Genomic DNA, 121896 nt, shown 5'->3' with positions numbered 1-121896 from the left:
AGGCGATGTATGTTCCCTCAGACTAACTGGCAAGTATGCCTCTGAATTTCCCTGCATTCCCTTTAACTATAACTAGTTATTTAGTTGCAACAACCATGTGCAGTACTGAAGCCCAAAACCTACCATATCAAACTAAACACTGTGTTTTCCAAGTACGTGGCAGGGGATGACAGTAGAATAGGACTGTTGCTGCCTGCCACTTTAACTGGTACACAAACTTGTATGCAAAATATTTGAAAAGATGTGTTACAGCCCTAATGGCATTTTGCATAACATAGGACACCACCTAACACGTTCCTACTCCATAGTTTAAGATTATGATATATTACAGTTAATTAAAAAAATAAACAGTTTGGGATGTAGTTTCAACAATACTCCACAACAGAGAATTTTCAGATGCTGAAAGGCTAAGAGGGTGTACCTCAAAGAGAAAACTGTTTGCCAATTATTAATTGGAAAGTTATTCTACACTTAAATTGTAACTATAAAAGATACTAGAGTTTAGTGAAAAGACCCATGAGAAAGTCCACAAAAGCATGCATGAAGCTTCAGGCAGAAACAGGATTAACAAAAGGTGGATGGTATGTATGTTATATGTGATACCAGTCTTTAAAGAGTTTGAGGGATCTAGGCAACTCAAAATTTTAATGTTAATTAGTAAATATTATAATAAAGCATATAATTAGTGGACACCTGGAGACATATGATCTATTGGGGAGAGGCAGCATAGGTTCTGTAAAATAAAGCTCTGCCCTAGAAATTTGCTGAAGTTCTTTGACAGACCTGTGAATGAGAGCAATCTGGTTCACCTGGATTTCCAAAAGGCTTTTGGCAAAATTAATCACCTAAGGCTTTTAAGGAAGCAATGTAGCCACATGAGAAGGGAAGTCCTGATGTAGAGAAATAATTAGCTAGAAGATAGGGAACAGACAATAAGAGCAAATGGTCCATTCTCAACAAAGGAAGGAGATCATCACTGAAGTTCTGCAGGGGCTCTGTGCTCTTCAGCCTATTCAATAGTGAACTGGAAAAATAACAAGCAGTAAGCTCAAAGTTTCCTGAATAACACAATGTCATCACTAAAGTGAGGACAAGGGCAGACTAAAGAACTGAATGACTTTAGGAAACCGAATAGTTGTCCAATAAAATGGTAGAATGAATTCCAAGTAGATAAAGTAAGGCAGGTGAGGTGGTTGGGGGGGAAGCCTAATCCCAGATTCAGCTGTACAACAAGCTGAGGGACTAAGGGACAAAATTGAGAAGTTTTAATAGTTCCGGGAAAATACCATCTCGGTGTCTTGCACCAGTTAGAAAGGGGAAAAAAAAAAAAAAAAAAAGGGAAATCAGATATTAGAAATTATTACAAAAGGCATAAAGCAAACCACAGAGCATTGTTATGAAACTCTTTAAATCCATGACCTGCTCCCACTTTGAACGCAGGGATGATGCAACTAGAACTGCACAAGAAGGTTATCTTGGAACTGGAAATGGTTCAGAGAAGGGGAACAAGGATAACCAAAGTCACAGAACTGCTACCATATGAAGAATGGCTAAGACACGTTTCTTCAGCCTCAAAGCAGGGACAAGTTAGGAAGTGCCATGGGGATGACTGGAGAGAGAGTCAGTAATCATGCACTAACTATGGGTCATTAGTAGGACGAGTGAAGTGATTCTTCCCCTGCTTCTACCATTTGTGAGACCACATATGGAACACTTTTTCCAGTTTTGGGCAACCCAATACAAGACACATGCTGACATACTGGAACCAGTCCAGAGGGCCCCTGGAAGGTCAGTGGTGTACAGCACATGGTGTAGGACAGGCTGAGAGAGCTGGCTTCACTCACTCTGGAGGACAGAGGGTTAATGAGAATCTACTTGCTAAGTACCTAAGGTGTGGTTATAGAGCAGATGGGGCCAGAGTCCTCCCCTACCAGGTGCTGACCAAACAAATTAGACAAAACAGGCAAAACAAGACATTTTTAATAGATAATAATAAAATATTCTTCACAATGAATGTGGTCAAACATTGGAAAATGTTGCCCAGAGCATGCTGTAGAATCTCCAGTCCTCAGAGATGTTCAGAATTACTCTGGACATGACAAGGAGCAACATGACATAGCCAGCTGCCAAGGCACTTTGAGTGAGTGTGTATGTGGGGAGAAAGGTCAGATCAAATGTCTTCCAGATGTTCCTTCCAGACTAACTTATTCTGTGATCCTGTGATGAAGTAAATGGAAAACAAGGGTTTTTTTCAAAAAAACAGAAGGAAAATCATACCATTTTGAGCTGGAATCCTCAACTGAATTCAGCAATGTTATTCTATGCTGACATCAGAATTTTCAAATACATTTCAGAACCATTAGAATGCTTTGGTAATTGTAAGCTCCTTTGATACAACCATTTAGAAAGCTTTCTCCTCAGTTTTCATCCATCACTTACATTGTAGTCCCTGACACCAGAACCGCAGTCCCTAACCTAATTCTGTGCATTATAGCTCACACATTCAACTGTGCACTGGGTGCTAGTCCTAGTTTTTCCCAGCACAAACTCACAAACTGCACACAAACCTTTTACACCCTAACAGGCAAAGCATCAAAATACAGAAAGATCAAAGCCAGACAACATATTTACTACTACTTTCCTGAAAAAGACATCTAAACTTTCAGTGGATGGGAATGAATCATCTGTCTCTTCTCTCACACTGATGTTTACACCAGAGTGCTCTCAGTAAGCTCATTCATATAAACCCAGCCTAGTAACTATCAACCGTGAAAAAAAGGAGAGCTGGCATCCATCAATACTTGAAGCGTTTTTTTTCCGTTAGCTAAATTACAAAACCTATTCTGGAAGAACTTTTCACTAATTTCCATTCGTATCCTTCATGCTATAGGTCAGGAAAGCAGAGGCCAGTAATCTAGAATGGATACAAGTTTAATCAAAATCTTTGAGTTCCCGTATCTGTAGCCAGCCTACCCTGCCCAATGAAACCCCACCTCATCCGCCCCTCCCAGATTCCATGCCCCTTCTTATGAGGAGAGGGGGCATTCTGGAACTCCTGTGACTGAAAGGAGTACAGCATCGAGTATAAATTATGGGGATGTGGGCATACAATCATCCTCAAATGTTGGAAAAAAAAGTGGAATATTGGTAAGGGAGGATTGCCTAAAACCTGCTGTGGTTTTAATCTTTAGGACCATAGGATTATACTGCCATTATCCTACTGCTGGTTAAACCCAAATTTAAACATTTTAACCCTAGTGTGCTTTCTGGGATTAACTATCCCATGGTCACTTTAAAAGTGCATAACGAACACTTGACTTCTTTCCAGGCTTACCTAGGAACTGTTTGGAGTTAGCTAGACTTAGATGCTAGATAGGACAGCCTGTGTTACTGAAATAACTGAATGCTAGCAAGGGAAAGCAATATGCCACTGGCTAAGTTGGGGATGGTTTTGGCAAGTTATGAACAGCGCTCACTAGAACAGCAGCTTGGCACAGGTAACACAGGATCCTACAATGACCTGACAAACAGAAAAGTATTAAGTATAGGAGAAATTCCTCCATTTGTGCTCCTCTCCTTACCTCTTTTTCCTTGTGAGAAGACCCGATTTTTACTCCTATGGACTGATAAAATTTCCTCTCCTCCCACTCCCAAAACCAGGGAATCAGCATCTGCAGGCAACCACTGCACACACCCTAGAGAGGCGTCAGATGCTCAACCAACACCAGGAGGAGCACTCAGTAACCACGAGCAGCTGCTTGCAGAGATAGGAGACAGCTGGCTGCTTTCCAGATCGGGAGGACACCCTGTTTTGACCAAGTCTTTTTAGGGCAAAGTTTTATCCATCAGCACAAAACTGAAGCCAAACAACTAAGTGTTTCTCCAGCCTTGCTGCAACTACTGGCCAGAGCCTTTCTTTCCCATCCCTATGTTTGGAGTTACTACGGAAGCCTGTCTCTTTACTTCTGGTCTCTCAGACCTTCATAGACAAGACTTGATCAATCACTTTTTAGCTGGGTTTATTATTCAGGTGGACCTGCCTGGCTCCAGGTTCTTAGAGGTAAGAGCATAGTAGTATAACAAACTAGCATAAAACTAAAATGTCCTTTAGAAAAATGTTAATACCTTATGTCAAATAATGTTCTGTATGTTTCCTCTCCAGTAGAATTCATGTACTACACAGAGCACATGGAAACAGAGACCTAACGTAACTCCTTCCCAAGGTCATCTGGTCAAAACACACAGCACATTTGCAACCCACAGTCACTGTTGCAATTTAATTAATTTTGTGATTTTAGTCTTCTTTTACCTCAGAGAACAAAAGGCATGGGGACCTTGAAGTCAGTCAGTATGGCTCCTTTTACCATAAAAAAAAAAAAAAAAAAAAAAAAAAATCAAGCTAACAGGGTACACAATTAAGCTAGAAACAGATGTTAATTCCTAATCCAAAATTATTCTATTTTTGTTACTTTGCTCTTGCAATAAAAGTTATTTAATTTTATCCAGTTTACAATGTGTGACACGTTCTTTGATTCCAATTTTTGACTGTTCCTGTTCAGCAACAGATGCTCGAGTGATGTTTCTGACCAAGCACGCTCTCCGGAATTCAGCTCCCCAATAACCACGTTAGCTAATTCTGCACATCATTGCCTCAAAGATAGTGTCCATCTTCCATCTCGAGCCTGAGGCTGGCCAGATATTTAGGAGTGCAGATGACAGGACAACATGGTATAGATTTTCAAGTATGTTTCGTGGATACTTAAGATGCAGATGGAAACCATCAAACTCCTGTAGCCTCCTTCATGGTCTCAGAAGTTCCCAGCACTGTGACAAAAATTTACTTTAATTTTTGGGGATTTTGGAGACCGTTGCTTGGCTGGGGGAGATCCACGAGAAGGAGACGGAGAAGGAGTCTCGGTGGGAGAAACCTTCTGGGAGGTTTCATCCCCCACCCTTTCCCGCACCAGGAAGGCACTAACTTGCTCTCCAGCCTTGCCCAGCAGGGAACCAACACCTGAAACACTTTCACCTAGTCCCTTCTGCAACCCGGGCGCACACCTACAGCCCCTCCACTCACCGGGAGACACGGCAGCGCGGGGCACCCTCTCCCCGTGGCGGGTCACCCCACCGCCCGCCATGTCAGGGGCGGGGGCGGCCGGCACGCGCCGCCGCGGGAGGGGCGCCACGCCCGCTGCGGGCGCACTGGCGGGCAGCTGGCACGCGGCCGAGCACGTCTCCCGCCGCGCGCGCGCGCGCACCCCCCGCCCTCCTCCGCCCACGAGGCACCGCCCCCAGCACCTGCCAGGCGCACGCGCAGCCCCTCGTGTCACCTGTCTGGAGGGCGGTTGTCGTGTCCTCGTCCCCCCCCCCTCCCCGCTGACTGGTGCGCGGCTCGCGGTGACGTCACCGGCGCCGGTGGGTGGGGGGGTGCGGCGGGTAACGGCGGCGCTCCAGGCCCCGCCCCTGGCGCTGCCCCGCCGGGCCGCGCCCCTGCCCCTGCCCCGCCTCCCGCCCGCCCGGCCCGGCCCAGCCCCGCGGCAGCCCGGCGGCCGCCACCGAGCCATGGCGAGTGCGGCGCCCCCGCGGCCCCGCGAGCCGGAGCCGGCGGCGGGCGGGGAGCGGGAGCGGCCGGAGGCCCTCGAAGAGCGGGACGCGGCGGCGGCCGGGGATGCGGAGCCGACGGAGGTGTCGGGCGGGGCCGGGGCGGCGGCGCTGCTGGGGGAGACGGGGCTGGCGGTGGGCTGCTGCATCGCGGCGGCGCTGAGTTGGGAGCGGCCCCTCCACAGCCTGGGCGGCTTCGTCGGCGCCAACCTGCTCTTCTGGTGAGCGAGCCTGGCCGGGGTGGGGGCCAGGGCCGGGGCCGCCCCTCCCGGGGAGAGGACAGCCCCTGCCCGGCCCGCTACCGCCCGACGCCTCGCTCGTCCCCCGGGGGGAGCGTCTGCCCTGCGCCCCTCTTCCCCGACCCGTCCCCGGCCGCCCTTTGCGGGGAGCTGACCCGCTCCCCCCGCGCCTGCACAGGGAAGGGCTTGCTTTTCTCGGCACCTGCGCCATCTCTTCCCCTGCCCCCGGCGGCCGCTCCGGGGCGGGGTGCGGCCCCGACGCGGTGTGCACCTGCTCTATGGGGTTCTGTCACCCTCTCGGTCTGCTTTCTGCCCCCCGCGCCCCCCCCATCGCTTTCAGTGGCGAGCAGCCCCAGATCGCGGCTGTCCTGGGCGGCTGCGGCACGCCCCGCAGAGAAGTTGCGTTTCTTGCAGCAGAGATGAGCGGTGGGCCTGCGTTTCTGTGCGGAGTTTTGAAACCTCGTGAAATCAGGCCTCGAGACCGTAGTTAGCGCAGCGCTGCTGCCGGGGTCCGTTACCTCAGAGTTCATTTTGGGTGTGCGTGATTTTCCAAATTGGTGGCCTAGTTAGTGGAGGCTTTGTGGAGTGGGGACAGTGGGAGTGTTACTGCAGTGCACCAGTTCTCTTTTTTGACTAAGCTTTTTTAGTTGGATGCAGTTTTGTTGAACAAACCCCTGAAATTAACATACGGATGTGTTTGTTGTTGTGTTTGTAACAACTCTTCTGTTTATTTCTGTAGGAAAAAGCTTATCTTTCTGTGTGAAACTTCTTCAGGACTTTCCCCTGATCTTAGGTTTTGTCAGTGCCTATGTTTTTAATTTTCTGATCTAAAGTGTTACTGTATGCCTGCTTGCTCACGTAGAATGATTTATGAAATCAAGCTCTGTATAATAATACTGTTAGACTCTAAGACTGAATTATTCTTCCTTTCCTGTGGCTAGAAACAGGACTAGAAGGCTAGTAAACCTTTCCCCTAAGAGAAGAGGCGAATAAGCAAAGAGGTGGATTAATTGCAAACTCCACTTAGTTCTCTATAACCCCAGCAGTGTGGTGTTTAAATATGAGATCGAGGTCACGGAAAGAGAACTTTCTGAAGCTTTGCTTTGCAGAAGAAAATCTCCCTGCACAAATATTTTGAAAATAATTTTATCTTTAATCCCAGGAGCAATGTGTGTGATGTCTGATTTAGGCTGACTTTTCTTACCCTTCTTGCTCTTAGGTACATATGATAAATCCTTTCATTAAGAAAGGGACGTGGTTTTGCTCTTGTTTGCTGCATCTTCAGAGATCATCTGCTCTTTCAGCAATTTGGAAGAGTCATAATGCTTTCTGTTTCTTTGAAACATATCTCTGATAAAATTTTCGGGGACAATGTCTAACAATACATTTCTGTGTCTCAAGGAATAGTAGCTGCTGGGCAGCCTGTTTGCTGTTCTTTTGTCCAACTTTGATGATAAGCAAGGTATATATTGCATGTATTATGTAATGCCTATAGGAAATCTCCTTTGGGGATCTTACTGGCAACTTGTTACATGACCAGTATTTGAAGTTACTTTGTCAAAATTTAGTTCCCTCTACTTTCTTACTGTCAAGATGAATCAGAGTGGCAAAAATCAGGTCAAGGATTACTTTTATTTTGGTGGTATTGTACCCCCCAGGAAGGTCGCTATCCTAGTGCCAGGGAGATTTGAGAGGTGGAGACAAACTGGGGAATATGTAGGAGCAGGTATGATGGCCAGTAAACTTCTATGGTTTGAGGCTGAAGAACATCAGGAAAGATCTTGTTAGCAAACCTGTGAAATCTGACTCTTTGAAAATGAAACAGTTGTTTAAATCTAGTTTCACATTTCCCTGCTTTGGTGTTGGCATCATGCTTGCAGCACAGTGTGTTTGCTCCTTCTCCTTTTCTCATTTGAGATCCAGCTGGTCAGCCTGGTTTGTGATGACTCAGCCAGTCGCTGCTGCTTCAGGACGGGGAACAGGAGTTCACCCCTGCTGCCTGTGAAGTCTCTACTGACAGGGCTTTGTGCTGGCCAGAGCCTAGGTTGAAGAAACATTTCCCAGTTACTACTTCATGTGCCTTGCCTTTCTTCGTTGCATGCCTGCAAGTATCCCTATCCCCATGCAGAGGTAGTTTCACTCCCAGTGTGTAGGGCCTCTAATCTCAGTATTTCTTAAAGTTGAGAAGTGTGTATTGCTAAATGTGAGACTTCTCTCACAGTATCAGCAATATTGTTGGTGGAAAAGGGAAGAAGGGGAGGTGAAGTTTAGTTTTCTAAATGTTGGAAAAGAAGTGATAGTTCCTCCTCCCATCCCTTTAATTTTGGTAGGACTGGGTTTTCCCTCACAGTTTAGTTCTTGTATGTATGCCATTCAAAACACTTCATGTGTAAACTTGCAGTAGGAGCTGCTGAGGGTCAACTATTTCTCTGATGTCACAAAATCCTCTGGGTTTTGTTTTTGATTTTTTTGGTTTTTTTGTTTTTTTTTTATATTTGATTGTAACCTCTTTCCTATTAAAAATCTTCTAACCATGGTACTGTATATAAACGCATCTTCAATGTTTGCCACTGAAATAATGTTCTTGTAGGTACAGAAGAATTTTACTAGTTTAATTTCATTCTGTTTTCCTTCATTTTTTGAATATTCCTAACAAATCATCATGGACTCTTTAACAAAGCTTAAAGCATCTACTTCTTGATCGTGACTTCAGGACCTTCTTACACTAGGCCGTGCTGTACCATTTTTCAGTTTCCTTGGATTTCTAACATAAAGGCTGCACTAAAGTTCAGACCCTGCAGAAGGTGACGCAATATGCTTTACTTTTAATATTTTGAATAAATGTATCAAATATTAATTATAAAATCAAAATTGTATTATATACACTGACATATTTAGTGAACTAACATTTCATAAAATTTTCTCAAAAATGAATGAAACAAGGCTGTCAGTTAAAGTAAAAAATCTGGGTATTGAAAAAGCATTTGTCACTTATCACTTCCATTATTTATTGACCATGAACAGCTTTAAGCCCCCCACCCCAGTGACCCCAGTTGAAAATCTTTAAAATGAACAAGGATTAAATATATATTATTTAGCACCTAATCATCTGAAATGTGATAGAGATTCTACTTTTCTGCTGTAGATAGTTTACAAACTGAAGTCAAAATACCACATAAGGAAAATAAGATTTTTTTTTTTGCCTATTTTACACACATAGTACTGCAAAAGTAAGTGATTTGCCAAAGAGCAGAGAAACTCTGTGCTGATGCCAGAAGTTTAGTCCAGGTATTCTAAGTGTTAGGCTGCTGACTGATAACTTTCAATCTTGGGTTTAATCTTAGACAAATATTAACAGTCAATTCTAGATTTTAAGCTAGTATTCTAGCCTAATGATTACTTTATGTGTGTATATGGGATAGAAGGGAGGGTGGCAGCTTTTCATTTTTGTTCTCCCAATCTGTCATCTTAAATATTTCTATGAGGTCAGAGGCACAAATTTATTTTTTAGTAATTCTCTGCTGTTACATGCCTTTTGTAGTCTGGAGATGTTTGTTTCAAACATATGTTTCATACATAACACATTAATGTCTGCAAGGTCATCCTTAGATGCACCCATTGCATCTATTCACCAACTGTCCAAATGGCTGATTTCTGTAGGATTTCTTGGGGAGAGAGGCAGTAGAAAGACTAAGACGTAATAGATCTTTTCTCTGTTTCTGCCTCCTTGTGGAACAAATTTATTGTGTTACCCTGTTTGCTGTTCTCATCGCTAGCCCAAATCCAAATTTTGCTTTGAGGATTTTTATATGCTTTCTGATATGCAAATTTGTATGTTACTGCAGGTCTGTTGTTAACAACATTGTATGACGTTATTGTAGTGGATGAACCAATTAACTGACTGTGTAAAATACAAGTATCGTTCCTTAATTTAGACAGGTACACTGGCCCAATTTACTATTAAAAATAGTGTCTTTTGTCACCATCCATACTCGGATTACTTTTTCTTTTTTTGTTTGGTCTAAGACCTAATGAATATTTTCATTGTATGAGAGAATTAATTAATCAAGAAAAGAAACAGTATTTCTTATATCTGACCTGGGTGTGTCCATTGCATCAGGTAAAGACTGCGGTGGGAAGTTTATTCCAGATATAAAATCTCATTGCTATTTAAATGTTAGTAACAAAAACACATTCAGAGTTTAGAAAAGGTTTGGTGTGTTTTGTTTGAAGTATCCAATTTGCTTTAAGATTTGTTATTGAAGAGCTTGGTTTAGTTTGGTTTGTTGGGGTTTTTTATAAGTATCCAATTCACTTTAATTTTTGTCATTAAAGTGTTTCTTACTTGAAATCTCTGCTTGGCAATGATAATGCTTGTGATGGAGAGATCTCAAAGTATTTTTTGTTCACTAATTTATTCTTTTGACGAAAGAAAATAGTACTGGGCTAAGCATTTCTTTCAGGTGTTCTCACACAAACTGAAAGTGCTGCCACTAGTATGTCTTGATGGATAGCTTGCCTATAAAGCAAGGTTTCCTCACATTTAGAGAGCAGCCTTCATACACAGTGTATACTTGCTTCTGGATTTTTATTCATTGTTACAAGAAAGAAACTGACCTATTAGACATGACGCAGCTACATTTGTATCGCTGTTCATAACTCTGTATATGCTTGTGGGGCTTTGTCCTTATGTTCCATTTCCAGTGTTTGAGAAAGGGGACTCTGCCTACTGTCAACATTGGCCGTGGGTACCACTGGAAATGTAGTCCTCAGGGAACTGCTCAAACAGGGCATCTCGGTGAACTTGGAAGTTTGAATGACTTGAACCTTAGGAAGTCCACTGCTTAGAAATACTAATTTCTTCTTGGTCTTGTCTGTATTAAGTGGTTGTCTTATGCTAGTGATGTTATTCCTAGAAGGCTGGCGTGGTGATTAGTGTTTTTCGGTACTGCCTGGGGGTTGTGAGGTTGGTGGTTGTTTTTCCCCAGCAGTGTGTGTGGTCCCTTCGTGAAAGGTGACTCAGTCCTTGTGCAAGGATTATGTGGCTTTTATCCATCCAAACCACTCCTTGTTACCAGCATGCCACCAGATGTCATCAGTAAGAAATTCACAGAGACTCTGTGTAGATTATATTGGCTATCTAAATTCAGGTTTTAATTTGACTTAAACAGCTCTACATTTTTGATGAATCCAGTTATTGAAATTACAAGTTGCAATATGTAAGTGGTTTACTCCTTATCCCTTTAATTCAGGTACACAGTAATTAAGCTGTTCAGAATCCTTTTTTTTCCTCACAGACATACGTTTTCCCAAAACTGCACTCAAATCTGGGAGCATACCAAGCAAAAATAATACAGAAAGAATTAATTCTGCCCAAATTTAAATCCATAAGAAGAAAATATTTGATTCAAAATACTTGCTCTCATTTAGAATATATGTGGGAAATTCATCAGTGGCAGTGGGCAGGAGGGAGATTACCAAACTAAATTAAGTGAGAATTGGAATAAAAGAAATCTGTGAAATCAAAACATGAAATGAAAATGCATGAAAATTAAGTGAGTTGGAGTAAGAAGGGGTATTGACATTTTGAGGTCAGTTTGTAGTATGTTGGCCTTCAGATCACTGTTTTAATTTTGTAATATCTCCAGAGTTAGAAGAAGACATCTATATGTTTCTGTGATAAAACATTTTTCTTCTTGTAGCAATCAGATGCTTAATGTGGTTTTGAATTTAGGAAATTTCAGTCTTCAGCTACTTTTGTTATAGGAAATCTTAGAGCTATTTTTTTAGTCATTTTGGGATTACTTTCCCAAAATCCAAAGTATCAGGATAACACACAAGTGAATAGTTTAATACAGATTGTAATCCTGCCTCAAACCCTAATAAGAGTTTCTATTTCTTATCCCTTAAATAAGAGTAGTAGAATAGGTTATATATCAATGTATTTTGTTAGTAATTATAATACATTCATTATCAGAAAAGAGAAGAAAAAAATCCTGGCATAGACAGTTTTGAAATCCACTGTGCATCCACGTGAATGGGTTTCTTACATGGTTGCTAGTTTGTTTCCTCTAGTCTGATAGTCTTAACTTAATTTGCTGCCTTTTACCAAGGTTTTGTAACTTACTGGTATTGTGATTATTTTGTTATACCCAGCTACAGTACAGTAAATTGCTGTTTGTTTTGCAAGCTTAGAAAAATGTTTGTGGTTTGGTTGTTGGTTTTTTTCCTAGAAGGTGATATTCTAAAATACGCTTTCTCAAGTAAAGTTAAAATTCCGATGGCAGCACAAGTTGTGGTATAATTTTAGGATCTACTTGTTTTCACTCAAGCAGTTTAAGGCTTATGTTCACTTTTCCTATACAAACTATTAAAACTTTTGAAGACTTTGGAGGTAGAAAACTGGAACAGAAAGTTAAATTAATTTAGTTAACAAAAAAATTAAAGCCATTATCTCAACAGTTTTTTAGTGACAGTTTGCATAGTTTTGGCTGAGAGATTGGTTTACAGGAATGAAAATTGACATTGTTTAAGAGCCAGACAGTGTTACATAAAAACCTGGACAGTTTACAGTATTTTTCAACCAGTAAGATGAGAACAGGATCAATCAGAAAAGAAATCAAAGGGGATAATTGAGGAACTAAGGGAAAGCGAGCATTACTGAACAATTTAGGACCAAATCCAGGATGAGGACTTTACAGCAGATGGAAATCCCACACAAAGGAAAATAGATGAATTGCAGCGTGGCTTGGGCTTATTGTGTCATGCTAAAACTTAAAAATGTTGTGTCTAAAGCAGTTGTCTTAAGAGAGAAATGATAATTTCTTAGTGTATTGACTCAAAATAATGAGACCTTTCAAATAGTAGAATTTTGAGAACAATGGAAGTTTTAGGGGGATATGCTGTGCTCCATGGTAGATGTTACAGGACTAATGAGAGCATTAAAGAAAAGGAGATTTAGGGCAGCGTGGTAGAGGTGGATTGTTTAACATCAAACTGCTGCTACTGTATGAGAAAATGGGATTAAGAGTTCTTCTGTACTTTGCCAGAGTACAGGTTAATTAAGGTCATCTGGGCATGTTTCTGCAGAAACAAAGGAAGCCAGGTTGTTTGATGTGATGTGTTTATTTCTAAATAATTTTAACTTCCGTGGAAATATCATCCCCTGTTTTCACTGATGTAACGGTAGCATTTGATGTCATGGTAGACTCAGAGGGTATGTAGTTTAGGTCATTTAAACTTCCTCTGTCTCAATTTTTTTTATTTTATATGCCTATCTGAATGCAATAGGTTGCAGTAAATCTGATCTACAAGCCACAGATCTTGAAACGTGATTCTAACTGCTGCATTCCCCAAGAGGTTTCCTTGCAAACAGGGTGAGATAATTTTGCAATGCGACATTTTGTTACTGGATTGATCCCGTTTCCCAGACCACCGGTATACTTCCAAATTTACCAGTTTATAAGCAAATTTCTCTTTGGTGATTAAATGCAAAGCATTTAAAAGGTTTTTCTAATATTTTTCCTTAGACAATTGTACTGTTTTCATTTTTCTTTAGACTTATTTATAAGTTTAAAATGTCATTTCTTGTAGTTGATGGAGAGAGAATATGCAATTTGAATTCCTGTCCTACATGTTACTAACTTAAGTTAGAATTGCCCAGCAGTCTTTGCCTTTTGCCCCGCAACCTGTGCACAGACCTCCGAGAAAACTTCCACTTCTGCGGTGGCCATCAAAGTAAGAGTAGTTTTAAGTTTGTGGAAGTCTGTTTCTGATGACAAGAGATTTATTTATTATTCCAAAATCTTTATTCCTAATAAGTTCTAGAAGGTTTTCTAAAGAACAGCTGTCCAGTTTTGATTTGGTCTGTGCTTTCTGGCGAACAAATACAATCCTAATCTTTTGAATAAAACCTGACAAATAACCTTCCTGAATAAAAAGTTGGTGACTAAATTGTCTTTGTCTTAACAAAGAAAGAATTAAAGAAAATTCTGCAAGTTTTAGAATAATAAACATGCCTCTTCTGTTTCTTTATTTTTATGTACTTAATGGTAGAAATTTTAGTCTTCTGGGCAATATCCAATGGAAAACTCATTGCTAGTTGGCACATAAGTCACAAATAAACTGCTTTCCCGTTCTTCATTCTGTTCTGGTTGAAATATTTTATTAAAAAATCTAAGTTCTTAGATGGCATTCTTACTTAGAAAAAAACTTTTCAGTGAAAAAGATGTTTCTTCCTAATTTATGTCTATACAGAGCTTACACTTTTCACCACTAAATCAAAAGTAATTTTGAACATTTTAATGTACAAGAAGCATTCTATTACAGTATTTCACATGTTTTCAGCTAAACAAATATACAGTTATTTGAGTTCAAGCTGCCAGGCACCCAAAGTGGTGGTGTGCATTTTAAATCTGCATTAACATAAAATGTAGAGTAAATGTTTTTGAAATTATTCAACAATTTATGCTTTTTGTAGGGGTGAGGAGGTTTTTTAGACAAAATTTATAAAGTCTTTGTTCATTCTAAAATTTTTGACCGCACATATGCAAATGTATTTTGTTACATGTAATATGTTTCCCTTTCTGCAACAGGGAATCTGCTGAACCACAGTTTTTGTCTATCTTTCAGACATGCAGATTTACAGTTAAATACTATATAATAAGATTCTACCAAATTCTATTCTATAAATAGGTTCTACCAAAAAAGCATCCATAACTTGTTCTGCCTTAAGTGAGTATCTACACTTTTTGTGCAGGGATGGGGAAAGGTTTTTTGCACTGTAATTCTTGAATAATTGTCTAAATACTTTGGCTCAGACCAAGATGTACTAAAGGAACAACAGGAAAAATGCTGGATTATTGAGTTTTGGATTTCAAATGTGTTGAATACTTGAGCATTTAGATTTTAATATTTATAGATACTGCATTTTGATACTTACAGAAGCTTAATATGAAAATCATTTAAATCTAAGAGCAATTCATGTAGAAGTTGTAAATTCTCATGTTTAATAGATGAAAAAAGCAGGTTTTGCAAACCTGCTTTGGGACGTTCAATTAGGAGAGTCAAATGTTAAATTACCTTTAAATTAAATATAGTTGAATTTAATATATATTATTGCTTATTGATTCACAAGAGGGCAAAAAAAAATGATTGAGCCAGTGATCAGTAAGAGCACAAGCTTTCTGATACTGCCTTTGCGGTGTATTTCATCAATGTTCTTCAGGAAGTGCATTTCATGGTGTATTTAGAAGAAAACTAACCCTCATCCCCTTCCTAAGACCTCTTGCTTGAAGTAGGAATTGGAATTTGTTGCAATCAGACTGCTGATCACTCCAGCAGTAAGCGTGGAAGAATTGTCTGCATTCAGCTCCAAGCAGGAAACAGCTGTGACCACATCTTTTCCTTCTCTACATGCCATCACTGTAGGAGTCTGTCTGAAACAGTGTTGGGCAGTGCCCTGTGAGAGCAGGAGTCAACATACCTTTAAAATTGGCAGATACAAATCCAAAATATCTATTGATGGCAGTTGAGCATTCTCAAAATGCACTAGAAATATTTGATCTGTACAGGTGAGAGCCGTTCTCTATGTGTTTTGTGTCATAGCCCATGCTTGTTTACCCGTGTCTTACAGAAGACCGGTTCTATGGAAAACTATAGCTGGAAGGTGTTAGTGGATTTTCACCTTACCGTTTAACGAGCAAACAAGTATATACCAACCTGTGCTGTTTAGAACTCCACAAAAATACTCTGAAGAGTTTGGGTTCTCGTTTTAAGATGTAAATAAGTGTTTGTTGAGCACTGCACTGAAGTCTGCAAATCACTCATGCAGCCAATAAATGTGTTGTAGTAGCTGACAGGGAAGCAAAGCTCCATGTTCACATCTGTGTTATTCACAGCTGTCATGTATTTATGTGATTATCTCTAATTCATCTAAGGATAGATGGTTATTAAAAGTGTACCTATTAAAGCTTTCCAGAAATAACTAGCTCTGGCTGCTGATAATTCTTGATGAAATATTTTCTTACGGGTTGTGTTTACAAAGTAAAAATCATTCATAATTCTAGGATGTGTTGTAAAAAAATGCCTTCACAGCTGAAATGAGGCTTGTATCATCAAATTGATTTATTTAACTTTTAAAGCAATTTAGCAGGTCCATGCCTCCCCTGTATCTCAAGTGCAATTAAAAATGGCTTTTGTCATGCTCTATAGAGTTCAGTATGTGTACAGACTGCAATATTGTATGACAGTGTTTACCTCTGAAATTTCTTAGCTGGCTTGTGCCACTTGAATGACTCTGTAGGATCAAGTTTGTGGAGCTGAATGTCCCAGGAGCTCTGCACTGGGAGGTAGCTACTTCTTGATATAACGGACCCAGTGGATGAGTTGTTGTGTAAGTTAACATGTCTTGCCAGTATTGACCATATGGCCATCCCATACTATAAAGATTTGGAGAAAAGACAAGAAGGACAAGGTACCTTAGGCTACTTTTCTATTTTTAGATGATGTGATATTAGATAATATCACCTCCAGGAGCAAGTAAAGGAGCTCTCTAACCAGATTAGGCCTAATCATTAGTTCTAATGTGTTGCTCTTCTACTATGTACAGTCTTGCTTTTGCCATTGGGATCAGCTGCATTTGTTGTCTCATCTTTTTCTTTTCATCTGACCTTCATGGCTATGGGAAGCTTGTCAAAAGGATAATTTTGTTTTATTTTTAGTCAGAGCACGGTTCTTGAACTTAAATGTAACGTTTTAGCAAAATACGGAAGTTGCCACAATACTGAAAAGGTTACCTTTGAATTAAGCAACTTCTGAATAGGTGGTAGAGATTAATGGCAATGCAGATTTATTTGTGTGACACTAAAAATAAAGAAGCATTACTTACTAAGAAAAGTTGCATTATGGAATTTGAGAAAATGATTTTGTACTATGTAATTATCTGCAGGTAGAAAGATATGAAGGTGACTGAAATGCTGAAGAACGGGTAGGGTAGCTCCCAGTGGAGTTTCAGAATGATGTATTCTTTTTCAGTAAATCTCATTTGTAGGTAGTATTGTATATATGTATTATTTTAAAATTGTTATTGAAAGAGTTTACTGTTGAAGAATTTTGACTTTTAATTGCAGAAGTTGTCAAGTTTTGACTCCTAACTGTGCGGTTTAGAGTCGTTTCAGTCTGGCTACAGTACAACCAGGCCAAGAAATAGAAACTGTTATGCCTTAAAGTTCTAAGTTCAACATCTTACAGAAAAGGGTTTGCCAGTCACTTTTAATGGACTAAAATAGTCATAGAATGAAAATATCGTCAGGTTCGTAGGGGCCTCAGTACATCTCTAGTCCAACCTCCAGCTCAGAAAAGGTATTTAATTCAGAACAGATTGCTCAGGGTTTTGTCTTGACAGCCTTCAAGGATAGAAATTCCACCACCTCTGTGGGCAACCACTGCTTAATTATCCTAACAGTCAGTAGGTGATTTCTCTCCTATTTCATTTTATAATCATGGTTTCTCAGTCTCAGTCTCTCAGTAGTAGTCTTGGCTCCATTGAGCTTGCATTCTTCCTATGTAGAAAATGTAGGTTGGAAGGACAACAGGAGGTAGCTGGTTTGACCTGCTCAAATTAGGTCCAATTAGACCAAGTTGCTCAAGTTCTTACACAATCAAGTTTTTAGAGATCATACTGCATAGTAGTCTGCCATCTGCTTACTACCTCCAGTAGCAATTTCACTTGAGTGCTCTATAGGTTAACCAGAGGACATCTTTCACTGGTGAGACCACTGTTGCCATCAGCCCAGGAGAGAGGCATTTCTTGCAGCCCCAAACCCAGATGTCTGTATCCTAACTCTGGAGCTGTGTCTGAGTGAAGGCCTCTTGTGTGCTGGGGATACCTATTTCAGCCAGTGCTGGGGACCGAGTCCTGTGGCACCTCATGACCATTTTTGTGCAGTCCCGCACTGTCTACAGCAGAGTTTCTTGCCCCCTTGTCATGCATTTATTATATAAAATGCATAATTCTTTATATTGTTCTAACCTTTGCTTTCTGGAAAAAAAAAAAAAAAAAAAAACCAGAAACACCATATCTCTCAAAATACTGCGGAATTTCATGGGGGGATAAATCTTGTTTATGCTTCTAGTAATGGTTTTTACTTCCACATTACTTGTGGAAGAAAATAAACATTTTGAACTTCAGTCTGTTTTGTTTATTGCTTAAAAAGAGAGCATGAAAGTTTGTTGATTCTCCTACTAAAAAGAAATATTTTTGTGTAGTATATGATGATGTCATTCTGGAGCCTTTCAGTTTTGTCAGATGCGTGTGTGTTAGAAATATTTAAGTAAACTCTATTCTTTTTCTTAAAAAAGAAGCAAGGGGGAAAAAAACCCTAACTCCTAATAATAAACAAAAGTTAACTACTGAAACTTTTTGTTAGTCTGGTTGCTATGCATCATGTTGATAATTCCTATAAGAATTTTGAATCCCAAGACTGTTAGCATAGTAAGTGGTTTTCAGATCCCAGCATGTTGGACTAACCTTTTGATAAGCTTATGACAGACGTATGCCAAAAGAAGTACAAGGAGATCTTACCAGCTTTTGACCAGTAAGGTCTTCAAGGGCATCGATCTCTCTGACATACAGCTCTCAAACAGTTTTTCTAATCCATATTGCTGGAGCACCTGAGGGCTGACACACACTGGCTGTGAATGAATTCATAAGAGATTGTCTTTCTTGCAAACAGCAGAGTCTAAATAAATGGCACTGAAGCAGGGGAGGAAGGAGTAAGACAGCTAATAATGTTAAGGCACGGGAAGTACTGTCAGAACAATTCAAAGCTCTCCAAATAAGAGAAGAGCCCTTGTTTGGCAACTGCATTAACTGCTTCAACTAGATTACAGTTTTTTCCCAAAAAGCTGTGGAGCAGAAGGTCTGCAGTCTCAAGAAGGTAGAATGACATGACTTGGAAGCATCTTTCAGAGAGAATGCTACCTTGTTAATCCTTGTTTGCTAATCCTCCTCTGCATTAGTGCAGTTGTTTTTAACAGCAGGTGACAGCTATGATTGCAGTGAAACTAGGAGTATGGTTTAGTTGTGAGCATAAAGTAGGTCAAACATGTTCTGTATGTTCTTTGAAAGATAGACTAAACCTTGTTAGTAAACATCTGGTCTTAACTTTAAGAACTGGTAAATTGTGTGTGTATGCATGCACACGTGTGCATGCACACATACATAAATGTCTTTCTTTGAAACCATTGAGGACTGGCCAATGGTAATCACTAAGTTTTGGCATACTGTTTGATTCTATAAAATATTAATGCTCAAGCACCATGAAGAACCTATAGAGTAGCCATGGTATTAAGCCCACATAACTTAAAGGTCTGCATTTGTTACAAACTTCTGATGCCTAGAAGTTGTATGAAAAATTCTTCATTTGCTTTTTCTATACAGTGTCACATCTCTTCCACCACCCCTAATTCCCAATAAGTTAAATAAGTAGGCTAAACAAAGTCTTCAGTGCAGTTGAACTTAACCCTTAAACAGAATCAAGGATTTTTAATGCTGAGGATTATTACAAAGAATAGTGGGACAACATGGTGCAAAGCTGTTAGGAGTTTTGATTTGGGCAGCTTTGAAAGAGTTTACCGTGTAATGATTTTTCTCTACACATTTTTATTGGTTTTCTTGAGCTAGCTGAAATTATACAGATTCTGATTGCATAATTATTTTTTTTTTAGATAGAATGGTCTTACAATTCAAACTGCACAAATGTAGAAACCCTTCATATTCAGAAAAAAACTTTCAGAGTGAGCTTATCTGTTCATATTGGAAATCATGTCCTGGTCAGCTTCAGGGTGATGGGGCATTGTGAGTTTGTGTTAAATGTGAAAATCAGTGGCATGGATGTTTTCTTTGGTGCAGTCCTGTTTTTTGAGGATTGCAAGGAATACTGGAGCAGTTCTCCAAAACTGCAGTGTGTCCTGAGCTTATTAGAAACATCTGGAAGTCAATTTTCTTTTTAAAACTCCAAGTGTGCTCAAAGGATGTCTCTTGGCTTCCTCCAGTGGCCATGTTCGCTACTCCTTTTCACTTCCCTTCCCCCTCTTTTTTGCAGAAAAACTCTGCAACAGCAACTAGTTGGGTGGCCAGTTGCCCTGGTTTCAAATCCAAGAAGTTTCTTGGAAACCTCTCAGCTTTGTATGATTTTGTTTCTGTTGGCATTCTCATTTGATCCACTGCCATGAACAGTGGCTTCTTACTGGTTTTGGCTATCCTGAACTTTTTTTTTTTAAAGTTAATTGGTTTTGCTTTTACCTTGAAAAAGATACTAATGTGCTCATTATCTGTATTCAGATCTCAGTACTTGAAACAAGCCGTTAAAATACTTCAGCTTTTTTAAAAAATACAATTTAGTTTAAATTCTTTTATATTTCACATCCTTTTTTTGTGAGTTATTTATCAGTAAAACAGGTAGAAGAACTAATCTCCAAACACACCTAGATAGCAGTCAGCAGTGTATGAGATTATAAATCATACATTCTGAGTCTAGGTCTGTTTGACTTGACCAGGCATGTTCTAAAAATTTATGTAATGAAAAACAAGATTCGCAAAAGTTCATTATGAAGACAAGTTTGAGTATTATGCCATGAATGATACAGTTTTACTTTATCTTTGCATTTCAAAGAATCTTATCTTTGCATTTGAAAGTATGATTTGTATAAATATCTTGTGTGAAAAATCTTGTGGTTTTATTTGTATAAAAATCCTGTGCTCTCAATGTTTCTTTCCTGTGAAAAGGTTGTGGGGAGAAACTAAATTCAATTAATGTAATATCAGTCTATTTTTTTTCCTCTTTATTTTCAGTACTCATAACAGCTGTGAGTTTACATATGCTTCCAGTGAGTTTAAAAGTATTCAACATTTGTTTATTTCTTGACATTCTAGGTTTGTTGCGCTGACCCCTTGGAGAGTGTATCATCTGACTTCTCTCATAATACTTGGAGTGTTAATTCTTCAGATAATAAAGGATTTGGTGTTCTCGAGGTTAAAAGGTAAGGCAATATACTGATAGAGTTCCTTGCTTAAACACCTGCAATTCAGAGCATGTGAATTCATTACTAAATCCACTTCAATACTACGATTATTGTAAAAGTAGTAGCTAATTTCAGAGAGAAATAATGTATCTATGATGATCTATTACCATTTTCAATGAAGTTTTGCTATATTTTATAGAAAGGGCATTAGGAGATTTGTTTTAGCATGAGTATAATTGGTATCAGTGAACAATTATTCTTGTTTCTTAACTGCTAGGTCTGAAAATGCATTATTTTCTAAAATATGAAGTTATCCTAAACATTCGTACTTCTGACATTACTCTAATCATTGTTGGAAAGTTTGAGATACCCAGTATAAATTGGTCAACTTTGTAAATAGATTGAGAAATGACCTATGTTAGCACAGTTGAAATACAAGTGAGCAGTATTTTTTTCTACTTTATGTAGTTTCTAGTTTCCACTGTGTACAAAGTCTTATGTGAATACAGCCAAGTTTGAAAGGGATTTTGAGTTTGTTGGCTGGGCTGGTGGGTTTTTTTTAATTCCTGTCCTGTACTTCATTACTGTCTTGAAAATTCTTTGGCAAAATGTTCGCTATCAGTCTGTAATTTTCATTGTAAGGAAGATTTTTTTTTTTTCCAAGTGTCTTATTTTGCCTTTCGTTTGATGTTGAATCCCCATGCAGTGTGTTTGAAAAAGTCACCTGAACGTAGTACAAAAGCAGGAAATAGGTATCAGAGAAGCATGGTATTCCTCTTTGATGTACTACCATGTCATTTCTGATGGGCAAAGCCCTGCTAAGTTACAACAGTTATTCACAACCTTTTCTGAAGCATGGTTTATTGTCATTGCCTTCTCTGGAGTCTTCATTACCATTCTGTTTCCTTCCTGAGCATTACAAGCTCAGAGGATGACTTTTGTAAAGCTTAGAAAAATTGTTTTTTAAAGCTCTGTATTGTATAAATCACCATTAATATTGAATATGTCACTAGTTGGAAGGTGGTGTTTTACGTAAATTCTCTCTTAGCTGTAATTACTAAATATTTTTGTATTGACAAAATCCAAGATGTACCAATATTCACCAAGCCTAGAAAGTAAGAATACTATCCCATCTTCATTTGTGTTTCACGCCTGTTTCTATGTGATTATTTAACCATTCATCAAAGAGACAGGGCTAGGAAGACCTGCATTCCCCAGCTTACAGAATTATTATTTTGTTATAGATAACTTTTTTATTTTACTATTGCCTTTGATGGCTTTGTACACAGAGGTCAAGAACAATTAGGTTCTTGAAGTAATACTGTAGAAATCTTGTGGTAGTGACTTGAAATCAATGAAGTGCCACTCCAAAAAGCAGTAAAAATTCTTCCTAGTGTAACACTTCTGTGTAGCTGCTTCACACTTCCCGCCAGCCACTAGATGGCAAGACTATTACAGATTCATAAGGAATGTAGGAAGTGGTTGTCAGTTTGTAGATGTAAAGTGTAAGTTATGTTGGTTATCTTCCATGTGAAAATGTAGCAATATGATACTGTTTTTTTCCATTTACATTTTTAACCAGTATGTTTACAGAAAACATACAGAAAACAGTTCAAGAACTGTTACTCTTAAGTTAATGTACTCCTTCTGTTTTGACTGTTACAGACACTGCCTTAATCATTTTGTCCCAAATTAAGAAGGAAAGGAGGGTAATTGTGGGTGACTCTGTTCTGAGGCGTACAGAGGGGCCCATATGTCGACCAGACCCACACCATAGAGAGGCCTGCTGCCTCCCTGGGGCTCGGGTTAGAGACATTAAAAGGAGGGTTACTGCTCTGGTGCAGCCCTCTGATTACTACCCTTTGTTGGTTATCCAGGCAGGTAACGATGAGGTGGTAGAGAGAAGTCTTAAGTCACTCAAAAAGGACTTCAAGGCACTGGGGTGGCTAATTGAAGGCTTGGGAGCTCAGATTGTGTTTTCATCAATCCCTCAAGTGGAAGGGAAAACCACTGAAAGAGGGTGGAAAACATACCTGATTAACACGTGGCCCAGTGACCGGTGCCACCGGCGGAATTTTTTGATCACGGCGAAGTTTATAACGCACCTGGTCTGCTGGCGACAAATGAGACAGGTGGGATGCAGCTGTCCCAGAGGGGGAAAAGGATTCTGGGGCAGGAGTTAGCAGGGCTTATTGACAGGGCTTTAAACTAGATATGGGGGGGTGGGGGTGGGGTGATAACTGGGCCTGTTAGGAATAAGCTCAAGGGAAGCATGCCAAAACTTGAAGGATGGTGGACTGGTGAGGGCTCTCCCTCTGCCACTTCATTTGAGAGAAGGGAAAGATGTTTAGGAACCGTGGAAGCACCTGAGAAGGGTCTGGTAGGGAATGGGGCCCACACTCACAAAAAGGTGTTGGATTCATCAGCTCATCTCAAGTGCATCTATACCAATGCACGCAGTATGAGCAACAAACAGGGGAGCTTGAAGCCATAATGCAGCATGAGAGCTATGACATAGTAGCTATAACAGAAACATGGTGGGATGCCTCACATGACTGGAGTGCTGCAATCCATGGCTACAAGCTCTTCAGGAGGGATAGACAGGGAAGGAGAGGTGGTGGAGTGACCCTGTATGTAAGAGAATGCTATGAGAGCTCAGAAATCAAGTATAGTGATAACAGGGTTGAGAGTGTTTGGATTAGGTTAAGGGCCAATAAAGCAGATCTTGCTGTGGGAGTCTGCTATAGACCTCCCAACCAAAGCAGTGAGGTGGATGAAGCTTTCTATAAAGAGTTGGGAGAAATCTAGCGGTCACTTGCCGTTGTTCTTGTGGGGGACTTTAACCTCCCAGGTATCTGCTGGGATCACAGCACAGCAGAGGGGGAACAATCCAGGAGGTTCCTGGAATGTATGGAGGATAACTTCCTCACACAGCTGGTGAGTGAGCCGACCAGGGGAAGATGCCCTCCTGGACCTGCTTCTTGTGAACAGGGGAGAGCTTGTGGGAGAAGTAAAGGTTGGAGGCCGTCTAGAGTGCAGCGATCATGAGATGATTGAGTTTTCGATCCTTGGAGAAACAGAGGGGTTAGTAAAACTGCCACCTTAGACTTCCAGAGGGCAAACTTTGACCTGTTCAAAAGACTGATTAACAAAATCCCTTGGGAGGCTGCCTTGAAGGAAATGGGAGTCCAGGAAGGCTGGACATACTTCAAGAGCAAAGTCTTAAAGGCACAGGAGCAGGCTGTTCCCGTATGCCGAAAAACAAGCAGGAGGGGAAGGAGACCAGCCTGGCTAAACAGGGACCTTTGGCTGGATCTCAAGAACAAAAGGAGAATCTATTGCCTTTGGAAGAGGGGGCAGGTCTCTCATGGAGACTATAAAGATGTAGTGAAGCTATGGAGGGAGAACATTAGGAGAGCCAAAGCGCAGCTGGAGCTCAACTCGGCTACAGCTGTTAAGGATAATAAAAAATGTTTCTATAAATTTGTTAACAGCAAAAGGAGGATTAGGGAAAATCTCCCTCCTTTACTGGATGCAGAGGGAAACATGGTAACTAAGGATGAGGAAAAGACTGAGGTGCTCAACGCCTACTTTTCCTCAGTCTTTAGCAGTGGAACTGGCTGTTCCCTGGACACCCAGCCTCATGAGCTGGGAGATGGGGAGGGGAAGCAGATTGAGGTCACCACAGTTGAAGAGGAGGTGGTCAGAGACCTGCTACACCACTTGGATGCACACAAGTCTGTGAGACCGGATGGGTTACACCCAAGGGTGCTGAAAGAGTTGGCAGATGTGCTCGCCAAGCTGCTTTCCATGATTTACCTGAATCATGGCTAACTGGGGAGGTCCCATTGGGCTGGAGGGTGGCAAATGTGACACCCATCTACAAGAAAGGCAGAAGGGATGATCCAGGAAACTATAGACCTGTCAGTCTGACCTCGGTGCCAGGGAAGGTCATGGAGCAGGTCATCTCGAGTGCCATTATAAGTCATATAATGGACAACCAGGGGATCAGGCCTAGTCAGCATGGGTTTATGAAGGGCAGGTCCTGCCTGACAAACCTGATCTCTTTCTATGACAAAATGATCTGACTATTGGACAAGGGAAAATCTGTCGATATTATCTACCTGGATTTTCGAAAAGCATTGGACACAGTTCCCCATAGGATTCTCACAGAAAAAGTGGCTGCCCATGGCCTGGATGAGCGAACAGTCTGCTGGATCAAGCACTGGCTGGATGGACGGTCCCAGAGAGTGGTGGTCAATGGAGCTAAATCCAGTTGGCAGCCGGTCACAAGTGGTGTTCCTCAGGGCTCGGTGTTGGGACCATTTCTGTTCGACATCTTTATTGATGATCTTGATAAGGACATAGAGTGTATCATCAGTAACTTCACAGATGACACCGAGTTAAGCAGGAGTGTCGATCTGCATGAGGATAGGGAGGCACTACAGAGGGACTTGGATAGGTTGGATTGGTGGGCCAACGTCAACAGGATGAGCTTCAACAAGGCCAAGTGCCAGGTCCTGCACTTGGGCCACAACAACCCCATGCATCGCTACAGGCTTGGGGAGGTGTGGCTGGAGAGCTGTCTGGAAGAAAAGGATCTGGGCATTCTAACTGACAAGCAACTGAACATGAGCCAGCAGTGTGCCCAGGTGGCCAAGAAAGCCAACGGCATCCTGGCTTGTATTAGAAATAGTGTGACCAGCAGAAATAGGGAGGTGGTAGTCCCCCTGTACTCTGCACTGGTGACGCCACACCTGGAGTATTGTGTCCAGTTTTGGGCACCTCGATACGAGAGAGATATCGAGGTGCTGGAGCAAGTGCAGAGGAGGGCAACGAAGCTGGTAAAGGGCCTGGAGAACAAATCCTATGAGGAGAGATTGAGGGACCTGGGACTGTTCAGTTTGAGGAAGAGAAGGCTGAGGGGAGACCTCATCACTCTACCTGAAAGGACATTGTAGAGAGGTTGGTGCTGGTCTCTTCTCACAGGTAATTAGCGATAGAACAAGAGGGAATGGCTTTAAACTGCAACAGGGAAGGTTTAGACTGGACATTAGGAAAAAAATTTTCACAGAAAGAGTGGTCAGACAGTGGAAAAGGCTGCCCAGTGAGGTGGTGGAGTCACCATCCCTGGATGTGTTTAAGGGTCGTTTAGATGAGGTGTTGGGGGATATGGTGTAGGGGAGAACGTTGTAGAGTAGGGCTGATGGTTGGACTCGATGATCCCAAGGGTCTTTTCCAACCTGAATGATTTTATGGTTCTATGAAATTTGAACATTCTTTATGAACAAAGAAAAAAAAAATTGTTTCTGTTTTAATGCATTGTGTTTCATCTTACATTCCCACAATTGCAGGTGCGCAGCTTTGGAGGACCACCGTTGGCAAGTAGGTATATTATTTTAAATACATACGTTGTTTTATTTCTCTTTTTTTACAGTTAGTCTGGAATTTTAGAAAGTCTATTTTCCCTCTAATTAAAATAGAACTGAATTATTTTGATCTTAGAGTCTTTTCTAAGTTTAATACTGCTTGTTCACCAGTTTTAATTTTTAATAACTTTGTAGGAAGTGTATTTTTTCTGATTTGAGTTACGTTAAAGTATGCAGTAACATATCAAAATGGGGTGGTGTGAGAAGCAGAAAAGGCCTCGACTCTGTAAGCACTGCTCAGCAATAATGAAAACATCCCTGTGTTATCAACACTGTTTCCAGCACAAATCCAAAACTTAGCCCCACACTAGCTACTATGAAGAAAATTAACTCTATCCCAGCCAAAACCAGCACAACGTTTAGAAATGCTTTTTCTTACAGTGGGATTATCATGCTTTGTGTTTTCGGGGAATTGGTGTTTTCTTTGAAGTTGGTTATTAGGGAAAAATACTGTGTTGGTTAATGAGGTAACTTTCTTTTAGAACATCATTATACCAGTGCTGTCTAGAAGTAGGTAAGCTTGCTGGCATTTCTCTGTACCTCTGTAGTAGCCAACACAAGTAATTGATCATTATAATTTCAAATAAATACTAGTTGATGTCCATAGGAATATAAATTAATAATTGTGAAGTCTGTTGACTTGCCATTGGGCTGTCTCAGTCCACAGGCAAATGTTTATATCATGTTGTTAGTGTAGAGTATAGAATTGATTTAATTTGTTTGCAGTGTAAACAATGTCTCTAAATGGTTTATAGACAATCCATTTTCAGAATAAAAGTCTCTATATTTAAGGCATTATTCCTCTGCAGTTAAAGTTCTGCAATTCCTTGCATTTGGTCTCCATCTTTACCAGAATAATTCCTCATATACCATGACTTCTCAGTCTCGATAAGAACATTTGATGAGAGACCTTGTTGAAAGCCTTCTCAGAAATCCAGGTGAATTTTTTTGGATATCAGTGTTCATCTACAAGCTGTTTGAATCTCTGAAAGCACAGAACGTTTGTGATGTGATGTCCTTTACAGCATGCCATAGGACAGGCATGCCTGTCCTTTATTAGATTTCCTGACAGTTTGCACAGAGCAGAGATGAGTCTTTACTGGTTTGCAGTTCTCTGGCTCTTGCATACCTTCTCTAAAAATAGATGTTGCTTCAGACACTTCACAGACCTCTGGCGTTAAGGCAGCTTTAAGAGAGGTTATTTAACATAAATGAAATTTCAACTGTTGCACCCTAGCTTTCATTTAGAACTTTTGTAAGTTCATGTAAAGACTTTGCATTTGTTTGCACTGCGGATGGGTGTTTGGTTTTCTCTTTTTTCTGAATGCTAACATAAATATGCTTGTTGATTGTGTTGAAATTGGAAGAACTGCTGTAAGATGTTGAGACTGGGTGCATGGTTGCTCTTCATTTTACTCAAGATTGGATATGAAAAACTGTTTTCATGTTATCTTACATAAGCAAGCTGTATTAAATATATCCCCATACTGTTTACAAAAACCACTACCCAGCAGAGAATCACACACTCTTAAAAAATCAGTAGATCTGTGGTACTTTGAATGAGAGGCAATGCCTATTCTATTAAATTAAACATGTTCGTGATCATTCTTTGGCATCATGGCCCACAGGCTCAAAACAACTGTGTCCGTAGCACTTCACTGCCTTACGGTCCATGCAGAATGGCCCTGTGCAGGCTGGAGAGGATTCCTGGTCTGTGCCAACTTTGAAACTACCTTGGGTTGTTTAGGAAAGCGCTAGTTAGCATGTGCCAAAACTGTGCCAAGAGCTATTTTTAATGGTTTCACTGCATAAATGACCAATTCTGGTGCCTGTCAGCATTGCCACACACAGTTTAGTTTATCAAAATTGATACGGTCAGAAAGTAACAAATGATCTGAACAGACTTGTTTCCTGCTTTACCTTTGTGTTAATATAATTCAGTTTTTGAAAATTAATATCAATCAGTCACTATTGCACTATAATGTTTCATAAATGGTGGCACAGCTTTATGATGATTTTAATAGTGAAATGACATGGTTTGTACTATTATTTTTGCAGGTGAAGCTTGGTAGTTGGAGGGTGAATGTTTGATTATCACTGTTCTGGAACTTGCATTTTTTTCAACATTCATGTGCATTGTGCATCCCTTCTGCAGCACATACACTCCAGGCATCAAAGAGATTGGAGTCCTTCAGTAAAGATATTGTTAATTTGTTGCACTTGCTTTTGGTCCTCCTTCAGCTTTGTTGAGCACTGCTGACTAGTTAAAGCAAGCATAGCCTCACTTCTTTTTCATTGCCATAATTCAAATGGAGAATGCTAGTTGTCTCCCATGTAGAATGTGTCTATGTGAGATGACCTGTGCTTTTATTTCTAATGGAGTCATTTAATACTATTCTAAGTTAAAAATTTTCAGACTGAAGCAAGGTGAGATCTCATCCTGAACCTTTCTCAGTGAAGCAGGCTCTTGTAGCACATTCTGTTTCTGAATCTACTGATATCTTGCCTTTTTAAAAAATGGGTAACAACTGTTAAAGGAGCACTGTAGAAGGTCACTTGTTAAATTTCTCTTTTTCTTTATAAAGTGGTTTATTTCTTTCTATCCTAGCAAGATTTCTTTGAAACCTGACGCTTCTCTAGTCAGTGCTGGTAGATATATTAGAATATGCTCAGGAATTCTGGCACACCTTCATTTCTTGAGTGGTCAAACTTAAGGAGGTCAAATTAATATTAATTCAAAATTATCCTTTTATAGCAAGCCTAAAAAATAATCAGTTGCAGCCTGAGAAGAGACTAAGCAACACTTCTTTAAAATGGCCATCAGAGTGTGACTGAAGAGAATAAGCCAGAAACAGAGGATTTAATGCTGCGAAAATTGGCAGCTCTGCATAGTTAGTTTTCAGGTTCCCTTATGCTTTATCATTTTCTTTAACAAATTAAAGCTACTGACTTCTAGGAAGAGACTTGCCTGACCAAAGATGGTGTTAAGCTCACTACTGCACGAATAGCCCCATCACCCGCACAGACTGCAGTAGGTGTGTAGTACTTACTACATTGTTATACATTGAGCATCTTGATTATAATTCTTTAGACCATGAAAATAAGTCCTGAAAGGGTTCTCCTGGCCCTGTAGTTTGAAAGAAAGACTTTTTCTTCCCAGAGGGAGGCTTTCCTCCCAGGTAGACTTGCATGCTCTCTTCTGGTCCCAAGAGGAGGAAAAAATAAAGCACAGCACCCTGAACTGGACGTCTTATCCATTACTGCCAATATGATCAGAGTGATCGAGACTTAGACTTCTGTAAGAAGAAACAGGAACATTACAAGAAAAAAAGACACTTCTTCTTTGCAGCTTTTAACTGGCAGCTGTCTTGAAGCAATTTAGGACTTGATGTTGAAAACCATGGGTTAATATTGAAGCTCTCTTGAAGCTCATTAGTTAGGCAACTGGGATATTTCTAAGATCATAGTATTCACTGACAGAAGGTTACAAACAGATGCACAGAGGTTATTGTCCAAGCCCGGGACATTCCTGTTTCGTGCCACCCCCCTCCTCCAGTCCGTCCTTCATGGATTCCTTTTATGAGAGTTAACTGTGGGGATAGCTGGGGACTCCCAGAGCCATCAAAGTTGCTGCCTGCTTCCAGGGGAGCATTACTGCTTGGTAGGGAACCACATGCATTATTACACCGACAGGTGCTAAATCCCTGTTGTGACAGATCAGCTTCAAATTCAGGTCGTAATTTTCCAAGACCTGAATTCATCTTTTGACCTACACAAATTCCTCACTTGCATCAGCACAGCTCATAGACATTTGTATGCATTGCAATAGTCAGCACAATCTGAAGAACAGTGTTCTGTATTAGCCCCATTCAGAGCTTGACGGACTTCATACAATGTGTGGTTATTGTTTTTTACCAAGAAGAAGAAAAAAAATCTTTTGAATCTAATCGTTACTCCATAATGCACTTGTGCAAAATTATTCCTAATATGTCACTGACAACAATGGAAAGAACTCTTCATGTTATCACTTAAGATAAATATGAAAATCCCCCCTTTCATCTAATTACAATGCTTCATTTATTATGTCTGAGGCTTTACATACCTCTGATTTGCATATACGTTGCCTGCTGAGTTTGCTTAAGACAATCTGCAAGTCATTTGCCTAAAGATTTCTAATGTAGTCTGCCTAGTCTTGTTACATGATCAATGGAGAAAGAGTTGAAATACTTCGTGAGATATAGAGCATGATTCATTTTGTCCTAAACAAAATGTCTGTTGACTGGTCAGGTTCATTGTACTTTAATGGTGACTTTTTGTTTCCCTTGAATATGTATGTACAGTAACCTTAGGATGGTGAGACAGGTAAGAGCATTTACAACCCCTGAGTCATTATTCCCTGCTGGTCTGAAGGCCTGTCTCTCTTAAAGATGCCATTGACTAGTGCTTGTGGTTACAATAAGAAGCTGACTCTTGCAGCAACGTGTTGGAATACCATTTCACAGCAATAACAACTGCAGGGCTCGGCAAACAAGCATAGTGACTAGATTTGCCCCTGTTTCTTTGTGTGTGCAAGCAGTTTCTCTGAAATGAATTTCCAGCACAGTTTGATTGTATATTCAGATCACTCTTGAGACCTTGAGGATGCGTTGCTTAATATCTCAAGAAAAATATTCTGTCCTTGAGGATGTTGTGAAGAGACCTCTTTGCAGATGAGCAGATTAGGAAATAAGAGGTCTTTTTCCATTAGGAAATCTAAATAGAATCAAGGCTGTAACGGAAGTGTTTATGCTTGTTAGTCCATTTCCTTGGTGTTACAGATAGGAACAAAGCTAATGTAAGCCAAGGCCAGTCATGTGTTTCAGTACCGAAACATAGGACTATCAGTATCAGTTCCTGTTGTGCAGTCTCTCAGTCTAGTTTTGGTCATCCACATGAGATCCATTGTCCACATGGCTGTACACAACTGCATGAAATCTGGTAACAGACTGAAGAAAAAGCTTCCTGTGGATCTACAGGAGGGCAGAGTGCAGAATATAGTCTAATAGATAAATAGATAAAAATAGGCTTCAGAGTACAAATATTTCCTTCTTCTGTTGTTTCAATATAATTTCAAGGCATCTAGTGTACTCAAAGACTGTCACTTCTGGTATTTTGTCATGTTTGCTGTTCTGTTCATTTCAGCTCAAATATTTGTATGAATTTGTGCTGGAATATATATATGGCTGAATAACATACCTCAAAATTCTCCTTAAAAATATGATTTTCCCAGATTTTCTTAATATAAAAAATTTGCAGAAAGTGGATGCATACTTGTGGAACCGTAGTCTTAGCAAATGGAAATTGAATTTACAGTTTAAACCTGTATTTTATTTATTCAGTAGCCACTGTACTGTTCAAGTATCAAATTGTAATTATTCTTTGTTTTATATGATGCATTGTCACAACTCAGATTGCTAGAAATATGCATGGTGAGGTTTTTTTCAAATCATAAAGGCATATTATATATAAATGCTTAAACTTCCTACAGATTGAAGAAAGAATTGTCTGCATTGCAAAAACTTCTTGACACTTCTTTTCCTTTTTTTTTGTGTTGTGTGACTTTATTGCTGCTTTCTGGCTAGTTATTTCCAAGTTGTTAGCTCACTTCCCAGGTAATGTGTTCTTCAGGGTTTGTTTTTACATTTGGAAAATGATAAAATCATCATTCTGATAAAACTTGTGTATTCATTTTCTTACAGGAACAGAAAATAATAATACCTCAATAGAAAGGCTGTAACTGTGGCAGAACTGTCACAAAGTTTGAAGACTGTTTGATACATTTTCCTACACACCCTTGTTTTTTGGTTGGTTGGTTCTTTTTTGTTTAAGGGGAAGGGAAACAAAGGAGATGGCACAGCCTTTGTAGGTGTTATGTATCTCACTGGTAGAAGTAGTTGGCTTGTTTGGCTTGGTTTTTTTTCCTGTATTTGCCAGGAATAATGTGTGCTGCATATAACTGATTTCTTCTCACATAGAGTGGCTTTGTAGACTTTTGAAGTCAGACCTACTATCTGTGGTTCTCTAGTAATCTGGTTATAACGTGATTCTGCCTTAGCCATCACAAGACATTTTCCTCTCCTTCTCATCTCCAGGAGCTCAACTCACCTTTCATTATGGAGGGTGCATGGAAGAGATGTGGAGAAAATGTTGGAATTGTCCAGCCTCTTTACTACTACCAAACAAATATTGCGTACCTCTTTCTGTAAGCCTTATTTGCCTTCTGTCCCTATTAGTTAAAAATAAAGGTGAAACATTATTGTGGCTGCAAGAAAAGAGTAACTTCTGAGGAAGTAACAGCAGAAACAAAGGACCAACAGAATTTTACTGGGGCTTCTTTAACTTTTTTTTATAAGGATGTATTCCATCAACCTAGTTTAATATTTGCTGAGTTGTGAGTTATGTTTTCAGAAACTTTTATCATTCATGTTTGAGTATCTGTATTGCTTCTAGCATGATGCTCAAACCAAGGCCTTATCAGGGTTAGGTAAAAGAGATGACTTGTGCCATATACCATAAATGTCTTGTAAATGCACCCCAGGCATAGATTTATTTTTTCTAAGACTATCGTGAATAACTCAAGTAGTTTACATTCTGATGGGAACATTCTCCTTTTTCACTGCACTGTTTCTGTACTAAGTTGTTTTCCATTTTGTATTTATGCATTTGTCTTGCAAATACAATATGTCCCTGATGAGTTTGGCTGGTTGATTGTTTCATGCCATTTTCCAGTTTGAGCTCCTCTTTGAACCCTGATTCTGTCCTCTACAGTGCCTGCCACTTCTCTCAGAGTATTGCCACTCAGTCATCTGAAAGATTAGTGCAAATACTGAATGAAAATGCTAAGGACATATCAATCTCATATAACAAGATACTTCCAACACCTGCCCTTTGGTATGGCTTTTCAATTAAACATGAAGTTATCTTATAGGGATTGCATCTAAACTGTATTTTTGCAGTTTGCTTTTAAGTGTCATACAGGAAATTTTCAAAAACATTGCAACAGTTGAGATGCACGCTTCCATTTTTAGGACAGGCTATGGACTTCTCTAAGAAATAGGCGTTTTTTACTTCTTTCGATACTGAATAATCCTTGTTGACAGCTTTAACAGTTTCTCAGCTGTGTTACTAACTTGGTCAGTATCTCTCTGAGCATCCAAGTGAGAGCAGTTGAACTGAAATTGCTTAGATAGCCCTATTTTTTCTAGTTTTAACTTCATAAACCATAATTCCTTGAGAAATTTATTACTCTTTTAATTTGTCCTACACTCCTGTCTCTTCCTCTAACCCACTGGCTAGTTGTAGTCAAAATTATCAAGAACTATTTTTTTTTTTATCCTATTTAGAGAGCTCTGAAAGATTTCCATATTGTATATTTTGGGTTTTCACCACGGAGATACTAGGGAGTCTTTCAGAAGATTACTGTTGTTTACCTCTGGGAAATTTTTTGTCTTCTGTTCTTCTGATAACAAAAGTGTTTTTATACAAATATTTAAAATTTTGAGAAATCCTCACATAGTCTGATTTGACAGTTGTTTTTTGGTCTTGCTAATCTCTTACAGACAGGAGATTTCAGTAATTTCTAAGCATATTGTTTGAATTTTTTTGTTTTGAAGTATTGTTTTTATCTTCTCAGAGCTAAACAAATATTATTCCTTCAATACGTCAGAAGGAGTAATTTCATGGAATAACCTCAGGAGATTTCATGTGGAAGCTTCTGAAAAACCTTCTACTTAGCATTATAGTTGGACTCAATCTTAAAGGTCTTTTCCAACCTAAATAATTTTATGATTCTATGATTTTGCCAGAAAAGTTCATCTGGGCACCAGCACAGTGAGACATGTATTTTTACTATACGTGAATAAACTAGGTTTGAAATACTTTAATACCCGATGTAAGTGCAGTCTTTGCAAACTCCAGGGTATGCTGCATCCTGTGCAAAAGTGACTCAGTAATTATTTTCCTATGTTACTCATTGGTAAAAATTAACTGTTACACTCAGTTGAAAAATGCTAGCTCCGTAATGATGGGAGGATGGAAATACAGCCTTTGTTCGTCATCTTTTATTTAAACATAAGGCAGTTTTTCTTCAGCAATTTCCAACAATATAGTAAAGCCAACTCTATTCTGTGTTTAATTTTTTGAAGTATGGAGCTGCAGTCACCGTGCAATTGTTCATGAGAGTTTTGCTTCTGGGTCTGCTGTGTCAAAAATGCACTTCTGTTAAAGGTGTCTGTGAGCACAGCCAGGTGGATTTGTATGTTGTGAACAACCTAAGAACTGCTAATTCCGAGCTGACCCAGTTCTGATAGCTCTGTGTCATGCTCGCTGGCATGTCACGTAATACCCGGATTATCATCACTGGGGGAAAAATGCAACCTCCCTACCATCATCTAGGCTATCTCACATCTTTTTTTATTGTTATGTTTATTGTAATGATAAAATGTTTCTTTTGATCATGGTATTAACTAAACATTAAGTACAAGATACATAGAATTGCAGGTGTTTTGGGTTTTTTTTTTTAGTTCAGCTTGTTTCCAGCACTAAGAAAACAAATCAACTTCGGGAAGCTGATGAGAGTTGAGAGTGATAAAGGAAATACAGAAAATTTCCTAGAGGAGATGAGTGGAGAAACAAGCCAGAGATTCAGAAAAAAAATTGCCAAAACGGTTAGTGCTATTGTGGAGCTCTCCCATGCCACTTGTCCCTTTCTCAACTTTGCACTATCTCAATAACAAGTGCTTAGATCTACTCTTCCATCATAGACAAGAGCAAGTACGGCAGGTGCTGCAGTTGAACTTCCTGATTTGTACAGTGCACTTGTGGGCCATTTGCCAAGTTTTTCCAGCTTTCAGCAAGGCAGTTTGGAGGTGTCCTTCACTTCTTAATATTTTCATGTTTCTTACTGATACAGCAGTATTGGTGCCAGTATTTTTCAGCAGCAGAGATAAAGCTTTAAAAGTCTAATTACAGGGAAGACAAAACATACTCTTCTGTGTTGAGTTGTGGGCCACACGTTGGATGTACGATGAAAGCTACAAGCTTCTCTTAAAGTATTCACGTATCCCATCTTTGTGGGTTGATTTCTTAAGCCTGTGAACATCTCTATAGAAAAACTGTATCTTAAAAACTGCAGAGGAGTTGTGCTGGTACCATCCATCTTAGATCATTTGTTCTGTCTTTAGGGACCCCTCCTGAAGCAAGCAGTTAATCTTTGCTTGTTGTGGGGTGCAAGGTCCCCACAGAGAGTATCACATGAGTTAAAAGAAAAAGGACGATATTTGGGTACCTCCTGAATCTAAGAAAATTTTGTTCTCTGACCATTTTTGACCAGATCAGCTTTCTCATGCTAACTATAGCATCTGTTATTCTTTCCCTATGTGTTTTTCAAAGCTGCTTGGAAGTTGTCAGTGACTGGCAGGCACACTTCATATATTGCTATCAATTCTAAGTATTACTGCACTTCAGTATAAAGCCCTTGCTTTGCTTCTTTTTTTGACTTGTTTATATTTACGACGTGTTTATTATAAATAGCACACTTCAGAGGCAGGGTGTAGAAGGGTATACTTATATTTTGGCTGCTGGCCTAAATAGCGTTATAAGAAAACCTGTCCAAGGATGTGATTGACAGGTATTTCCTCAATAAGAAAGTGAAACTTGGAATAAAGTGTATGTGGGGGAAAGTGAGAAAGACCCCTCATCCTACATAAAGATCCTTCCACTTGAAGGACCCAAAAGTTTTGGACGTACTCTTATAAAATGTCAGCCAAAAAGTAATGTTCATTCTTAGACAGGCGTACTTCAACTCACATGTTGAACTTAAGCTCAAGTTATGAATTGCCTCTTGAAGGGTACCAAAAACCTTCCTACCTGGCTCAGACAGGGAAAGGAGAAGACTTGGAAGCAGTTGCATCATTCTGAACGGAAGAGCTCATCACTCCCTGCCCTGCCTCTGTCAGACCTCACCCTGAATATTTATGGTCCATAAAGACTTTTGAACGAGTGTTTAGTATTCTGGGATTTTCTAATTTATGGTGGGAATCCACGTCAAATGTCTTGCCATTTGTAGTTGTGATTGTGCAGAAGTAGCTGCATATCAGTGACTGGAACTAACACTAGGTTACTGGTTGGAGTGCAATCTTTAATACCTTATTTTCAAGTGGAGGTACTGTATTCCATGGCTTTGCAGACAGCGCAAACTGGAAGAAGTCACTTCCTTCTAAAGAATACCCTTTTTTAGGGCAACTCTCAGAGTTAGCAAGGCTATCTTCTAGTTGAAAGATTTTAGAGAGCTTAGGCAGACTTACTAAAACATCTAGACAGGTAGACCTTAGCTGCACATTGTTGTATCTTTGAATCAGTTAACAAGCAATAGTACTTTTTTTTAGAGTAGCAAGGTACCAAGCCCTGTTAAAGAGAACAGAGAACTGACATATAGTCAAAACATCCTTTTTGTAACTCTTTGTAGGGTTATATCATACAATAAATTTAGCTACTGCCTAGTCCAGGAACAGCCACAGAGCTGCTGGGTATGTTTGCCTGTCTCAGAGATTTGTTCTGCTTGCAAATGTAATGTTGATATTTTTCACATTTTGTATATATTTTTAAATTTTCTTTATTCTACAATTAGGTGGGTTGCATTGAATTATTATTAATGCCTAAACCAAAAGAATATCGTTGCAGCTGGTACCAGAGAGATCATGAGTAGAGTAAGACTGCATTTCTGATCAGTGCGAAGCTTTGAACAGAATGACAGACCTCAAATTGCTCATCAGGAGAGAAGTTCACAAAACTGACCTTTTTAAAGGGTAGAGAGTAAACTTAAGTGGAAAGATTAATGTTAAAATGGTCATGTGTCCTATTCCCAATGTTTATTCCATTGCATATGTAACATTTTCACCATCGGTATTTTTATTCTATTCTTACCGCTTTCCATTTTAACAGTTGAACAACTGCGAGAGATAACTTACAATCCTGAAGTCATTTGACTTGTCATCTTAAAGGGTATTTATAAACTATAGCATTCAGGGAGCCCCCAGTGTTACTTTAAATAGAGACTGCCTTTACGATTAAGAAAAAAAAAAATGGACTGTTTCATTCTGGAATTGCTGTTCTTAAACACAAGTCAAATCATATTTGATAAAAAAACTCCATAAAAACAGGTAGTAAGCTTAACCATATTTTGTATTTTCATATTATCACTAAAGACTGCATGAAAAGCAAATGGTATGGCTTATGCCAAACACAAAAACGTGAAAAAGATGTTTTTCTCCTGCAAGTACAAATCGCTTTTTTCCCCTTTTGATATTGGTCTATATTACTTGTTTCCTGCAGGCAGACATTCTGCTTTTATTATTTTATTATTTTGAGGAGAAAAATCTGGTTTCTTCCAGATTCCTGTCAAGTTTTCAAATTCTAAAAAATTGGAAATCTGAGGGTAATAAGAAGGAAAATGAAACAAGCAAATTTGGTTAATTTGAGAACTTGATAAAAAAAGCAAGAAACAATTATGATTAATGAAACAAGGTATTTAGAAATATATACTAATTGCTGCCATGGAAGGAAGAGGACGTCATTGCTTGGAATCTTTAGAATGGTGATAGTCAGGAGAAGGATCAGAGTAAGTAGAGTTGAATTTATATAGTAGTCAGGTTTTGACCTTTAATTGCATCTAGTTTGCCAAATACAAGCATTAGATTACAAAACACGCGATGGAAATTATTTATAGGGGACATGAGAACCTATAGTTGTAGTCCCTTTTTTTTTTTTTTTTTTAAATGTTGCAGATGCTTGGGTGGTTGTAACACGTGAGGGTGTGTTTCCCAGCACAACATCTGATTAGTCACTAGTTTAGTAAGGAATGTCCTGGCACACAGTTTTGTTGAAGCATGTGAGCCTATCAGCAGAATAACATATTATATTCTTTCAGGTGTTTCGACATAACAGTTGAGTAAAACAGCTCAGCTGTTTTGAAACAAATATTATGATATTCCTTCCCTGAATCTCCTTTTTTTTCTTTTTTCTCACTGGCAGAAGAGATGTTGCATATTTACCTATTGAAATAATATTTTGTGCCCTAATAATTTTTTTTGTTAATATTCCAAGATGTTTTAGAGTCTAAATAATACTGTAAAGCAGCTCTGTAAAGCTATCCGTCCTTTCTTTCTACACTGAGGAAGATAGAGGGTAGCATATGCTCATTATGTTTTTCATGCTCTGCAAGTTTCCCCACTCCTTGAATATGGATGATCAGCCATATTCACTTTAATAAAATTTTTCAGGGAGAAATATTTACTGTAGCACAAAACTACAAAAGTTCTCTCAAGTCCACATGAATGTTATGGTCACAGCACTATATGACACACACTTCCTTTTCCTAGCTTAGATTTGATATAAGGAGAATGATACTCTTTCAAAAGTTCATTCTTTTTCTACTGAATGCTTGGATTGGTAGTACAATTAACAGATCACTGACGTAGCTGTGGCCGTTGACGTTACTGTAGGTCAGTTCATAGTGTGATGTAATGCTTAAGAGAATTTCATGGTGAATATAAAAATATCCACTATGAAAGTAATAGAAATATTTTTTTAAACTTTTTTTAAAAGTAAAATATTAACATTCTCCAGACGAGAATACTATAACAGAATGCTGAGTAGAGTTTGATGTAGTCCAGTTGAATTTCCAAAAGGCTTTAGCTAAAAGTAAATAAGTAACTCTGGAATATGAGAGAAGATCCTCCCATGAATAAAAAACCCAGATGGAATATAGAGAACAGCGGTAAGAGTAAATGGCTAGCTTTCATGTTAATGGAAGGTTGGAGAATGAATCCTGCAGCAGTGTGTGCGGGAACCATTCTGATAAATGTACTGATAAGTGATCCTGAAGAGGCAGTGAATAGTGGGATGTCCAGGCCTGCTGGAGACACCAAATTATTCAAGGAAATGAAGGCAAGGACCAACCAAAGATTCTTACAGGATTCTTTTACAGTAGAATAACATGAAATTCAGTGTAGGTAACTGTAAAGTTACGCAGGAACACCAGTCCTAAATTCACATACAAAATAACAGTCTGAAGATGACTGTAACCACTCATGACTAGGATGTGGTCTCACAAAACTAGCATTGATCAACAGCCTAAATCTACTCTTAGGTATCAGTAAAAAAGACATACGGGGCAAAAATAAGCACAGCCACATGCCACTCTTATAATTTTGTTGTATGTCCATATCCTGAATACTGTGTGTGGTTCTGATCTGCTACCTCCCAGAAAAAGATACAGGAGAAAAAAGTCCGGGGTAGAGCAACAAGGTAGAATGAATAAACAGAACTATTTCCATATAAAGAACAAGTAAATGAGATAGGGTCTTTCAAAAGAGAAGAATAATAATTAAGGAGAAATATGTTAGAGGTCTCAAAGATACCATAAGGAACATGCCTTCTCTCATACACTATTGGAATGAGGAGGCATCAAAATAGCAGGCAGCAGGCTGAGGAATAGTAAAAAGACGTAACTAAGCTTTAGAAATCCTTGATACAGAATTGTTGTGAGTGTTAGAACTATATGTGGATTAAAAATATAAATTACAGGACAGTTCTTTGAAAAAAATTAATTGAGGGCTATGAAATAAAAGATCACCACCACTGGCTTTGAAAGTCTCTGAGTTGCAGATTGTTGGACTCTGTATTGTATTTCATGGAAGTATCATTACGCATTTTCCCGTGGTCTTATTCTGTTGCTTAGCTGTCCCCAGGTATTCAATTTTGGCAACTGTTGAAGACAGAACACAGGGCTAGATGGATCTTTGGCTGACCCAATATAGCTGTTCTTGTAAAAAGCATTACAAACATTGCCTTTTTATTCAGTTAAGTGACATAGTAGGACTGAAATAAACACATCTATTTAGTTCTGCATTTGTAAATGTTAATAAATTTTATATAAATGTTAAAGTCTGAGAAATCTCAGACAGGCACGTGAGATAGCTGTTGCCCAATTTTAGACTGACTGTCTGTTGCTACCACCAATTCCATGGAAGTTGAAAGGTCAACGTGTACCTTAAGAACTTGCTTTTATGCGTTTAGGCATGAGATCAGAGTAATAAAATCAGTCAGAGCAGTAATATCTGTGTTTTCCATGTTTGATCTTTAAAAAAATACTATTCTAAACTTTTTTTAAAACTTTTAGCCAAGTACAGGTATATGTTTTCTTGGAACACAAACTGAGACAAAAGCATGTAAGACTATTGTCTGGCATATTGATAGCAAAGGCTCCAAATGTGTCTGAACAACTATTGAATTAACTTCTCGTGTCAGGGCTGTACAGGAACAAAGCTGTTTCCATTGTGAGTTTACCAGAAGCAGAAAATTTTCCTAGGATGTGTAGCTTGGGAACTTCTGTTCTAACTTGTTAGCTGAATTAGTTATTTTGTATTATAATCAAAGTCTCAAAACGTGGGAATTCAGCTGATAACTCCTTAATCTGATGATAAATAGAAATATAAAGAAGTTTCTGAAATGGACACAAACAGATTTTTTTGTTAGTTTCAAATACTTTGCTCAAAACCCTTTCACATGTACCTTGGAAAATATTTATTTCATCAATCAGTAACCAAACGAAAATCATACTAAAGAGGCTTGTTATTGTAAAGAGTAGCTTTAGTATATGGAAATCAATCTTCTGGGGCTTTCTTTGTCGGTCACAGACATGAGGTGGGGAGAAATGCAGGATACCTGAAAAGTAGTTGAAAGATGATGTATTTAAAGTGCTCTGAGTATTTCCCAAATAAAGTTGGTTTCTTCTTTGGTTTGGGTTGTTTGTTTTTTGTTTTTTTTTCCTGAAAATAAGAAAAACTCACCTCACTGGACTAAAATAAAAGTTTGAGTAGTGTTATTTTTTCACCCTTCTACTTCCCTTCTCTATACAAACATCAATGGGAACATCCTGGGAGTTGGACTTAGTGATCCTTATGGGTCCCTTCTGACCTGAGATATTCTATGATCTGTATATTAGCAGAGAAGGCTTTTCAAAGCAAAGGTTGCTCTCTCATCGGTAACTCAGAGATCAAGATTCTGAAGGAAATTTCAAAAGCTGTGATAAAATATTATGCATTTTACAGATTTATATCGATAAAATGCATGTATGAGTAAGTAACTTCTAAATTGAAAGCTTATTTTTTCAGTCTTCTGGCAGTTGAAATGTACTATTGAAATGAATTTCCTACAGCTTAACAAAAGGATTTCTTTAGAAATCTTTAGGCGTCCATAAAAAATGAGGGAAAATGAAGTTTTAACAGTGATAGGAACTGCCATTGTGCTGTGGAAAACAAGATGTTCTATACATGTGTTATAAACCACCTTGGAAATGGCCTGAATTTAAATAAAAATTAATAGTTAAGGAACAGGGAAATAAAAATTTGTCTTCTGTACTTTGAGACAAAAGTCTATATAACTGAAGTTAATTTCCCTTCTCAGCAGTGCTGTCTGCCTCTCAGCAAAATGTCATGTGTATTATCATCTTCTTGAGGCAGAGCGAAGGTTATCGGGTGCTCAGCACTTTGTGCTGAGTGTTCTGGCAGCGCTCGCCCAACCAGTTCAGAGGATTCCTCTAAATCACAGACCTGCCTGTGCCCTCGATGACAAACAGGTTAAGCTGCAGGTCTTCACTGATCATCATTCCTGGTCTGAACCTTTCTTGACTTATATTAGACCAAAAGCCATTTAACTCTGTAGGTTTTTTTGGGGGTAGGTGTGATTGCAGGAGGGGATTGAGTTCTCTTTTGCAAGCTTGGATGCCCCTTGCTTTTACTGTAGAGCTGTGTGGTGTTTCATTGGCCTCCATAGCTTTAAATTTGCAGTTGTTTTTATGGAGGCCTGGATGTTAAAAAGAGCAGAATAGTTGTGGTTTGACAAGTATTTACTTTGGAGAAACTCTGGTAAGAAATTGGGCACATCAGTCACTCTGGGATAAAGTTAGATTTGTTTTCATCAGTGCATCTCAGAATTAACCAACCTATCTAGTCTGTAGTTGCGTACACGAGTTGTCATCAAGTGAAGCATGCATTGCTTTGCATAATGTGTTTCTTGCTGCTGTTACCTACCTTACCCTTCTACGTTGTTGCCTGTGGTATTATGTGACTATTTTCTTTAAGTTTTGATGTTAGCATTTAACAAGGGTTTATGTCAGTTTTCTCTTTTCAGCTGGTAGAGCTATAATATGAGATTAAATGGTAACATGAACTGTGGTGAGGGGTTCCTATATTTTTTTAATTTTTTTTTAAACAAGCTGGTTGATCACCATATACAAATATGTGCCTTCTAAAATGGCATGCACTCTGACATTTTTTTCCCTGATCTGTTTTCATTTGTAAATACTGTAAACTTTGCTTATATAAATTTACATTTCATTTTTTTCATTAAAATAGATCAGATTTGCTAATGTGCTGTTACATGTGTTGGAGTTGGAAAGTACTGACAGGTAGATACAGATTACCAGTTGCTCCATCAGATAAAAATATGTCCTTGAAACTGAGTCACATTAGTGATGATCTAGTATTTTTTCATGTCATAGTTGCACAGTTTTATAAACTACCACAGTGAGACTGAACAAAGACAATTCTAATGAAAAAAGCTCTTTTTAAAGGGAGAGAATATGATTGTAATTTTACCATCAGGCATATTAAACACTAGAGACTTTCTCTCTTGTCACAGAGTAAACCAATAAATAGATAATAAATTGATGTTAATAAGTTGATAAGTAAACAATATAATTTAGTAATCTGTCTCACTTTCATTATATAGTCGTTGAAAAAGGCTGTGGCCCTGAAGGATTCAAGATGAATCATAATAAGTATGAAAATGTTTGGCTAGCAATTCTGAACATTAATCAAAAACTTTGGCTTTGAGCTGGGACATAAGAATAGGGTTGATGTCAATGAAAAGTATTAATAATATATAACTGTGTGCTGTGCTTCCATTATAATGTACTTGAAGTCTTGTGGTTATTTATCCTTAAGCTTGTAAGGTCTAATTCAGGACTGGTGACCTGGACTTCAATCTAGTTATGGCTTGCAATGGCACTAACTACTCTCTGGTGAGATTTTCTTACATTGCACTAAAGAATAAATTATATGATTAGGTGGAAGACTGGCTCGTATCCTCTTCTTCATAGGATGGTAGCAGCATCAAAGTAGTGGTGGGTTGTCTTAGCAAACTGTGAGCGTACCAGCAAAATCTTCTAGACGTAGGCATTGTCAGTATGTGGCTCTGAGTGTCCTAATTACCTTAGAGGTTCTATGTAGCCAAGTGACTTCTTATGTTCTTAATTGAATTACATGTAGAATTGTCTTCTAAACAAGAAGCTTGCTGGCAGTCTGTTTTTCTTGCATTAATTTGTGCTGTGTTTAATACTTATATTAGAAAACACAACAAACTTCTCAGATTTGTGCTTTAACTCTTTGTATCAACACTTTTGAAAAATATTTTAAAGTCTTCATTCATTCCTAACTATTTATAATCTTTTGACCAATTTGTTCAATGCAAGCTGCTTTCATTGTATAGCTATCTTACTATTTGGTCTGTCTTTCATATAGTTAATCTCTTTTCAGTGGGAGAAGAAACCAGTTGCTGAGAAGAAACACATTCAGATTGCTGCAAACCAAAAGAGAGAGGTGGAGGGGCAGGTTTCAAAATCTTGAGTAGCATGCGTGCCTAGGAAAAAAAAAAATTGCATTTTAATGTGACTTTACTGAATTGTACAAATCATGATTATAGATGAACTAGTACATAAGTACCTTTGTAGGTCTTAGGGTAAGTAGGAAATGTGGTATAGTAAACAAAATAATTTCATGAAATAGTGCGTAAAGAGTCTCTTGAAAGATTTGGGAAAATATTCAGTTATCGTTAGAAATTGCTTAGATAATTGCTAGGTGATGTATTATGTGTTTGTTCTTTCCCCTCCAAAATCTGTTTCTTTTATAGCTGTTTAACAAGATCCCATGGCCAAAAAGTCCCAGAGCAGTTGAGATATTCACCCTTAGTGGTAAGATCATCTACCACCCTGTCTCCAGCTCTTCTCTGTTTGTCACACAAATCCAGCATGATCTATTATATTTGTACCAGAGGAATATTTGCTATCTTCATGTGACTAAAATGCAGTCATTTGCCTTTTAAACTGCAGTTGAAGTGTCTCTTACTTCCTTTAACTCTTCTTTCTCCTCATATTCAAAAACTTGGAAATACTCTCATGCACCGTGGAGCATTATTATGTGTGCTTTATTATGAAACACTAAAATGTCACAATGACAATTCATTGTTGCTGATACAAATCAGGTTTTGGTGTCTGTTGATAGTCAGTTTGCTTTCATACTCAATTTTTTATGATTCTTTACAAATACATATTCATGTGCTTTCTTCTGCTGAGTAAATATTTCTTGCATGCAATATCTTGTTTATCTTGCTTAGCTTTTTGAATGTTGCATTACTTTTTTTATGTCAAAACTGAATGCTGGGGTTTTTTGGTTGTTTGGTTGTTTGTTTTTTCTGAATATGCAGTTTGTGAATTAAAAATGTTTTAACAATTAGTTATTTCATCCAGGTGCAAAGAAGAGTCCTGCATAATATGCAGGATTCCGTGAAGAGAGAAGAATTTTCCTGAGCACTTATTTTGTTTGCTTTTACTGGTCTTCAGCTGTTGAAAGATAATTTTTTAATTTTTTTTTTTTTTTTTTTTTTTTGCCATTCCTAGTCTTAGGTACAGATAAATACAAAACTATGTTTTGTGTGTAATAAGTGTCTTAAGGTTTTTTAGCACACTGCTTACCAGGTTGAGATTAAACCTGCTAATACTCTGGCAAAGGACTGTGCATGTTCAGCAGGTCTATCTTGATGATTTTTCATTTACACTTGTATGAAAGGCTTCCTCGCTTCTAAAACAAGCCTCCCGTGTATATTTTATAGTGTATGAAGAGATCTTGAAGTTAAGTGAATATAATAAGCATTTTCAATCTGAAGTCAGCTTTACATAGTCAGAAAGAATTGGGACAGGTATTATTCAGGAAATTTATGTGTTGAAAATATGAGAAAATTGCGTCTGCACTTCAAATTGATGAAATACAGTAAAACATACTTTCGTGTGTGTGCTTATAAATACATAGATGTACGCATGCCTGCACACACACACAAATGTGACAAGGATATTTAGTTTTCTATTTTGAAAAAGGGGGGGAAATACTCCATTTTGGGGGACTTCATGTATGTTATTAATGTGATTTTTTTCCGTAGCAGGAACATGCATTTCAAATTAGTTTTAATCCTAAACATGCCTTTGACAACGATGGTAATTTTTAAACACATGCTATTGCTGAAAATAATATCAGCCTAAACCGTCTACAAAAAGTAAAATGCTAGACTTGCCATTCCTTCTGGAAATATGAACTAAACTAGATGTTCTTTTTGGTGTGTGATTTTTTTGCTATGAACCAACTGAGGTTTTTTAGGATGTCTCTTAAGTGTACAGTATGCTGTTCACTGTGTTTTCATCCACGTTGTTAGAAGTGAGACTTGGTCATAGCTGAATAATTAGAACAGGGTTATACATTGAAAGCACCTTGTTACTCTGCTTTTATATGAGAGACATAGAAGGCAGCAGTGATTGTGACTAGTTACGGAGCTGGCTGACCAGCTAAAGTGTGCCACAGGCTGGCTGACTAAATCTTTGACAGCTTGCAGACTGGGTGGGGTACCCCATCTACCATGCAATGCCAGGTCATCCCCCTTGAACTCCACATGGACAGCACACTGCCTTTCACCCACCTGCTAAAGCCCTTGAACAACTTCAGTATCTGAGTATGTAAAACAGCACATCCAACACTATTTCCGATCCTCTCAAGCTACTCAGTAAGGCTGCTTCTTTGTCTCTGACAGGAACATAGCTTTTATTTTCATTCTTTTGCTGATGACTTCCTCTTTGGGGCTTGCCTGTAAAAGAAAAATTTCACATAGATGTCTATACTGTTTGGTGTGAAGGCTGTTTACTTGATAATTATGGTACGTGTTTAGTCCAAATCTGTACTCAGCAAGAGCAAAACTGGTAAGATTCTCTATCAAGCAATATGTCAGGTTGGCATCTGATCTGTGTGCCAGCATATCTTTTGGGGTATCTTAATACCTGATGGTAAAGAGAGCTGTTACTTACCAGCTGTCAAGGAAGTTTTGAGAAAGGTCTAGAAGAGGTCTGTTTAGTTGAAGAACAGGGTAATGGAGATGAACAGAAGTAAGAAGGATTGATTCTTAAAGTTATAAGATAAAGAAGACCATGTACTCCAGAAAGCTATGTGTAAAAATGTGGTAATGAGGGCCAACAGAGCATGAGGAACAACTCAAAAAGGGTCAAAATGTGTGAATCAGTAGTGGGCCCTTACCAGGAATAATGGTGTACATTTCTGGTCTCTCCCACCTTGAATTTGCTGTAGTAAACATAGAGTTTGGAAAAGAACAGCAAGGATGCTTGAGGGCATGTAACAACTTACATGCATGAAACAAGTGAGCAAAATAGGGCTTTTAAAGCTGAATGAGCTGACCAAGAGCAGAACATGATAGATAGTATCTTTTTCCTTTTGATTACAAAGTGAAGTGCTTTCATGTTCCTTTCAGAAGTAATGGGGCTAGGGGGAAGGGGTTATTTCTTCTGTGAAGGAACCAATGGAGCCAAAGGGAGGGAAAATTTCTGAAAATGCTGGGTGCGAGAAGTGAGATACAGCAAGGCTGGAAGATAGCAGCTCAAGCAAAGAGGTTGCTGAGAGGAACAGGGATTAGTCATGTCAGGTGAGGCCTCAGAGATGGCAAGAAGAAACTTGAAAAGGACGGAGAGGACTGACCAAAATCCCCTGCAGTTCAGAAAGTTGTAGCATTAGCTGCAACTAAGCAAGGAAGTAAGAGCCTCCCTGAAAAATAACACGGGTAGTGAAAGAACTTCTCCTTCTTCAGTTCTGTCATTTCTAGTCACATTGAGTTTTCCATGTTGAAAAAGTTTAAAGCTCCCTTTTAGCAATTCTAATACCAGGAGAGCTCTTTTCTAGGCAACTCCACCTTTCAATTCTGCAGTCCCATCAAAGAGAATATGATAATGGTCTGCAAAAATGACAAATAGCTGTGAAAAGCTGAAGAAAGATAACTGTCATCCACCTGTTCCAGTATAAGACTTCTTAGAAATCAGTGGAAGTGGCTAGATCAGAGCAAACAAAATTGGGTGGGGTTTGGTTGGGTTTTTTGTTTTCAAATAGTATGTAGTTAAGCTGCAGAAGTCCTTGCTGCAAGATGTTATAGATGCTATCACAGGTTGGAAATCCACTCAGAGCTAAAAATACAGACATCACTGCTAGTTCAGGAAACCCATGAGCCATAAGTTGGAGTCTGGAAGACTATTTGGAGAAGGCAGCAATGCATTTTTCCCTAGGCTGCACTTTTGGACACAGCAGGAGATGCCAGAAGCCCTTTGGCCTGATTCAGTACAGTACTTTTGCTCACCTGCTGCTGTTCCACCCAAGTGTACTTGGAGAGGTCATACAGTCTTGTGCGGCTGTGAAGTAGTCTGGAGCCTGATCTGCTGGAAACCTCCACATGGGCCAGTACAAGCTCTAATTACCTCGGGTGTGGAAGAATTCAGAACGATCAAAAAATTGAGATGAATTTTCTAGATAGTCTTCTTTGTGATACTAAGTGAAATACTTCAGTGTGATTGCGGTTTGGCTAATTATGTGCTTACGCTGTTCTGAAGTTTGATTTGCAAAAATTATGAGAAGTGATATCAGTAGAAACTAGTCTTTGAGTATTGAAGTGTTTTATAATAAATGCTCTACTTCCAAGTTAATGAGGTCCTTGACATTTCAGTTAGGTACTCATTTAGTAGACACTTTTGAACCTAATCTTTCCAGGACTTGCTTATCAATAAGTAAATAAGGTGATACTATCCTCCTTACCTCACTGAGTGCTGAGGAAGAGTTCTAAGGAATTGTAACAGTAAACAGTGAACCATTTTTCTGCTGTACCAGTGAGCACTGTGTACAGAGTGTGACAAAGAAATGAATGGGCCAAAGTCCTGCTTGAAGAGTTTGGAGTACATCGAATACCAGGGCTGAAATACAGGGATAGACACAATACTGAAAGCTTTTCAGCTCCTGAGTGTGATCATCAAAGGCATTTAAAAGGAATATTTTGTAAAAAGGTGTTTTACATAGTAAATGCATGTGGCTATGTAAGACTATATTCCAATGCAAATAAACAAAAGCAACCGAAGTTGCACAAGGGGTTTAGTTTTGCTTGCTTTCATTTTTGATGCTACATTTAAATTTTGAATGATGCTTTTGTGAGTTTGCAGATTTCAGCTATTTCTTTTGATTCTTTTTGTAATTAGAGGACTTCAGAATTTTAATCTGAAAATGAAGCTGTTACACAAAAACATTTTATTAATTAAGACTTTTGAATTTAGCAGCTCTGTTTTCACGGTAAGCTTGAAGGAAATTCAGCTCTAATTATTTCACCTATAACTATCAAAAGTAGAAAAAGAAAAGAAAAAATAGAATCATTCTATGATCTATGATTCTATTAAAAAAGAAGAGAGGATGCTATTGGAATATGCAGGTACAGGTGACTATGGAACATCTCTGTTGAGTAGGGAAGGACATTTATTAATACATATTTGTATATTGCCTTGCATAATTTAGACATAGGCTTTATTCCTGTTTTTCTTCTCCCTCCTTTCTTTTAAAAGTCCACTGTGATTAAACTGCTTCAGGAAGAACATGTCTTGTGAAAGGCTGAGGAAAGGTATGAATACATAAGATTGCATGAGATTAAGAAAAGGAAGAAGGAACTAACTGGAACGTTGGAAGAAGAGTTAAGGAAGTTGTCATTCACAGATAGGCAGCATTCCTGTTTCATTTTGTTTTCTCACCATTTCCTGAGATAATTTTATTAATTCAGATACTCATATAGTAAATATAAACCATGCAATTTAAATTACGAGATCTGTGATTACATGGTTTGTGGAATTTTTGCAATTTTTATCTAGATCTTACTATTCATTTTGAAGCATTTTATATTAAAATAAGAAGATAGGGTACAATCCTTTGTAGTTTTGAAAGTTAAGCAGCTTTCTAACAAATGATGCATTACCCACAATGCACCAAATACAGCCTACCTAATCAAAGATACGGGGTGTTTGGTTTTCAATCTGAGATACCTTTTGTTCCAGTGCTGCTTTTTTTTTTTAAATTTATTTTTAAGGTGTGACATCCCCAGGACAATTCCTACTATCTCATGCAGGAGAGGCAGGTCTAAATCTTGCTGGGTTCCTTCCTAGAAAAAAGATTATGTGAAGAACTCTGGATGTAATATTTATTTCAAAATATATTAAGAACAATAGGTCAAGCTGTTTAATGGAGGAAGGAAGCCACGTGAAAGAGCAGCGCTGAGCAACGTACATATGTGATCCTTGGAGTCTTGGGCTGTGTGACAAAGTTTCATCAGCAGAGATAAGGTTGCGGTGGTGTTGAAAATTAATAGAGACGTAGCTGGTGTAGCTGGAGTGACAGAATCCCTGTCATGCACACAGCAAAAAGCCATAGGAGAAAAGTGAATTTGTCAGTTCACCTTAAGTTGTTCACAGAAGCATTCAAAGTATTTTGGCAGAAAACCTCCTCCTTTCGGCATACTTTCATTTTGAGGACTCTTCCAGTACAGTTTGCTGGTATAGCTATGATAGCTAAGACTGCTTGTGGCAGACAAGCTTGGAATAAGAACCTAAAACCAATGCAATTAATCTTTATTGAAAACTTGTCTTCATATTCCTTACTTGAAAAGAATTGGTAAGTTGTTTTTTTTCATCTGTTAATTTAGTCAGTGGTGAATAATTCTGCATCTTCTTAGAGCTTGTGACTGACACTTTGTGAGGAGGGAAGAAAAAAGATAATTTTACAGTTAGAGTAAGCTCTTTGCTCTTACATTTTTAATCATGTTAAAGTTTGTGTCACTTAGCTTCCTATCATTTTGGTTGCTGCTCACTTACACCTGAGAAAAATGGGAGACGTTGAGGAGGATTTCCAGTGGAAGCAGAAAAATAAAATGTACTAACTGGGTAGTGATTCTCCCTCACATGACCAGAAGAATTAAAAAAACTGTTTTGCTTTTGGCTGTGCCTGCTACTAAACACCCTGTCATAGTGTGTGAGGTGAGTCACGACTTGTTTATTTATAGCCTTGGCCAATCAAAGCCGAACGCTCTGAACTTCATTCAAGACCAGCAGGCACTTAGGATGTCTTGTAAACATTTGCTCTCTGAGCAAGGAGCGCTCTCCTCGGCAGCAAACAGGACAAGTGCCTGGGTTGTTGCTTATAAAACACAAAACAGACTAGAAGATCGTTGCCTGGATTATCTAGATTGGTAGAGAGAGAGAGATAATTCCTTTTTACATCTGAAATGCCAGACAGTGAGGATCTGGGACAAGATGAAAGGTACTGTACATTGATTCTGATGGCCTTCTCGTGCAGCGCCGTACGGACCGAGGCTTCGTGTAATTAATCTGTGTGCACTCCTGAGTTCTCAGCCTAAGATCAGTTTTCTCTGCATTGTAACAGATCATCTAATTCTTGAGGGTTTTGCCTCTAATGCTAACCTGAGGCTTCTTAGGAGAGAAGTATTAGATCTTAATGTCTACATAGAGGTTAAATTGTACAGCTCTTATATACTTCTTAAGCTAAAGCTTAAGGGAAGAAAATACTGGGTGATTTCTACCTAGTCACTTTTCCCAGCCATGGGACAACTTACAAGCCTCAAAATGTCAGAGACACAAATAGTTTAGTCAGAGCCACGTAACTGACAGAACCATAACTCATTACTATGAGATAGGGCACTGTGTCCCTTTGAGGTATGCCTGTCTTTCTGAAGTTTAATTTTTATCATAATTAGCTCATAAAACCAACGGTCAGGACAAGAAGAAAGTAGTTGGATCTAAAATTAACAATTTAACAAATACTATTTTTTCAAATACGATCCAGCACATTCCTATGAAATAAAGGCACTAATTAAGTTTAGCTAAATAGATGTTTTAAAAGGTATTTTAAAAGTAGGTATTACTGATAATTGGCTATGACAGAGTTTATAATCTAGGTTTCTTAAAGTCCACATGGTCTTTCCATAGTTGCAATTTTTACTGTCTTGGTGCTAATCAAAATGCTGGCTCTAAAATGGTGATAATGAAATATTTGATATTGAAAAATATTTGTATGTGGAAATAGACTATTTTTTTTTTAGAGCTTAGTTAACAAAATGCCAGAATGTAGAGGTAAATTCAAGGAATTACAAGAATCGGAAGTGAGCATTTCATTATGGCTTTGGATTTGATTTCTTTAGTTAGATTTAAACTTGAACATTTATGTGGGTGTTTTTCCAATAGGTATGTTAATGTGGAGTTGTAAGATAGGTGAAATACAGAAGACATTTCTGGTTGTCTGTAGATCAGTATATTCAGGCATGGCCACCTAATTGGATGAAGTGTGGGTGAATGGATCCCCAGTGGCATAATTGGGTCTCTGCAAGGGTGGCATCACCTACACATTTCCGTTTGCAGGGATCTAAGTTGTGCCCTATATATGACATAGCTTAAAAGTAGTTGTAGTACTAGGTAGCATTTGCTTCTTTTCTTTTAAGGACATGTTGACTTATTACTGATAGCCACCAAAGTGTTAATTTCTATTCATTAAAAATGTTTAGCCAGATCTCCAGTTTGTTGAATTGTGTATTTTTCAATACAGGAAAACAGCAGTATGCATGACACATTAAAAACCAAGGTTTTGGTCATAAACATCTTTTTTTTTTTTTTTTTTTTTTCTTTTAAATCAATTTTATAAAGGATATGCATCATGTCCTTCCTTGAAAATATGTTGGTTTTGTTTTGTTTTTTTTAATCAACATGGGAGAAAATCTTACCAGCTGAGAAGAAAAAAAAAAATTTTCAAGAAAAAATTATTTCAAAATTCAGATTTGGAAAAAAAAAAAAGCAACAGTGTTTACCAGTATGTAAAAGGATTGAACTGGTATGCAAAGCATACAAGCTTTGTAATATCTAACTTCCTTTGTTCACAATTCTTTCCCTTTAAAGGTTTGTAGCAAGCTTTGACAGTTAAACAGAATTAATACTAGGCCTAAACATCTAAGACCTCTTTTTTTATGAATCAGAGTTGTTTGGGGTTTTGGGGGGCTTTGGTTTTGGGTTTTTTTAAAACATTTCTGAAGCAGCAACCTGAAAAAGCATCGTAATAGAGCCTGCTCTCCCCATTTATCGTTTCTGAAACTACCATTACGTTTATTGACCCTGATCTACTCCCTCATCCTTTTGTGTCTTTGCTATTGAGCAAAAAGGTTTGAGAAAATAGTTTGATCAAAAGGTTCCAATTTTTTCTGGAATGAATTTCCCTTTTTGTCTTGGTGGTAACAAATAGGATATAACTGGAGAAGATTCCCACAGAAGTGCTAATGAGATTTGGTGGAGGTCAGGATATTTTGGTCCAAGTTAAACAAGAGGGAATAAAAGGAGGAGCTATGGGAACTATACTGGAGCAATATGGGAACTGTACTGGAGCAATTTGTTTTAGAATCACAGAAGAGAGAGTAATGTAAATGCCCAGATAACAGGGTAATTTTGAGGGGCACACTGAATCAAAACTACTGCTTTATATATTTAAAAAAGGAGGGCAGTGGTGTTCTTGTAGAGGCTGTAGAATGAGCTTTGTTTACTGATCGGTTTCAGCACACTGCACTCCTTTCATCCTTCTCAGATGCAAACAAATACCTCTTACATCCTCTTCCTTCTCGAGTTCATGTCCTACTTCAGCAAATATGTAGTGTTGCACCACAAGTGTATTTCATGAACAGGGTAACATCATAGTTAAAGATGTGGCATTGGTCAATAGTCTGTTAGTCATACTGTGAATTTAAATGCCTAATAAGTAAAGGAACATATGCACAAATACTTCTTAGTACGGCTAGTAAAAAAGCTAAGAGTTGTGAAGAATTAGGTACCGCCTCATATCTTCTGTTTTATCATACGATCCTGGGCGGTAGCAGATCAAGAACAGTGAGGAAAGATGTGGTGAAAGGTAAAGGATTAAAAGCAGTTTAGCATAAGGATGATATTTTTCCTCAGTAATTCTTTATGATCAGGTCCCCTATAGTTGTCATGTAAGATGGTATAATTTATTTAAAGAAAAAATAAAAAATTGACAACTCATGAGGAACCTAATGATAGTCAAGAATGTATAACAGGTACTGTGAATAATCAGTCCTGAAGTGTTGGAAGCTCATGGCCGTTGGTGCTTCAAAGAGGTATCGACGTGTAACAACTTCTATCGGAACAATGTCTGTGTTGTTCTAATCGCTGTCACCTGCCTATTATTGAAAAGGATGGTGCACTAAACTGTTAACCAGGAACCTTTTATGACTTGAATAAAAACGGGACAGAAAGCTGTGTTATTTTGAACCAGTTGATTTTGAAGTACAGTCTTGTAGTGCATGACATTTCCCAGTATGTGCTTGGACTTAGAAAAATAGAAATACAGTTTAAAGTCAAATCTGCATGTTATTTAATTACTCAAAGTATGTTAAATATGTAAGAATATTTGTTTCTTCTGCTAGTATTAGTTAATAAAGTGGAAAGCATCTGATTTCCTTTTATGATTTAATTCAGTGCACAGATGTAGGCAACAAGTGGTTAGCTCATGCCAGGAACTCTCAGTAATGCATCAAAGTAAGTGATCACCTGCTCACACAAAATACTTTAAAACCCATTGAAAAGAGTCAGAATGAAGTTCCACGCAGAAAGAGTTAAAAGCTGCATTGTAATATTGCACAAAAAATTGTTTTCATGTTTTTGCAGGTTAAAAGTATTCTTTGTCTGGCACTAGAAAATCCACTTTTCCTTTTTTGTGCAGCTGCTCTGCAACTCAAGGAATGCTCAGCTCATCTTTCCTAGCTGTTTGACTTTGAGAGGCCTTGAACTAGGAGTATCCCAGCTGAAGAATATGGAGGCTGAAGGAGGCTGAAGGATTTTGTGAAAAAGGGTTAAAAGAGTTGTCTTTGCGGGAGAAAAATAAACGTGAAAGAATTGCTTCTAACAGCTGGGCAGAGCTGGTTAAAGTTCTGCAAATAGACCTTTATGCTCCTGTTGATAGAAACAAGACTTCCTTACTTTTTTGAACAAAAACAGTGGAATAAAAATGTCTCTTTTGCATCACCAGTTTCTATTACACATGGGAAGCTGACCTGGAAGATCCCAGCCCTTGTAGTGTCTTGGTAAAGAGCATAAGCATGTAGTAATAGAATTATAGTCTTTGCTAAACAGAAAGCAAGTCTATAATAGTATTTATGTCACTTAAACACTCAATTTTCATGCAAAGAGACGTTTAAAAAATCTACGCTTACTGACTTAAGTCATGACTTTGGACTAATAGCACTTGGCTATCTGATCACATTTCATGTTTTGAATGACCTCAAACTGGAGTAGCTGGTGTTCTCATGGGAGCTGGACAAGAGTAGTACAGGTCAAAGGGAGGGTTTCCCCTGAGAGCTGACCTATCAGTTTGCTTAGAGGAGTCCGTCTAGACAATGAAATGCCCCAAATTTAGTTGGAGTATATTTTGTTTATTTTAGCAGGAAATTCAGCAAAAAGTGATATTTAGTACAGTCTGCTGTGTTGAGGAACCTTTGTACTAGAATCGCCTTCAAAAAAGTTGGAGTTAGTTTGTATCTGATCAGCTAAAGAAAGACAATACAACTCCTTATTAAGACTTTGTAAGACACTGATGTTATACTTGAATAGAAGAACGCATCACCTCCAAAATAAAATCCTGGTAGTAATGGGTCATTTTTATTTTTTTTAAAGTAAACAGGACAAGATGAGTTCCCCTATCCCTTTTCAGAACAATCGAGTGTATTTTTATAACAATAGGATTGCTTTCATTTTCAGAAAATTTTGTTCTTGACTAGTAATATAAGCCAAAAAATACCTTCATTTATGGGATTGATGTTGTTTAGCAGCACACCAGTGGTGAAATGTTCCCATGTCAGTGGAAAAGAAGAAAATACCATTATGGCTGTAGTTTAACACACCGTGCAAGAAGCTTATGGAGTCAGGGATGAAAGGTTGCTTATGTGAAGTTTTGGTGACAGTCACATGTCCTGGCCAGTCTGCTGTGCAGTCCATTGAGAAAAACACATCCAGCCTCATCAAATGCTGATGATTTAAACATATTTCTTGAACAGTAATATCACTGAAAAATATTCTTGGTCAGGAAATAAAAGGGGCATGCATGTTACTGAAAGCTGTGAAATAAGATATTTTTTCAGCTTTTTATTGCACAGCTCCTAAAAAAAAGAAGTAACAGCAAATTGGACTGACTCATTGTTAATAAAAAGCACAAAATTGAAGTGTCAGATGAAGATAGATGAGGTCAGAAAGAAAACACTTTAAAAGCTTGAGAAGCAATGTTGCACGGTATTAACAATTCATTTAGTTCTTAGAAATTATGTATTTGAACTATAGGAGAGATGATAATTAAAGGAGATTTTTGGATTGGGAAATGTTATTCTTTAAGGTTGATAACTACATTCTTCAGCTTCAATTTAAAAACAAAATCTTTCTAACTTTGTGTATATTAAAGCTTTCAAGTGTGCCCAAGCCTTAACATTGAAGGGATGTCAGATGTGTAATACTGATTGCCACAGTATTACATATTGGTGAAAGCCTAAACCTGTGCAGCACCTATAGATTAGCAGTGAGAAATAAAGTGCATATGGATATCTACAAGCTAGAGAGATTTCTATTAGAAGAGCTTTGTAGAGTTTGTAGCAAAAAGGTTGTAGATGAAGATTCTTGCTGCAGTTTGAGAACAGAGTGTCTTTGTGGATGCTTCCTCTGTTCCTCGTTCTTTCAGTGGTACAGCATCCTTTCATGGAGATCTTTGAAGCAAGCAGAATTTTACATGGTGCCCCAGTGATTCATTTAAATTGCAAGTCTTGTTGACTTGGTCATAGCCACATGACACAAATATAATTATTTTAGTATACTTAACGATTGCATAGGATCCAAAAGTGACACAGGATAAAGCACAATTCTACATAATCACCTTTTAAATTAGCCACATAGGTCATTAAGATGCTATGCTGTGAGTTCAGTGGTGCTTGCTATTATGTTTTTCCACATAGTGCACATAACATTCACAAATTTGTTACATTGTATTACAATAAGGCTAATCAATATTTTATTGTTTTCTACCACACAGTTCATAATAGATTTCAGAGGTTTTGTCATTGGCACTTAAATACACTTAACTGTAAAATGTGCTTTTTATGCTATTTTATATTTTGGAGGAAGAGACGGATGGTTATTTTCATTTTGAGTATGTGGTCACCTGAAATTTAGAAGTAAAAAAACATTTAATATGTTTTTCACAAACTTTCAAAATCTAAATACTATTTTACATCCTTTATCTCTGTATCTGAATAATTTAGAAGACAAATTTTAAAATATATTTTTGGCATAGGTCTTCAAGTATAAAATGTTTCTTTCAAAGAAGGGTAACTGCACCATTATAATCTCCCTTCTGCACTGTGGTGATTCCTTTCCTCACAGGAGAGACCTGTGAAAGCTCTGGAAAGGTAAAGCTGCTTGATTGGGTTTTGCTAACAGTTTACACACTTGGTTTCATTTGGTCAAGTTTTGTACTTAACTCCTGGTTGCCTGTGAGGTTTGTCCTTAGATACCCACATCCTTTACAGCTGTGGTGTTCTATATAAGCACTAGATACTACTTTTTAAAAAAAAGACTACAAAACAGCCATATTACCTACATTTTGATTTACATATCTTCAGGAATGTAACTTTCAGCTCTTCCACCTTGACTAGTACATTCTAAGTTACACTTAAAATTACAGAGTCTGCACAGGTTTCAAGCGTGTGTGGTTACAGTTGGGAAATCAAGAGGGTTTAGAAGCTCTATAATTACTAACTCTGTTTATGTAGGTGCAATCCTTCAGATTCACCACATCATGGTGTACTTTGTCACTGCTGCAGTTCTGACTAGTGTATCTATGTGAAGATACATATAAAACTGTGTACACATAATTAAAAAAAATCCAGCACATCACGAAAAGATCTTTAAACCAGTAACATGAGAGCTGCTGACCTTTCTGAGAGAAATGTGACGGGGCTTTGCTTGAACAGATGTCTAGATACAAAATGAGCGCATGACACCATCAGTCATTTTTAGAGAATGTAATGCCACTGGCTCTTCTGGCCAGAGTTAGTGACTGTGATGGGTTGAAGCATCTGGGGCGGGAGGGTGTTTTGAGAGGTTTTTTTTGCAGCCACTAGGTAACAGTTTATGTATTTGCTCAGTTTTAGAAATGATGCAGTAGGTAGTCAGAAGCATATGAGTAATTAATTTTCTCCCTGAATGCCTTCAATGTTATTGACTAGTTACAGAGTACAAGTGCAGTATCAAGCTCAGGATAAGTGATGGGAGTGTAAAGATTTATTCTCTCTAAATTGTGCACAAAAATCCTTGAAGGTGTTCAGAGAGGATTGACTACTTTTATCCCCAAAGGAGCACCTGGACAGGAGTCCCAAAAGGTGTTTTGGCAAGAAGTATAGGGTTCGCATTTAAGTCATTTGTTAAGGTACTGTAACTCCACTAATATTATGCTGAAGTAGTTTTTTATGTTCTTGGTTGACTGATGTCATAGTCAAGAACTCCATGTTCATCATCCACGTCACTTCACATATCTTCTTTTCTTTCCTTTTTGTCTTTAAATGTGATCATTGAAAAATGAATTTGTCTGGAGTATTTATCGTTATGTGTCTGTCAGCTTTTGATCTAATGCAGGTGTAATGCTTATCTCTGTTTCTACAAGGGCATGGCATAATCTCTCTATTTTTGTGTACATACAACTATATGTTGTGCCTCCTTTCTCTCTCGCTCCCCCTTCACCGGGATCTCTGTTGCTGCTCCCTTGTTTCAGCCCTCGGGCCTGTGGGTAACACTGCCACTCAGGGGGACTCTGGGGAAAAGGGGCAGGAGGGACAGACATTACCAGGGCTGGCAGTTGTTGGGAGGTGTGAACAAGAAAAGGCAACGTGCATCTGATTGTCACACTGAAGATCAGCAAGCTGACCTTCTTACACCTCTAGTTGCCCAAGATCAGAATAAGGCTTCATAATAGTCCTTGGTGTTCTTTGTAAAATAGAAAAGCGTGGCTATAGCAAAACTGACAAAGGTGTCTCATGACTTCTTGTGTCCTACAAGGAACTGCCAAGTACTCTTTTGCAGAGCAAGCTTAATAGTGGGTTCGTAATGTTTTGAACCAAACTTCACCTCTACCATCCACTCTTCTTGCTTGGCTGCTTCTTTGTCAATGCACTGCATGCAGGCCACGGGACCAAAGCATCTAGCAGTGTATTTTATCTGCACTGCAGCTCACACTTCCAACATCTTTTCAAATTGGCAAAAGAAAGCATTAACAACCAAGAGAAGCGACTCTTTCCCTGCAAAAGTGCCATTTTCTTACATAATTTGCATGTTTGTTTTGAATTGTTATTAGTTATCCCAGTGTACCTTGTATCTCTTCCTTGTTATATTGTCTTTATAATGGTGGTTAGCATATATGAAAATAGCTTGCATTATTATTTTAGTTTATGTTTTCATCTCCCCCCCCTGTTTTTGCTATTAACTTAAAGTTAGTAAGCCAACTATCTACAACTGTCCTATGTATTTCAAAGCTCTGTTCTGATAGTAGTCATCAGGCCTATCCGTTCTCTCTCTTTGTGCTTCCACTAAGATTCTCTTTGATTGTCAACAATTTTAAATAAAGGATAGGAGTAAAGTCTGTAAAAAGTTTTGTAATTCAGAATACTGTCATAATAGTAATTTTCAACACTAGAATAAACAGGCAACTCTTACCATACATATTATTAATGCTGCACACTGACCATTGTACATCCATAAAAGCTGGAAGCAATGTTTCTTTAAGGAGAGTAGCCTATCCATAAAAATTGCAGTTCTCGTAAGACAAAACCCTTGTATACTATTCTCAAGCTGCTAATTACCAGAGAGGGTGGAAATTGAAATCACTATTGTGGATAGGAGGCGGACAGAAAGTTCTGTGTAACATTGCTAATCCCTCCCACTGGGTTCCTGCAGTGTTCTTCATGAGTTATTTAATGGTTTTATTTACATTCTCTGTTAGAAGCAAATATGTGCATGCAGTACCGTGCATGGCTGGAAAATACGTTGCATTTTCTGTCTTACAAAAGTCACCTAGTCCAAGACATGATACTCTCATCCTATGAATTCCAGGTATGCCATTTTAAATTCTTTATGTTTTTTTCTTGAAGGGGGAAAAAAACCCCTCACCCTGAATATTTTGTAATGTAAGAGGAAATCACACTACTGCAATACTAGAAGTACTATACTATAATAAAGCCAGGAATAGGGCAACAATTTGGGTTTTGAACTTTAATCAGTTTTACACTGTGGTTGAAATACTAGTCTTTCCTTAAGTCATGTTCTGCGCTCTAGTATGCATATGATCGTTTGAACATGGTTCCCCCATATATGCTATTTATGTTCTGTATGAAATGGCTCCCAAACCTTGCTCTAATAACGATGTTGCAGTGTCACCACCTCGTGGTGAATTTGCTGTACAGTCGTTAAATAGAGGCTTAGAGAAAGATGAAGTTTCTCCATGCATGTTTAACCAGACATTTTTGAGGTAAATTATTCCTGACTTTTTACAAAAATTAAGCTCCGGAGACTATCTGAAAACAGGAGAAGGTGGTTAACCTCCATTATGTTAGGAAAAGTGCTTCCAAGTAATCAATATGTCTGCAGTGCAACAGAAAAGAAGGTATGTAACATTCCCATGTAGAATAAAAATGGGTATCATGTGTGTGGGAGAAGAAGACTTATTCCTGGCTTAGATGTAAGTATGTAAAAATTAACAGATTTCAATTTGGGCAGCAGTTGGAGCAAAGTGTACAATTCAACATAAGCCCAAAATCCTCTTACCCTGTGTATTTAGGAGAAATGAGAGCAAGAATTTATAGTTGTAAAAAAAGTGGCTTTAGACCTTGCTGAATTGGATGTCAGACATGTTGTCTGTGGTTTGGTTGAAATGTTAGTTAAAGATTTTAGGAACTTAAGTTTGGTGTTCTTTTTGCTGAGACATTGGATTTGAAATTCAGATTTCACTTTCTCCTTTTATCATAGTTTGTAAAATAGAAGTGATGTATCTTTTGGGTTATACAACTGAAGATTTGCAGAGGGTTTTTTTTTAGTTGGAAAATAAAGTGAAATAGACATTTATTTCTATAGTTACTTATTGTTTGCCTAGTTTTGTTATTAATCTGTGATCAGAAATCTGGGGTAATAATGTAATTCCAAACTTTTCTTTTTGTTTGATGTTATAATGTAATAAGAGTGTGGACTACCTTATTTTACTTGCTATTATGATTCATTGATCAAAGCTTCTATCTAATTTTGGCCACTTGAACCTTTTAATAACTATCCCTTCAGTGCTGTGTTGGTGTATCTTGCTTGCTGCCATGTGAGAGATCACTTCCCTTCAGTGCAGTATCAGCATATAGCCACAGTCCTACAAAGAGAAGCAAATCAGAAGTTTATCTTTTTAGGAAAAATCAATGTATCTTTTGTAGTCCAGTGCAATTATACGTGTAACTTTCAAGTAAATCATTTCCAGAATTCAAGTAAATCATTCCAGAATTTCCCTTTGTCTTTCAACCATTATCTCCTTGGGCTGTATAAGTAAACCAGTTGCTCTTGCTAGAAAGATCTGCATTGCAGTTCTTGGTGCAAGTGGGGTATGAACTTGTGCCCATATAAAAACATTATTGTACGGTTTTGCTTTATAGACTGTAAAAGTAAAAATAACATCAGGGAGCAAAATTTTTTTAAGCACTTTAAAAAGAAAACATCTCTAGTTTGTGTGTTCCTGCAAGTTTGTGAACTAATTCTAAGGGATCTGAAAAATATTTATGAGGAAAAATAAGCTTATTTTGGTAGGGTTAAATTTTCTATATAGGGATCCACATCTGTTTTGAACAATGTTAGGTATTAAGCAAATGAAAAAGAAGTACTCTAATTTTAATATGCACCATTATGTCTGTCACTTACAGGAACAAAACTCCAAAGTAACACCTGAACCAGGAGTCTTGATACCCTGTGGATATCAGGGCTGTTATACATGTGCATCAGTAATGCCAGCAGCTCACAAAAATGCAAACATATATTCAAAAACTTTAAAATCTTCATGGCTTTCCTTGTATCAGGACATGAGAGACCTAAAACATAATGGTGCCTTATTAGTAAGAATGAACTAATCATAGCTAATAAAATAAAATACAGTACAGCAAAGGCAGATTATGCATGTGTCCTCAGTAGAGAAGGTAGACAAAAGCAACCTGCTAACCAGCTTTCAACTGAGAAAAGTCTGAATGCTCATGATGGCTTTCAATTTTTACAATATGTGGCGATAAAAATGACTAAGCAATCTGTCATTGAACAGTGTAGAAGCTTTTAATCACTACAGGTGTTTTTACAAGTGATGATAGATAATTTATGGTTTTATAGTCTTATGTTCACTACCAAAACCCCCAAAATTTACATCTTGTTGCTCCTAATATTAAAACACATGTTTAAATGTTACTTTTGAACACCAAGTCCATACAGGTTAAAGTTTGAACAGCAAAAATCTCATCAGTCACTTACTGATGCTTGCTAAAATTTAAATTGTCCTAGGGAACTATTGGAGGGTGTTTGCATTCTGAATAACAAGAACTGTTAACAGGGCCTTGTGGTGTTTTAGTAGCTAAATAGCAGAGTAATTATTTGGAAATACGAGTTGGCAGTTAGAACTGACAGCCTCTGTGTATGTCCTTATTGCTGCACACTGACCCTTGTACATTCATTTTTTTCATAATGTAGTTTTTGATTTATGCTGTAATTTGATCCACCTATGACAAAATGTTTACTATGAATGCAGTGATGAAATGAACATTTAATGGATTATGTATCTGAGTAAAATGACTGTGGGATTGTTTATGGCTTACTTGCATTCACTGTGATCAAAACTGTGTGTACTGAGCAGTGACTTATGTGGAAGATAACTTTCTAAAGTTGGTGCAGAATTTACTTTGGACTCTCTGTATTTGCATGGTGGTACATCCATTCTTTGTACCAGTTTGATTGACATTGACTGGCCTTTGCATGTTTTTCCTTTCATTTGTTGTTTCATAAAGTGTCTCTGTTGTAGATGTTTTGTCTACTGCGAAAAGGTATACAATGTGATCATTGAAACTGATATTTCTAAATTGATCAGCCCCAAAGTAGATACATATGCTTTCTCATGTTTTTCAGCAAATTCCTTAGTACAGTTTTTTAAATTTTATTAAAAGGACTGAACAGTCATAAGCTAAGCTTTAGAAACAGTCGTTTCAATCTAATAGAAAAAAAATTCAGTAAGGAAATGAAATCAAGACTTCAAGAGCAATTTCTTTTTTTCTAAGTTGGATAACAGTCTCTTAGGAATCATCACAGTTTGCAGAACAAGACAAAAAATAGAAAAGAAACCTCACAAGGATTATAGGCATGAAATTAAATATATTAATATTTATGGCCATCCTGTGGCAATGAAAAGTACTGTGGTATATTTTTTAAGAAAAAATAATATTAAGAAACAAGTTTGGGGTTCGGTTGCTTAATTTAGATGACAACTGTGCCTTGAACTCGGTGTTTTCATAAGGCCAGAATTAATAAGCAGTAATTTCTTCCATAATTGCTTGTATGGACTGAGAATTGCTACTACTGAGCAGAAATTTTTTGATTAAAAAAGATCAAATCAGCTAAATATAAAATATTTTGAAACAAGCACAGGTTTCTGTAGCATAGCAGCAGCCATTGGATCACTGAAGGCTATAGCTTTACAACATGATGTTTTCAACCAGTTTCAATTTTCATATGAGCTATAACCAAAGTTGTTGGGTATTTTTGTTTGTTTTACTCAGCTGGAAAATCATCAATTCCAGGCAAGACTACAGACCCAGAATAAATCAGTGCATTTCAGAAACACTGATGAATTTATTTGTATTTCTTCAAGAAATGTCCCACTTCAAGGAACAAAACCCTGGCAAGGTAAGCAGTCCCAAGTAATATTAACAGTTTGATATTGTTTAATAAAAAGGTGAGATAGATTTTAAAAACAAGCAAGCAAAAAAATGAAAAATAAAATACACATTATGATACACTCAGTCATGAGTTTTTGGTAAATTTTTGCTGTGGAGAACACAGGTAGGTTGTCAGTAAGCAAAGCTGCTCACTTTAAAGTTTATACAGTCCCTCCCCTTACAGCTGCTGGAACCTCACCAGTCATTCCATGGAAAGGAAATTTAAAACATCACAATTTAATAAAAACTTGAAAAAGCAGAAAAAGTATACAGTTCCTAAACATACACCTTTTTTTTTTTTTTTTCAAATAACTATTGGTTTCAGAAATAGCTGCACAAGTATTACATGATAGAAGAGAATTCCTCGTATTTTATTGTGATAATTCTTCTTCTATACAGATATAGTTGATGGTTTTGGTTTTTTTACTGGAAAGACTGAGCTGGAGAACCCAGTTCATGAAGAGGCAAGCAAGAGAAGGTTTCTTCTTTCCAAATAGGAAGAATATCATTATGTAGTTCTAATGAAAAGTGAAACGGCTTTCTTTTCCAAAGAAAAATATAAATAATGTAGAAGTATATCATGGCAATAGTAATTTTATTTTTATATTTGTTTTGCTAAATACAATTTAAAAGGAGATTAGGAGGCTTTTTCTCCTCTTTTGATCTCAATTAACTTTGCCACAAAATTGTTCCTGAAAACAGGCCCTTCAGAATTAGCAAATAGGAATTATGTAGTACCACACTCAAATATTAGTTTAGACTGAAAATACAGACAAGCAACAGGATGAAATAAATTTCAAAGATTAATAAATTATACAAAAAGAAGTTATATGTTTAGGATAATAAAGTTATATTTAAAAGAACTAGGTGTATATTGAGGTAAGGAAATGTGGTATCAGTATACACAATGCCATAATTTTGTCATGTACATGACACAGTAACTGTATGTTAAGATATATATTCAGTACTGATTCAGAAAAGTTGATTTAGACAACATGTTTTCCTTTTTTTTTCTGACCTTCTTTAAGCCATATCATTATTTTAGTGCTATAATTACAAGCAAATTAGGCAGTGATGCTGTGTGCAAGATTTCTTTAAATTAACCATTTTATTGCAATTCAACTCCAAAAGCAAATAGATTCTTTCTGTAAACTTTCAACAGATCAGTTCTCTACTCAGCATTGTGCAGTTGTGAAAGATGCACTATATGTCTCAGTCACAGCAGAGTACAAATCTCATGTTCTATACTGAAAATTCATCAGTTTTGTTAACGGGGATGCTAGAGTAGCCAAAAAGCATCAAGAGAATGTTTGCCAGCACATGACAGAAAAGTTTCACAGAGCAACACAACAGGGGAGAGAACTGTGTTTACAGGATGGACTTTTTGCTTTTGTAAGCATGCAACAAGTATGCATTGTAATATTTCAATTAGTGATATGGTTTTTTTCCTGCATGTCAACTGTTTAGCTTTTTTTGTGTAATGAAGGTGAAGTAATAACTAGTAATGTTAGCGATAACCGTGAGTTTGTTAAACCTTTACGATAAATGAATCAAAATAGTATATTTTTGTAACAGAAGAAGGGGTACATCCTAATTAGCCAAAATGGGCTTTGATGCTTATTTGCACCAGAAGTGTTAAAGTATTTCCTAATTTTAAAAAAAACTTCAATTTTCTACTGCATTCTAGATTTCATTTAGCATGCAACATTTTTCTTTTGCAAAACAGTCTAAATATTTAAACAGTAGAAGTGTTAATGGCAAATTTTAATGTTTTTGCCAGTTTTGCCTACTAGTCTGCAGCATATGTACATTTTTCACTGTATTGGGAAGTTACATTCCTGGAGTTGTCCTCTCCTATGTCCTGTGTAAGTATATCCTCTTTTTCAATCATGACGTATGTATGTGGTTTGTTCATTATTTGGTCTCTGTATAGGGGGTATTTATTTATTTCTATTTACACACACATGCAAGTTTGCAGATGACACCAAGCTAGGTGGTGCGGTTGACAGGCCTGAGGGACAGGATGCCATCCAGAGGGACCTGGAGAAGCTCAAGAAGTGGGGCTGTGTGAACCTCATGAGGTTCAACAAGGCCAAGTGCAAGGTCCTGCACCTGGGTCAGGGCAACCACTGGTATCAATACAGGCTGGGGGATGAAGGGATTGAGAGCAGCCCTGACAAGAAGGATTTAGGGGTACTGGTGGATGGAAAGCTGGACATGAGCCAGCAATGTGCGCTTGCAGCCATGAAAGCCAACTGTATCCTGGGCTACATCAAGAGAAGTGTGGCCAGCAGGAGGTGATTCTTCCCCTCTGCTCTGCTCTTGTAAGACCCCACCTGGGGTACTGTGTCCAGCTCTGGGGCCCCCAACATAAGAAGGACACAGACCTGGTCAAGAGAGTCCAGAGGAGGCCACGAAGATGACCAGGGGGCTGGAGCACCTCCCTTATGAGGCCAGGCTGAGAGAGTTGGGGTTGTTCAGCCTGGAGAAGAGAAGGCTCTGGGGAGACCTTATAGCGGCCTTCCAGTACTTAAAGGGGACCTACAGGAAAGATGGGGAGGGACTCTTTATCAGGGAGTGTAGTGATAGGACAAGGGGTAATGGTTTTAAACTGAAAGAGGGTAGATTTAGATTAGATATCAGGACGGAGTTTTTTACAATGAGGGTAGTGAGACACTGGAACAGGTTCCCCAGAGAAGTGGTGGCTGGAAGTGTTCAAGGCCAGGTTGGACGGGGCTTTGAGCAACCTGATCCAGTGGAAGGTGTCCCTGCCCATGGCAGGGGGGTTGGAACTGGATGATCTTTAAGGTCCCTTCTAGCCCAAACCATTCTATGATTCTATGATATATATACACATATATTCGTACATTTGTAGGTTCTGACCAGTGTTTTTTATCATATACAAGTCAGCTTACAAGTTTTTTCAGCATGTTGATTCTGGCACAATGTTGCATAGTCATGTTTCTCAGGTAGAGATATCAAACTGGACTAAATCAAGGTAATGATAAATGTTACAGTGATCATAAATTGTGCCTTACTGGAAGTAAAAAAGGTGTGAATTGATATGAATACGATGGTATTTTCTGTGACGAGTAGGAATGGCTCCTGGAAACTGGATTTGACATTAACAGTTTGTCTGACATGGGCATTTCGCAGGGTGTTTTTATGTAAAACTAATTGTATTATGTAAAATTAGTAGTTATCTTATGCAAATACATTATTTAAATGTTATTGACTAACTTCTTATAAAGTAATATTTCAATACAATTTTTCTTTCTGTCTTCATTTTTATCACAGTATTGTGTGCCTTTTTATGTCCCTTCCTTAAGTGCAATGAATTTGGACAGAAAGTGTGCAACAAAATTAAGACTGTTCTGATGAAACTAGATTTTGGAATAGTGGAATATATCAACCAGAAGAAAAAGGAGAGATCTGGTGAGTAATTAAGTATAGTCCCAAGTAATGTATTTCTGTATGCAGAGAAAATTTTATTCGCTCTGCAAACAGTTTGGTTTGTCCTGTGAAGCCAACTTTAAAGGTACTTCTTGCTTTGAACATGGCTACTGTTCTTAGCTTTGTAAGGAGTGATGTATGTCAGACGTCTGGGTATAGTAAAAAATAATTATTTAACGGAAGGAAACAAGGCAAGACCAATGGTTCTCTTCATACTTGATTAGATGTACTGCTTATAGGTTTTCAGAAAAAACTTCTCACTGTAAGCATGCAATGCTTATCTCTGTTTAGATAAGGCAGACTTATCCAGGAGAGAGACTAGCTCAAGAACACAAAATAAGTACATAACAGAATTTTCAATAAGAAAGTAAACTCTATTGCAGTATCTAAATCTGCCTTGTTTTCACTCCCAACAGCAACAAGAATTTGTTAAGCATTTAAGAACTGCAGTAGGAAGGAGCTACAAATTAATTGAAGTTTTTAGTTAGAAAGGGAAGAAATCAGTTTAAAACAAAATCTCACCTATCTCACCTGAAATCTTTATAACACTGAAAACTTTTAGATTGTAAGTAATAAAGCTATTTCAAGAAAAATATTTATATGAACAACGTTATCTTTAGCTTGCTTTTTGTGTATGCTACAGTTTTGGTAATTAAAACTTTGTAGTGTAGTCACATTACTTGCAGGTAGCCTACCCTTTCTAGTTAGTGTTACATCAGTAGATTTCATATCTGCTTTAAAACATGCATTTCTTGTAACCATCATACAGTGTGCTGTTCCTAGACACAATGTGAGGAACCATCTGTCTTTTCCCCTTCTCTTACATATAATGCAGTAGTTACTGGAAATACGGAATAATGCATTGAAAATTTTCTTTCATCTCTTATTCTACCTTGTTCTACTTTTAAGTTAAACTGGCAGAAAGAGAGATCAGACAATTGTTTCATAAATTTCATAAACCAGCACTAGGAAAATGGTTCAGGTTAGTGTCATTCGTTCTGCATCTCACCTGCCAATTTAATTTAACACAATTAGTTCCCTACCTTGCTTCACCACTTGGGTTCACCACATGGGTTCAAAAACCCTTGTACTGGCACAAGAGAGGAAATACCAAGTTGCAAAAATAGGCAACCAGGGATAATATGACTGGTTTTCAGCTTATATTCGTTTAAAATATTCATGAGGCTATTCTCAGACAGAGGAGGCGAAATCTGTGTCTCTCTTCATCTGTAAGGAGCAACATTCTAGCAGACTTTAGAGGATGCTTTGGATGCATATTTGCATATAAATGTGAATGCAGGGTAGCTGGGGGCAAAGAACAAGGGTTTTGTGAATGAAGATTACATGCAATTATCCAGAAAATTGCATGCTCTCATGTAAAAGTAATGCTGGGCTAACTATGCTGCCTGTTCGAACAATGTGTTACAACTGTGCATTGTACCACCAGTGTAGTTTGATAGATAGATAGATAGATAGATAGATAGATAGATAGATAGATAGATAGATATTGCCAGGGCAGGTAACATTATGGTGAGCCACAGAGACTTCTGAAGGAAGTACAATACAGGTAAATAAATCTGTTGGAATGTATTTCAGAGCAACATTATCTCTCCCACTTTGGCTGCTGCACAGTATATTTGATAAATATCTAGCCTCTCAATAAGCTTTAGTTTCCCTCACCTTAGTAGCATATTACGTAAATGATGCACTGTGTGGACAGGTGAAAATTTACTGTACTCTGCAAGCTGTGTGACAGAGAACACACACTGAACCTGTAAGTCCATTGTCATGAGTAGGATAAAATTTTTTTTTTTCTCTTTCAGAAAGAGCAAAAACGAAGCCCACAGAAGATGACAGTGAATTAGACATATCAGCTCTGTGTCCTAAGGTAGCTTTTTTCAGTCAGCCCTATCTTGCTTTTAAAATCTATAAATAATGGAGAGTATCTAGATTACTGTCTCTGTTCTTCTGTGGAAGACTTTAACCTGCCCAGGAGGCTGTGTTACTGAACTAAGCAGTACACTTTAACAGTGATTCATAGTCTCCATCTTTAGGCTTATACTAATTAACTTAACAGCATTTGTGACTTCTGGCCTTCAAGGTAATGGTTTCTTTGGCCTATTAAACTAAGAATATGTTTCTTCTGTATTAGCTTATAGAATGATTAAACTATAATTGAATAGCAAAGGCAGCTATTTTTATTTGCAGCAATGAAATTGCAGTTAATTTTTATCAAATTAAAATATAAAAGGGAAACGTTTGTAGAAAACCTGCATAATTTGTCAGGTACTTTTGTAATCACTTGTCATTTTCAATGAGAGTGTAAATCAGTGTATTATCTATATCTTTCTAGATATGATGACACTCTAATATCTCATTTCTCTCTTAATATTCTCAATAACTGTATGGCAAAGGATTTTCCATTATAATAAGAACACTGGTTGATATAAAAAAAATCAGATATATAGGAATTCTTATGCAGTATTTGATCAGTAGTGTACAGAGCCTGACTTTGATAGTGATTGCTCTGAAGTTGTTTTTGTATTCTGAAAAAAAATAATTTATATCCCATGGGATAAACATTTGTAGTTGACATAATTGAATATTGTCGAATAAATTTGTAAAGGATAATTTTTTATTTAGCTAAGTTTTGACTGTCTTATAGATAATGGGCTGGTTTTTTGATCCAAGTTAATGCATTTCTTTACGTTTATGCGTATTCTATATTTGCAGGCTCATTCTGTTTTCATTACAGTAGGATATTACTTTCAGAATGAATAACTGGAATTTGCTATGTTTCTTGAGTATAATACAGCTTTCAGTTATTACAAAGAGGGATGCTTCACTTCTAAGTATTATATACTCCTATAATGTTTCTACAATTAAAGCTTAAATAAGAGGCGATTTATATTGCTATGACATGCAAGAGGCTTATTTTTCAGTATCTAAGCATTGGCTTCCTGTAGTGTGAATTTTTTGAGTATAAGAATACCATGTGTGGGACATTTTTATGTGTAGGTTAGTCCTGCAGTTGTTGCCAAAGAGCTGTCAGTGTCTGACACAGATGTATCGGAAGTATCCTGGACCGATAATGGGACCTTTAACTTATCTGAGGGGTATTCTCCACAGACAGACACATCTGATGGTATGTAATGGCTTCATCTATTTCATCGATGAACTGCAGTCATGTAAGTTACCTGAAAATGATCAGAGAATTTGAGGACAGAAGTTTTTTGTGTTGTTTTTTTTTCCCCTACAATGAATTTAAAATTAATTCCAGTGTTTTATATAATTTTGGATTCATCTTGCATAAGAACTGTCCTCATCTTAAAAATAATACAGTACATCAGTAAGTGTCTAAACAAATAAGTAGTGGTGGGTAAAACAGACGCATTAGGTAAGTGCCAGATTTAGCGCTCTCTTCTGCCAAACCTTTTAAGCAAGTAAACCTTTTAAGTGAGTACCAATGTTTTTGTGGGTAAGCTGTACAAATAAAAGCTGAGGAAGAAAAAGTGAATACTCTGAATTTCTAAACAGCCAATTAAAGAAGTATTATTAGGTTTTGTTACTAGAATGCTAATGAAGACAGCCAGCAATGAGCATAAATTAGATGTGAAGACTAAGACTAGGAACAGATGCTCAAGCACTTGTCTTGATCTTGACCAGGTCTTTAAGTTCGTACTTTTTACAGACCAAGCTTTCAGTTAGCACTTTGCCTGAATAAAGATTAAGATCAACAGTAGCTTGGTGTAATCTTATCTGTGGATTTGTTGCTCTTGTCATCTTGCATTTCTCCTCTTCTAGGAAAAGTTCACTGTAAATGACAAGTGGGGTGATATTACTTAATGACATTATACAGGCCCAATTAATAATTTAAATTGTTTTGTTAGTATTTCAAGTTGTAAATAGATGGCATTGTACGATCACAGAGTCCTAAGCTGGAATGAGCCGCTGTTGTTCATCTCAACTAGCCTCCTATTCAAAGCATGTTCAACTTTATCAAGTTGCTGAGGGCTGTGACCATTTGAATTTTGAGCATCTCCAGTGGCAGAAATTCAGCAACCTCCCCAGACAGCCTTTTTCAATATTTCCTCACCCTCATGATGAAGAAGTTTTTTCTTATAGTGAGTCAAAATTTCCCATGATCCAGCTTGTGTTCATTTACTTCTCATCCTTCCACAGTGCACCTTTAAGAAGAGTCAGGCCCTATCTTCTCTATACCTTCTCATTAGGTAGTTAAAGACAACTATGTGATTCCCCTCTCTGCCACCTTCTCTTAAGGCTGAACAAAGCCCATTGTCTCAGCATCTCCTCATAGCTCCTCTTCTCCAGCCCCCTAATAGTCATGCTGGTCCTCCAGGGGACTCACTCCAGTCTTTCATTGTCTGTCTTGTACTGGAGAGGTCAAAACTGGACAAAGCACTCCAAATGTGTGCTCTCAGGTGCTGAATAGTGGGGGAATATCCCTTCCATTGACATTTTGACTTAGTTTTTGCTAGTATAGCTCAGTATGTGGCTTGGCCTTCCCTGCTGCAAGGCCATACCACTGACTTGGTGTCCACAAGTCTTTTTCTTGAAATTTGCTTTCTGTCTTGTTGCCCCCAGCCTGTACTGCTGCACAGATTATTCCATCCCAGATGCAGGATTTGATGTTTGCTTTTGTTGAACTTCATGATGTTCCTTTTCAGCCTGTTCATTCCTCCAGCCTGTTGAGGTTCCTCTGAGGGCAACCTGCCCTCCAGAATATCAAATACGCCTGCCCCATAGCAGTTCCTTTCTGCCCATGAACTTGCTGAGTGCACTCCACCCTGTCATCCAGGTCATTAATAAAAACACTGAACAGTGTTGGCTTCAGTACCTTTGAGAGACACCACTAATAACTGGCCTCCGGTTGGACCTTGTATCACTGATCACAGCCCTTTGATTCTGGCAGTCTGGCTAATTTTCTACCCACCTTACAGTTCACTTACCCAGTTCACTCACCAATTTGGCTGTAAGGATAATGTGGGACACTGCGTTAACGGCCTTGCTGAGTGAAATTAAACAACATCCACTCTTCTCCCTTACGGAGCATTTCAGCCAATGGGACATACACACAAGTGCAAGACCAGACGGGATGCATCTGAGGACTAGCTCATCTCCTGTCAAAGCTCTGTGCATTTGAGCCAACACTCTGCATACAGCACTACCCTTCCTCTTCACCTTCCCAGCCTGTTTTTCCTAAAGAAAATGGAGAAAATGATGTATGAGACATTTTTAGGATTCATTTCCTTAGCCCTTACGAATGCTCCTATTGCTTGTTTTCATAGAAAGTAAGTTCAGACTGATTATTTTTCACCTTCTTATTCAAATACTAGATCAAAGTATTCCCTGATGCTCATTTAGGCCTCTTTCACAGGCCAGGTACTGTACAGTATGTTTTACACATTTCTAATAACAAATATTGTGCCATTAATGCAGCCATTACAATCTAATATTTTGTTTACATTCTGCTTTTTATTCTCTTGAAGACATGAAACAATCTTGGTCATCTGTAGAGTTTCCATTTTCTGTTTCCTATTTAATACAAGCATTGACCAGGAAAGGAAAGAGTTATAAATTAAGGCTTTACATTGGTTTTATACCTTTATTTAAACACACAAAACATTCCTTCTTTTTTTTTTATTCCTCAAGTGTACTAAAAGCTTGTAATAAATACATTCATACATGCTGACATATTTGTAATTTATATATATTGTGGAAAAAAAGAGTTTAGAGACCTGTTGGCACATTATAAATTTTATGTGGACGGTGTATTTAGAACTAACCTCGCTAAAGATTTGCCTGGGTTGTTTCATATACAGCTAGATACCATTTTAGAACGATATTTTCCTCAAATAAGTTTCTGATACCAGGTAGGTTGATACCAGGTGATTTGTGGTACTGGATTTACGACCTCAAAACCATTTTATTTTAAACGTCACCCAAAGCTCCTCTGCACTGAGACTACAGAAGACTACTAGGCTATGGATTAGTAAATGTATTCAAAGGAACACTTACTAATTGCATTTTTACATTTGGCTGCTTTTTTGGGAAGCCTTTCATGTTGGCTAACACTCTTTCCTTCTGTTAACCCTGCAATAGATTTTGACCGACCTAGTGATCATGAAGAAGCTTTCGCTAGAGATCTTTCAGAATTTCCTTCTTTAGAAAATGGTGCCGGAACAAATGATGACGATGACTCAAGCATCGGTATGCCCATCCAGCAAAAACGAAAAAAAGAACAAACATATTTCAAGGTGGATCATGCTTCCAGACAGAGTAAAGAGAGACCATCCACTGCAGGGCTCTCCTTGCCTTTGACCAGTGACCAAACCTTTAATTTAGTGAGTGGAATTGCTGGGGATGTCATCGCAGCTGCAGTGTCTGCTGCCATCAAAGACCAGTTGCAGTCCGCACAGCAAGCTTCCTCACATGCAGTGCCCAGTTTGAGTGAGGAGACAGACACAGAGGAAGCTGATGATTTTGAACTGCTTGACCAGTCTGAGCTTGAGCAGATTGAGAAAGAATTGGGACTTTCACAAGGCCAAGAAGCAGAATCCCAGGAAAAGAAAAAATCTTCAGGCTTCCTTTCAAATTTGCTTGGAAGTCATTAACCTGGAAATTGCAGCTGGTAACATAGAAGAAATTAAACATAAAACACACACACAAAAAAAAATCAAATGAAAAAAAAAAAAAAAAGGAAAATTCTGAGCTGTAAGCTTTAACTATCCCTTTAGATGTCTTGTAATAATTTCCCTTATGCAGAGTGAATTAACTGGATAAATATCAGCTGATACTGATAGTTTAATGTTTCTGGTAGTTACACCTCAATGTAATAGCATGGAAATGAATTATCTATCCACTGGTTGCAGACGAGTGTTGGAGGTCAGTTGTTCAAAAGAGTTGGGGGAAAGTTTTTTTTTTAATCTTTTTGCCAAGCATGTATTTTGGGGTGCTGAGCCAAATTTCCAACATCAGCAGTTTATTTACGCTTGGTTGCCAACAATGTACTACAGTTAATGATTTACACAGCAAGGGTGAGTTATCAGAGGATTGCAATGAGATTACCTAAATCTCACCTCCTTCAGTCACACCAAAAAGTATGAATCCCCTCAGTTGGCATTATGTGTAGTGCATCTACTGTATATGAAACACATTAACCAGCACAACTCTAGTTTAAATGTGTGCAACACTATCAAAGAACTTGATTTCATACTTAAACCCTTTGAATTATTTTGGATATGGTGATGCATTTCCAAGTTTTTTGCTGTTTTAGGCTTGTAGAGTTGTAAAGTGGCATGCTATTTGACTGACCACCTGCTGTGTTCCTTGATAGAGTCTGGCCCTTGGCAGTATTGCCCATGTAAAGTCAGCCAACATATTTTTATATTTAAGAGTTAATATCATGTAAACCAAGCAACCTTTTGGGGAGCAGGTGAGGGTAGTTACTGTTTGGAATAGAGGTTAGAGGTTAAAAAACAAAACAAAACAAAACAAAACAAAAAAAACCCCAGAAAAGGCTTCTTAGGTGCCACTTCCTTAATTCAAGATTCTATGGGGTTTTTTTCCCCAGGACAGCTGCCATTACTTGCAACAAAAGTTGTGTTGCAAGCTGAATATTTTAAGATACGTAAAAGTATTCAGTGAGGTCATTTGCTATAGGAGACACTCGGAATCTTCTTCTTGGCATATAATTTGAAACAAACAAACAGAACTTGTTTAAATTATTTGCCAGTTTCAACTCCACAGATGCTGAGTGAGTGGCATGGGATCTTAAGCAGGTAACTTATTTAACTTTTTCTAGGGCTTTTTTGTTCACCTGTGGCAAAATTGAACTGTAATACCAAGCAATAGTAATCAAAGACATAGGAAGAAGTAAAGCTAGTTTTTTTAATGTGATGTAAACCATTAGCAAAGTTGAGGGACCATGTCAGCTGCTACTACTACTCAAGTGATTTTCCATTTGCTGGCATTTGAAGAGGTGAATATGGTCATCTAGGACCCTCAGACAGTACAGCAACACATTATAAAAATCTTCCACTAACATATATGTGTAGGTAAACCTGTGTTTAAAGTTAACTCCATTTAATTTTTTTTTCTTTTGAGGTGAAAAAATAGGCAGATGGCCAAAAAGAAGTGTAGTGAAAGGAAAGATGCTGAGAATTTTTGACACTAGCTTTATCGTTGCTTGTGCTTTTGTGTCAGTAACGCATATTGACTGTGTTTGCTGTCCTTCACCAGTACAAAAGTGAGCCTGTGCCTTCATTATCAAATCCATTACAAAGTAAGTGGATGCTGGATATAGATCCCACAAGATGCAGCTTTTGAAATTAAACATTTTAACATTAAAAGCAAGTTTCTGGAAATTATTAAAAACACATGGCCACATCAGTTCCACGGCATTGGTTGCTAAGTTTCCTCTTTAGCTTCTTCCAGCCTGTCCTTTGCATTTGAAAAAAAAAACCCAAAACAAAAAACCAACAAAAATAAAAGAAGCTTTTGCTGGGAAATCTGTAAATTTAAAGGCCATTTAAATTTCTCAGATGAGTTAAAAGCCTTGTTTCCTTGCTGCATGTTTAGGACAATCTATACAGTTAGAAGAGTACAACTTCCAAGTTGCTGATGAAACTTTGTAGGACAGACACCCGAACAAATGTGTGCTTCCTTGAACAGGAGTACTGGTGCCAGGAGGGGAAATGGGCTATGGGACAGGGACAGGCCGGAGGGAGGGAGCGATCCTTCACAGGCTTTTCTGGAGCGGATTGATGGGACGGACTAGCTGGCTGTCAATGGTGGCATTATAACAGCATGCACTTTATTGTTGTTTTAGGAAGAATACTTGTGGCTATAAAGGTATGTAATGCAGGGGCACTCTTCTAGAATAATAGATTAGTTCAAGAAGGAAAAGCAGTTGGAGGAGTTTCTTGGACTTTTTGTAAATGATCCATTTTCTGGTTTCAAGATAGAAGAATAGATCAATTTTTCTCCAGTACAAGTCTCAATTTTTCCAGAAAGAAAAACAAAGCAAAACTTGAACAAGCAAATCATTAAAGTTTAGGGGAGTAAGTGCTTATTTGAGTGTCTTTAGAATTTCATTTTTCTGTTCTCGTGGTACTCAGTTACATTCAAGCCCCTAAATACTGTGTAATGGGAAGGAGGTGATTCTGCAACATTTAATGTTCTTCCTCAGGTAGTGGCAAGATGCTTAATTTTCTGCAGGAAATTACCTCTTCCCTCCCAAACAGCAGCACATAAGAAAAACTTTGCTCGGACACAATACATTCCACCGCCAGCAGTTTGACAGCAAAACACAAAGAACATGTTTCTCTTCTTTGTGAGATCCCTTCCACACAGCCTTCAGTTGGAAATCCCTCAAGAAACCTTTTTGCTGTATTCTAGCAGCAGCCACAAAGTAGCAGTTATCTAAAAATTCCTGTCACAATGGTCCACAGCGTCTTTCCCGCCAAGCACTGCCATCACCTTCCCATCTTCCAAAACTGAATTCAGGGGCAGGAAGGAGGGCAAGCGAGTATGAGGTGGCTTTGAAACGTGCATTTGTTCCGTGGGAAGCCTGCTTGCTTGCAATTTCCAGTCAAAAGGCAGTACAGGCAGCATAGAGGACATAGATCAGAGTGTGGACGTGTGAGCAAGTGGCATGGGGTAACACAGGGTGTGATCTTGCCATGGGCTCAGTACTGTCTGCATTATCTGGTGTGCTCTTACCTGGTAGTAAATTGAAGATGCTGTTTTTGTAGTAGCATGGTCAAAGTGCTCATCCTCCCTCACCTTGCAGTGGCTTCTCCATGCATCCCTGCTGGAAAAAAAACGACGTGTGCCAGGACAGGGTCTGTGGGATGCAGTTCAGTCCTTCGTACTCAGAAAATTTCCCCTTGTGTTAGTACATCTGAGTGACAAACAGAGTGGTCGCCATTTGATCAGTGGCCTTACGTGTGTCAAATCCAGCGTAAAAGCACCTATTGTCAGCACACAGGGATACTCATGTGTATGTACTACACACCTGCTTACCGTTCTTAAGTTTGTTTGTGAAAAAAAAAAAATTCTATGCAGAGGAGGGGAAATGATTTTAACCCAAAGTAATAGGATCTGAAGAAATACTCGTTTCTACTTGTTTTTTGTTCATTTTGCACTTTTTCCAGACTGTTTAAGCCTTCTGAACAAATTCCCTGTCGTCTCCATGTCTGTTCTCAGCACACAAGCAGCATAACGGTCTGTAGACACCACCTATCCTGGTAACCAGAAACTGGAAAATTACAAAATGTCTTTATTTAAAATATTTTGCAGCACTTTACCTAGCCTAATTACTATTTTGTAAACATGGAATTATTATATTGATTGTTTGTAAAACCATTTAATAAATATGTGTTAGTTTTTATCTTTCATCATATCCAATCGTATGTTTCTCCCCAAAATAGGAAAAAAAACCCACGGCAACAACAAAAAGCCCATCAGTGGCGTTTCTGCCGCTCCCTTGTTTCTTCCCGTTCGCGGCCCGACGTGGGCTCGCACCCAATAAACGCTGATGTTGGCTCTCGGCCGCAGACCTGACCACGTTAAATTATTTTTCAGGAGCAGAACCGGGGCTGTCCGGCGCGAAGGAGGGGCGGCCTTCGGGGGCACACCGGGCGGGGGCAGGCGAGAGGCCCCGGCTCCCGGGCGCCCCCGGCGGCGCAGGCCCCGCCCGGGGGGTGCGGGGTGGCCCGGCCTCCCTCAGGCCGCCTGGCGCTACGCGGCGGACGGCGAGCGCCTTGGGGCCTCCGCGCCGGCAGGGGGCGGGAGAGGCGGTGGCGCCGGGCGGGCCGGGCCCTCCTGGCCGGAAGGGAGCGGCCCCGGATTTCCTGCCTGGCGCCGCCGGTGCCTCCGTCGGTGGCGGCGCGGGGGGACCCGCGGCCTCTCGGCCGGCAGGTAAGTGTCCTGCGGCGGGCGGTGCGGGGCGACCCAGCTCCGCTGGGGAGTGGGGGCGAGGCCCGGCCCGGCCCGGCCCGGCCCCGAGCCGTTGGCGGGTGGGCCGCGCGGCCTGGGGGTGTCGGTCGCTCTCCCTGGGGGCGGAGGCTCCCGGTGAGGCCTGTCTGAGTCACGGCTGGCGGCGGCCTGGAGGCGGCCTGGAGACTCGCGGCTTCCGCCTGCGCCCCTGCCTGTGCATTATTTTAAGTATTTTCTTGGTTTTTTCCCCCCGGGTTTAAGTTGTGATGTCAATTCTGGTGTCCGTATAGTAAACACCTGCCTGTCAGGCCTTTCTGTCTCGTGTCAGTCTGATGGAGACCGGCTCAATTTAAATTCAAATAGAAGTAGCTAAAATCAGCTGTAATAAAGACCCTGTGGCCGAAGGACTTGGCTGTGCCTAGGGCTGAAGGCTTGTGAGTGCCTCGAGTTTTGTTTTCCTGAGCCTCACGCAGGGGAAGGTTCTGTGCTTTGGTTTTGTGAGTTAAAATGGTAGGTGAAAAGGCCCGTGGGGAATGGGCAGTGCTGGCCTAACGACATGGGAGTCTGCAGGTCCTTTTTCTGCTCTACGTGGCTCGATTTGTAAACGTTATTTCTCCACTTAGTATATCCTTAAATATAACCTTTGTATCCTCAGGTATGAAGGGTTATGGTTTTAGATGCTCTCAGTTACGTACCTCTTTTACTGATTTTTTTTTTTTTTTGGGGGGGGGGGGAGGTAATCACCCCTAGGTTAATCTAGCGTATAGTTGCTGTCCACCTGTAATAGGCCAGATCAAACTGTTCTGTCCATGAGGTTTCTGTAAGAAGTTTGTGATTAACAGCAAATGTGATTCTGTATCAGTTAGTTTATGGCAGTAAAATACTTTCTTGGGCTAGGAAAGGGGTGGGGAGCTCTTCAGGTGGGAGGCAAATGCTTCAGAGAGCAATTGGGATCCCTCAATGGGCAGAGGATGTATTTTCCTCCAAAAAAAAAAGCATCTGTTACGCTGAATGGATGCTTACAGTATTTCAGATAAAATAGCATGGCCTTTATTTTCTATTAGTGTATTTTCTGTCACTGTAGGATTACAGATAGCACAAACAGTAAATTAGAAGTCCAGTTCTTCCAGGAAGTGAGTGTTTCATAAAGTACCTTTCGACTCTTTGCATATTTGTGTCTTTCACTGCTGTTTCGCCCTGTTGGTAGCTTCTGGGAGGGACTGCTGTTTCTCTACCTGTTTTCAGACCCCCTCCTATTACTACTTTTTTTTCCAGATTAAATCATAGTTTTTCTAAATTGGTTAAAAGATGAAAGTGGCTTTAGTGATATCCAACTAAAACACACTTTTTTGCACTTTGCTTTTGGACTATTCAAAAAAATTGTTAAGTGCTGAAAAGGAGGGAAATGCCTGGCTTTGGAAAGGACAGCAGGTCTCTGCCATCCAGTTGTCCTGTGACAGCCCCAGTAACGCAGCTCAGCTGGATGGTTGGAAGTGGAGGAAGACCAGAGGTAGCAGTGGCTTCAAGCACTGGATCTAGGCATGACTGGCTGCATTTCCAGACTAACGGTTCTGCGGGTAAAGTGGTGTTGACAGTACATGCGCTGCTCCAAAAGAGCTGAGAGGGTTGGGGTTTTTTTTAAATGTGGTAACTTTTTTTCCTCCATTTGGTAAAGCTGTGGAAAACAGAAAACAGGCATGAAAGCAGGTTTTCCCTTTTTACCCTTATTTTGGAGCAATCACTAGTCTCCTCAAAAGCCTACAGTTGGCAGAACATGAGCTTTAGTTTCTGATCTTCAGTAAAAAGTGCAGAGCTCTTGAAGCACTGCTGCCGGGGCTGGAAACCCTCTCGCTCTGTGTCCGAGCCCTGACAGGCACAGTGGGTGCTGGGTCCAGAAGTGGGATGCTCAGATGCTGCTGTGGTACAAGTAATCTCTGATAACTACGTTGAAGTCTTTTATTTTGTCATCTTTTGCACCTTCTAGTACATGACGTGCTGTTTGCTAGTGCTGGTGTTTAATAAATTTAATTCTGTACAAGAACTGTATGTCTTATGCTGCCTTACATGGGTGCTGTCACGATGTTGTGTTTGGAGTTTTTTTGTGGCTGTTACTTACCTTTGTTAGCACAGTTATTATTTTTCTCCCACTTTCTAGTAATGGCAACCTACACTTGTATCACTTGCCGTGTGGCTTTCAAGGATGCTGACATTCAGCGTGCCCATTACAAAACTGACTGGCACAGGTACAACCTGAAGCGTAAGGTTGCTGACATGCCTCCTGTCACTGCTGAGAACTTCCAGGAGAGAGTCCTAGCCCAGAGAGCAGTAGCAGAGGAGCAGAATAAAATCACTGCCACTTACTGCACAGTTTGCAGCAAGAGATTCTCCACCTTCAATGCCTATGAGAATCACTTGAAGTCCAAGAAGCACCTGGAGTTGGAGAAGAAAGCTGTTCAAGCTGTCAGCAAGAAGGTGAAAATATTAAATGAGAAAAACCTGGAAAAGGGGCTGGCCCCAGAGAGTGTAGACAAAGATGAAATGAACACAGCTATTCAGCAAGCCATCAGAGCTCAGCCGTCTTCATCTCCAAAGAAGACACCTTTACCTCCTAGTAATGCAGGTAGCTCTCCGGTTTCTACGAGAAGCACCAGCTTATCACAGAGTAGAGAACGATTGGAAAAGCCTCCACGGCTACAGTGGTTTGAACAGCAGGCAAAGAAGCTGGCCAAACAACAAGCAGAGGAAGAGGAGGATATGGAAGAAGGTAAGACAGTAAACATACTGGCAAGAGATAGCTTGGGGTAAGCTATGTAGTTGTTGGTGTTACGTAAAAGCCTCCTTCTGTTTCTGTAGTAGTAAAGCATTTTCTGTATGAAGACATAAGGTCTTCCTGTTGATTAAATTTTCAACTTAACAAAGGAGTTAAGGGTGGCCCATGCTTGCAGTCAAGGACTCCGTGTTAGTATCTGAACTGCCAGCTGCGCAAGATACTAATGCCTGTTAAGGTTGAACATAAACAGTTACTAATAGGAGCACTATTTTCCACGTAAAAGTCCAGGGGAAGCTTCCTTTAAGGAAGACTAACACAAAAGGTTACTGTAAAACTACTTTTGAAAAATAGATGAACAAAAACCCAGCCATGATAATTTGCTGTTGCGTCATCAGTCATTTTACTGATCTGTTGAAGGGAGGTGGGAGTGGGGTTAGTTTTGTTTTCCAAACCAGACCCGAGGAGAAAGTTTGCTCCTTAGCCTGACGCTGTGTGGCAGAGCTTCTCAGCACGTTGGCATCTATATTAAAATTGGTTTAAGAGTTGCCACCCCAACTGCCTGCTCCTGCTGCTTCACCCTCACAGCTTGTGTGGATACAGCTCTTTGTTGGAGGTCAGCCTGGAAAGTGGGCAATTAAAAAGATCAGGGCTTCAGAATTCCCAGAAAAGGGTTATTTTTAACCTGGATGCTTTCAGTGCTGTAGTTTACAGTGCAGCTTCAAATGCATCTATTGGAGCAGTTGAATGGGGTGATTAATCTGCAGCAAGGGGACAGGTATGAATGAAGTGGAACTGTACTATGCCAGCTTTGTGACTGAAACCATTGTGTTGTTACATCTGTTACGGCAGTTTTATGCTGGTAAAATTTCATTTGCAGTTTAGGGAATCTGTTCTGCAGAAGAAATGTATACCTCTAAGCATGCATCTTAACGTCTAAAGAAGGAGCCAACTTGCACCTGTTTTGTATTAATGTCTTAGTCATAAATTGTAATGCTAGAATCTCAGTAGGTTTCTGAATGTTAATTTTCCTTTTAAGTGCTTCTCCAGAAGTGTTTCCTACAAGTCCTGTTAATTCAGTGTCAGGCTTTTAAAATTATTAAACTATATCCTACAGCAAAGATCTCTAATTAGCAGCCTAGAATGTTGGGAAGCACAGTGTTCCCTGTTCTCAAACACTCTGTGCACATGGCGGTTAGAACGGGACCAATAGGGATAAAGTACTGGGAAATAAATGCCCCCTGCCCAGATCGGAACTTTAAAAAAGATTTCTGGACCCCTCCAGCAGTATAATCAGATTGCTGGTCTGTCTATCCATTAATGAGCTCTGCAAGAGTTAGTATATCTTGGTATATACTAACGTATACCATAACGTATATCTGTGACAGCTGGCTTTGTTCTTCTCTGTTGTTAAAGATGTATGTGTGAACAGGAGTGTGTTTTCCCTCACTGCTGAGTTGCCGCTGGAAATGAGTATTTTCGTGATTCTGACAGAGTTGTTTTCTTTTTAATGAGCCATGCATGTCTTCTTGAGCTGTGGTGAATTAAATTTAAAGCTTCAAAACAGCAATAACATGTTAATAGTTGAGAAAATGGAGGAGAAAAAAATATTGGATGTCAGCTTTTTTATGAGCAGATTTGAGCTTTGCTGTGCATAGAATCACAGAATGGTTTGGGTTGGAAGGAACCTTAAAGATCACGTAGTTGCAACCCCCCTGCCATGGGCAGGGACACCTTCCACCGGATCAGGTTGCTCAAAGCCCCGTCCAACCTGGCCTTGAACACTTCCAGGAAGGGGGCAGCCACCACCTCTCTGGGCAACCTGTTCCAGTGTCTCACCACCCTCACAATGAAGAACTTCTTCATTATACCTAATCTGCCCTCTCTCAGTTTAAAACAGTTACCCCTTGTCCTATCACTACACTCCCTGATAAAGAGTCCCTCCCCATCTTTGCTGTAGTCCCCATTAGGTACTGGAAGGCCACTATAAGGTCTCCCCAGAGCCTTCTCTTCTCCAGGCTGAACAACCCCAACTCTCTCAGCCTGTCAAAGGCATCTTACAAAGACATGTGTTTCACTGGCAATGGTACATTCTTGCACCTGGAAGTGACTCTGTGGCACTTAGCTGTAAGAATAGAAAATGCAGTATTTTCTGTGATAACTTTTTCTAACCTAATTGTGACTTGTTTTGCTTCAGAGAAGTAATCATATAAATAAATGGGGTTTTAAACTTCCTTTAAAAGATTGGGAAGATATGGATTCTGATGAAGACATCGGCTCTGAAGAAGAGATGGAAAGTGTAGGAGAAGAGGAGGAGCAGGCAGAAGCTGAAAGCACTCCGGCTGTGGGGGCCATACCAGTCACAGACTGCTTGTTCTGTCCCCACCATTCAAGATCACTCACGAAAAATGTGGCCCATATGACAAAAGCTCACAGTTTCTTCATTCCAGACATAGAGTACCTTGTGGATCTCAGAGGATTAATCAAGTACCTGGGTATGCCTATAAATGTTCTCTGATTTTTTGACCAGGATAATTATATACTGTTATTGCTTATTTTCACTTAGATTTGACTTACAATGTTTTGGGAGTGTTTTGTGTAAAATCTGAGTGCTCTCTAGTTCAGTATTTTGATCATGAACAGGACCACAGGCTTTCCAGGGAGAGTGAGAGAGAACCCCACTGAGCAAACCTGTGGTCATGTACCCTGTAGATCTCATGTAGTTTTCTAATACTGAGAAAGTTGTTCAGCTAATGTGAATTTTAGGCCAAAACTCTATTGCTAAAGTGAGCGTATGAACTGTTTCTACTAATGAGTTGGCAAGTATTTACCTCATCAGTTTACAATACTTCTAAGAGAGCTAAAAACTAGGAAAAAAAAAGAAAAAGTATCTTCCTTGAAGTCTACAGATAATGATGAGAATAAAATAGTTTTGGAGGGTCAGATAGGAAAGTATGAGATTTGTAATTAAGAATACATAGTGATCCATACCTTGTCATAAGAAATCTTTAAATGGCCAGACTTGTCCCTGATGGAGCCATATGGTCAAGGCGTAGGAGCAGCAGGGCTTTTCTGGCAATGAAGGGCTCAGGGCTCTTTCTCAGTCTCTCTGCCTGCAGGCCGGGCCAGCTGCATCATGGAAATGTTCATCACTGACCAGGGAGGCTCTGGTCAGACCAATAGAAGTGTCAATGTTTTCTGCAGGAGAGAAAGTTGGCGTTGGGAAAATCTGCATTTGGTGCAACGAAAAAGGGAAATCCTTCTACTCTACAGAAGCAGTACAGGCTCACATGAATGATAAAAGCCACTGCAAACTCTTCACAGATGGAGATGCTGCCCTGGAATTTGCTGACTTCTATGATTTTAGGTGAGGACACTTTGAGCAGAGCACAGATGGGGACAGACAAAAGGACAACTGAATATTACATCAGAAACTATTATTCATTCTTGAAATTTAGGCTATTTCTGCTGCTTATTTTGTGTAGGTGGTTCACTGCTTTTCTAGGTAAACGTAACAACATGTTTGGTTCTCTCCTGTGAGCACTAGTACCAGTTCTACATGAAAATATATTTTGAATTCTGTTTTGTGTGTTTGCTGTTACTGAGTTTAGATTTCAGTGCACCAGCAAAGCCCATAAAAGGGCATAACTGTCTCTTCCATTACCTTTCAGGCAAACTGTGGGCTTAATACAGACTGTGGATTTATTCTTTTTTTTAAGTAGCTGGAGTTAAATGGGACTGCTGTGATTCAGAGACCTCTTCTTGGATTTCCTGTACCTTATCCTAAGCTGGGTTCATTTTGGTCAGAAACACCTCCAGTTATGGTGACAGGTGGATTTAGTGGAGCTTCTTGGAGTGCTTGTTTGGTAGCTGTGCAGAGCTGGTGGGCTGCACAGTGATGGCTTTTCACCATAAGTCACTGTTCAGTGTGCAGCAGCAGAACTATGCTGAGTTACAGAACCAGGTGGAGGAAGGGTGGTCCTTATCTTCAGCCTCTGTTCAGGGCAGGGTGCTGCAGGGAAGAACTCCCAAACCAGGGCAGGTGAAATGTGACAGTGTTTGTGGCTTGTGGTAGCTGTGCATGGCAGTTCTTTGTGTAATGGATCTGGATAGTTGTGACTGCTGCCCGTGTATAAACCATGTAGTGCCACTCTTCCACAGGAGCAGTTACCCTGATCACAAGGATGGGGAAGATGTGGAGGTGCCTGGAGAGCGCCCTGCGGAGAGAGAGCTGGATTATGATGATGACACCATGGAGCTGATCCTTCCTTCAGGTAGGCATAGGATTTGTGTTGCAACGTATTTTTTCTGCCATTTCTCATAGCTGCAGCCGTTACCTGCAGCATAGGTCATTGCTGTAAGTGTTTTCCTTTGGCAAGGGAGAAAGTAATTTTACATCCCAAGTGTCTTTGGAGTTTTGTCCTCACCTTCCATTAATTATTTTCACTACCAAGTAGTTCAGCTTCTTCAGCATTAGTGTATATGTGGACTGGGGCAGGGGGTTCCTTTGCCCACTTTACCTCTTCATTAACATGTGACTCATGGTATACTCCGGGAGTTTCCATATCTTGTTTTAGTGCAACTTGGAGAGGTTATCTAGTGTAGGTTTTTTACAGAGAGGGAGCTGGTAACTAATTTAGTAACTACTTCAGTAAAATGAATTTATTTAAACAACCTCACTCTTGTCTTATATAGCATTTGTCACTGTTGCTTGCTTTTTTTGTGTGTGTGTTGTTTTTGTTTTGGTGTGTTTTGTATGAGGGGACCTCAGCCCTTTCATTCTGAAAACTGCTGCCAAGTATGCAGTTACAGATGATTTCCTGAATGTCAGCAAGTTACTTCCCTGGTTACTTGAAACAGCATTGCCTCTCTGCTCATTCCCCTAATTAAAATTTTCTTTTCTGAAAGCTACCTGTGTATTATCTGAGCGAAGTCCCTCCTGAACAGCAGCACTCTTTGTTTTTTTTCTTCAAGGTAGAGTACAGTACAGCAGCTCTTACAGTAACTACATTGAGTTCCTAATAGTCCTAAAGTTTTTAAAGTTCATGGCCTTTTAAAAACATTTCTCAGCATAGGGATTTTCCACAGTTTTCACAATATGCTTGAATACTGCTCCATTGCATTGTGCATAATAAGATATCCCCTCCTCTGAACAGGTGCAAGAGTGGGTCATCGTTCTTTAATGAGATACTACAAGCAACGGTTTGGTCTGTCAAGAACGGTGGCTGTTGCAAAAAATAAGAAAGCAGTGGGTCGGGTGTTGCAGCAGTACAGAGCTTTGGGCTGGACAAGTCAGACAGGTAAGTGACAATGTGAGGTTTTTGCAGAGGAGGATGTTCTAGGGTGTCATCACTCTACCATTTAGGTCGAGTTTGTTTCACATTTGTGAGGGTTTATGCAGTAGTTTGCCTTCCACTCAGTTCCCTTTCATTCCTGACATCCAAGCAGAGTAAGTTCTAGGAAGTTGTGTTTAAAATCCATTGCAGCTTCTGTGCAAGCCCTTCAGTTCATTAGCATGTGTGTTTGTGATATTTGGGAACTTCCTAAGATTCGTTGGTTTCTGCCTGTCAAAACCATTACTCTTGCTATTTAACAAAGTAACATAAACCATTCTTTGACAGAATACTTTTCCAGTTGGGGAGCTGTGATGAAATCTATATCCGCTTTTGAAATAAAAGAATCACACATTGGAATGCAAAACAACCTTTTCCCTTAATTGCAGTCACGGGTATTCATAGAGGGAACGGGCCTTTCCCAAGAGAAAAGTGAAAAGATGTGTGCCAGTATGGGAAGGAAAACATATAGCTAACTGCTGATGTAAATGGACAGGTTAGCTGGTTTGCATGTAAGTAGTAAGTTTACAGACCTTTATCCCTCTTTCTCTTCCTCCTCTCTCCCTGAAGGGGCAGTCTTTGCTCAGAAGCGTGATATGCAGTACCTGCAGAGGATGAAGTCAAAGTGGATGCTCAAGACAGGAATGAGTAACAATGCAACAAAGCAGATGCATTTCCGGGCCCAAGTCAGATTCTGAGTTCCCAAGAGAGCTGCATGCAACTGGTTTTGGGAAGGGGAATTTAATAGTTTCTGGGTCAAGGATTTTGTTATTAAAATGGATTTGGTACCTGTCAAACAGGGATGTGTATGCTGATGTGTCTCCCTGCCTATGAGAAAAATAGTAGGGAGCTTGTCTCTTCCAGTGAAATGATGGTTGGCCTAACTTAAAAAATAAAATATCTTAAATGAAATATGTGGCAAAGTAGTCATGGATATGCATGCGTAGTCTTGCTGCCCATCTTTGTGCAGTCCATTTCTGTGGGGCAGTCGACATTGTCATTTGTCCGAATATCTTCAGTTTCCAGCTCTGCAAAATGGTTGAGGCCAAGAGAAGATCCTAGATCTAAGAGCCTGAGATGACATTGAAGGTTTTCACTTGTGGTGCCAGACGTAAGTTAGGTGGGTGTTTTGGACTTCTAGCTGGCACTATTGAGTTGAAAATTTGAGAGCAGCTATTCTGGAAAGCTTGAATGATAATTGTTTGAAGAAACGCACTGATGGAAAACATAACTCCAGGATTAATATTCTCCTCAGAAGTTGGCTGTACGTACTTAATGCTCCAGCTCAGGGCTGGATTAATAATTTACAGTGCAGTTGTTCTATGTTGAATGTAATGAATTTTCATTACTTAAAAACTGCTCAAAATTACTGTAACATTTAGATGAATGTCAAACAAAATTTCTGATGATCTGTTAAAAATTTCCTCATTATAACTCTGAAGTTACTATTGATGACAGCTTTTATTGTTCCCATTGAGTACTGGTGTTTCGTATGATCTTGCTGAAGGAAAGTGACCCAAGATGTGGCTTGGCTAGAATGGAGGCGTGCTCTCCCACTTAAGCAGGTGAACTCTTACAGGCAGGTATAGAGAAAACCTACCTAATGTTTCCCTCTGTTAAAGAGCTGAGGCAGCAGCACTAGCGTTGGTCCTGGTGGTGTAGATGTTAAAAGCTTCCATGACCTTACCAGTTGTTCTGACCTCCATGTAAGGAGGTGGGCGCTTACACACAGGTGTAAGCTAGCTCGTGAAGCCCCGAGCTGCAGTGTGCTGGACTCCTGTGCCACAGGAAAGTTGCTGTTTGTTTGCCTGTTCATCCGTTGTGAAGGTGGGTGCAGCTGGTCCAAGCCAAGTTGCATTTCTGCCTTTTAGGTTTACTCTGGATTCCCTAGTAGTGGCTTTCACTGGCACAATTTTAATATAAGTTTTCTTCCTTTCCTGTAAACAGTGTGTGCATAATATCACTGGGAATGGTAGGGGGAGACTTCATCAATTAATGCTGTATTTTGACCTCTAAATAATCCACTCAAGGCTCACTAAGAAGTAGGTTCAGAAGAAGTAGTACTGTTGGCATATCTGCGCTTCTGAAAGATGGTGTATTTATGGGACTCTAAGCAAAGTGATCATATCACAGTGGAGGTGCATGCTATGTATTTTCGTTTTGTGGATTTCTCTGTGGTGTTTTGCTCTTTGGTTTTTTTTTTCTTTTTTTAGTAAGTTCTGCTGCCTTTAAGTTTTTTGCCATTCCTGCTTTTACTGAGAAGTCAGAACTTGATCAGTAATGCAGGCTATAGATTTGACACAGCGTTTACTAAGTCAAGTGACTAATACATTAAAAAAGGTATAAATTTAAGTGAACAGAAAAATGAAGCAGAGAGGATTTTAAAGAAAGGCTGTGTTTACGTCCAAAATCCTAAACTAAAGCTGGCCAGGCAGAGTTACTACCATTGTGTATCCATAGCTGAATCTAGCTCACATCTGAATTTATTCTAGAGGGTTTGCTCTGGGTTATGGGGCTTTACTCTCAAAGTTAGAAGCAAGAAACCTACGTGACTCAAGCTATGTAAATCTTAAGACATCGTATCCTTTATTACACTCATAACCTGGCCCAACTTGGCAATTATGGTATGGATTTTCTAGCACTGAGGGTGCATCTTACTTGTATTTGTCAGACCTCAGCATCTGACCCTTGAGAACTGCTCCTATCTTTTTCTTTGAAGTTAGAGATTACGACCAAAGGGTCTTATGCTTGGGGACAAGGTAGATTGTCTGAACACACTGAGCAAAGTGAAACACCACAAAAATGTAGAAATAGAAGGGTGAGACTTCTTAACTAGAATCTTAACTTGAAGCCCACTGAACTGTCTTTGAATGCCAGTGTAAGTCAGCAGCGAGTATCAGAGTGGTATTCAGTCTGAAACTTTTGGGAAACACAGAATATCCAAAACTGACATTAAGGATGGGACAATTATCCTGGAAGAGTCTTGGGCATAACATAGTATGGTTCCTAAAGTCTTAGAGGTAGGTGTTAAAGGAGTCTTGGCAGTGAAAGCCAAGGAGATAATTGGTCCAATGACAAATTACTTTAGGTCTGTAAGGTTCAGGCTGAAGGTGCATGGAGTGTGTGGCTCTCCTCAACATGGAAGGGCAACCAAAGGAAACTCCTGTTCTCTCTGCAGACTTGCTCAAAGAAGCCTGCAGCTTTCGAAAAGATGGGGATCGCCTGAATTTCCTGAACAGTCTAGTTCAGAAACTCAAATAAGCAAAAATGTGAATTGGTAGTCATTTGGCAAGTCTCAGGGAAGCTGAAGGAGGCAATTTGTATAGTATGCACCTATGATTCTGTCCTATGCGTCTTCTGCAATTTAGTCAGATGAAAATGGAGGAGAGGTATGGAAACCTGGTATTTTTAAGGAAGAGTTTTAACTCTAAGCTGAAAATGGGTGCCTTGGAAAACCAGCAGAGGGCATAGGAAAGCTTTTCCCAGAATTGGGTTTACTATGAAAATAAATAAAGTCTAGTAAGAATACATTCATGTGGAATGCTGGTAGGGTGAGGAGGCAAAGCTCACCTCTAACATGAGTTAAGATTAGCACTAGACTTCTGTGAGATTAATTGCTAGTAAAGTCTTTCTGTAGGTCCAGGGAGAGCACTGCTAGCAGAGGGTAGCTAGAACAAGTTATGCAGATTGTCTGCAGTATTGAGCAACAAACAGTGCTGCAGTTTGCACAGCTTGCAGGTATCTCCAGCTGTGTCAAAGCATCTCAGAGCATTTTTATTAAACACGCTTCACGATGTTACAGTATAGTCTTTTACTCTCCCTAGCCTAAATCCTAAAGCCAGTACGAAGGGTAGCTGAGGGCAGTCTTTTGCTTCCTGAAGGAATTCCAAATGATGATGGCTCCCATCAGGGAGCTGTTTTCAGCTATGACCTAACCTTGCACTTATGCTCCCCTGCTCTGACCTTGTGTTTTCTGGCTCTTGCAATCAGAATGAGAAGTAAAGTCAAGTCTAGAGAAAACACAGTAGACTTGAGACAGCTTCTGGATATAGTGGGTACCCTGGGTCAAGAAGTTCTTGGTATGATTGCAATTCAGTGGGTGTGCTGTTCCCAGAGGAGGAAATGATCCCTTTTTAAGCTGGTGCATCCATAGCAGGAAAGGCTGGGAAGAAGCATGGGAAAGGTATCCCGTTTTGGACAAGATTGGGGTTCTGCCTGCCTGTCCATCCAGTAATAGCGGAATGCTGAAGTGATCCCAATGCTGCGTCAGGCATTGCAGAATGAAAGAATCGGTGAAGCTGGTAAGAGTACATCTCCCGTCCCCTTTATAAGTAGTTCTTCTGTTTTGTACTGTCAAGTTACCTAAAAGCAACCCAAGTGCTACTAGTAGGAAGAACATGTACCCATTTGTTACGGATGCTCTCAGATAAACAACCAACCACCAAAACCTAAAAATTTATTAACACAATTAACTAGCTCTCCGTAAATTACAGGTTCAAATGTCTGTGAGAGGAGAACAGAAGAACTTCCTAGGGTTTAACGGCAACCCAAAACACAGAACAAAGCACCACTCCCTAGGGTTTAACAACAACCTGAAACGCTCAATCACTCACCTGACAAGTGAGGGCTCTCAACCTCGAAGACCTGCTCAGGGCAGCGTCCAGACCCAAGGGGAGAGTCCTCTACCGCAGCGTGCTGCTTCAGGGGGACGAGCTCAAAATGGCTCCCCCAGGGGACTCCAGTTATACCCAGGCCGAATCTGACCTGTAGTCAATAGCGGCTCCCATTGGCCCAAGGCCCCAACTACTGTGAGGCCCTGAGAACAAAGGCAGCCAGGAGCTGCTGCACTTCAGTAGCCAAGAAGCTCTGCTTTCATTGGGCGGGTGCAACTGCCATATGATTATCTGGAAGGGAGGGGCTAGGAAAGAGAGAGAAGCATCTGGGATGTAGAGTGGCAGAGACACAGGAGAGACAGGTGTGTAAAACATCCTAACAGCTTATTGCACTGAAGCTGCAAGTCAACAAGTAATGATCTGTTTAAAGTGAGCACTCCCTTTAAGAGTGCATTATTGATCCCTAACTGGTGTCCACAAGGTAGAGGGCCTGGAATGTGAAGGAGTTGGACCATTGCCCAGCTAACATCTGATGCTTGAGGGGCATCTGAGTGAGCTTCGTTGCTACAACTTTTAAGAGTTATTTTTGATCTATTAAAACTGAGGCATCCTGGGCTAGCAGGCTTTGTCTGCTTCAGGGTTTGGTCATCTTCCTCCACACTACCTGCGTGAAGCTGCTGGTGGAAAACTGCACTTCAGAGACCCAAGTGGATTTATACTATTATGACCTGTAATAGATGAGAAGTTAGAGATAAGCTTTAGGGCACATCTGACTGAAAATGAAAAATATATCTTAAAAGCTTTGAATCTCAGTGGTTAATTGCTTTAGTCCAACTGACCACCATACTGCAGCTGGAGAACAGCAGTCACCAGACTGTCATCAAATCCTGAATCCTTAGTGGTCGGCAGAGCCTGGATAGTTAAGATGACCGACTAATGGCACTTCCTGTGTCAGAGCAAGCCAAACCATCTCTTTTCTGGTATCTGACCCAGAGGAAATGTCTGTTGTCTCTCCCACTACATCCCAAACTACGCTTGAGTAGTTTGTGTGAGATGCAGCAGCCAGGCACTTCTGGAGCAATAGAAGCAGTAACAGGAGATGTGTAGCCAGTTTTGTGTTAAGGATTTCTGTACATGTCTAGGGTACCAGACTAAAAGCAGAGTAATAAACACTGGCTGAGCCACCAAGGGAGTCAGAATCACTCTCCTCTAAAAGTAGTCAGCGCTTCCCAGTGTAAAGTTATGTGACTTTTCCCAAAAGTTAAAAGGGATCTTTAAAAAGGTTTTTAAATAATGACATTACCAAACAAACATTTATGTCTTTGTACGGTTCCCTGATGCAAGAAAAAGGGTTGTCTAACATTGAGATGTATTTTCTATGATTCATTACACTTGTTGTGTTGGAGTCTTACTTGCTTACTACTTTATTGGATTTATTTTTTCAATGCTTTTATCTTTGCTGAGAATTTACAGTGGTAAATTCCATAACCTTGGGTATGGAGGTAAGAAGTTTGCTCCTCCTGCATCATGTGAACATGTACCAGGACTCAGAAGAAGTGTATATTCACATCATCAGATGATCTCATATCTTAACATTCCTTTCTTGAAGGATCTTGAGGAAACAGGTTTGGATAGCAATTACTGACAACTAATTACTGACAACTAAGGTTACTAATATCCTTAGTAACAGAATTAGCAGCAGCAAATGCTGTTGGTTACAGACATGGGGGGAAAAGAAGTATTTACATTTCTTATGAGCTGTAGAGGCCGCAAAGAATAACCTAATGATTTACAAAATGAAATTTGTAGCAAGATACATTTCTCCTTGGAACAGTTCGTTCTTTATTCTGCCAGCTCAATAAGAACTTTTTTAAAAATTTAATAATTAAAGCATGCCTGGAAGATCCAGCTAGAAGCTTACAAAACTAAGTGACTCAGTAAATAGTTACCAGAGCAATAGAAGTTGCATTTCTACCACAAATGAGGAAACCAAGCACCTTAGATGTGTGAGAAGAGTGCTGCAGGATAGGCTTGCACTCAGCTCTGGGGACGTTTTCCAGCAAGCTGGGCAGGAAAAAGGAGCCTGTCTGAGCACACAGCCTGTGGCACAGCGGCTGCAGTGCTCCAGAGGGGAGCAGCACACTTATGTCAGGCTCTGCAACACACAGGTGCAGCCCCAAATACCAGCTGAGGCCCGAGTGTGCTGTCCTTGCTCTGGTTTCCTCCGTTATTTGTGGTTCTTTTAAGCTAGAAAAGAGGGTATGCTTGTAAACCTCAAGGCCAGTTTGCCTTACATCACTCCACCTCAACCAAATCCCACCACGCAAAAACAATTTCACATTTCCTATCCCTGCCAATGCCTGTTAATGATTTGGCAAGGTTTATGCAGTCATCTACGGATATGTTGGCTTCTTTTTTTTCTGGCTTGGGTAGCTTTCCACCCTTAAATTTCCACTCTTTACAGACATGAAAGCAATCTGGCTTTCCTGGGCAAGATCTGCCTTTGGTCTCACACAATTCTGCTGCACCAACCGCCACTAATGCCTTAACAGATAGGGCAAGTCTGTGTTTGCTTACATTATATGCACTGAAGATCTTGATAAAATATTCACAAGTGTTCCAAAATCCAGATTTTCTTCTGACATCTTTCATAGGTGCAGTCATACCTAGCTTCCTTGCAATCATGGTATTTAAATCCTCCCCTTCAAGTCGCCGTATTTTAACTAAACTATACTGATGAAGTGCATGCTTTCAAAATAAAGCACATGAATTGTTTCAAGGTTTTTTTCCACTAAGTGGTAAGTAATACCAACTGAAATTACCTTAAACTGGCTATAGACCAAGGATAAACCTGGACTATTATTCCAGTGGTGTATGGTAAGTTGATCCCACATCCAAGTGCCTGGTAAATGGCATCGTCTTTCTTCATCTGTAATAGAAGACACTTGCAGCTGCATCTGCTTTCCTGCCAGTAGAAGGTTTGTGGTTGCACAGAGAAGGGAAGAGTGACCTGTAAGGTACACAGCTCTGTCCATCATCCTTGAATGCTTTAGAGATTGGCTGACCGGTGTTGGTAGAAGTCCCGTAGTTCATTGTACGCTCTATTTTTGTTTGCTGGTTTTGCTTAGCTCCACTGTGCCTGCCATAGCTGCGTGAGAGAGACCATCTTACGCTTAACTTTGTCCTTGACTCTTCCAACACCTAAGTCACCATGGTTCTTCTGCAACACTGTTCCTGACCAAAAACCAACATTTTATAAGAGAGGGGAGGAGCAGTACAATCATGGCTTAGTCCTGTAGCCATTTACAGAGCACACAGAGATGATTAAGTGGCTCAGCTGTGGCCACACAATTCTCTAGTAAGGAGCTACCAAGAACTGGTCAACAGGAGCTAATGCAGCATCTCACCTTGCCCCAGGGTCTGGGCACCTATCTTCAGTGGTACTCTGAAGCAGAGAGCCCTCTCCTGAGAGCAGGTGGCTTTTCAGATAGCTGAACAGAACTGATTTGAATGTTTAAGTGCTTGCAGGAGGGTGTCTACTTCTTAATTAATAGGCTGGCTATTCAAATTCTTTGTTACTAGGCTGTTAAATATAGAAATCAGCCAGATGCCTTTGAAGTTTTATTTTAAATGACTTGGTCTTTTGGCCCCATGAATCATCCATTTTTTTCCTGTACTGTGGCATAGCTCCAATAAGAGATCCCAGTACAGCCATTAAGAATAGCTGAGGTACTTTGGGCGGGATTACAGCTAAAGCTGTACACGCATACTTAAATTACTCAGGGTTGTGTATACAGAAAATCAGTGCTCAAAACTGCGGTCAGCCCACCTCAAACATTTATCATGTCTCAATGTCAAGATCACCTAGACTTAGGAGGTCGCCAAGCACTGAATAGTTTGAAAATCCACCTGTTCTTACTGATGGTTAGATACCCTTGCACTGTGCACTTGTTCTGCTGCTCATGTTGCCTTGTTTCTAGGGCATCTCAAGCTGGCTAGTAGCTCCCAGAGCTCAGCAGAGTAGCCCCAAATCTGTGCTTTGTTCCTTGACATTAGCCGTGTAAGGAGATTGAACTCCAAGTAAAGTAAAAGAAGCCCCTTGACAGCTCTAGCAAACAACCAAAGGAAAACTAATAGCAAAATAACTTTTTTACGTGTTTTTCTTCCTGCACTTTGTGTCAGCAGGAGCAGATCACAGCTCACATTCTTGCATGTTCGCTTAAGCGAGGCATTCCAGCATGCAGGCTCTTGGACTTCAAGCCCATTTATATGCCTGTGACAGCTGCAACTATTAACAGCAAATCATTCAAGTAGAGAGAATAAATAAATCCTCTGTTATTCTGTATAACATTTTACTGGTTCATTGATTGTGAGGAAATAATCCCGTTTTGACTGGCTAGGTGTTTTGATGTCCAGTGGCAAGTGCAAGAAATCACCAAGCCTAGGACTTGAAGGTCATACAAATGCATTAAATCACGTGTCAGGAGCATCCAGCTTAACTGTGCCCCACCTGCCCACATGGTCAGTAGCTCTTATGAACAGTTTTCCCACAGGTCTTTCAAGCATTCACACAAAAAAAATATTGTAAGGAGATTAAAAGGCAACGGTTGCCTTGATATACTTGATCAGATCCTGCTCTGTTTTTGTTTAAAAGCAACATTACGAGAGCAGTTTACAGGCTTTCCTTCCTCATTAGCATTCCATTCTTGCTAAGAACTTGCACCTTTAATAAGTCTTTGCTTCTCAGGGTTTCAGTGTTTACCAGTTACATCTGGGATGCTTCTGAGGTCTGCATGACCAAGGTATTCATTCCTTTTGGCTACTATCTCAAAGGGAATCTCTTGAGAATATTCTCAGCAATACATGCATCTTTATCTTGCCTAACAGCACTTCTCAAAGTTATCAAAGGAAAAAATGAAATCTGCAGCACAGTTTAAAAGGTTTGGAGAAAAAGAAAAAAGTAGTATGATAAGGGGAGGAGATTTTGTGCAGTCCAAGACCCCTGCATACTGAATGTGTAAAGGTTTGCAGCCTGCAAGAGTCCCAGTGGATCTTTAGATGATAATATTTACGGAGTAGTTGCTTAATGTTCTAAAAGTCCATTGAAGAAGCAGGTGAGCTATTGCTATAAACTAACCAAATGCTTCAGAAAAATATGAACACTTCAACATTTTCCAGCTATGGAATTGGTGACTAGTTCTCAAGTAAATGTAATTTATTTGATTTACTTCCTTTTTGACTTCTTTGTTTCTCTTATTTCTTAGTCGTCACGTACACAGAGCTTTTGCTTTTTTTCTCTGTACTGTGCTATGACTAACTGTTGTATGGAGCCATTGAAGATTAAACTGGGATTCCTTCATTAATACAACAGCATCAGTTTATGCATGAGTATCCAGCAGGTTTCGAAAGACTGTCTTCCTCCTTGGCCAAGGTGATGATATTGCAAAAAGCCTCAGCATTCTTGCACATCTATTCATCTTCCTATCTGACGTGCCCTAGCTAGAGTACAGCTACAGACCAAGGTTACAGCAAGAAAGAGGTAAATGTATCTAGACAGAAGGAAAAGTAAATCTTGCAGTAGGGACCAAGGTCTCTTCTACAGCTTGGAGGGCCACAGAACACTGGGGATGTTTTCCCCAAAAGCTTAGCTTTTCAGAAGGGCTACAACTCCAGCTGATCTTTGAGGGTGGCATAACATAATTTGTGTTATTTACAAACAGGATTTTCATTGCTCAGTATCTTTGGTTGACATGGGACGTGCTATCACCTGATTGCTTTCCTCTTCCTGCTGTCTGTGGTGTACATAAGTCCTGTATCTAAAGACTAAATACAGAGAAACCCTGCTGATTCAGTTGTCGGATCAGTCTCCTGGGCAGAAATCTCTAAGCTTACTTCCAAAGTCTCCTATCCACTCAGTTAGGGAAGATATTTACCATTGCAAGGACCCAGTACATTCAGAATGGCTTCAAAAGGGACAAATCATTGCTTGCTTTTCCTATAGTTGAGTTCGGTGCCTCACTTGGAGACAGAACTTGCTTTCTTACATCCAAAAACCTGTTACAGTTTTGACCAGAGGTGTAAGACTTTACAGATAGCACGCCAGCCTCACAGAAAATGCCAACTTCTGTCCACATCCAATAGCAAACACACAAATTGCCTTGAAGTCAAATATAGCCCACAATAGCAACAAGAGGATAGGGCAGACTATTACTTTTTGTGATACAGTGGTCTGTAGTACAGCTATTAAAAAGCAAAAACATCGCTGTGGCAGGGATAATTGTCTCCAGAAGTCAACCACCACAAAGTGGACTGCAGCCAGCTGACTGGAAGGGGCTCAGTCCAGCCTATTCGGAGTGTAAGAGCTTTTGTGTTGCACCTTGACAGCCTTCACCAAAATCCACCCTCCATCACATCCCGTTACGCTGCAGCATGTCTGTGTGTGAGGGAAAATACTCTCTCCTGCAGCCCAGGGGAAAACCTGATGCACCTCGCAGAACTAAGGGGCTTGCACAGGAAATCCCACCTCTGCTTCCAACCTAGGCACGTGTATTGCACAGGCAGTGGGAGAATCCAGTGGAGGCTGCTGCCTGGCACTGGATCTCTTGGGTCTCAGTTCTGAAAGCAGAAAGATCTGATGTTTCTGAACCTGTGCTTGAAAACAACATTGAGTTGTGAGCAAAGTTTTGATAAGGGAAAATTTTCCCCAAGAGTCCTGAGGTAAGCAGGTGAAAAGAGGGATTGAGGCAAAGCATGCAAGGAAAGACCCATGGCTGGAAAAAAACAAGTCTGTGCACTGTGGTAAAGACCACCTCACCTTTATTCATCCAAGGTGATTGCATTTCTGCCTAGCAGAAGGGCACACCCAGGACTTCAGGCCAGTCACACTGCCTATTTCAGCTGGCATGTCGATGTTGCTCTGGACACAGGAGTGCTCTACTGACAGACCAAACTATTTGCCACAGTAACAGAAAACCAACATTCAGTAAGTAGTAGCAAGGTGGCTGTTTCAGAAAACACGGACACCAGTCGTGATGCCAGTCTGACAAATGATGCTGGCAGGACTCTTAAGGACAGAGTCTTCCCTCTGCTCTCTCTGCTTTCACTAAGCTGTTCGTCCTGGAACTACTTCCAGCTTGCCCTCGCACGGGTGAGGAACCGGGCAGATGGCATGCGGGGGCAAGTGGATGAAGTTTCACATTTGTTAGGAGCAGCCTTGTTACGTTTCCCTGAGCTGGTACTTCACGCAAGCCGAATGCTTCTAATGTTAGCTCAGGAACCATATGGGTGGGAAGCGTCGAGGCTTCCTGCGGGGAGCCGGAGGAGCGCGCCTGAGGCGGCTCGCGCGCTCCCCCAGCACCCACTCTGCGGGACCCTTTGCAGCCCGGCAGCTGCGCTCTCTGCTGCTGCCTCCCCCCACTCTACTCCTGGTTTCATGCGTAGTGTCTCCATCTGCTCCACTTCTGCTCCTGCAGCCTGTCCACAACCACATTTAGGCTCTAGCTGAGTGTCAAGCCCCTCAGATTTTCAGCCGAGAAAAAACAAGGATTAGCCTTTGCATTCCAAGCAGAGCTGTGTGCAAGGGCAGAGGAGTAACAAACTAGACCTGATGGTCCAAATCCAGTTAGTCATAAACCCTGTGTAATCTTAAAGGAAATGATAGCCTCTCTCTCCAGCATGCCTTCCCCAGCCTCCCAGCTGAACTGCAACAGCTTTTAGATTTGTTGCCCGCTCACAAATGCCCTTTTTTCTTTTTCATCTCCTTTCAGTACTGTCATCTTGTATGATTAAATAGGAGTTAGTAGTGTCACTGTATGAGATCTAGATGGCTCAGTAGTACAGCATATGCTGAATCACCTAGGCTTGCTTTTTACTCGGTTTCTAAATGCAGAAACCCATCTCAGCATACAGAGCTTTATTGACAATATTCATGAGCTGAAGTTTTTATCTCACTTGGAGCCACATTCTGTAGGTGATAATGAACTTTAAAATGTTCATATTGGGAAGATAGCCCTGCAAATCAAAACCTTTTTTGCATATTATTAGCATGGTTAAACAAGCTTAAAGCAGTTAATGACTGAACGGAGGAAGAGCAGCATGCAGAACAGTGACACTGATCCAGCTGATCAGCATGAATTATTTGTGAATGGGAATTGTGCTCAATGCCCTATCACAGTAGACCCGATATTGTGGACTGAGTGCCTAGGTGTTCCCTTTTGCCAGTGCCATTTGTATGTACTGTACTTGCAATCCTTGACAGCATCTTCCATTATCTGGACAGATAAGAGGGCTCCATACTCAGCAGTAGAGCTTTGTCCACTACCTTAACTTTTCCTCTGCATTGTTTCTAGAGGTGTAAGACAGTATGGGGACTCTTTTGGGAAGGTGAAACCAGGAAGTACTGGAGAAAGGGCTCCATCCAGCCTAGGGCCTAGTTATCCTTAGGATCTACAAAAAATCCCCTCAGCCCCACTGAAAAGTCTCCTGTTCTGAGATCTGGGATGAAGTCAAGAACAATAACCGGAGACATTTTGCAGCATTTTAGCAGCATTTTGCTTACTGATATCTGCTTTTGGCAAGCAAACATCCCTGGGAGAGTGACAGGTAATGCAGAATGGCAAGAGACATGATCATTGATCAATGGGGCTAAAATTAATATGTTAATCAGAAGAATCAGCCTCACATACTGAATTACATGTGATGTATATTTATGTGGAAAGTCTGTTCTTTACAAGCCCACAGGCTTAATATGCAATTGAAGGAGTGCCAAGGCAAGGGAGAGGAATATTCATTTTCTTACTACAGTCTACTTTAAAGTGCATTGGTACTGCGGCTTGAACAATGAGACCAAACTTCAGGTTTTGATGGTTTTCCTTTTTAATGGGAAGAACTCCATGCTCTTGTCTTAACGGACTAATCTGTCCCGTGGAACTTTATATTCTTTAAAATACATAACTGCATCACTGGAAGAGGTTCAATCCTTTCAGAAAAGAGACTACAAAAGATTGCTTTCATCTTTCTCACATTACTGTAGAGACTAATAAAAGCCGACATTGCACAGACCAGTGATGCACCTGGTGCAGTTCCCTGTCTTGGCAGCGAGCGGTTGGTTCTAGGTGTGCACTGGCAATAGCAGCTCTGTACCACCCTCTCCACTCTCCAAATCCCCCACCCCTTTTTTTTTTTTTTTAAATTGAGAGAAAAGGGAAATATGGCAGAAAAGTTGCAAGAACCCTTTAAAATTTTTTCATGCATAGTTGGATTGAACTTCTTTCCTTTTACATGGCACTGAAAAAAGCCATGAAGAACGGAGGAGGCCCCAGTGTCACAGAAGCAGATTTTTGCAGGAATCACGAGTCTTATCTCAGTTCCCGCTGCCTGGAATACCAAACTTTCTTCTACACCAAAAGGAGGCAAATCCAACCCTCATCTCCTTCCTCTAGTAGGGACCTCTAGGATGCATATGGATTGTATTTTTAAGCCTCTCTGCAAAAAAGGGAGCAAGAGCTTTTATTAACTGTCCTTCTCTCCCTCCTGCCCTGAAGATACTCATTTTCTTACTACAGTCTACTTTAAAGTGCATTGGTACTGCAGCTTGAATGATGAATCCAAACTTCAGATTTTGATTGTTTTCCTTTTTAATGGGAAGAACTCCATGATCATGTCTCAGTGGACTAATGTGTGCTGTTGAACTTGATATTCTTTAAAATACATATCTGCACTGGACTTGCAGGTTACCCAGGTAACCTGCTTGGTTGATGTGGGGCAAGCAGTGGACATTGCCTACCTGGATTTCTCCAAGGCATTGAATACAGTTCTCCACAGACTCCTCCTAGAGAAACTGATATTCTATGGTCTAGACAAGTGGTCTGTGCGGTGGCGGGGGGGGAGAACTGTCTGACAGGCTGCACCCAGAGGGTGTTGGTAAATAGCTCCTTTCCAAACTGGCAACCTGTAAAAAGTGGGGACCTCCAGGGATTGATATTGGGCCCAATGCTGTTCTTCATAAGTGATCTGGACACTGGGATCAAGTGTACCCTGATGAAGTTTGTTGATGATAACAAACTGAGTGGGGAAGTGGACACTTTGGAAGGGAGAGCCGCCCTGCAGGAAGACCTGGATAGGCTGTAAGAGTGGGTTCACAAGAACCTTATGAAGTTCAACAAGGACAAATGTAAGGTCTTGCACCTGGGAGAACATATTCCAGGAGTGCAGCACAGGCTGGGATCTACCTGGATGAGGAGAAGCTCTGTGGAAAGGGACCTGGGGGTCCTGGTGGACAAGAAGCTCAATATGAGTGAACAGTGTGCTGCAGCGGCAAAGAAATCCAACAGGATGATGGGTTGCATCAACAAGGACATCACCAGCAGAGGTGAAGAAGTCATTATCTCACTTTACTCAGCGCTTGTCAGGCTACACCTGGAATACTGTGTTCGGTTTTGGTCCCTGCTATGCAAATAAGGTGTGGACAGACTGGAGAGGTTCCAGAGGAGGGCCACAAAGATAATCAAGGGACTGGGAAGCCTGCCAGATGAGGAAAGGCTGAGGTTCAGCCTTGAGAAAAGAAGGCTTAGGGGAGACCTTATCACCATGTTCCAGTATCTAAAGGGTGGCTACAAGGAAAATAGAGAGTCCCTTTTTAGAAGGAGTCATGTGGAAAGGGTGAGGGAAGATGGGTACAAGTTACTCCTGGAGAGATTCTGACTGGACACAAGAGGAAAATTTTTCACAATGAGAACAATCAGCCACTGGAATAATCGCCCCAGGGAAGTGGTGGATTCCCCAACAATGGACACGTTTCAGATTCAGCAGGACAGGGTGCTGGGGCGTCTTGCCTAGACAGTGTTTTTGCCAAGAAAGGTTGGACCAGATGATCCTTGAGGTCCCTTCCAACCTGGTATTCTGTGATTCGATGATTCTGTGAAGGTACTGGTGCTCCTGGAGCTGAAGCAGTCCATGAATCTTCAACTTTAAGGAGCAGCCTCCACTCTTTCCTCCCTACCCCCATACACCCCCAAAGCTCTAACAGCTTTCCTCCTCAGTCCTCAAGTTTATAACTGGAAATGGCAATCATCTCTAAGGCAAGGCCAGATTCCACAAGACACTGAAGGAGAGAACAGAACTAATGGGAAACCTTTTGAAAGCCTCAAGACTCTAAACTTTGGCAACACTGCTCCATGGATACCAAAAAAAGCCTGAGGAGGAGTTTGTATAAGCAGCAAACAATCTTTGTATATAACCTTGATTCTCTTTTCCTCCTAGGTCTCCTATTCATGTTCTTACCCTACTCCAAAATTAGTATCTCACCCAGGCTCCTCATCTGCCTCTGAACTCACACAACTGCTCTACTGCTGCAGTTGTACTTAGGGCCATTTCCTTTTCTGCAACAGCTGCACAGTTCTCTTTCACATCAATTCTTCCTCCACATCTATTTGATAACTGGAGAGTAAGCAGATGAAGTCCTGGGGGTACCCTTTTGATTGAGTGAGTGGGCCAGTAAGTTTAGCTCCTTCCAAGCCTACCCAACATACCAAGTTGCGCATTGTTATTATTCATGTTGTCAATACCTGTCATAAAGATGGGAAGATGATAGTCAAATGCCTGTATTAGGGAAAATGTATGGGTACTAAAATATAAGTAGCTTACTATAAATAACTTTTGGTTCCCCTTTTGGTGTTTCCAGTTCAGGCTGAAAGTGAAGTATTCAGCTAATGCTGACCTTGCAAGATTCTCATTAGCCTTGCTTCCCTAGTGTCCTGCGTGCCTTAACTATCACTAGGCTCCAGTCATCTTTGGCTTCATTTTCTTAAGTGTAATTCCTTCATACACTTTTCTTGTTATCTTTTCAAGAAAGTGGGTTCCCCTGAACCTGCTTACCACAGACTTCCCTTCCCCCAGCCCAGTAATTTAGGCTGTATCCTGTAAGCACTTTCAGTTCACATCTCCAAGGATGTAAGACCATGAAAACATACCTATTTTGTGAGGGTTTCCAAGACTAGATTTCTAAGGACAACTGCTTGTGCTAGGCCACGGTTTTCTTATACTCCTCCACACCTGTGTTGCTCCCTGTTGTGTCCTGTTTTAGACTCCTGCTCACTAAGGCAAGAACAGTCTTTTAGTTCACACCTTGTAATGCAGGTCAGAGACCTGTAAGTCTGGTTCTTCCTTCCCCTTCTCAGTACCTTACATCACTGTCTAATGTCTGTCTTAGAAGCAGCTGAATAATGATGATTGTCTTACAGGCAGGTGACTCAGGTGTTACATCCTCCCTTGTCTGACTGTGGTGAAGTTGACTCTTCTCAGGCCCCTTCATAAAGTTGCAGCAATTGTTTTCATCTGCTGCTTTGTTTTTGACTCAGCCCTCCAACCTGGCCACACTTGATGAAGTTGGCTGTCAGGCTGGAGCCTCACAAACACAGTGCACATTCACCTCTGCTGAGATTTTCTTCCAATTGCCCATCTCTTCAGAGCAGCAAGTCACAGTGTTTCTTTCTGGTAGTCCCCAGTAAGAAATAGTTCGATTTGTTCAGATCTGTCTTACCTGGACAAGGGCTCTTGCATGTTTTTTTTTCAATTTTCCAGCTCTCTAGGAACATGAGAACATCTGTACTGGGTCAGATCAAAAGTCCACTTTGTCTAGCGTCCTGTTTCCAGAAGCAGCCGTAATGTTGTGGAAGGTCTACTCAGATAAATGGCCCATCCAGCCATTTATTGCTCTCTCCAGAAAAGGCAACAGGAGATACTATTTAGTAAGAGTCTGTGAGCCTGGACATTTTCAGTGATCCATTCTCCTCATATTTCCTCGGCAGTCATGCTTTTTTAATAGCAGTGTTGAAGATCCATTCCTGCTTGCTACCTTCAGCATCTCTTCATGGTCCATGAGTTTGACTTTGAACCTACTGGTACTATATGCCTCCAACAGCTGCCTGTGGTAAGTTTCAGAGGTTACCTGTGAATAACCTCCCCCATCTCCAAACTGAAGCCCCAGCCTCTGTTAGTGTGCTTACAAAGGCAGGTGCTTATTCCCTTGATTTTTGCTAAACCTTCTCTAACTCTACTATGCCCTGTCTTAAGATGCAATGAACAGGACTGTACACAGTACTTAAGATGGTTGTGGTTGTCTAAAGTCTTTATGAGGGCCAAAAGTCTTGTTCCTTCATGATGATTCACCACATTTTGTTGGCTAAATGTGCATCAGCCAGCAAAAGCCAGTTTCAGGGAATTGTCAGTGATGACTCCAAGATTCCTCTCGAATTATAACTGCAGGTTCCAAGTTCAGCATCACGTACATGTGGATTAGATTATTTTCCCCCTAGATGTGTAACATATATTTATCTACCCTGAAGCTTATCTGTCCCCACTCCCACAACACAGGCACACAGTTTTACAAGGTCCTTGCCATCAGGCTGGCATTTTGCTACTGGAAAGATTTTCATTACCTCCACAATTTTTCAGATTTCAGTGTTCCTTTTTTTGGGAACTGATGAAGACATTAAAAAAACCTGATCTCAGGACTGGTTCTTAGGTGAGCCCTTTGGTAGTCCATCCTAAGAAGTCACCATTAAGTTAAGCCTTTGCTTCTATCCTTTAAATCCACAGAAGGAGCTTTCCTTCAAGACAGCTCAGCATTTTTAAACAGCTTTGATGTGTAGCCTTGTAAAAGACTTTTTGAAAATCCAAGTGTATGAGGCCAACTGGATCTCCTTTATCCATGTGCTTATTGACACTCTCAAGGAGGTCCAGCAGGCTGGAGCAGAGGTTTTCCATTACAGAAGCCATGCTGCTCTTTCACAGCTGGTTGTGTTCATCCCATGCTCTGAGATCCTATTTTCTAAGCCAGAGTCCCTCTTACCAGGGGTGGGAGGAAGATTGATGAGTCTGCGCTTCCCAGAACCTCCTCTGCTCTGTATTTGTGGATGGGACTTACCCTGGCAGAGCGCGTGAGTGCTGATGCAGCACTGCAGCATTGCTGGCCAAGGTATGGGATATGTTGCACAGCCACATTCCCAGTAGATTCCCAGGTGAACATCAACTAGTCCTGGTGACTTGTTAACATTAACTTACTCATTTCATCTAATGCTTACTGTTGGTTTACCTTATATCAAACTAGCTTCTCGGACCTATCTGCTACATTGAGTGGGCTGGGAGCAGGCGTCTCCCCACCATCTTCATCAGGAAAAAGAAAAACAAAGAATTAACTGAGCTTCTCTGCCATGGCTTTTTTATTCCTGGAAGTCCTTTTTACACCTTGGTCATCCAACCTTCTCACAATTCCTAGTGCTTCCTGCCTTTGAGTATTTACATAACTTTTTTTGCTGTCAGCATAAGCATCTATTCTAAGGTGCTCCTAAAGTTCTTTTTTAGCCCTCTTAATTTCCTGTTTGCATTTGACCTGACTTGCTTTATGGCCATTCTCATTCTCATTTGAGCATTTCCATTTTTAAATATTGACTTTCCCCCCTCCCAATGGTAACCTACCTGACTTTTCTATTGAGTCTTTTCTATTTTCTATTTCCTATTTTCTACTCTGTCCAGTGTTTTTATTACTCTCTTTGTCACTTGTGCTATATCGTTTACTTGTGTTTCTGATATAGTACCTTTGAACAGTCTCCAGGCTCCTGGAAGGCATTTGAATTGGTCTTTATATGTTTGATCAATTCCCTCATTTCTACACAGCTCTCTTATTTGCAATTGAATAGCTACAGCTTGGCTCTGTTTGGCCTGTTCTTTCCCTCTGTAGTGTTAAACCTACTAGCAGTATGGGTACTATTACAGAGCATCCCTTTAGCTAATATGTCATGAACTAGGTCCCACACCCCTTGGGGAGTCTAGGAAAAAGTTCTTAAAATGCTTCCTGAAACTATTTACTCTGTCTCTCATCCTGATGATGCATTTATTCACTCTGTGCAGAGGTAGCTTAAGACTTCCACAGTCAACAGCTATAAATTCTCAGGTTTTCTGGTCTGAGTTAACATTTCCTAAAAGTTATCATTAGCCTGATCATGGTGTTAGTACCATCACAGTATTTCAACCCACAAGCATTCTACAATGATTCTCTTTCCTATGATATATTTCTTCTATTGCAGTTCATATAGTCCTTCCTTTACAGCGTCACTCCCCCATCCCTATGTCCCACCCCATCATTCCAATAAAGTGGGTAGCATGGTAGAGCTACCACTGAGTATCTTCCTCCCACTGCATCCCCAAGGTGTCAGTTTGATCAGGATTGCCATTAGATGTCAAGTGTTCTGGCTCCCTCATGCCATTTTTAGACTTCTACTGTTGGTGTAAATGCACTTGCGAGTACTGCCCTTGCCCTGTCACTCAGTATTGGCATTGTACGCAGTTTGATTTTTTCTGTTCATTGTGATTGTGCTATTTATTTCCCTTCTGGCCTTTTCAGAGGCCCAGTGAGTATTAGCCACGTCACTGCTGAGTAGTGTACCAGCTGTAAAAAGAGAATTTTCCATGCCTGTCAGCTCCCTCAGCCCTGGTTTCCTGCACCAACAAACTGGATTTGTTTCTCTTAAGGTATAGCCCATCTGTCCTTTACAGGTTACTCCTGTCTCCTGTCTTAACAGACATAAATCTCTCCTTTCTGCCCCAAGACTCATCCACATGCTGGCACTCAGGACTTCTACCTGCCCCCAGGGTCTTTTCCAAGATAGAAGTATTCAGAAAAAGTCAGGATAGAGGTTTTGGACTTCAGTCTTGTTCTTAACAGACCTTATCCTACAGCTTACGAAACCCACGTGTTTGTTTCTAGTAATAAACCCACTACCACCACTTTCTTTCTGTCCTTGAAGGTCCCCTTTTCCAATGGATTGTATTTGGTGCAAGAGGACACGAATATGAGCTGGAAGGCAAATCTAATCAAAGACACTAGATCTTTCTTTCCACCAGGATGCCTGTCTTTCTGGAGAAATTGCTAAAAAGCCTGGCCAGACCAGAAGTGCACAGGGGACCAGTGAAAGAGCATCCGTATCCATGCCCCAATTGCCACAATTGACAAACTACCCATGGTCAACAAAGTTGACTCTCTTCAAATAATGGCTTCTGTATAGGCTTTTGTGTTCAGATGGATACACGATGGTGGTTCTCTCCAGTGTTCAGCGTTCCCAACATGAACTGCTCAACAGCACATGTGGTCTATCCCAGAGGTGGCTGTATTTCACCGACACAGTAGATACAAAGTGCCATTTGACTGATCTTTTATTAAATATTCTTCCTGTGACCATTGTTCTTGGTATACTGCCATTGCAGAGCAGCCTTTTCAGGAATTTTTTTTTCTTTTTTTTTTTTTTTTTAACCACAGCTATAGATTTTATGGAAGTTATCCGGGCAAATAAAACAAGAAAAAATAATAGTAAATGGGCTGCACAGTCAGACTGTGCAATGAAAAGATGTTCTTCCACTTTTAAAGTGTTTTAAGGGTATGGACCTTTTTTTTTCTTGCTTGAAAGGATTCCGATTTCTCATCTGATAGCAAAGCAATGTTTGATCCTCTCTGTGCATTCATCACCATGGTACCAAAGTGCTGCCTTACAGGGAAATAAGGCAGGCAGTTGGCAGTCTTTTCCTTGAGACTTCCAATAGGAGAAGTGGCCCTTGCAGGATTATGATAGCCTGCCCATGTCAAACTATTATTATTATTATTATATTGGCACGTACACATCAATGAAACAAACCCAATGATTTTTGAGCTGCCTGGATGCCATTGTAACAGATGGTTGGGAGTAGAAAAACATCCCTGAAACCATTTCTGCATGCAGTAGTGCTACTAGTTGAAGACAACCTGAAAGTGATTGTTCACCCTGAGAACATTTTCAGATGTTTTAGAGGATGGACCTGTCACTGATAATGTGGCCAATTTAGTGAAGTACTAAATTTTAGGTTTCAAATGTCTTGGGCTGAGCTTGTTACTTAATGGAGAAATTAGCACAAATTATTCGCAGGCTTCATGAGAGGCTACTCTCTGCCCATCATCATCAGGGGAGCAAGTTCCTTTAGACTGGCAGACAGGGCAGACTCTTCCAGCAACACATGAAAGTACACATTTACATTCATGAAATTCAATGACAATAGGTCAGAAATGTAACCCCAAACAGCAGATAGGAAGGCTTTGTAATCAAAATTAACTTTTCCAGTTATCTGTCTCCTTTACCAGCCCTCCCACACACACTTTTTTTTTTTTCCCCTGCATGACAGCATTTCCAATGGTTTCTGGGGTGCTGCACAATCAGTACACAGAATTTACGCAGGTCTTCCCATTCTGCTAATTCCAGTTGACTGCAGATACATTAACAACAGCGCTCATGCCATTTTGTGACCAAAAAGAGGATGCTGTAATGTATTCTCTGAAAGAAGAACACTTGTTTTCTGCTTTGAGCTCATCTGGCTTAAGACGGACCTTGAGCTTATAAGTACTTTTATTTATCATTGTCCTGCCATTTCTGTCCTACAGCAATTTCTTTCCTTCAGGAGCCACAGTGTGGGTAAAGTGACACAAGATTAAACCTAATGATAGTTCAGTTTCCAGAAGGTGGAAATAGTTCAGTTTCCAGCAGAGGGTGGATATGCAGCTCTGGTGGAAACAACAGTTAGTCAGAGGAGAAATACGCATGTGTTCATCTGCAAGATATCTTTTTTTAGTTAGGCAACATCAACACAGATGTAAGGGAGCAAATACCTGTGAAGAAAGAAAATATCTGGCATGAAATTTACCCTTACAAGTATAAATACCAAATACATCAGATGTTTGGACAACAGATTATGTTACTCCCTTACCACTAACATACATTAAGATGGTCAAAAACCCTTTTCACCTGATCCGCTATGGAATATCAGCAAGAGAAAGATTAGAAAAAAAGAAAAGCATCATCTCTAATTTTCAGAGGATTCTTTAAAACCTTGGCACCATGTCAGTCAGCATGTGGTATATATTACAGATAGCTCAGTTGCCCCGCACGACACAAAGGTTTGATTTTTCCATATGCCATTTAGCAACAGCTGGCTTGTTTGGTTTTTTTCTTTTTTTCTCCCTTACTAATACAAAGTTCTTGAGTGGGTTGACTGTGCACTGGCATCTTTCTAAGCAAAGCACCAAATTGTGTTTTTTTTCCAATTTTGAAGAGCTAGACATGAGATACAGTGGAGAACTGAGCTGGGAGAATTAATTTCTGCATCTGATGGGGAGCTGGTTAATGGTGAAATCTGGGGTGGTCCTGCGCAGATATGAACATCAACAATATCTCTTCATGAAATGATGTCTCTCCTTTTATGAAAGGAAAGAAAACCCTAGAGCCACGGACACAAAAGTCACTCTGGATCTCAGGATGCTGAGAATCAGGCATTGCCATTCTCCCCATGCCCATCAACAAGGAGGTGACCCCGGAGCTGGTCAGAAGAACAGTGGGAAAGCAGATAGGTTTCTAGCAGAATTCTTGACAAATTCCGGTGAAATCGTGTAATCTACAGAAATTATTTGTATCTGAAAGAATCAGCAAATCTGATGAACATATGTCTGTTTCTGAGCAGACCTAGCTGAACTAGTGTATGGTCTAGAAGCTCTTAACAGTCTCCCCTCCCAGCAAATATCGTGCATGCATCAGCAACCTCCTCTTATTAATTTGTCAGTAATTTTGTTGTTCTTGTTTTAGCTCTGTGGGCACTATGCAAATGAGGGAAATCAGACTGAGTATCAGGACTTTCCCAGCCTTAGCTGAGATAAAGATATGCAGGAGAAAAGTGAAGATGGTAAGTGAGCTTCAGTGGGGAAACTCAAGCTGGGCACCATTCTTGACTGCGATTCCACTTCAGGTAGAGAAATTGTAAAAAATGGCACTCCAGGTCCTGAAGAAGAGTTGCCGAGTAGATTAATTGATCCAAAACACTAGGGAATGAAACTGATGCTTGAAGGTGATGGGATGGGGAGAAGAAGGAAGCCTGCTTCAACACCCAAGCTAGGTTCATTTTGACAGGTGCCAATCTGGTGAGTAGTAGACACAATCATAAGTATATTTCTAAAGAAGAATTTTAAAAGGTCAATAAACATCAGAGTAACATAAGCTTCCTGGTTACTTAGAAACAGAGCTCAGTGATTCAGAACCATTTCTTAAACATATCTTTGATTGATATAGTCCCTCCAATCCAGGTAATAGAAGACTGATTCAATCTATCTGACACAGACTGTCAGGTTTGTACTTCCCCCTGTTCCTCCCAATCTCCTTCATTTCCTTCTCTGAATCAATGTATTTGTGAATCTTGGACTGGATCCCAGCCAGGAATATCTGAAAATGCAGTCTCATATTGCCCAAATCTATAAAGAGGAAACTATTCAGACAATTGATGCACCTTCAGGGCAGAACATTAAATTGATCCTTTGGCAAGGAACACCATGTGTAACTTTACACAGCAATTCCCATAAATACAAATAAGATTATCAGCCAAAGCATAGATTATCTAGAGCTGTGGTTTTGTTTTAGGAGCAGCTATGAGGATAAAGGTCTGTACTGTGTGCAAGCACTTGCACTGTCTATATACTCTCCCCGCCCCAATCTGTGCCTTAAGAAGAGCTCATGACCATACATCATCATGTATATTTGAGGTGGCTGCATTACTGAAGCCTGGCAAATCATCCAGTGGAAATAGCACTATTAGATAATGGAAAGGCAATGGCTCACATCTGCTGCTGCCCTAAGCAAGTGGAAGAGAAGTAGCTGCTGCTTCCTACATCTCCCATTATTTTTTTCTAAACACTGGAAGACCTCAAGGTAGGTTGTGTGGGGTCTTTCTGGGCAGCATGAGTCTTGGTTCCCTTCCTGCATTTCCTCAGCGGAGCAAGTGGCCCAGTTGACACCACTGTAACACTGTGTGTTCCAGCTCCCCCTTCTCAGTCCCTAGATGCTTTCCAATCGATTTGCATTTTTGGATCAGCACTGAAGGGCATAGTGTCTGTAGCTGTGTATACACGTAGAGTTGCATATATATCCACATACACACTACAGATCTGAGTTACAGTTTGAACTACAGTCCTAACTAGGCCATTTCCTGAGTTGCCTGCGTAATTCTGCAGAAAGCTACTGTTCCCAAAACCATTTTGCTTGGTGTTTAAATTTAATATAGACAAGCTTTGAAAAGAGTGTTTTCTATAAATTTTTTTAAGAGAGTCTTAAAAAATTAGCATATATTATTAGCATCTTTTCCTAGAAACCCTTCTGGCTGCCATAATACACGGTTTCATGGAATAAGAGTTTTCCTCTCTGTTTGAGTAACATAAACACGACTCTTCAGGTTTTGAGCATAATATTTATGACCCTGTATTCTAGTGCACATTTTTACCTCTTGACCTCTCTTTGGAGACCGGTTACCTATTGAGCCATACAGTAGCCTAAAGCAATTCACGCTGATGAAACATTCTTCATGATCAGTATAGATAAAGTGTTCATTTTTACTCTGGATCCAGAGTACATTTTTCTATATGCCCAGCTATTTTTTCACTTGCTTTTAGGTACTTTACTAGGTAACAACAGCATGCAATGTCATCATCTGTACCAACCTCCACTGGTATTGAAACGTTCTTCTGATTTTTTAAGTTGCTGAATGGTCCCATCGGATACACTAAACGTATCACCATCTATTCATGAATCCCTACAGATAAAGACCTCCCACTTAGAAAAATAGGTGAACCCAAAGTTTCAGTGCTAAAAATTGCCATGCATGTTGTCAGGGCCACAAATGAAAATTTGAAGGCATGACATGTTATTAAAGGCTGTTTCCACACTTCTGGTGATTATTTGAGCTTATTTAAGAAAATCTTTTGGAAAGAGATAGCAGCTCTGTCTTCCATGTTACCTCCAGTTCCTTCCCACAACAGGCAAGACTCACACTGACAGCAGGAACATATTCTCATGGTTTTCAACACTGAAACGCAGGACATCCATCCTTTTGTGAGTGATTGCCAGGTAGAAGAAGACTTGCATGTTTTCCCATCAGATACCACCTTTTCATTTCAAACAGTAGCTGTATAAAATCTTGCCCGTCAACACTTGCCATATTAAATAAAGCTTTCTTTTTAGATTTCTGTGCAAATATATATTAATGAACTGGATTAAAAGACACATTCTAAGGGTTGCTCAAATCCAGTTTATGCCCATGTCAGAATATGACAACTTGGTGATCATAATGTTGCCAACTTGTACCCATAAAAAATCAAAACAAGCTTCAAGCAAATATTGCAGATAGAAATTTGCCAGACTCTTACATGAATTGTGGTGGGAAAAATTATGCTCTAAAATGTAAATTCTGCAAATTACCAGTTATTTTAATCTTGTGTTTGAAATCAGGAATAACATTGCTCTGAAATTCCACCCTCAAAGGGCTTCCAGATTTCTGCATATGTACAGCATGAAGGATGAAGACACCTTTCTTATGCAAACTGATTCATCTTTCCTTAACACAAGGCTCTGAAGGAGTTAAAATCTCAGTCTAGTAAAGACTGAGGTTTTGCCGATCTTTTTTTTTTTTTTTTTTTGTAAGGTGCCAGACGTAAAAATAAAGGAGATGTATCAGCACACTTCCTTAGAAGCTGAGCTTCCTGATTAAGAATAAATGCAGGATATACAGTGTATTTCATGCTGAAATGCATTCCCTGCTAGAATTTCATGAATACAATTAGCCATTAGCAACATCTCTACACACAGAGAGGACTCAGATCAGGAAATAATAGAAACAGCCACATACTGCTAAAATGTGGAGAGGGAGAAAGGGACAAAACAAGAGCCAATGGTTGAGTTAGTATTGTCCTGATGCTGCTCCATTTCTGTCTCTAGTCAGGCTGAGGAGAGTGAATGAGTGTTCGTGTTGTAAAATGCCCAGCAGGAACTACAATGCCATCGTTTTGTGTTCGTTATTACTGTGCAGTGGTGACGGTTAATCCTGGAACACTGCATTTCACCAGTTTAGCCCAGGATACCCATATGTCATTGCTTTTTAGGAGTGCCCCAAATATCCATGAATTTGAATTATTTCAGTGCCAGGAAATCCTTTTGGTTTTTTGATGTCCAAGTGCTACAAATACTGGTGACAAGCCAGAACACTCAAGTGTGAAACTTAATCTGAAGTTTCCCTACATTTGGTGCTGCTTGGGGCCATCTGAGTGTGCAAGAACCTTTTATGTTTGTTTCATTTGTGATTTCTTTTCCCTTGCAACATTTTTCTTATTGGGCCTAGGAAAGACTTCTATTGGATTGGCAAGCGCAGCATTTGCACTTGTGCCTGGTTCTGAGCTTCCCTCACCTGTTGCCTGCAGTACAATAGCAGATGTTTAGTCTCTGCAGAATCTTTACATCTATAGTGTATAGAGAACCAAGCTACTATCAGGTTTAAAACATAGGTTTAGACAACTGAGTGTGCTTCAGCTTTCTTCAGTGCTTGGCCTTAGCTTGGGGTCACCTGAATCTGGTGCTTTGAGGAAAGTCTTCTCTAGGTACTTTCTATTGAGTGAATTGCAAAGTTTTTAAATGTGTAATACAACTAAACAGTGTATCTTCCAACAGTATTTCCAGGTATTTCAGGTGAGGAGCCAGGTTCTGTGATGTTAGGGCTAAAATGAGTAGAAACACATTGAGTCTGTGTCTTTGGTGGCTGGATTTGTGAGGTAGCATCACAGCTTGGGCTGAGTCCTGTAAAAGAAAGATGTGAAGATTCATGCCCAGAAGCTGATGTAAAGCATCCACTCTGCTTATTTCAGATTCAAAGGGGATAGTTTCAGAGGACTTTCTGATGTGCAAATAAAGACCAATCTTCACAGATCTACATCTCTCCCTCCCTAAACTACAAAGAAACATCTCCCCACATACTTATTATTTTATTTTTTGATTGGGAATTAATTTTATTGTCTGTGTTTCAGTGCTACAGCTGGTTCTTATGACCGAGGAATTTTCTTCTTCTCCCACTGAGTCTAATTTCCTTAAAACTGAAACAAATTGTATAATTCTCTCCATGATCATGCTGCAATGATGTTGTCATATTTATTTTCATCTTCTCTTGAACAAGCCATATTAAATAGTGAATATTGTAAGGTTATTTAATTTAGACTTAATTGGCAATCTGAAACCTACCAACATTTTTTTACCATTCACCATAATGACTTTAAGGTGTACTCTGCCTAAATCCTGGGTCCAGTAAATCAGAAACAGGGCATAGCTCTAGGAAAAGAAAGAAAGAGGCCTAAGGAGGAAAGTAGAAGCTGCTTGAGATCCAGCCACGTTCCTATGGTGAGTCAAGGCTGGGAAGTTCTTTCCCCAGTAATAAATTGCAATGTTCAGTTCTGAAGAAATCTCTCATGGACAGATCAGCTGAACAGACATTGTAAAAGTTTGGGAGAGTTTGTGGCTTGTATCAAGAAGGGAAAAGAAACACGTTGCTGAGCAGGACCTTAAGGTAACCATATGTTCTTAATGTGTCTTTTCTTTCTGTTTTCCTTGGTGAATGGGAAAACCCAAAACCTTACCTCTGTTTTCATAACCTAGTTACACTCAAGAGAGAGTAATTATGCCAGCTGAGCTAGGAAAGCTGTATACAGGCTAGTAGTGCCATGCCAATATGCACAAGAAAAAAACATCAAACAGGATACAAATTCCTCTTTGGAAAACCTCTGTCTCTGACCTGTGCTTGAGCCCTTTTTGCCAGAATTGCCCCTTACTCGCTCTTCTGACTCCTCACCAGAGCTGAATGCTGTTCTTCCCATGCCAGTTCCTACTCGGATCACAAGCCTTTAACCATTGAGCTCTCTCCATAAAAGTAAACACAGAGCTCAAGGCCACTGTGTAAAGCAATCAAGCTTGCATCCTGAATAAGCACATCTTCTTGTTTAAATGTTCAAGACATTGCATAAACATGCAAGGCATAGAAATTGCCTCCCTCCCACCTCCCGTCAGTGCATACCAAACTGGAGAAAGATGCTGTTTTTCTAAAGTTTAGGTTTAAAACTGAAGTTTACTTCAATGCCTTAGTTGTCCTGGACTTGGACTACCAGATCTCTCCTTGATTTATTTAATTTACCCTAACATAAATACTCTTTGAGGATTTCTGAAATAGTTACATATACTTACCTAAAAGGAAAGAAAGAGAAAAGGTTAAAATATCTGATTTAAACTGGCCTAAAGGAAGGCCATTGTGCTACCTATAAATTAATGGATACAATGCCTATACTTTTTTTTTTTAATGTTTTACTATATGACCCCAAGGCTTAGACCCTTATCGACAGACTCTTTATCATCTTCCTTCAGCAAGCAGCTTTTGCTTTAGTTTACTCAAAAACTGAAAGCTTCATCAAGAGTTAGAGAAATCTGAAATTCATCATCTGCAGCTCTTCAAGTGTTAATTTAATATGAGAGTAAAACTGACAGTATTATTGCTGCCAGGGTGCATGGCTCTGAAACCATTCAGCAGGGCCAGAATGAATTAGGTTTCTATCTGAAAAGGATGCCTATTGACAAAAATGCTTCAGCCCATTTCTCAAGGGAAAATCAAAACCATTCTTTTCCAAGACTCACATACAGAGCTTTGGAAAGCATTTATTTTACAAACAAAACCAGATATACTGCTTCCTCTCTGTGCTGCACTCATCATCTCAATATTCTAATAGATTTAACAAAAGGCACTAATAAAAAACATGGTTTGAGCTGAGAAAATTATTTGTAATGAATAACATACAAACTAGATTAATTTATCTCATGCCCCTTAAAGCAACTAGTTTCCCTATGGTGGTGTTTCACCTCACTTTGTAAGCTGTCCCACTGCTAACAATGAAAAAGCTACCTTTTAGGATGGCTATGAGTGACAGCTCCATCAGAGTCACATTCAGATAGAGTTATTCATGACACTGCTTCCTTCTTCTTCCTATTGCTATTGGAGCAGTCGCTTTAAAATACTTGAGATTTTATTATCTGAACTATGGGATCAGTTATAATTCATGTGAAATTGTTTGTTTCCTGGCAGGATGATGCCATGTCTGGGGATGTGGGTAAACTGATTGTGATGACTGTGTTTCTCCCTTTGGATGAGGAAAAGTTGGAAGAAAAGCTGCGGAAGAGACATATGCTTTTATTTTCTCGGTAAATTGTGGCAATTTAAAGCCAGGTTGCAGAGAGAGTTACAGAGCTTAAACTAATAATACTGATTTTAATTTCTGGAACACACAGCCCCTCTCCAAAGCATTGTTCTGAGAAAAATAGTAGGCATCTGTCCCTATAGCTGGGCTTAGCAGAAGTATTCGTGTTACTCTTAGACTGAATTAAGCAGGGTCACATATAGGAAATACATAGCAATAATTATATGCTTTACTAATTTTCACCATCACTAGTTATTCTTGTAATCTTACACATAGTGAAACTGCAGAAATTTAGCAGAGGCCTTAATAGTGTCTCTTAAGCTTTTAGAAGCTACTCTTGCATGTCTCAGCACATTTACACAGTTACATATATATGTTACTGTCCATATTTTTTGTAACTAAAAGTCTTTTTACTTATTTTAAAGAAACTGGATTAAAAAAGAGTATAGTAAAAAAGGACCCAATTTCTTTCTCCATTTGAGGGAACATGGTCAGGCTCTACTGAGCTGTAATATGGGGAAGGATAACTACTGATCAAAGCAGCTGCAAAATTGCATGTAAGCCAGGGATCATCACAGTTTCAAGGACTCTGATACCTTTCATCTTCTTTTATCTTCTCTGGATAAACTGAGGAGTACCCAGGAGAGCATAGTCTCAGAGTGTACCCTCAGCCAGTTTGCTGATGACACACAACTGGGGGCTGACACACCAGAGGGTCAGGCTGCCATCCAGAGAGACCTGGACAGGCTGGAGAAAAGGACTGACAGGAACATCATGAGGTTCAACAAGGAGAAGTGCAAAGTCCTGCACCTGGGGAGGAACAATCCCATACACCAATATGTGTTGGCGGCCACCCAGCTGGAAAGCAGTTTTGCAGAAAAGGACCTGAGGGTGCTGGTAGGCACCAGGTTGAACACAAGCCAGCAATGTGCCCTTGCCACAAAAGTGGCTAACAGTATCCTGGGTTGCATTAGACAAAGCATTGCCAGGAGGTCAAGGGAAGTGATCCTTCCCCTCTACTCAGCACTGGTGAGGTGACACCTGGAGTGCTTGTCCAGGTCTGGGCTCCTCAGTACACAAGACATGTGAACATACTGGAGAGAATCTAATGAAGGGCCATGAATATGATGAAGGGACTGGACCATCTCTCCTATGAGGAACAGCTGAGAGAGCTGGGACTGTTCATCCTGGAGGGTAGGGAGGCTCTACAGAGAGACCTGGACAGGCTGGAGCGATGGGCTAAGGCCAACTGTATGAGCTTCAATAAGGCCAAATGCCGGGTGCTGCACTTGGACCACAACAACCCCCAGCAGCGCTACAGGCTTGGGGAGGAGTGGCTGGAGAGCTGCCAGTCAGAGAGGGACCTGGGGGTGTTGATTAACAGCCGGCTGAACATGAGCCAGCAGTGTGCCCAGGTGGCCAAGAAGGCCAATGGCATCCTGGCTTGTATCAGCAATAGCGTGGCCAGCAGGGACAGGGAAGTGATCTTTCCCCTGTGCTCGGCACTGGTGAGGCCGCACCTCGAATACTGTGTTCAGTTTTGGGCCCCTCACTACAAAAAGGACATGGAATTACTCGAGCGTGTCCAGAGAAGGGCAATGAAGCTGGTGAAGGGTCTGGAGCACATGTTGTACAAGGAGCGGCTGAGGGAACTGGGGTTGTTTAGTCTGGAGAAGAGGAGGCTGAGGGGAGACCTCATCGCCCTCTACAACTACCTGAAAGGAGGTTGCAGAGAGCTGGGGATGAGTCTCTTTAACCAAGTAACAAGCGATAGGACAAGAGGTAATGGCCTCAAGTTGCGCCAGGGAAAGTTTAGGCTGGATATTAGGAAGTATTTCTTTACAGAATGGGCTGTTGGGTGTTGGAATGGGCTGCCCAGGGAGGTGGTGGAGTCCCCATCCCTGGAGGTGTTCAACAGGCGGGTTGACATAGTGCTGAGGGATATGGTGTAGTTGGGATCTGTCAGTGCTAGGTTAATGGTTGGACTGGATGATCTTCAAGGTCCTTTCCAACCTAGGTGATTCTGTGATTCTGTGATTCTGTGAAAAGAGAAGGCTCAAGGGGATTTTATTAATATATATAGGTACATGAAGAGAGAGTGCAAAGAGGACAGAGCCAGGCTCTCCCTTCAGTGGTTCCCACTGACAGGACCAGAGGCAATGGGCACATACTGAAATACAAGAGGCTCCTCCTGAACATCAGGAAACACTTTCTTACTGTCAGGGTGACCAAGCACTGGCCCAGGTTGCCCAGCGAGGTTGTAGAGTCTCCTTGGAGATATTCAAAAACTGTCTGGATACATCCTGGGCAACAAGCTCTAGGAGGCCTTGCTTGAGCAGGGGTGGTTGGACCGAATGACCTCCAGAGGTCCTCTCCAACCTCAGCCATTCAGTGATTCTGTAAGGATCACAGGCTGCACTGACCTAGCTACAATGCCGAAACGGCCCCTTGGTTACCATCTCATTTGAGCAGGTGACTTCTGCTTGAGGGCCCATGGAAGGAGGCAGAATGGGAGGGAGGAGGAGATCTAGGACTGCGTGAATGTCTCTGGGTTCGAGACAATAAGTGTCTCTTAGAGTGAGAATGAAAAGAGTAGGAACCTAGGAGAGCTCACAATAACTGCCAGCAGCTCTAAAGAGCAGGTAAAAGGAAATGGGTAGAGCCTGCCCACAAGGCCTATCGTTAAACCGTATTTTCTCATGCGGGTGCTTCAGTGAGATCCGACACCCCTCCTCTACACCTTCCCAAACAACATTATCTTCATGCTTGAGTGATCTCCTGGGGCCCACTGCCTTTATATGTGCCATTTCTTCACTGTATTGATTATGGGAGCATAGTAAAGGAAGCAGCAAGTGCCAGAGAAAGGAAAGACTTGTGGGTCATGCTGTAGAAGCAGTACTTGAAGGAGAAGGTGACAGCAGCTCGTAGACCTCAAAGACATGATGAGGGAGATACAAGATTTTCTTTTTATTAAAAAAAACCAGTGTTGCACAGGCAGACCCTTCATGCTGATCTGAAACCATATTTAACACACCAGTTTTCAAAGGGTCAGTGATACAGGGACTTCGTAAAAATGGTTCTGCAAACACATGAGACGACCCGATTCAGTGAGATGATTAAGAGAAGTAAAATGAGAGGAGAAGAATTAAGGTTTTTTATTTTGTCAGGAATATGTAAAGAAATTTTGCCGCAAATTTTCACTGCTTTGCACCTTATTCTACTCAGGGCTTAGATGTCTGGTAAAAGCATTTGATTTTCATTTCCAACATTGCTATAATAGGGAGAGAACTTCCCTGGTGAAAGAGTTATGAGTGCAGCATACAGACCAAGCTTACTTTAGTCCATGCTGCCTGTGTAAAACACTGTCAGTCAATGGTAGCTTTTATATCCAATCCTCTTGATATAAATGTGCCAAATGGGAAGAACATATCCTTGAACTTTGACATACTAAGATCAATATTTCAGTTGGGGTGTAATTTGACAGTACAGCATTCTTCTAGCATTAATAAATGTTGTACCTTTGGTGTAACATGAGATGATATTGCTAGTCACAACATGAAGGTTCTCCAAGTCTTTCTCTAACTGGCAGAACAGAAAACATGCCAAGTTTTGCAGCCCATGAATTTTGGGAGAGAAGTGAATGGAACTGGAGAGGGCCTATGAACTGCCTTTGGCAATTACAAGATTAAATGAAGACACATGTCTTAGTTCTATATAGATTTTATCAGTTTACAGAATAGCCCAGCAGACTGCATTTTCCACATTTTCACCAATCTTACACATCTTTTTGCAATTAACACATGGTTCAAAGACTGGAATAAAATATCATTGATACTTTATGTCATTTGACATTCATCCATCATTTCTCACTGAATTATTCCATGTTGTCTGGGAACAGCATTTGACAAGAGCAGTGTTCAAAGGGTTACTACTGCAGGAGCTGTGTAAAGCAGATTCTTCAAACTCTTACATGGGTAGTCCTGGTTTAGTCAGATGATGATTAACAAGGAGAGCTGATCCAAAACAATTAAACTAATGTAATGTCTTTTTAATGATTTCAGGCCGCTAGGCTGAAATACATAATGCTATGAAACTCAGTGGTGTAATGCCTAAGAATTAGGTGTCCATCCAGCCACACAGGATCTACAGCACTCCAAGCAGCCACGTTACATGTGTGCAGGAAAAGCACTTCTACCTGTAAGGGACCTTTCCACAAAACTACAGTGTCTAAAGGTGTGGGGACAATGAAAGCTGCAATTTCTCTTTAATGTCAGTCACATTTAGATTTTCAGTGTATATTAGCTTCAGAGAAATTCTATCTCGATATCAAATCTTCATTTATTTTTTTTTCTAATAAGCTTAGGTTTTTTACTAATTATAGTGCTACTGGTTCTGATATTCCTATGTCTGTTGAGTCGTATTTTTTCCATCAAAATTTTTACCAAACAAAAGCATGAAAATAAAACCAAAGAGGACCAATCTTAGAGAAGGAGCTACTCATTGAAATAGTGGTAGAATTTGGCTTCTCAAAAAGAAATAAAGATTATTCATACATTATTGAATGTTGTTGCAATTATTATAACACGGTATTCTTACAAGCAGGAAGGAATTTCTGGAACGTAAAAGTTTGATATTATGATGGTGCTTTGTTAGTACTTTAGCTAAAAGCTATGGCAAACATAAACAGGACTAGTCCTATATCTGCCACATATAGTCATAATTCAAAGTTTATGAAAGTGCATTGATTGATATCAGCCTCTGGCAGAGCATTACTGATGTGAATGGCTGTCTCACATAGATTGGCACAGGAGCAAAATACTGGGCTAAGGCTTGGCCCAAAGTCCCTTGTATAGCTCTGCTGAAATTACTTGCAAGAAGTGTTAATATGCAGCAGCATAGTCACTCTTTTGTACACCAACTTAGCATTGCAAGACAGCATACTTCCAGAGGATGTACAGAAGTATTTGTGCAATTGAGTGACACATTGATTGTGTTTAATCTAGATGTACGATGAAGCCAAGATAGAATAAATGCAAAGAGAAATATTAACACCCTCGTAAGTGTGGCAAGCCTGTTTGTGACAAGCAAAAACTATGGATACGTCTACACTGCAAGATACCTGGACTTCCTAGCTGATGGAAGGCTTCTAACCAGCTAGACCATGCTGTTACATGTGGCAAGCAGTGGTTACATCACCTCACAAAGCCTGGTGCTGACAATGTGGGGCAGATATACAAGGTGAACTTCTCAGGAGTAGCCTGGTTCCGTATCAGGATGAGCCATGGGTGACAGCCTTCCCCTCCTGCACCTCTGGTTTCCTTTGTGAAGACCCAGGAGTGCAGTCAGGAAGGCAGATGCAGCACACACCAGCAAACACTTTGATCCGAACAAGCACTATACTAAGACTGTGAGGCACACTGTGGTGTGCATTTGCCCCCTTAGGCACAGAAACAACCACTGTGTCTATCAGTGGCCATGTCTGGGACTTATGAGGGCAGGACTCAATGCCTCATCACTGTAACAGCAAGGCTGTTATAGAAAATAATTCGTAATGCATTATTAGACATTACCTTTAGACAAATCCAACAGTAGGTTTATTTTCATGCTACCTGATACTCTTGTAGCAATTTGCAGGAACAGAAACAGCCATGAGGTGTCAGACCAAAGGTCCATTTGCCCAGTAGCCTCTCTACTGATGATCTAATGCAGATGCTTTGTGAAGGGTATAAGAACTGGACAAGCTTATGTAATACTTCTTAGTACTACTTTCAGCCTCTAACCATTTGAGAGTCAGGGACTCCTAAAGCCAAATGTGGCTCCTGGGTATTTAGTTATCCTCAAGGGATTTCTCTTCCATGAAATAGACTCATCCTTTCTTAAACCAGTGTAAAAGCTTTAGCAACCACAAAATCCTGCAGGAAGAATCTTCACAGCCATTATAAATACTTGTGAAGAACCACTGCCTTTTGCTTGCTCTCAAACTGTTCCCCACTACTTTCATCTGATATTCCCTAATTTCTACCATGGAAAAGAATGAACAATTGATC

General features: G+C 39.9%; 2 protein-coding genes across 8 annotated transcripts; both read left to right on the top strand.

Annotated features, from left to right (window-relative positions):
• The first annotated feature begins 5552 nt into the window (after positions 1-5552).
• RETREG1 (reticulophagy regulator 1) lies at positions 5553-77650 on the top strand. Of its 4 annotated transcripts, none has more exons than XM_074826364.1 (9): positions 5553-5822; positions 20776-20882; positions 26219-26249; positions 63452-63578; positions 65391-65475; positions 66908-67045; positions 68887-68951; positions 70082-70208; positions 73187-77650. In XM_074826364.1, the coding sequence occupies exons 1-9, from the start codon at positions 5563-5565 to the stop codon at positions 73696-73698; spliced, it is 1452 nt and encodes a 483-aa protein (XP_074682465.1). In that variant the 5' UTR covers positions 5553-5562; the 3' UTR covers positions 73699-77650. The 4 variants fall into 4 exon arrangements, with proteins under 4 accessions (XP_074682465.1, XP_074682473.1, XP_074682483.1 ...); XM_074826372.1 differs by having other exon boundaries at positions 5578-5685; positions 73187-77482; XM_074826382.1 differs by lacking the exons at positions 5553-5822; positions 20776-20882; positions 26219-26249 and adding an exon at positions 50612-50832 and having other exon boundaries at positions 73187-77482.
• Positions 77651-77882: 232 nt separating this feature from the next.
• ZNF622 (zinc finger protein 622) lies at positions 77883-87037 on the top strand. 4 transcript variants are annotated; one of them, XM_074826341.1, is made up of 7 exons: positions 77883-78007; positions 80181-80789; positions 83036-83287; positions 83997-84159; positions 84954-85066; positions 85949-86092; positions 86696-87037. In XM_074826341.1, exons 2-7 carry the CDS (start codon positions 80183-80185, stop codon positions 86821-86823), a joined length of 1407 nt encoding a protein of 468 aa, XP_074682442.1. In that variant the 5' UTR covers positions 77883-78007; positions 80181-80182; the 3' UTR covers positions 86824-87037. The 4 variants fall into 4 exon arrangements, 2 of the variants coding, with proteins under 2 accessions (XP_074682442.1, XP_074682431.1); XR_012623490.1 differs by lacking the exon at positions 86696-87037 and having other exon boundaries at positions 77913-78007; positions 79414-80789; positions 83912-84159; positions 85949-86049; XR_012623489.1 differs by lacking the exon at positions 86696-87037 and having other exon boundaries at positions 77913-78007; positions 79414-80789; positions 83897-84159; positions 85949-86049.
• The last annotated feature ends 34859 nt before the right edge of the window (positions 87038-121896 follow it).

The sequence above is a fragment of the Strix aluco genome, chromosome 1 (genome assembly GCF_031877795.1).
Source record: "Strix aluco isolate bStrAlu1 chromosome 1, bStrAlu1.hap1, whole genome shotgun sequence".
Lineage (NCBI taxonomy): Eukaryota > Metazoa > Chordata > Aves > Strigiformes > Strigidae > Strix > Strix aluco.
Note: the sequence above shows the minus strand (reverse complement) of the source record. Positions and strands in the feature narration are given on the sequence as shown.

What these genes read in the sequence shown, in the direction of transcription:
- RETREG1 (XM_074826364.1), top strand. Translation starts at nt 5,563, where the DNA reads ATGGCGAGTGCGGCGCCCCCGCGGCCCCGCGAGCCGGAGCCGGCGGCG. An exon ending in TGTCCTCTCCTATGTCCTGT is followed by an intron (nt 65,476 to 66,907) that starts GTAAGTATATCC and finishes TTTTTATCACAG; the next exon opens with TATTGTGTGCCTTTTTATGT. An exon ending in GAAGAAAAAGGAGAGATCTG is followed by an intron (nt 67,046 to 68,886) that starts GTGAGTAATTAA and finishes TTTCTCTTTCAG; the next exon opens with AAAGAGCAAAAACGAAGCCC.
- ZNF622 (XM_074826330.1), top strand. Translation starts at nt 80,078, where the DNA reads ATGCTGCCTTACATGGGTGCTGTCACGATGTTGTGTTTGGAGTTTTTT. An exon ending in AGAGGAGGATATGGAAGAAG is followed by an intron (nt 80,790 to 83,035) that starts GTAAGACAGTAA and finishes TTCCTTTAAAAG; the next exon opens with ATTGGGAAGATATGGATTCT. An exon ending in GCTGACTTCTATGATTTTAG is followed by an intron (nt 84,160 to 84,953) that starts GTGAGGACACTT and finishes ACTCTTCCACAG; the next exon opens with GAGCAGTTACCCTGATCACA.